The sequence below is a fragment of the Gadus morhua genome, chromosome 5 (genome assembly GCF_902167405.1).
Source record: "Gadus morhua chromosome 5, gadMor3.0, whole genome shotgun sequence".
NCBI lineage: Eukaryota > Metazoa > Chordata > Actinopteri > Gadiformes > Gadidae > Gadus > Gadus morhua.
In genome coordinates, this window is record NC_044052.1 from 10,317,658 (window position 1) to 10,460,049 (window position 142,392).

At 45.2% G+C, this 142,392-nt stretch overlaps 8 protein-coding genes across 17 annotated transcripts; 4 read left to right on the top strand and 4 right to left on the bottom strand.

Moving 5' to 3' along the window:
- The first annotated feature begins 470 nt into the window (after positions 1-470).
- On the top strand, positions 471-4,155 carry LOC115543661 (sodium/bile acid cotransporter). Its single transcript, XM_030356103.1, has 6 exons — positions 471-598; positions 1,402-1,838; positions 1,974-2,178; positions 3,097-3,275; positions 3,366-3,565; positions 3,710-4,155. Exons 2-6 carry the CDS (start codon positions 1,432-1,434, stop codon positions 3,763-3,765), a joined length of 1,047 nt encoding a protein of 348 aa, XP_030211963.1. The 5' UTR covers positions 471-598; positions 1,402-1,431; the 3' UTR covers positions 3,766-4,155.
- A 52-nt stretch (positions 4,156-4,207) lies between these two features.
- LOC115543659 (sushi domain-containing protein 6) lies at positions 4,208-12,105 on the bottom strand. Of its 2 annotated transcripts, none has more exons than XM_030356101.1 (9): positions 11,835-12,105; positions 11,085-11,226; positions 9,984-10,175; positions 8,905-9,096; positions 8,187-8,378; positions 7,581-7,775; positions 7,246-7,378; positions 6,687-7,090; positions 4,208-5,508 (listed from the first exon to the last, which is right to left on the bottom strand). In XM_030356101.1, exons 2-9 carry the CDS (start codon positions 11,200-11,202, stop codon positions 5,483-5,485), a joined length of 1,452 nt encoding a protein of 483 aa, XP_030211961.1. In that variant the 5' UTR covers positions 11,203-11,226; positions 11,835-12,105; the 3' UTR covers positions 4,208-5,482. The 2 variants fall into 2 exon arrangements, with proteins under 2 accessions (XP_030211961.1, XP_030211960.1); XM_030356100.1 differs by having other exon boundaries at positions 7,581-7,826.
- A 22-nt stretch (positions 12,106-12,127) lies between these two features.
- On the top strand, positions 12,128-39,873 carry fsip1 (fibrous sheath interacting protein 1). Of its 2 annotated transcripts, XR_003976738.1 has the most exons (10): positions 12,128-12,394; positions 13,017-13,107; positions 13,339-13,505; positions 14,541-14,619; positions 15,211-15,320; positions 15,867-15,989; positions 19,054-19,215; positions 30,065-30,214; positions 37,227-37,489; positions 39,709-39,873. XR_003976738.1 is itself a non-coding variant. In XM_030356102.1 (9 exons), exons 1-9 carry the CDS (start codon positions 12,230-12,232, stop codon positions 37,386-37,388), a joined length of 1,209 nt encoding a protein of 402 aa, XP_030211962.1. In that variant the 5' UTR covers positions 12,128-12,229; the 3' UTR covers positions 37,389-37,494. The 2 variants fall into 2 exon arrangements, 1 of the variants encoding a protein (XP_030211962.1); XM_030356102.1 differs by lacking the exon at positions 39,709-39,873 and having other exon boundaries at positions 37,227-37,494.
- thbs1a (thrombospondin 1a) lies at positions 39,706-49,703 on the bottom strand. The gene is made up of 22 exons (XM_030356099.1): positions 49,504-49,703; positions 49,237-49,320; positions 48,570-49,126; positions 48,304-48,382; positions 48,108-48,197; positions 47,859-47,968; positions 47,198-47,323; positions 46,766-46,862; positions 46,237-46,407; positions 45,913-46,089; positions 45,473-45,646; positions 45,094-45,374; positions 44,780-44,998; positions 44,561-44,668; positions 43,944-44,103; positions 43,737-43,855; positions 43,055-43,289; positions 42,615-42,842; positions 42,211-42,482; positions 41,992-42,089; positions 41,745-41,884; positions 39,706-41,638 (listed from the first exon to the last, which is right to left on the bottom strand). Exons 1-22 carry the CDS (start codon positions 49,517-49,519, stop codon positions 41,631-41,633), a joined length of 3,549 nt encoding a protein of 1,182 aa, XP_030211959.1. The 5' UTR covers positions 49,520-49,703; the 3' UTR covers positions 39,706-41,630.
- A 25,078-nt stretch (positions 49,704-74,781) lies between these two features.
- LOC115543735 (KATNB1-like protein 1) lies at positions 74,782-104,707 on the top strand. Of its 7 annotated transcripts, XM_030356244.1 has the most exons (11): positions 101,129-101,761; positions 102,214-102,272; positions 102,522-102,615; positions 102,725-102,762; positions 102,856-103,162; positions 103,379-103,494; positions 103,574-103,624; positions 103,799-103,888; positions 104,015-104,119; positions 104,219-104,312; positions 104,409-104,707. In XM_030356244.1, the coding sequence occupies exons 3-11, from the start codon at positions 102,529-102,531 to the stop codon at positions 104,439-104,441; spliced, it is 921 nt and encodes a 306-aa protein (XP_030212104.1). In that variant the 5' UTR covers positions 101,129-101,761; positions 102,214-102,272; positions 102,522-102,528; the 3' UTR covers positions 104,442-104,707. The 7 variants fall into 7 exon arrangements, with proteins under 7 accessions (XP_030212106.1, XP_030212104.1, XP_030212105.1 ...); XM_030356246.1 differs by lacking the exons at positions 101,129-101,761; positions 102,214-102,272 and adding an exon at positions 74,782-74,934; XM_030356245.1 differs by lacking the exon at positions 102,214-102,272 and having other exon boundaries at positions 101,129-101,765.
- acp7 (acid phosphatase 7, tartrate resistant (putative)) lies at positions 89,401-102,037 on the bottom strand. 2 transcript variants are annotated; one of them, XM_030356240.1, is made up of 14 exons: positions 101,942-102,037; positions 100,976-101,097; positions 100,410-100,610; positions 99,668-99,847; positions 99,238-99,263; positions 98,687-98,784; positions 94,971-95,033; positions 93,251-93,365; positions 92,588-92,701; positions 91,576-91,642; positions 91,004-91,071; positions 90,834-90,905; positions 90,142-90,279; positions 89,401-89,830 (listed from the first exon to the last, which is right to left on the bottom strand). In XM_030356240.1, the coding sequence occupies exons 2-14, from the start codon at positions 101,091-101,093 to the stop codon at positions 89,765-89,767; spliced, it is 1,326 nt and encodes a 441-aa protein (XP_030212100.1). In that variant the 5' UTR covers positions 101,094-101,097; positions 101,942-102,037; the 3' UTR covers positions 89,401-89,764. The 2 variants fall into 2 exon arrangements, with proteins under 2 accessions (XP_030212100.1, XP_030212101.1); XM_030356241.1 differs by lacking the exon at positions 101,942-102,037 and having other exon boundaries at positions 100,976-101,119.
- A 110-nt stretch (positions 104,708-104,817) lies between the features above and the next one.
- On the top strand, positions 104,818-107,783 carry zgc:194887 (fibrinogen-related domain-containing protein). The gene is made up of 3 exons (XM_030356250.1): positions 104,818-105,254; positions 105,465-105,618; positions 106,072-107,783. Exons 2-3 carry the CDS (start codon positions 105,474-105,476, stop codon positions 106,767-106,769), a joined length of 843 nt encoding a protein of 280 aa, XP_030212110.1. The 5' UTR covers positions 104,818-105,254; positions 105,465-105,473; the 3' UTR covers positions 106,770-107,783.
- On the bottom strand, positions 107,412-130,038 carry chrm5a (cholinergic receptor, muscarinic 5a). The gene is made up of 2 exons (XM_030356239.1): positions 129,083-130,038; positions 107,412-110,768 (listed from the first exon to the last, which is right to left on the bottom strand). Exon 2 carries the CDS (start codon positions 110,696-110,698, stop codon positions 109,079-109,081), a length of 1,620 nt encoding a protein of 539 aa, XP_030212099.1. The 5' UTR covers positions 110,699-110,768; positions 129,083-130,038; the 3' UTR covers positions 107,412-109,078.
- Between the last annotated feature and the right edge of the window lie 12,354 nt (positions 130,039-142,392).

A 142,392-nucleotide genomic window follows, 5' to 3' on the forward strand; every position in this document is an offset into this window, starting at 1 on the left:
GTATCTCAATCTTATTTATCAGGGAGAGATGTATTATACTGCAACCTAAATGGTGTGTTTTTGTGCCAGTGAGACAAAGTTAATGAACAAACTTGGTTCAAGTGAAAATATTTCACGTAATCAACACCATGATTACAATGCTTCCCCATGACGCATCCTAAACCAGAAGCAAAAAGAAAAAATAATTCTGGCCTTCTTGCTAAATTTCAATAACCAGTTCCTAATCCCCTTTTTTTGTAAAGCACTTGTAATAATTACAATATGAATATAATATATACTATGATTATTCTTATAGGAGATTACAGAGTAAAGGTCAATTATACAATTTTATCCCAATTATCTAATAATTCAAACACAATGCTCTGTCTCCAGTAATAGCCAACACTCTATAGTAATGTTTATCCTTTCCCATGTGATTGGACTCCCATGTGATGCTAGGGAGGGGGGCTATCTGAAAAGAAAAGGGGCCTGAGAAGAATGTGGTTGATGAGGGGGTGGATGTGTGTTAGTTTGTGTGAGACAAGAGAGGGATAGAGAAGCACAGAGTACAGCAACAGTGCGTAAAGTGCACCAAGGAGGCAGCTGACAAATGATGAAGGTAAGAATTAAAATGTGTCTTCTGATTTTTCATAAAAAAGGTTGTTACAGTGATAAGTGTCCATCTTTGAACCGGTTTGTAGATGGACGGGCTATTTGAAGAACATCTTCTTGAAAGAAACAACTTTCACCCCCTATGGGCCTCTTGATTACACATGCGATTTGGTGACCCACAGGGTGGGTTTTGTGTGCCAGTGTTGGTTAGTTTGTTAGAGCCTGGTTAGTTTGTTATCACAAGGGGTACAGGGATTCCTTCCACCAGAGAAACAAGAGAAGCAATCAGGCAAGGAGCCAACATCATTTTGTACAAAAAATGTAATTCACTGCTCGATAATGACAAAAATAAAAATTGTACTATTGACATTTTTCTCCAAAGCTACTTCCAGTAATTACTATTACCGGAGTATTGCAAAAATATTCCTACATACAGTTTCAAAATCTAAATCATACGATACAATATAGCAAGAGCAGAGGCTGAACTCATTATCGTTAGGTAAATTTATAAAATGTTGTTGAATGGAAATACTCAAAACTTGTTAAATAATTATCTGTGCTCAAGACTCAAACCAATAATTGAAAGATGGTAAGTTTGTCAATATGCTGGTGTGGATTTCTCTTATATTCTCAGTGTTTGGAACAATGTTCATCATGTGTCAGTTTCAAGAGTATTCTCTCAAAACAGTTATTGGAAAGTCAAATAATCTTTTCTTTTTTTTTAACATTTATGCCTGAATTGGCTCCAGTTAAAGTCCTCAGGCTCAGTCACATCCTTGTCCTTTGTATGTTTGCATTCATAAAATCTAGGGTAAACTCACACTACTGTAGACATCCAGGATGAGTGCAATCAGCAACCTGACACAGCAAGCAGCCTTGGAAAGCAGCAGCCTCTACAATAGATCGAAGGGGTCTTACAATGGGAGCAGCGGTTACCAGAACCCCTTCTCACCCACTATGGACAAAGCCATCAATGGCTTCACCATCATCATCCTCTTCATCACGATGGTGTCTCTTGGGTGCACGATGGAAGTGGCCAAGATCAAGGACCACATCTTCAAGCCAAAGGGGGTTGCCATTGCTGTGGTGGCCCAGTTCGGCATCATGCCGCTGACTGCCTTTTGCCTGGCCACCGTCTTCAAGCTGGAGCAGATTGAGGTCCTGACTGTGTTGATCTGTGGGTGTTGCCCAGGGGGAAACCTATCCAACATTTTCTCTCTGGCACTGAAGGGAGACATGAACCTGAGGTAAATCATTCTCGAATCGTGTTAAATCATTACCTGCTTTTTCATCAACTGCAAATACAGGACTACAAGCCTAAACTTGAACCTGAAAGTGTTCAGCGTTCCATGCCTGATTTCTGTCCTTGTGTTTCGTTTCAGTATTGTCATGACCACATTCTCGACGCTCGCTGCCCTGGGAATGATGCCCCTCCTGCTACTCATCTACAGCCAGGGCTTGGGCAGTCTGCAGAACGCTGTGCCATACACAGGCATCACCATCGCCCTCTTCATGACCCTCGTTCCCTGTGGCTTCGGCATCGCCCTCAATCATTACAAACCCAAATACTCAGCTGTGGTGATCAAGGTGGGCCCTTCCTTCCTTCTGAACTCAGACATTAGTGACCTCCACCGAGGAGGTTGTGTTCTCTCGTTTGTGTGTCTGTCCTTCTGTGTATCTGTGTGGGAAACTGCGCCGGCAACCAGAAGTCTCAGAAGATGATTTTGAACATAAGATGAACAGATTGATTTCTGCAGTGGACTGTCTCCAACATGGGTTTGATTCTAAACCTTTACAAACACTTTGTCGCAGGATGTTGGTGGCCAGACAGGATGTTTTAACTTGTTTTCCCAGCGGCTAGGGGAAACATTGAGTTGGTTTGCTCTTTGGATGGCATATCTTTTATAAGACCAACAATACTGCTGGAACAGGGTGATGGCATTTCAGCTGAGTCTTCCATTCAGTGTGAACTGAAAAAGCCACCAAGTCATCAAAAGCCATGACAGCATAATCAAAATACATAAAACCTTTTTGAGTCAGTTCTTTTACAGATTGTCACCCCAAGGAAATGATTGGTGCAATCATTTTCAGGCGAAATAAAGTGAAACGCCCTAGACACACAGATTAAGGCTTATCTGCCATCAGATTTAGGATGTTTAAGTAAAGGCTGATTTGGGTGACTAGTGTGTGGTATATCTCAAAACCCTATGCTAATTGTGCAATGTCTCATGGTAATGAAGATGTTTGGTGACCTCCCCAAGCCCCGCAACATTTCTAAAGGGACCTTCTGGGTTGTCATTGGATTCAGCTCGGAGCAGCCAATTGGCTCCCTCAAAGCCAGGCCGACTTCTACTAAGCTGATTCCTTAGCAGTGGTCTTTGCTCTACTGAGCACATTGCTTAGTTGAACAATGATTTGTGGTCACATGTTAACATTTGTTTGCCTTCTTACAATTGACTTTTCCTGGATGCGATACGCCTCTCATCTGAAGCTCCCTCTTGGTAGGTTGGTCTCAGCATCTGTCTCATTTCCTCGGTGGCCGTCGGCGTCATGTCGGGCATCACCATCGGGGGGTCGGTGTGGGTGGTGCTGTCGCCACAGATCATGTCTGTGGCCGCACTGATGCCGCTGACCGGCTATACGCTCGGTTACGTCATGTCCACCATCTTTAAACAAAACCATCAGTAAGTGAACTATTTTAATGGAACTCATTTAACATTTGGGACATTTTGCTGAATAAGTGTCACACAAAGCAAACTTTTTTTTTTGGTCAGATGTAGAAGGACTATCTCCATGGAGACAGGCTGCCAGAACATCCAGCTGTGTGCAACCATCTTGAAGGTGGCGTTCTCTCCTGAGGTCATCGGGCCCCTATATCTCTTCCCCCTCATCTATATTGTGTTCCAGGGAGGCGAAGCCCTCGTTTTCATCCTGCTATTCAGATGTTACGAAGCGTTTAAGCCCAAAATTGAGGGTAAATGTCACAGCTGAACATATTGTGCTATCATGTTTTTCTTAATTCTCACCATCTCCAGTGTGAAGCAAGCAAGTTCAACCCCTCATCTTTCAAAAGTCTTGCTTCTAATCCATTTACTTTTTTGTTTGTTTGCTTGTACAGAAAAGACAGTACATCCAAATGTTAACGTTAACATGGAGGAAATTAAGACGTATTGAAGGAGTTTGCGGTTGGATCTCCCAGGCTGAAGTGCTGCAGGGTCGAGGACAAACAGCCTCCTCCCTTCGTGTCGTTTACCTCAGGCAGTAACATGACACGGATATGTGTCACATGTCTAGAGACACTGCTCTTTAGTACGCATAAATGGAATTTTTATATTGAAACAATCTGACGATTGTTAAATTAATATTGCTATAAAGAACTATCTTTTAGGGTAAATGTTTTGAAATAATATATCACAAGATCATTACAAAAATAAGATTGTGTTTAGAGTAAGATTAGACATGTTTTCATAATGTTATAATAATTATGTTTGCGTGTAAATTTACTTTGAAATATGCAGAGATGTAAAGTTTATGAATAAATTACCATAAGGAGGCCAACTGAAACACATTTGTCTGCGGTATTTTGTGGCACTAAAAATAACAATTAAAACAATGGTAAAATCGACACCTCAAATAATATTTAATTTGAATGAACATAGTATATACAGTTAAAACATAAGTTATTATTTTTACAAATATTAAAATACAATCTTTAAAACAAAAAAAGTCCTTTGCTAAATCCAAAAGGAAAGCAAAACGTAAACTTGAATTCTGACATCATACCATAATGAACAATAAGTAATTTGTTTCAGATTTTCCCATCAACATTAAAAGCTGTGATATTACATGCCTGCGGTAGAGTTCCACCCTAGCACTGTGAAAAGATCCTTTTTAGAAAACCTTTTTCCAGGATTGTGGAAGCATAAAAAGAAAAGGAAATAAAAGAACTGTGGCTGATCAACAGCAATCTGGACATAAACACTCAATACTAACCCCATAACCAAGACTCAGCGAGAGCAGCCTTTGCAAGCAACCAGAATAAATAAAGTTTGGACATTTTTTCAGGGGCGAGGTGTGTTAAAGCTACACAAAACGATCACGAAAGGCGTCGACGTCAATTCACATTCATTATGAAAACATCATTCAATTCCAGTGAATTCCTTTTCTTACAGATGCTTGTGCATAGAAGTGAAAAGCTAAGGCCATTGGAAGGGGTATGAATGTAAACGGTAGAAAAGTCCTAGGGCCCCAGCTCTTCTGGGCTAAAGGACCAGACGACTCACTAGATGGTTAAATCCAGTCTACGCGCATCTCACAGTCTTCAGAGTCCTGTGACTCTGGACATAATGGAGGGGAAAAATAAAAACAGATTAAAAGAATGTGTGCTTGGGTATGACAGTCCCGGGGTTGGCTTGGCAGGCCTTCATGCATCATTCCTGGTGCACGTGTAGTGTGTTAACCACCAGGTTAACAACGTACATTGGGCAAGACATAGTGACGAGATGGATCCCTCTCTAAATACATACCTTGCTGCTCCCTCATGGGGCTTTCTCTCTTTTTTTTTTGCGCCTAAATCCCAAGCTAAGCCGAATTGACCAAAAGATCAAACTTATGCATTTGAGTCAGACATTAAGTACACGCAAGGATTCCTATAAAATGTTGAAGCATTTACGTATGTACAATGTGGAATCCCATCCCTCTAGGGGTGCGCGGGGGGATTCTGAAAGTCAAGCAGCCTGTTTGAGCCGGTGCGTCGGGCGGTCAGATGGGGGGGGGGTCTTCTGTGTTGACAGCTGCCGTCGTCTTGCTCAACGCCACAGTGTGGGGAAGAAGCAGCAACGGCACCATGCAGTCTCTGATGTGTTCGGGCACTGCGTCCGGTCGGTCAGTCTCAGGCCTCCTTCAACAAAGGCATATCTGCGGAGGGGGACAAACAGAGAACCACACGTTCAATATAGTGCTGTCAAGGGATTAAAATATTTAATCGCGATTGTTGTCATAATTAACTCGCGATTAATCACAAATTTTTTTCTATTCTAAATATCCCTTGATTACGTGCTGCTAGCCTTTTAGTGAGATCAGAGTGTTGAGAAGGACAGTAATAAAATATATTTGGTAGGATGGATATAAGAAGAGAGACCCGCATTGAATTCACCCCGGTCCACTTTACATCGGGTAGGTGCATGACAGTGGTAGGCCTACAGTAAAACTTCAATAGCCCAGGCTTTTATTTGTTTCAATCACTGAACTTTCGAACAAAACTCTTGCTCAGCAAAGATGGGAAGTACTATAATATTTATTATTTAAACCAGTATGAATATTCCTACCGTACGTAGGCCTACACACATTACCAGGCTATCGAATAACGCCCACACACACACACACACACACACAGGTAATCTGGAGAGTCGGGAGAATTCCCGGTGGGCCGTTAACGTTTCGGGGCTATCGGGCTGATTATTGTGGGATAACAATATTGCGTTCATAAAAGTTCCTTGCCGCGCCGTCCGGCAGCCTGAGCTGTGCACCCGCAACCTCTCACTCACTCAACAACCGCGACACAAAAATACTGTCAACGTCGCAACCAAGTCGATTTTGTCTAGAGGGGAGTAACTGAGCGCCCCCTCCCAAAGTGGTACAGCCCAGGTGGGCCTTGAACTGCGATTGGTCAGAAAGACGTAACAGCTAATGACAACATTGAACTCTCGTGCAGGCTCGAACAGAGTGACACACAAACATACACACACTCTTAAGGAGTTTTTCACCCGCTCCGTATCCTTGCTTGCCCCAACAAGTTTGTGTGACGTGCTTGCTGTTTAGTTTCTGGTGTAGCTAGATCCGGTATGGTGTCGTTTTTCTAACGTGATTAGATGTTTGTTGTTGCTAGACAGCAGGTGAAAAAACGACAACGTTTGCCAAGCCAAAAGAGCGCTAATCGCGCGCAAAAAAAAACGAACGCCGTTAAAATTGGTTTGCGTTAACGCCATTAATAACGCGTTAAACTGAGAGCACTAATTCAATACCATCCTTCAACAACAACAACCCTAACAACGACAGCTGCTTAGCAGAGCAAGCGAGCGGTTCCGGGCCCTTACCATCGGAGAAGTCCATATCTGAGTCCACCAGGGACAGGCTGTGTTGATCCCTGCTGGTGGGGGGCTTGTTATGGTGGGAGGGGGCAGCGCCGGCGGCCCCTGCGTGGTGCTCCAGGGCCCAGCAGGACGATGAGGGGGACGGCGTGGAAGAGGAGCAGGAGGAGGAGGAGAAGGAGGGCGGTAAAGTGTGGACCACCGCCATCTCCGAGTGCTGGTGGGACGAGGGTCTGGAGGGGCCCGCCTCTGGACTCTGCTCGCCCTCCGACAGCACGATCTGCACCCGGGACTCGGGACCCGGGGTGGGGGGCCCCCCGCCGTTCACCGCCTCCTCGTAGGAGGGCAGGGTCACCTGGACGCCCTCCACCATGATGGACACGGGCTGCCCGGTCACTCCCTGATCCCGGCTGGCCGAGAGAACACAACACAGCCTTACTGTGAGGTTACATTACGACACTCTACGTTAACCACCCAACAAGCGCCTGACCCGACATACGGTCTGAACCCGGATTATCCGAGATGAGAAGCGCCCGGGGAAGGGAGGACTGGCGACCGCACTCACCGGTGGAAGGACTTGAGCCTAGGCTGCAGCAGCACAAACAGCACCACCAGCAGCAGGACCAGAGCCACAGAGCTCGCCGTAGACGCCACGATGGACAGCGTGGGCATCCCTAGTGGCAGCTTTGGATCGCGGTCTGTGGGGGGTGGCACAGACATGGGAGTAAACAAACAGGATTTCTAATGGCATTATACTAATGAAAATAATAATATATCTCATTTATATAGCACCTTTCATTGTCAGTGAAAATCTCATGGTGCTGTTACAGTGCATTAAAGTCACTAAAAGCAGAAAAAACGACAGCAGGGGAAAAACTAGATAAACCGTCCCCTGTTTACCTCCATCCATCAGGCAGCTGATCTGCATGGGGTCGTCCCACTCCCCGTTCAGGCAGGTCAGGTACTTGTAGTCCCCCTTGAGGATGAAGCCCTCGGCGCAGAAGTACTCGATGACCGTGGCGTGGGAGAGGCTGCGGCAGGGCGCGGGGTGGCAGGTGTAGCCCCCGTTCACCGGCTGGTACGGGGGGAGGCACACTGTTCGCGGATCGACAGATTCCTCATTAGAGAGACTCTTACTCTGGGACCCTGTGTTCCGGAAAGCAGGCAGGATGATCGAACCCTGGGGGAGCGTCTCTGCTGGCCGCACTAGTGCGTCCGTTAACCATGACGTTTGACCAACACACAGCATTAAGCGCGAGCGTGAACAACAGCAATGTCTTACTTGCATCATTTTGTCATCAATGTACTGGTTTGTGTAATTACAATTGTAGCAGGCATGCTCACGTTTAACGCCATCAAGCGGAATTAACACCGCAAAGCAATTTTGACAAATGATATCGGGAGCGGCTGTTTATGTGAAGCCAGGAGAGACGGACACACAGGGTCGATCCCCCAGACTGGGTCTAGCGTGGTCCTTTAAGGGTCACGGGGCGCTGGTGAATTTACCGTCACTCCGGATGCAGCGGGGCGGCTCCGACGACCAGCGGCCCAGCGGGCTGCAGGTTAGCAGGCTGGCTCCCTCCACCAGGAAGCCCGAGTCACAGCTGTACTGCAGCACCGTGCCCACGGGGAAGGAGCCCCGGTTGCTCTCGCTCAGGTTGGTGGAGCCGTGTTGCACCATGACCGGCCTCACACACACTAGGGGGAGGGAAAGAGGAAGAGAGTTACACACCACTAGGTCACGCCAAAATAGGCTCGGCGGTATCAAGGGTGTTTAGAAATACTGTTCAAATGATTAATCAATACCATCAAAAAATACAGACTCTCTATTCAACTAGTTTCTGACATCTTATGAATAAATATATTATGTTGATAATAATTCTGTAAAAGTTAGTATATATAAATAAATAGTCCAAAATAAATTTGCCGTTACATTTTGATATGAACATCCTTACTGTACCGATAGTGATATATTATTGTTTCTCTTTCTTCTGACAAATTAACTCATGTAAGTCGCTTTGGATGAAAGCGCCTGCTAAATTCCCTAAATGTAAAGGTAATTTTAGAAAGACATAGGTTTCTTCGCCAACAATTAACAGCTGGCACGGTTCCCAAGCGTTTCACATTGTTCCACGTGGTTCCACAACATCCTGACATCAAAGCTGAAGGGACATTTATAGCAGTTTAGCGATGACGTACGTTAGAGTTGGAACCAACCACCAACCTTGGCTGACGCAGCTGACCTGCGTCGACGCGTCCCACTGACCCTCCTGGCAGGTGACGTATTTGTAGTCCCCCTTGAGGAGGAAGCCCTGGTCGCAGAAGAACTCGATGACGGTTCCGTCTGAGAACCGGCGGCAGGGCGACGGGTGGCAGGTGTAGCCGCCGTTCGCCGGCTCAAAGGGAGTCCGACACACTGATGAGGAGGAGGAGACGAGAGCACAGCATGTAGAACAGAACGCACAACAGGGTCCCTCTTTGGCAGGCTTGAATCATGTTGTTTTTTTGACTATGGACAAATGATACGACACCGCCATTTTTAAAACAGCAGGGGAGTGTGTGTGTGTGTGTGTGTGTGTGTGTGTGTGTGTGTGTGTGTGTGTGTGTGTGTGTGTGTGTGTGTGTGTGTGTGTGTGTGTGTGTGTGTGTGTGTGTGTGTGTGTGTGTGTGTGTGTGTGTGTGTGCGTGCGTCGTCAGCAATTGAGTAGACGAGCGAGGAGAGCGAGCGGTAGCGTATGTGTCTCAGTCTAGTGAAGAACCGAACAAGTCCGGTTATGTGTAAGAATGAAGTAGTCAATCTACTTGCCTGTCAATCTGACAACTTGACCTGAGTGATACAATTTAGCCAGACATTTAATTTGTCTGCACTAACAGCTAATATCATGTGGATGGATCTGGACTGGAAGGATAGGAGGGATAGAAAGGTGTGTCGCGCTTTCTGCCTTCTCGCACCGCGAGACAGGTTTGTGGCTCTAAGTGTCATGATTTCAGTTTCGATACGCATATCATTACAGCCCTAGTGGAAACCATAGTTGTAAATATCACGAAACTGTAACCTCTGTACTCAAATTACCTCCTGTGCTTTGTTAACTACTTACAAATGAAAAAGCTGTATTTCTCTTCAGGAAGTATAAATCAGAAACGTTTATAAAGTACAGTCAAACTAGTGACTCTGTGATTAATACCTCCTCAAAAGGGTGTTCAACTCTTTGGCAGGTCGGTCTTAAGCAGGCAGATTCTATAACTTATAGAGAAGCAAATGAAACAAACCCAACCCCACATAACCTAGTATGTTCGTCTTACGGCCACTGTGGACGCATCGCGGCGGCTCCGCCGACCAGTGTCCCAGCGGGGTGCAGGTGAGGGTGCTGGGCCCGTCCGCCACGTAGCCGGGGTCACAGCTGTACTGGAGCACGGTCCCTGCGGGGAGGGAACCCCGGTTGCTCTCCGTTAGGTTGACCCAGCTGTTCGCCACCATGTAGGGCCTCACGCATCCTGGGGTGGAGAGGGGAGAAAGGGGCGCGATCTGAGAAAAGGTTTTGCGGTTTTAGACTAGAAATCAAGCGGCTATTGTAGCAGCTTCACGTGTGCCCTGCGTGAGACTCGACATGGCTGCTGTGTTGTTGAGCTGCAAGGAAAACAAGAGCCATGAGAGGAGAGCCACCTGTGTCTAGAACGATAGTTCTGGGTGGTAGAAGACTATACATAAAAATGTAGTTAGAAAGAATAGAAAGAGTAAGTGTAACTCTATGGTCTATATGGAGAAGTTATAAATGGGTCATATTACAATGCGATATTGGAACAAGGGAAAGTAGGCAGGACAAGCTATATACTTCTTATCAGCTTTGGCAGGGTTGCAATCTGTCTGCCTGTTGACCTTATTTATGGTGTTGTGCGTTTTCTGGGTCAGGCGTGTGGGGCTTTTTATTGCTTCCCCACGGTTGAAGTAAACTTAAGTTAAGTGTTGGAAGAGAGCCTTGTGATGGTGAGAAACTAACCTCCTCAGGTTGTCAAACCACAAACTGGCCAATTGACTGCAATATATATGCAATTGTAAACACACCTTTGTAAAATGTCTGCTAGCTATTGCCACTCTTTGACCCAACTAAACATACTGGAGGAAAAGGCTGGCTGATCAATCTAAATATTCAAGTCAAATGTAATTTGAATTTTCAACAGAGGTTTAAGTAAACGTCCAAGATTTCATGCAGGTTGATTATCTATTAAATCAAGTTGCCACATTGTGCCAGGTGAGACATGAGTCATATGCATGACTGATATTTTAATTGATTACTAATGTATAACACAATTGGTATATTTTTGTTAATCAGGCAATTTGACAGTTTATCTCACTGGCTCCGTGGTAATTGTGGAATCGATAAAACTTCCAACTGTGTAACTCACCTAAGCCATGTCCAGTCGACAACACTGCGAGAACAACAAGCAGGGAGAAGGGTCGTATGTTGCCAGAAGTGCAGGGCCAATAGGCGTCTGATATTGACGCAACCATTCCATTGCACATCTTTCCTGGCAGACACAAGCCGACCTGGCAAGAACACAGGAGGACTTAACGTAAACAGACATACACATGAATGCAATGGCGACCAATCCGAAAACCTTGACACAATGCGGACAACTGCATGACGCATGAATTCTGCATAAACTGGAGAGTTGCCAGTGAAATGGGCGTAATTTACGAAGGAACGTTCTTATTTCCTAGTACTTTAACACGGCGACGAAAAAGGATCTCCGCTTGTTCACAAACAGTCGTATACTGTTTGATTTAACGCACTGGATTTAAATCGACAAACAGGTGAACGTTTGGTTGAGTTAAAGTTAGACTATGAGCTGTGGTTGTGACCTGGTTGGGAACGGCCGGACTATGCAGCTACACGCCCATTTCCACTCGCTTCCTTGTTGTTGCCCTACAGCCCGACCAGAGAGAACAATGCAACAGTCTAAGGACAGCTATTATAAAACATCGCCAACACATGAATGCTCACGCCATTGATATATTCGGAAACATAATACCTGAATACAAGGAAAAACGTTTTACCGGGCTGTCATTGTTAGCTTCCCTGTTGGTTAATCCCATATTATTTTAGCTAGCGTGCTAACGGGCTCAATAGCAAAGCAATTCTCGACGGTACTTACCACAACACTGCCTCGTATCCCCCTCAACCTCTTCCACTCTCGCTAAGTGGTCATTCAACACTAGTATAAATCCATCATCAGGTTCACATAAGGTTTTACTGGAAAACAGGGGGTATACAATTACACCGAAAGGCAGTATGACTAAAGTGACAGCTAGCTAGCCTGGTAACCTCTAGCCCGCTAGCCGAAGTGATCGAATCTGAAACCCCAGCTGGGCGGGGGGTGGACCCTGATGACGTCACGTAACCTTAGAAACCAAAAAGTCACGTTAACTATATGGATGTAAACATCCGGTTGAGTTGGCGTCCATAGTTACCAACCGAAAACGTAAAATGTATTTTAGTAGCGTCTGGTTTGGCTAAAACCCTCAAACAGAAACAACAGCCAGGACGGATATGACGAGGGGCACTCTGGATCGAAGACCCCGGTCTGCATCGAGTGAGCGGCCAGGTAGCCGGGCATCGAGCGTGTCCTCAGACGAACCTCAGGTTGTCAGCAGGAGTCCAAGCGGTCTTTCAACCCGCCTTGATGCTCTGAGGAACGAGAACGCCAACCCACAGGTAAAAATAAATGAATAAATAAAGATGTATTGGCCTATATTTACGGAAGAGTATTAGCGCCATACGTGAATTATTTTGAATTCTGAGTAAAGTCTGAAGTCTGAGAAAAAATTGGAATGTCAGCAGTCAACTTAAAATATAAAATCAAATGTGGCCCTAATCCTCTACCGTATAAATCTTTACAGTAAAACATGTACAGGGATATCCTAGAAGGCTTCACGTGAAATCTGCTCAACGAAGCAAATACATATTTAACGCACTTTGATGTAAAAAATATGAAGAAAATCCAGCATCTACAGGCCCATATGAAAAAGGCCCATATCTCACCTTAAGGAAAGTCAGCATTACATGATATTTAAAGCATTCGCATTCCATCATGAGGACACAAATATTTTTTTAATTCTAAAGCGGAAACGAGAGCTTAATGATTCTGAATGAACATTTTATTTATTTATTCATTCCGCGATAAAGAACGTCCATCTGTACATTATCTCGCCTATTCCATTTTACACCGAATATAGCATGCGGTAATTGACCAATCAGAATCGAAAATTCAACAAAGCCTCTCAATAAACCAATATAAAGGAAATTTTATATTGGTGGTTGCACAATCTTTTATTAGGTATCCACGATGACCTTAAATGATGATAACTACCTTGAGGATGAGCCAAGTACAAGCGAAAGCAGTCTCTTACAAAATCACACGGACGAAGGTTAGTGTACAGTAGGTAGACAGTCTCAAGTTTCTAAATTATAAAGAGAGGAAAGTATACCATTATTTTTACCATGCATGTGCCTAGCTGTATTTCTCATCCCATGCACGATCAACTTCATGTCCATTATATTTAAGTTTACAATTGGTATTCCTATAGGGTTTATGGAGATCCAAAAATGAACCATAATGTATTTCTCAACTGTAACATGCACATTTGACATTCTTTCAGATGCCAAGGCTATGCCTACTAACAGAAAACATAGGGATTGTAAAACTCAAGAAGCACTGGTTGAAATGGCCAGATTGGACTTTGTCTTGGCTGCATCTGAACTGAAGCTAAACCATGTTAAGTTACAAAGGAAAGAATGGAGTCAAAAGCGTTGGAGTGAATACATGGTATGTAAACAAATTGTGGTTTTAAATAAGTTATTTGTCACTAGGCCTCTTTCTCAGGTTTTGGCCTTAATTAACATACCCAAGGTAGATATGACAGCAACTACAAGGGCTATAATATGTAATCTTGATACCAAAAGAAAGAGGGTTAGGGTTACCATAGGTTATCATCGATGAGATTGATATGAAAGTGAAATAATGAATGTGGACAACACTGGGTCAGAAGAGAATACAGTTAAAAAGCAGCCATTATAGGAAGATATTATACACGCTTGAAATACATTTCCTGTTTTAGGGTGAATACCACCTAGCACTTTAGCAACTGGTAGCACATCGCACAACATCTAACCTGTTCCAATAATTGATGCTAATAAAGGGAAGTAGGACCAAGATAGATAGCAAGGGTTGAGTAGAGGTAGGCTAAGCCTGAGACTCTAAATATAAACAATAAATTGAATGGAAACCATTTAACCCCTCTATTTAACGTCAGGGCAAATTTAATTGAATGAAAAAAGCCAAGCCATTTTAATTGTGGCCCCAAGATGTCAATAGAGAATGTGTTCTGATAGAAGGCAATTTATCATTTTTTTAAGAAAAGGGGTCATGAAATACATAGCCCCTTTTCTTACATGTTTATTATTTAGTTTGGTGTTAGAATTGTGTTTAATTTTGCCAGCAATGAAGATTGATCCATTGAGAATTGAATCGCTTTAGGCTGTGTCACATGATGCTTTCTTAATTCTTGATCTACACTGTCTGTGCTAAACTGTGTGAAGATATTGACAATCTGTGAAGGCTACATTTGTTTATCTGTAATTATAAATTCATTTCACAAACACAAAATGCCACATATCTTTCAAATACATTAAATATTTAAACTCTTAATTTTCATTTTTGGAATTGTTGCATATATTTGTCGATTTTTTTTTTCACACAGATTGTTGATATTTGCATACAGATTTCAGATGTATACGTGTTGTCAATCTTTTCACACCAATAATATTGATACAAATCGACCCTATACCACCCCGATGGCAGAGTATACCAAGGACATATGAATCTACTGCCGAAGCTGAAAACACAAAGTCGTTTTTGGCACTGGAAGCACCTCATCAAGGTATGGATACTAATTGAAAAGTTTTCCTAAAATGTAATTTTTGTGTCATATTTTGGCCCAAATAGATATTTGTGTTTAATTTGAGATTTAAAAGTGGAGGTAGACTGTAAACCCATCTTTAGAACTCAACCTTCTGATGAGGTTGAAATAGATAACAAATATGAGGAGCAAAGTAAGATTGTACAAATAGAACTCAATAGCAAGTCATAACACGTTTGTGATTCTGTCTAAAAATGAAAGTTTGGAACGCCTCACAGTGGTCTTGAATCAGTTTAAACTTTTCAACACTTGATGGCGCCAGCAGCAAACGAAACTGCCACCTTGAGCTGGGAAGAATGCCCTTTACTTTTTATCCCTACAGGAAGTAGGGATAAAAAACATTTATAATGGTTTTGAGTATTAGATTCAGCTTCTTATTTTTTCAGCTCTGAATGCAGTCATCAAGAAACATCCAAACATAATCACGTTTTTGCAATGAGACAAACTGACATGTGTGCTGCTTCTCCTGTCTCTCCTTTATTTCTAGATATCAGCACTAGCTACTGGTAATCATCATTTGTTCCTATATTTTAAAGATGTATTTTCTGATAGGTAAAAAGAATATGACCCATTTACCAGAGGTAGATGATTCTCCCCACTTCACCCCGATTGCCACTCCCCAGGGCAAGAGCAAGATAGACTTTGTGAAGAGAAACATTGAGGTATGTCAATGTTTCACAGAGGGCAGGGGGAGCAGTGCCTGAGTTCATCACGTGACCAGGTACACATTTCTATTGCTGTTTGTTTTCCCCTCAGTGGTTGTGGAAATCTATATGTATGTATCATATGTGACAGTCATGTGTTCCAGCGAACGCTAGATAGTGTAGACAGGTCACATATGGATGGATAGATAGATTGATAGAGCGATAGAGTACCTTTGTTTTCCCCATGGGGAAATGTGTCGCAGCAGAAATTCACATAAATGACAAAGAACACACAGAACAAAAAACATAAAACAATGAGGAAGGTAAAACGACAGAAAACCATATTTCAATATATATACAAAGACGGGAACTACTATTATACTATTACTAGATCTACTATTCTAGATCAAAATTGAATAAAAACTAGAATTTTAACATCATGGGGAGATATTGATAGTTTTGTGGGGAAGGGAGCTGAAATGATCTGGGAACTTCAGAATGTGTGGGATGTGATGGATGACCTTCAGCCCTCTGTCCTTCTCATCGGTCCGTGGAACGTGTTAGCTTGCCGGGGACGCTGGAGGCCCTTATCGGATGACACCAGCGGAGAAGGCGCGGCTGGCTGAGCTCCTCAAGGAGTCCGACGAGGAAGAGGAACCCGCTCTCGGAGGAGCCGGCGACCAGGAGGTGGGCTGGCACGCAGTGCTGATGGGCAACATGTGGGGAAGGATGAGCGCATCTCATTCTGAAGTTTTCCTGTACTCTTCTTCTTTCGTTGTTTTGTGATCCTTTCACATTGGCAAGGTGTGTAAGTGTGTCGTTCGGGAGCTTGAATGTATCCTTTGAAGGACTCTGCGGTGGTTTATCGTCGGCATGGGTTACTCTGTTTAGGTTGCAGGGTGGAGCAGATTGAGGAGAATAAAGGAAACCGTGTGTGTTGGTGTACGGCCCTTCAGTTAGGAGAGGTCTCTCACGAGACCCACCATGAGCCAGCACACCGAATTACTATATATATATATCGTGGCAACACGGCACGGTGAGCGAACCACCTCCTCCCAAACAGGACACCATTTCGCGGGGAAAAACCAAAAAGGCACCATTAATCCTAAACATAACACAAAGTCCCTGAAAAAAAAAATCCTGGGAGTAATCAACGGTCCCATCCTTCGTGGGTGGAATCCTGTCACCCACGAGGACCGGTCTCTCCGTACAGGAGCCAAATGGCTGGGAGAGCCCCGAATGAGTGGAGAAGCAGGCTATTCAAGCCCTGCTTCTCCACCTGTTCCTCAGGTGCTCTGCATCTCCTTAATTGGCCCGGGCCGGGTTGCCACAATATATAAAGACGGAAACTATCAAAATTGAATAATACTAGAATGTTAACCTCATGACAAGATATTGCTAGCTTGACGCAAAAACAAATCTGTCTGACGGAAAAAGGAGAAAGGATGGGTCACGGTGGGATCACCAACATCTTGAAAGAGAGCCCTCCCACCTGGAGGGCCTTGTTCCAACACAACACCTTGTTTCAACTAGCTTGGCGCACCTATCCTTGAATACTTTTCCTTCTTCAACTCTTGGCTTAACTGATCTCTCCCCTGGTGGCGGTTGAGTCCCCTTTCAAAGCACAGGGACGGAAATGACATTGGGAAGGTGGCGCAGGGTCCTAGACCAGTACTAGTCCTGCATATCGTTGCGTTTAATGGAACCCCAATCAGCTGTGCCCACCCTTCACCAAATCTGCCAAAAGACTTCTTTACGGCATCGCTCTATTTTTCAATGTTTTCCTTGACTGCTGAAGCGAGGCGGCGGCCCTTGTGGTGTCAGACAACAAACCGTCGAGGTTGCAGATGCTCTGGGTTCTTTCGTTGGCAAGAGGTTCTCTTCCTGCCTGCTGTTATCTCTCATATAAATGGCATCAACACAACAAGCCTGTATTTATGTCACGGCCCTGCAACTTGGCCGTTAAAAGCGCTCCCTTCTGCTGACCCGTCTTAGACCTTGGCGAGAGTCGACACCAGACTTACCGTTCTGAACGCTGAGGAAGGGAACGTCTACCAATTGCTTTGGTGTGAGTCACTTAAACGTATTTTCCATGGTACAATGTTATTTTTTACAATTTAGTTAATTGCTCTTGAAATCTGACCAGTCCCCATAACAGCCCCCATGAAAAGGTAATATAGTCAGGGAAGTTTTAGTATGCTTGGTCGGTGTTGCTCCCCTCTTAAACTTCTCCGGTCTCTCCTGTGTCGAATGAATAGGCAAGCACTCTTCACTTAACGTCCAATCTATGAGGGTCACATGTGTAATAATGAGTAATATTCAGAGAGAAACAGAGCAAAGATGAAAATTGGAAGCTAGCCCCACTGCTGTGTTTTGATAATTGACATTTGTGCTTTTAGACTGCAGCCTGCTGGACCTCTGTGACTTATTGATCACCATGTGATTCTGGAGGCCAGAATCATTTGTGGCCAAACACATTTTGTTCCACTGTGGTTTATATTACACCATCTTTTAGCTTTTGATCTGAAATTCCTCTCACTCATTTCCTCTTTTGATCTACAGCAGCCATCAAAATGATTTAACGACTGAGGCATGAATGAACTGAATGGTCCTTTTAAAGATCACAAAGTTTGACTTGAGTTGACCTGTTGAACCTGGAATCCACAATGAGCTCTTGTGTTAGGTTAGCATGATAAACTGACCACAGGGCCCTTATCACCAACCAAAAGGAAAACAGGCCTGCCATGAGACCTGCCAAGGCCTTTTACAGACCCATCCGTAGCATCGCGCTGATGTCTCATCTTGGCTGGCCCGTGCAGTTATGTCAGCTTCCTAGGCCTTCCTTTTGAGAGCATGCTCTGCACCAGAGGACCGTTACACAACTCCTACCTCACTGATGTAATCCCCCCCCCCCCCCCCCCCCAGATGAGCTCATGGTCCACCCTCTGGATTCTCATGATACATCCACAGCACTCATTGTGTGGAAGGAGCGATTGTTCAACTTTTTTTTGCTGGTACTTGGCAGCATGCTTGGCAAGCTCCGCGGCGTCATTATCGCTCTCCGTTTCCACCGTGCAGAGGAAGGGAATGCCGGGTAGAGGAGTCCGACAACGACGCTCTCCGGGGGAGACGGCCATCGTGTGTTTTACAATCAACGCTTGGTTGAGCAGATGGGTTGGTTATGCTCAAGTTCTGCCTGCCAGGAAAATCACCTTCTGTGTTCTTCCTTCTGTGTCATTCATTTCCAGGAGTTGTGTTTATTATGTGTATGGGTTGTCTAGTAGCTAGGTAGGTAGGTTGGCAGGTTGTTTGGTAGATAAATAGATAAATTACCAGATAGGTTGGCAGGCGGTTGGCAGATAAATAGATAAATTACCAGATATGTTGGCAGGTTGTTTGGTAGATAAATAGATAAGTTACTAGATAGGTTGGCAGGTTGTTTGGTAGATGAATAGATACGTTACTAGATATGTTGGCAGGTTGTTTGGTAGATAAATGGATAAGTTACTAGATAGGTTGGCAGGTTGTTTGGTAGATAGCTTGGCAGGTAGGTAGGTAGGTAGGCAGGTCGGTAGGTTGGCAGGTTGTTCAATAGATAACTTGGCAGGTAGGTAGGTAGGTAGGTAGGTTGGCAGGTTGTTTGATAGATAACTTGGTAGGTTGGTCGATTTGTGGGTGGGGGTTGGGCAGATACAAAGATGGACAGATGGATAAACAGAACAATCTTTTTCTATACCTTTTCCACCGCTAGGGAGATCCATGTGTGTCGTCCTTCGCCACGAGCCACGCCTCCACCCTGGAACCAGTGGACCTGGAGCGCCAGAGACACATCAAGTACCAGCTGAGCCTCCTCGGCCCGCTGGGCCCGGCGGAAGACTTCTTCCCCGTCTTCCTGACTGGCAGCGAGTCTGAGGTATGTGTACAGCGGCGCCCCTTCGCACCATGCCAGCTCTGAATTCACTCTTATAGGGTCCTCCATTAACTTCTCTTCCTATTCACCAGCCAGGGTCATTAGGCCTTATAACAAGGTCAGAGCCGCGGGGTGCCAAGGGAAGTCTCCTATAAAAGCATTGGTTGTAAATTACCTGGCAGCCCCCCTCGCCGTAAAAAAGGAGAGAGTCGATCTTTGCAGTAATTTTGTTGCTGTAAACACAGTGTTTCCATAGGAGGAATTATAGGCTTTCGATGCATCATCTAGCCCTGGAAAGCTTTGTGTTGGAAAATACTCGTCGGTACATCGTTATACAATGTGGCTGTTATCAAGATTTACCCAGGCGAAGGCATTTTCAGACCCTATCCATGGCTACCATATCACACTATGGCCTTTGTATGTAGGAATACCTTGCCTGGGAGGCATTCTTTCCCAGATTCTTTGTTAGACTCTATTAAGCGAAGGATGTGACAAAGCACCAACCAGCGTAGATGTATTTTCGTCGATTTCGGCACCAATATCCAATATCCAACAATATCTTAGCGGTGACTTGCGGCGGCATTATGTCAGCAAATATCAACAGATATCGCTAACATTTCACATGAGAAGTGAGGGTTGACCCGGCAGCACCTCAGTCTTTGGCTGCACGGCCGTAGAAATATTAAGATATAGATACATAAATGAACGATTTATTTAAGACTCTGTTGTGGTCTTGTTCCTAGACGTGCGCTCATGTACTATCTCATTCCCAAACGTTATCTCACTACACATTCACGATCCAGATGGTAGACTTATCCTTGCCATAGATTGCCAACAAGAAATAAAAAATACGTTTTTTCCTGGAGTTGTAAAACCTTTTTTTCCTTTACAAGGACATTTTGTGAACCCAGGGTCCCACTTGAATTCTCCTGGATATAGTCAAGGAAAATCTGATGTGCAGCGGGAATCTCAAACGACAGCACTCCATGTGTGATTTTGAACCCTGAAGTCATGCGCTAATTTCTGTTGCTTCATATCTCCTTAATTTATTTCATTCTGTGTACTGTCAATCTATAATACTATGTGGGTATGCTGTGTGTATACAATCGAGTCCTATAATTTATAAATTCTTCGTAAGGTGCTGTAGGTTAGATGCAGGATGTAACATGGCTCTTGAAAGCAATTGGGCCAGGCATAAACTCCACATAAACCATCCTGCATCTGTTCTATATCAATGTGGTCACTTCTGTTGATCCCTCAAACAACACATTTTCCGCCCTTCTGTTTCTTTCCACTTTGTTCCGCTACAACTTCACTGAAGGTCACACCTGCCAGGCTTTCAAAGAAACTGTTATTTTCCCTGACTTAAATCATATTTCCCTCGTTAAGCCTACATTTAAGGCAAACTACGCTCGTGATAAATCAGGGTTTTTACAGCCATTTGGTCACTCTGTGCCTCTGTTGCGGGGAATCCAAAAGGTGATCGTAAAAAGTAAATATGCATTTGTTATGCGGCGGCGACCTCTCTGCTCGGCAGCAGTCGCCCTCCTAATTGAAACCGTTTGCTTCGGTACTAGCGCCTCAACCACCTGCCTTAAATACACGTCCACATCAAAACCCAGCGCTGGAGTAAACAAGAGGGAGTGTCGAGCGCTGGGGTTTCCAAGCCTCGTCTTGTGCCTGTGTGATTTAACCGTGGCACGGATCGCTCCGAGGTCGGCCTCACTGGAAGCGTCCTCTGGGTGCCTTCACTCTGAGACGGATGTACTATCGCCGGTGACATGGAAAAAGGTAGCGATTAAGCACGCTCCATTGCGCAAGGGGATGATGAGCCGAGGCATAAACCTGTGACTCGAGAAATTTGGCTTCATATTATCTTCCCCCCCCCACCCCCAGCCCCGGGAAGGCCACGGTTGATGTGCAGGAGAAGTAAGCCATCAAGCCTGTGCGTACGCCTGTGTGCATTGACTTGGTCTGGGAGGGTGGAGTGAGTCTGTGAGGCTTGGCAGTGTAGTCTGCTGAGCACCACAGAGGAGAGGCAGCCATCCTCATCAGGACGTAATTACAGGGGTGGTAAAGGTGGAGGAGAGCCAGCTCTCGAACGGGCACAAGCCCTTTCATTTGGCAATATTAACACATGAACTCACTGCATTTACTGTCAGCTAAAATGACCGATGGGGTGTACTCTGCATTCGCTTATTATTTCACATCATGTTGCGCATAAGGATCTTGTTATTCTGGATGTGCGTTGGTTGGAACACATGTCGTTTACAATTTGTTTTGGTTGCAACAGGTGGATATATTCACCTGTTGCTGTTGTTCAAACTCACCTTACAATGGAACTCTTGGCTCACAAAGAGCAGAGGAGCAACAGAAATTTAGGAAGCTCACTTTGGCGGTTTTACTTTTACGTTCTGTCTCTGATTTCTTTATTGTTAAGCACTGACAGAGTGACGGTTTTATACAAAGGTTAAGCAGCAAAACCACAATCACAATGATGTTGAACTTTCCTTATACTTGTATCTAATTACCCTCTTCAACCAAGTTGTCTAAGCATGAGGCCCACAGACTCAATAATCTCATCAGAGAGGATGGTTCTGTCCTGAGAGTGGAACTTGATGTGTTGGAGGGGTGGATGCTGAGGCAACTGCTCAGTGTTGTGGAGAATAGCTCTCACCCCCCTCAGAGACCTCCTGGGTGCACCAAACGTCGCCAAATGAGGGCTTTTCTACCAGTGGCCATCATGCGTATATTACTTTTGAATATCACTTGCAACATTGCTATTATTACCTTTTTCAATATCAATGCTAATATAACTCAATTTCAGGTGCAATTTTACTATTCTTTACGTTTAGTTAATTTTGTCATTGTAGTTTACTTATTTTACTAAATTTAACCTACTTTAGCCTATTAGGCACTGGTCTGAGCATTTACTTATTATAAACCTTATAATTATTAATCTATAATTATTACTCTATCTTTGCTCGTTTTTTTAGCAATATCAGGCATAATAATTTCCTTTCGGACACCTAAAGTTGTATTCTATCTTATCTTTTGTACATATTCCATCATGCCTCCTTGAACCTGAATGTTTTAATGTGCTGAACCACCCACGTTGAACTCCATTCCATGGCTGTTGTGCTTAAGGTTCTCAGCTGTCCCTTGGCACATGTTTCTTCCCCATAACTGCCTCAGAGTTCACTACTTTCGCACTCATTTTGTGGCTGAAATCAGGTTCGTTTTTATGGATGCTATGATGTTAGTGCATCTCGTAGTTGTAAAGCATCAATATGGTGAGTCACAGCCTATCAACCATGGGAGTGAACCTAACACAACGTGGCTGACAGATTAAATACCACATGCATAGTAGAGCACGTCATCGCACACATAAATCAGATATCTCTGTGAAAGGGAGTCTTCTCTAGCCTTGTGTCATGCGAGCTAATGGTGTGTATTATTAATCATCTTCCACAGACTTGTCTCGTATCAATGTCAATCATATATGTTATAGACCAGATATGTTTAGCCTTATTTAACTGAAAGGTAAACGTTGATGTGAATAGTTTATGCCTAGCTAAGAGTCAACAGTTTTAACTTTTGTCTCTTTTTGCGGCATATCGTGGACCTTTACTGACGGCTAAGACATATAGTCCTGTTTCAGGACAGGACATGTTAATGAAAAATATTTATCAAAAAAAAATTGATGTTACACAACAGGATTCCTCATCTCGCATCTGGGAAAGACTTGTTGCCTAGCGTTAGCCTGCATCAAAAAGGACCTGACTTTATCTGAATCTGACTTTACGACAGCGTGATGCTATTCTTGTGAATACCCTTTGCCAGAGGAAAATGAGAGAAACATTTTGTCCCCGTCGTCCAGATAAAAACCCTTATTTTTTTACATATAAGAAAGAAGAAACTGTCCTTGTGTCTTTTCATTGGAAACACACTCGCAAAGAATCCACAAAACAAAATAAGAGTGAATCCGAGGAAGTCCTTTCTCCTGGCCTTCCGTCAATGATAATCGACTTAGCGTAGCATTGACATGCTAGTTCTTTTAGCAGCAAAGCAAAACCTGATCTCATCCACCAAACAAACAGGGAAGAAATAAAACGCTGTGTGTGTGTGTGTGTGTGTGTGTGTGTGTGTGTGTGTGTGTGTGTGTGTGTGTGTGTGTCAGGGGCGTATTAGCCTGGCCCTCCCTCACTGCAGGACGAGGTCAGTCGGCTGGTGACAATTGAGAGCTCATGTAGTCATCTCGCGGCGTCCCCGTGGGGTTATTTTCTGCGAGGATCGTGTGGTCCAACGGTATATACCACACCCATGCCAGCCCAACCCTGTAATCCTCCCAGTGCCCTTGTTATTGTGTGCTCATAAGTGGTGTTATCCCGAGATGCTGGAGTGTTAAGAGTGCTCCAGGGGGGCCGGCTGGCCGTGCAGAGTCTTACTCATCCCTTTTGTCGCGCAGGCTTTGAATAGGACTACCAACTTGACACCGTGTTATTTGAACTCAAGCATGTCCACTACTTACTTACTAAAGAGTGTCTGAGTGGACTTTCTGGAAGCAACAGTTTGCTAATTCCTATTATTTGTCTCCAATAAAATGTTATATATTTAGACTCTGACTTGAGTCTACTGTCCCCGTGGTGCAGGTGCCATCTGGATGCAACCACTCCACCACAGAAAAACGGTGGCATAATAGTGTCGTTTGTTCTCATTGTTACCACCCCCAATGTTAGCACAGACTAGATAGCTGTGTGCAGCAGACATACGTTTAGCTTTCATGCAGCTGATGTACCATCATTGTCCATATTCTGTCTCGCTGACGATGTCCGCAACAAGGTGGGGGGGACAAGCATAGAATTACGACGGCCTTGTCCATGTCAAGGCAAACTTGCTCTGACACTAATGTCCCTTTCACAGCTCACTTGCGTCACAGCGCTCGCCACAGTGTCCGTCATAGCCCCGCAGCCGCATCACAGCCTTTGAGTCCCGCGTGCACTACGGTGCATGCTTGCAGTCGTGCTTGCAGTCGTATTGGCAGTCGTACCCTGGGTCAGGCCAGGTCAGGTCAATCGGGGACTTTGAAGATTGCTTTATCTCTTGCTTACTTCTCATATGATGCGTCATGTAAGGAATTCCGGTGGACCCTTTTCGTGCCGTCATTGAATTCCTGTTGCCAATGAAGATTTAAATGTGACTATGGAGGAAATGCATAAATATTTGTGTTTATGGTGTGAACTGCAATATGTCGAGCACTAGTTTGAATCCTTCTCACGATTGGTCAATCTGTTATCGGTTAGGGAAAGGCACCCAATCGATCACGACAGTGTTATTTGTGGAAATCTTTGTCACGTAGGATGCCGGACTCTGCTCGTGCCGTCACTGGTGAGGCTCGGAGCGGGGCAAGCAAAGTGCAAAAAGATGCTTGGAGGTCTTTCATGTCCAGATGCTTTGAATAAACAGTGGAGATGAAGTAGTGTTATTCTCAAGCTCTCGATGTCCTGATTTTTTGACTGGTGCGTCATTGTCTGGCAAAAGACAGTGGCCACTCAATAATATTAGCAGGGTGCAAAAGAGTATTCCTGGATAGGATTAGATCGAGTAGACTCCTTGTGACCTTTGGAAAGGGGAAGGCTTCTGTGCAGAGGGTTAGGGTTGGGATAGCAGGCATCCAAAACATAAAAAAAACAATAATATTCACAATTGAATCTTAATAGCTTGAGTATGCATAACCTGAGGCAGATCAAATCTCTACATTTCATTTCTTTCCAATTTTCTAACGAAATACCGGAAACGTATATACCTGGCTGCGCATTAGTATGCACTGTTGGTTTGAAGGATGTTTGATGAGGTGGCAAAAACGAGATCAACGAGATTACCCGAATGAAAAGCTGTCATAGAATCCAGATGACCCACGAGTAAATCACCTAATAGGACAGGAATTTCCAGCAGACACCAAGCAGTTGTCCAGGAGGACAAAAGCAGCCTAACCAGAGCAGAAAGGGACAGCTCAGACCTAGTTGAAGGTCTCTTATTGAAGAAATGCTTAGACTTTGTTCTAGATAGGTATGCTCTCATTTGCATGGGAGACGGTAAAGTGCTCTCCTTACTCGTGTAGAAACTATCCCGCGCGTTTAGCACCCCTGCTTCTGCTCATAAGTGAATAGCAATGGATCCAACGGGCAAGGCATGAAAGTCTGTGGAAGGAGAACTTTGGAGGAAGAGGAGGCCTCCCAGGGACCGCCAGGAGCTAGCTCCTTACTCACTCACCGTGGCGCTTTTGCAGGGCCGTGCTCGGGGCAATGCATGTGTGCACACACAGTCCTTGGCAGGCGGCCCGAGTCCACGTGGCACAGCCAGATCCTACTACACTATGCTTCACATTTGCAGAAAAGGGCAGAGAGAGAGAGAGAGAGAGAGAGGGGGTAGAGAGAGAGGGGGGGAGAGAGGGAAGACAGAGAGAGAGAGGGGGTAGAGAGAGAGGGGGGGAGAGAGGGAAGACAGAGAGAGAGAGGGGGTAGAGAGAGAGGGGGGGAGAGAGAGAGCGGGGAAGAGAGAGAGGGCTAGGAGAAAGATAGATAGAGATGCATAGAGATGGATAGAGATAGATAGAGATAGAGAGAGAGAGAGAGAGAGAGAGAGGGAGAGATAGAGAGTGAGAGAGATACAGAGAGAGTGAGAGATAGAGAGAGAGGAGATTGATAGAGAGAGTGAGTGTGAGTGAGCGACGACTCACCCCGGTGAGTCAGCGTGGTAGTCTCACTAGCTCTTTTTGTTTCGTCAAAGTACTACCAGCACCGGCCTCCTCCTGTCCAGTGACTTCGACAGAGATCCTGTCCAAACGCCATCAACAAGACTTAGTGTCTGCAGACACACGGGATTGTATAGTTGATTGGATTCACCAGAGGAATAAAAAACATTTTCCAGTAAAATGAATAGGAAAGGGAAAGAGAAAAAAAATACCAGAGCAGCAGTTAACTGTCAACAAATTATAGCGAACCCTGGCAGTAGTAAAGAAGCTTTCCTTTCCCATAGATTTTTCTTTCTTTCTTTCAATCTTTCTCGGGTTCCTTCTGCGGGTTGTACTTAATAGGGGAATCAGTGTAACAGATTGGTATTGTATGATGTGACGGTCCATGGGGCTTTCAAGGACAACTCCATCGCAGCGAGATATGCCCGAGATACCGCCCTGAGTGGCTTGTCGTGATTCTTTTGGCGAGAGCATGGAACAGTGTGTCTGCTTGCTCTTGTAGTTGTTTTAACCTCAATCTGCCAATGCTACAGTCATCCCAGAAGCATGCGACACCCAGAAGCTCTAGGTAGGAAGCAAACAGCGGGGGTAGGAAGCAACCGCCGTGGTCACAGTCACACATAAATAACAAACACCCCACAGGCCGAAAGACGGACATGGGAGCTCTCTCTCTCTGTCTCTGTCTCTGTCTCTGTCTCTGTCTCTCTATCGGTCTCTCTCTCTCTCTCTCTCTCTCTCTCTCTCTCTCTCTCTCTCTCTCTCTCTCTCTCTCTCTCTGTTGTGTTTGCTGTTGCTGGGCTGTGGCTGGAGAAGGCATCTGCACGGGGGAAATCCAGCTGTTGCATTTGGCTAGAAACTAGTAGGCTACATAACGCGTCCCACTTTGAAGTGCAGAGGAATCTCAGACCCCAGGCTACCACGACTCACTCAGTGGCTCCCTCCGCTGTCTCATGAGGATGATATAACAGATACCCTCTGACAGAGGATTAGCCCCATGAAAAAGCCTAAATATGTTTCATATTTTTATTATTGAACACGTCCAAGGAAGGCTTTCTGCTTTGGCATCCTAATTCCTATCTGGGATTTGTACATTTTGTGTTGCGTTATCCAAGAAGTAATTTGGAGATAGGTGTCACCAGATTGAAATGCTTGATCGTCAATGAAGTGTTTGAAGAATTGTGCAGTCATCATCCTCCCTGACTTGTCTCCCAAGCCTAACACCTACTTGTACCACTCACCCTATGCAGAGGTTCAGCAGCCACTGTACTCTTTCCTGGGTAGGCAGAGCTCCAGATTTGAAAGGCTAAAATCGGTCTTGGAAGATGAATCGTGAATATTGGAATGATGAGACAAGAAAACAAGAGAATGATCGGTAGCTGATTTCGAAAGGAATTTTGCGGTGAAGTTACTTCCCCAATTGTTTTACTGTCAAAAAACCTGCATGAAAATGTTGGCAGTTTTAAATGTCAGCTCCCTGGCATAGGCTGAACGCACACCATGGACTGTAGTTTAGACCTACAAGCTTGCAGGGAAACAGACATGCATTTATCGCAAACTCATGAACAGAGTGTGGCAAATAATTCTTGAAACCCTGATTCTGTTTGACATGTTTTGCATACCGAACGGTTCAAAAGGCTCGTTGGAGACCCGTTTGGGACTCAATGATCTAATGCGATTATTGAAGACCTGCAGCAAAACTCCAAGCAGCTGCACAGCAGAGAGACAGTCATGGGAGATCTTGGCCCCTGTCCGGATAACCTGAACTCCTGTCCCACCTTGCATTGGAGAGTCTCTCTGTCTGACCCGGCGAGTTCTGCCTGTCACACATTCCAGGATAATAAAATACAGAGCGATCCACCACCAAGGAGCGATATTAACCTAATACAGACTGTGTGTCCCCGAGCAAGGCACCTCACCCTAACTACTCCAGTGCAAGGCCATGCAACGTGCATAGATGACAGTGCCACCGGTGTGTCTGAATGGGTGAGTGTTAGGCATTATTGTAAAAGGCTTTGAGTAGCTACTGGTGAGAAAGCGCTATATTAATGCAGTCCATTTTCGTTGACCATTTATGATTTACTCGTTGTCTATATGTGCATGCTAATGCCTTAGTGAACCGGTCAGAGATATTAGGATTTTAGACTACATTAGAATATAGAATGTCTTGTTCATCTTCAACGTATTTAATTATGGGATGGTAGAAACGTTTTTGCATCAGTTTTGCAGAGTAGCTCCGACCAATCTTAATGGAGCCACCCATGCACCCCTAAGGAAATAATACACAATCCTTGATCTTTGGTTTGTACTTAACTCTTCCTATCTACGGGGAGTTCCATACAGTCGGAAAACAAAACGTTCCTGATGTTCAAACGTAAGGCAATCCTGTTTCATTTGAAGATGCCGTTCTGCATAGGATAAACTCTGTCATGTAACATACTGGTCATGAAAAATGCAATCTCTTCCATGCTTTGTATTTTAAACGGCTGTCTTCCTTTTAAATTGCATTTGATGGGAATAACAGGATGTCTATTTAGCATGTGTGGCCAAGCCGTACCGTTTAAATACAAAATACAGCAGTGGGCAAACCCCGATTTATAAATGGACTGCGGGCTTTGACTGGGACTTCACATGATATTCCCATGTTCTGCCTATGTTGTGGATGATGGCGAGGAGCTCGAACCAAGGACACCGTTCCTAAGCATTTCCAAATAAAATAAATAACATTATATTTTTGGAAGCGTGCACTTAGTGGTGAAACGGGTGGTGAGTAAAGCTAGACTTTAATTCTTATTTTGCCTGGTAGGTACGCGGCTCTTCTCACTCTGATCCACGTCAGGGAGCCTCCACCCTGGGGCCCCGGTATGGGGGGGGGGGCCGGGGGGGGGGCTCGGAGAGCCTGGATGAGTGAGTCCCTAGAAAAAGAGCTCTAATGACAACCACTTAAAAGAGACTTCAGATGGAAGCTGTCATCTGGGCTCTGCCTCTAGGTGAGGCCACACGCACTCCCTATAAGCTGCTACTATTTTTTCGGGGAAAGGGGGCGGGGGGGTACGAGGAGGTTTGGAAGGAATCCCAGAAACGGGAGGTCAGCAGTTCTTGCTGTACTCGGCAGGAGTAGGAAAGCTACTAATCTGCAAATGTTTCCAGTGCGACAGTGCAGCCGTGTCTTTTCATTTGCGTCGAAACATTCTGTTTGTAGTACCATGTTATTTGATGGTACACATGCAACCTTACTTTGCGTTTCTTGCCATGGGGGGAGCTCCGTGCATGCCTTTTACTCGACCGCTGGCCAATTTGCTGAACCCTCTTCCCCTGCCCGGAGATCCACCAAGATTACATCCTACCGTGAATGTGTCAAAACCGATTAAAGACATGTAGTATTTATGTTAAAAAACATTAGAGAGATTCAGCCGGCTCAAGTAAACCGCCGTTTGCTTGCAAGTAAGACTTCATTGATATGTCTAGATTTAATGAAATATCCATCCATTTCAACATTATTAGATCATGTATAGGCCTGACTGGCACTTATGCTAACCGAAATAGTTGGAGAGTCTAACCGCATGGCACTGGATGAATGTTGAGAAAACAACCCTGTGGTTGGCAACATCCTCTCCAGAGCTGGTTTCTGGCCCACGCTGGAACCTTACAGCCTACAGTTGTGTATTTATAGAGGTCAGAACATATAGCATTAGCCCTGGTCATCCCCTGGTCAGTGGACAGCACCTGTCCTGTCTGCCATGTGTCCCACATCAGGACGTCTCAGGGGACGAACGGAGGGGTGGGCGGTGTGGTGGACACATGTCACATATTAACCTCATGTCCCGGGAGATACGAGCCTCCACGGAGAGAGGTGGCCTCCCGGGTACAACTCACCCGGCCGATGCTGCAGGGTCGGCTTAGCTCAGGAGGGAGACCGGGTCACTGGGAGTGTCGAGGTGTCCCTGTGCAAGAAACCTAACCCTGACTGCCCCAGACGAGCTGGCTGTTGCCTTTCAAGCTAGATAAAAGTGTCTGCAAAATGCCCTAAATGTAAATGTAAATGCTGCCCGATTAGTGGTTTGCACCATGTGAGACGCCTGCCTTGTCTCTTTGTGTCAGGCCACTGGATCGGACGCCATCTGGGGGCTCGGTGGGGAAAGCTGGGCCAGCAGTAGATGTGCAGTGGACTACCTGAGGAAAAAGACAGCGGGCGAAGCCTCATCTCCCAGGGACACAACGGCGGCCGAAGACATCAACCCAGAGATCCCAGTGAGTTCATTGTGGCTTGATTCATGCGCATACACACACAAAATGCATGCACACGCACGCACTTAAATATTTTCTGATGTGAGTCTCTCTGTTTTCCTTGCTCTCATCCTTGCTCCCCTTGCTTCCCTGGCTCACCTCGTTGCTCACTCTCACTTTTTCTCTCACTTTCTCACTTTTTATAGCTCTCTGCTATCATTCTTCAGGATTCAAGCTCCACATTTTGCCTTGGAGACTATTGGTCAGAGTGTGTTTTAAAAACCTATTTAACTGGTTTAACACAAAACTGGCAACTCCTGAACTTCCCCCCCGATACCAGGTTCCCAAGGACACAAGAGAAGAATGCTTTAAAAACAGAAGCCAACGGGCCTGGTTTCTGCACCTAGTGCAGCTCCTGGCTACTAGCGCTGTTGTCAGGAGAAGGGAACTACTCGAGCGATTGGTTTTATGGTTTATAAAGGGCAGCCCCAGCCGACCGTGCCCACTATACCAGAGGATACCTGCTTCATCCGGACCGGGTTGGTTGGAGCTCAGCCCCGAAATAACATACACTTTCAACTTCTTCTCTCACCGTGGCAAGCCACAAGGTGATGTCATCACACAAATGACACATTTAAACTTAAAAAAGGCTCCCCTTCTCACACTGCGGAGGTGATAAAACATTCAAAGCGCTTGTCACACCCATCCATGAAAGGGCAGTGCCAGGCAACGGATTCGCCATAATTAGAACAAAACAAAACAAGTGGATGACCCATTTTTGGTTAATTAACTTTAAGCTTTTTTTAAGTTTCAAGAAAGCATAATGATGATCACAAAACATCAAAACCAACAGGCTAACCACTGGTGCTGCTAGGCGCAAATTACACCCTCTGTTTCTCTGGGCTTTATGTGTGTGCATGGGGCCGCAGGATTTTATGTGTCACTATTAGTGCATGCCGAGCTGCCAGCAAGGGTCTGCAATGTAAACACACGCTCTGTGTATTATCAATGCGTTTGGGGCAGCTTTTGCGGCCAGGAGCACATTTAATGCAGTGGAATTTTTCTGGGAGCGCTTTCTGAGACATTTTCACACAGCCCTGACAGGCTACAAAGAAATCCACTTTGCCGAATGCACTCTCTTGTCTTGGTGTGTTCACACGATCGTAGTCTATCCTCCATAAGTGTATGTCTTTGATTTCTATGAAAGACAGACACTATGAAACTGTTCATAACAAGGTATTGAATGACCTAATATTCCAATAAGGATATACATTTTACGTAATTCCTCTTTAATTGAGTTGCGAAGACACTGTCTTCTTTTAATTATTATAATTTGGTTACATAAACATATGAGATCACTTTTTAAGGGCTATTGTTAGCGTTAGCTGTTATTGCAACATTTTAAGACTCATTTTCATTTGAGGGCGACCACCATAATAAAGCTCTCTTCTCTCTGTGAGGACTCATATTAGTGTTATGCCTTTCTTTGCCATGTTTGAAGACAATGGTTTCCAGCAGGCTTTTTCAGGCGAGGCTACAATGTATTTCAGATGACACTCGTGAGGAAAATACCAAATATTAACTCGGGGACATACCAGGCGTAACTGCGAGCGGAATGAAAAATATGTAGACAGATTATGGACCTCGTTCAAGTCTCTTGTGTTTATAAAATAAGAACATTTTAACTTTGGATAAATACCACTCCCAGCTACCGGCGACAGATGGAAAGGTTTTACAGCAGGAGGGGAATATATTATGTTTAGTCTGGACTGCTGCTGAAGTGTAAAAGTTAAAATGAAAGACGGAAAATGTGAGTTCAGTTGGCCTCCTGAGGTTGTTAATGTAGTTAATGTGGTTGAGTGGCGATTCGCCTTCCCCCACTTCCCTTGGTTAGTGTTCGAGCCAGGACTGCTTTTAAAGGGATCCAATGAGATCCACGTGATAGCCCTACCTGATTTATTTCTTTGCTGTGATTTATCCTCCGAAACTCAGCTGTTGCGTTGGATTCAGATCTGAGGCCAGCGGTGCATGCACGTCAAACCCCACGTTGGCCCGGGGTCCTGAAATATTCCCGCTCTTAACTCAAGGGCCTTCCTCTGCCAAGGAATCTCTACCCCGGATTTTCCATTGTTTGCTGATCACTTATTCAGTCCGTAAGCAAACCCATGCCTTTTATTGTTCAAAAGCTGGTTATAGTCCTGATGCTGTAGAGGTAAAGGAAGATACAATACAGATCCAGATTCAGATTGTCATTGACTGTGTTTGTCTTTTCTCAATCTATTTCGGTTCTGTCTAACACAAACTAATGGCTCCCAGAATGAATAATAAAAGTGTTTTGTAGTTTTATTGTTGGCATCCAGCTCATCTGGTGTAATGGATCCTCATCAATTGATCTGGTACTGTTTATCCTGCAATCGTAGGCACTGATGGACAACAACGGGCTGCAGACAATGCTTTTAAACCCTGTGGCAGAGCACTGCCAATATAATTACACCAGTGTGAACCATGATCTCAGGATTGTTCTTTGAACGATGATGAAAAGAGCAGGATTTATAAAAACAGACAGAACCTTTTCAACATCAAGCCATGTTGTCACGTGGCCAAATCCAATGGCATTCTCTTTATAGCTACACACACTTGAACACTTTAGCATGTCAATATGCAGCCTGAGAATGACGGGCCTCCTTTTATCTCTGTGTACCATCAAAACCTTGTTGCACAAACAAACCAAAAATATGAATAAAACCATATTTCTGCCTTATCTTAACGGGATTGAAAATGAAGAATGTGTCGTGTACTAATCAGGTTGGGTTGTTGTTGCCAATAAGATTGTAGAAGATCAATCGTTGCATTTAGGGAATGCCTCGTTGCATAGCAGAGAATCAAAATCCACTTCATGTGGGAAGCCAACCATGGAAGATTAAAGCTTGCAGAAAAGTGTCAAGTTCTCTTTTCAGACTTTATTGTGCTGCCAACTTTCCAGTTGTGCAACACCTTTCCCACTGCAGACAATGTGGTCTATGTGGCCACATAGACCACATTGTCTGCAGTTTCCTCCTTCCTATGGAGAGGAAGGAGGAAAACAAGGATTCTCCTCTCAGTCTTTCTTAGCCACTTAGACCACTAGAGCTTTCATTTTTTGGGACAGCTAATATATATATTATTTACGGTGTATTTATGGTGCATGATCCACTGATTAATTTACGGACATTGGTGTCATTGAATATGGTTAGGCAGTCTTTAGTCTCGTCCTGGAAATGTTATGCGATACGTCTTAACACTTTGTATTATTTCTCAACTTTCCTCCCAGATAACATCTATACTCTCAGCTTTTACCGGATTTAAGTTCTCCAGCATAAGGATCCGAGTCAGCCTCTGAAACAGCTCTCCCCTTGGGTTTTGAGGAACATGATCATGTCCTTTGACACCATCTACTGATACTATCACAAACCCACTCCTTCCTTTGGGTTTCATAAGGAGCAGTTGTCTCAAGCCCTCTCCCCTTCACACAATGCGGTTATGGATACAACCGTATAATTCATAAAGAACACACTACTGACTCACCCTGCACTCTTAATCTGCGCAGGCAGGGCATTGTCCACTCGACAAACACAATCCCTGCCGTTATGACCAGTCCTCTGGCTTCCTGCCGTTCGGTGTCTGAGTCAGGCAGCTATGCGACTGAAGTCAGTGACCCCTGTAACTTGAGTGGCCCCCGCTGCCGGGGAACTGGCCCTGAGCCCTGGGACCCTGAAGAGCAGCCGGGACTGGCATGGCGGGGTGGTCCGCACTGAGACGGCCGGAGGGTGGTTGTGGACGGAAGGAACTCCAGTGCTGTCATGTTCGTCTTCCAGGGATGAGACAGTGAGGAGCCCTTACGCGTCTTGGGACACCCACCCTCTTGTTATTGTGGAACCCCTCGGAGTCCCACTGACCTAAGTGTTGCTAGCCTATGATTAGTATTGCTTGCTATGGCAACATCATGAATCTAGTCTGACTTGGTGGATTGCTACTAATGTGCTTCTACAAAAGGTTTACAAAAGGTTCATAACACATGAAGTAGGTAGCTCGATTGTGTGGTGAGTTTGAATCATATTTTCCTCCCGCACACATGGAAATGTATAATGTTAAAAATCGACAGATGTATACGATCAATGCCTGCTGAACAGGTTATGTCTGGGTCAAGCCGGCGTAAGACGTGAGGCAGGTGGTTTGAGGTACGGCACAGAGAGCATCTGGAGCTTCCTGGAGCCAACCCAAGAACCTATTGAAAAAACCCAGGGTTAAAAATGGGCCTTAGAGGCGATTTGTCGAGATTTTGAGCTTCCAAATCCAACTTACATCTCAACAAGCCACCTTTTCACATTCTCCTTCTCAAGTCTTTTAAGGTCCTTCAAGGACACAGATCTTCATCTCTGTGCCGAAGGGATTTACCGCCCGATCCCGACAGGTCCGGTGTGTGGTGTTGAGTGGGCGATTATGGATTCACCACCTCCACTTTATATTTCACATGTTCCTGCTAAAGGAACTATGGCTGGGATGGATGGCGACAACCATCTCCACACAAACAGCTGCACTCTCTTTTCCCCTGGGAGGTGTTTATACACAAATTGGATTAGATTTAAACCACTTTGCTCTGGTGTAAATGTGCTAAGAGGAACAGCGATCAATGGCCTCTTGGAGTAAGAAAGTGCCGGCTGGCGAAGTTCTCTGAACTCTCGCCTGGTCCCACCGGCCTAGCAGTGTTTTACATGTTCCTAATGAGGCCTGACGTTCCTATCCCAGTGATAACATCATGAGACCAAGGCGATGCCCAGAAAACCCCCTCAAACAAGCGAAGTCTCTCTCTTGTCCATGTTTCCATTGGAAGGCAGTTCTGTTATCTGCACTGGTTTCCATCTAGACATCAGTGCTGCCGCTGACGCCTGGCTCAGGGGAAATATAAAGTGCCTGAGAACTGCTCCCACACTCCTGACGGAAAGGCCGTAGGAGACAGACAGACAGACAGACAGACAGACAGAAGGCCGTTGAGCTCACCTGAACTCAGACGCCTAGTGACACGGCGGTCTGCAGAGCAGTGGTGCATCAGAGGTCGGCCAACTTTCACGTCTGACCATCAAATTTCAGGCCATTACAAATGTGGGATCTTTCTTTTAAGGTCTCTCTCTCACCCTCGCCCTCGCTCTCGCTCTTCTCGGGACATGTAGCCAACATTATGGTTCTCTCCCTTTATCCCTTATGTGTGTCATCTGAAGTACATTATGAACCTTTCTCATCAAGACACTAGGGTTCAGCGAGTTGTCCCCTTTTTTATTGCCTCAATCTATAAACACACAAAACATTGACTCTGCATTTTACGTTTTCATTCCAGTTGTATCGAGTTCCGCTGAGTGTGAAACATTCCAAACTGCATCCATTAAATCATAGATAATGCATGCTTTCACAAATGCACAGCCATAATTCCGCAGGCGCACACACACACACACACACAGAGACACGCATGCATGTCGGTTGATACACCCAATTTTACAGGGCCCAGATAAGAAGCTCCTACAGCGACTCGTATACCAACCACATGTGCTGCTTTCATCTCCGGCGTCCTATTGAAAGGTATTGAAAGGTCAGGTCTACAGACAGGAGAGCCGTTTCAATGAGCCCCACAGATGGGGAATGAATGTGTGTCCATAGCCCCTTATCTTCTGCAGGGCTGGGTGGAAACAAAGGCCTGCAGTGTGGAGAACTGCAGCGCTCGTAAAAAAAGGAAAAACACAGTAATACCTTGGATGTAATGACCCAAAGAGTATCATTAGGTTTGAGAGGATTTGTTAACATGGGCAACTCAGTGTGAGGGCGATGGAGGAGGTAGGTACGGTCAGGTAGGGGGGGGTGCACCCGGGGCTGGGGGGTGCATTTGTTGTCAATCTAATTTTTTTGTGTTGTCTTGTTTTAGATTTGATGATCGGGGTTAAACAACAAAAAAATTAAGTTACTTGGAGGAAGGCCATAAACGTGTTAGAGGAAAATGTAGTGCTTCTGGAGAAGGCCCTTGAGATGACAGCTTCTAGTAAGGGAACCAGCCTGGGCTTTGTTTCCAACCATGTTCTTGCACGGGTCAGACCACTGGAGTCCGGAGCGATGACACAGGGCGGTGTGGACCACGCCAGGAGGTCAGTCACAGAGCGGTCTCGGAAGCCGTTGCGTAACGTTTACGAGAAACACTGAGCTAACTCGATCAGAATCGTGATGGCCCTTTTGTTTCTTCGCCTATGCAACCCGTGTGATTACACCTAGTAGAAACATGCTCTAAACACTCGCTCTGGATCGTGTTTTTCAGTTGGCGCGCTACTATCACTCACGCAGATGAATTAAAAGTCTCCCTGGTTGTCCAAATAAACCCAACAGCAGATTTTGTAAGGGGTGGGTGCCAAAAAGATAAGTCAAACTCCCAGGAACGACTCCCGCGGGATAAATATTGACGTTGGAATTACGGAAAGCCTGTCCTCATCCTAACCTAGTTTTGGAAAAGGTTGGCTCTCCCAACCCTGAATTCACATGAAGTCCCTCAAGGATCCGTGAGGAAGGATTCTGACTTCTTCAGCAAATGAGAAGAACAAAAAAACATGGTTCCGTCCAGCTGGAAGCGTTTCAGGCAATTCAGGGAATAGTTTTTAGCTTGTTTGAACCCACAGGACGCAGTCCAACTCTGCACAAAGAATTCCACATGAGGATTTTTAGTAGCATGAATGAGCATGAAAGACAGTTTTATGCTACTTCCAGCTTTATAAAGTAATGTGCAGCGGGTAATTAAAATATAAATATACAAAAACTTGTCTTCATTGGTCTATTAAATAGTTTGGTGACATCGCTCCAGAATGTTTGTGAATTGGGCGTTTCCTGTACGCTAATGTGTATATCTTGCTATACAAATGTTTATATGCTACTAGTAGCCTTGTATAGAGGGATAACCACGCACCTTTCTCGAGAGCTTGTGCCCTTGTGTCTAAACCTTGCATGCACGTCCGTTCTCCCTCAACAGCGCATTAGTGCAGAGCAGCTGCGTTCCCTGTTGGAAGAGGCTGAGCAGTGCCAGAGGTCTCATCCTCGGCCTCCCATCTCCAAGGCCAAGCTGGCGGCCCTGCTCAAAGACCCATACACCACCAGCTTCTCCCACAGCGGCCCGTTCCCCGCCGACGACTAACTGCCGCCAGAGAGGATTGTGGGTCTCTTCTCGACACATCCCTGTCCACACACCAATGGCCAAACAAAAGATATGGATGCACAATAATAAAGTTTGTTCAGGTCAGTTTTTTGTGTTGTTTCAATCCCTAATACACTTTGTTCAAGTCAGTTTTTTGTCAATCCCTAATTAACAGTACAAACAAAAATGAATCTTGTCCCGCCTGTGTTGTGGGTGTGGTGGCACACCATTTCGTTCTTCTTCTCCGTAATTGTACCACTTGCTCCTGTAAGTTTCAAAAAGCATTTGTAACGCGAGTGACAAGACAAGATAACTTTCTTCTAATGTTTAATTAGAAAGCAAAAAATTATAATATCAAACGCAGGGTCAAAAAATGATGTTGCTACCTATAGTTTTTGACCCCAAGTTAGTTAGGTCCAACCCTAGTTAATACTAAACAGTGATGTCATATTTATTTTTTAACATCAGAAATACAAAATATTTAACCTTGGTTTAAACATCAAAATGTATTATCATCTATACATTAGTAAATTATTCATATTAAACTTATATAAACCTTGCAAATAATAATACAATTATCATTACCAATAATTAATTGTTTTTAACTAACTTATTATTATAAATCAATTAGTTCCTCTTTGGCTCCTACAGTTATTTTTCGTTTTATATGCGTTCAGGGCGGTGTATTCATAAGGGATGTCTTATTTGAACGAGAACAGCAACTTTGTTGTCCCCATCACAGTGGTCGAAGAGAGAACAGGACATTCCTCGCACGTACTGCACATCACACTGGAGCACAAGCGCTGTGTGTGAGGCCTTATGTTCAGGGTGTTGACCGACAGATCGATGCAGAGGGAGACCATGGGTTTGGTCTCTTTCGGAGAAACAGCAAAGCTCGGTTGAACTCCTATTACCCAAGGCCTGCCCCTGTAGGTGATGAGATTCAGGGTTGAATTAAAGTTGTTTATAGTTAGTGCAAACCGGGACATTTGTTAGCTATGCAATACATCTCACTCTCATCCTTTTTGGTAAGCAAGCAGGTAGAATAGAAAGTGATGGAAGTAGAAGATTTTGGGGTTTGAGTGCTCAGTGCGATAGGCTCGTCTGCACCTGGTTGACCTGTGAGCAAAGCTTATTTATTTTCTTTCTCTTGGATTCCTATCGGGTCTGCTCTCTCTCTCTCTCTCTCTCTCTCTCTCTCTCTCTCTCTCTCTCTCTCTCTCTCTCTCTCTCCTTCTCTCTCTCTCTCTCTCTCTCTCTCTCTCTCTCTCTCTCTCTCTCTCTCTCTCTCTCTCTCTAAAATAACTAACAAGCAAGATAGGTGAGGTTCCATGGCCTAAACCAATATGTAATTTTAACTGATCCTCCTTATTTGAGATGCCATATCATATTCATTATGAATACCAGAGGAGGAACTACAAGAAGTGCTGCATGAGCAAGTGTGGCGTAGCTATGTAGCCTCTGTTGCTATACTCACGTTGAAGCCGTGTGGAAAAAAATCTAGTTTTCATTGGGACTACTTTCTGTCACAATGTTCCCATGTCTAGTAGGGGGCCAAGTTAGGATTTTCAACTCAGGTTCACAGGCACACACCTAGACACTAAAACCAGAGAATTAGCCTGCAATGTAATAAAAAAAACGTGCGTCCAACATTTTGCTACATAGCTCATTGATCATCAGGGAGTTATGAAGGATGTCAAAGAAACACACACACAGACCACCTTTTGTCTTTATCCTAACACATGTGTGTAGTATACATTTATTGCAAGGGAAACGCATTGAGGCTAATGTATGGCCCACTAACCTCGTTTCCATGGCGACAAGGTCGTTTCTAATGTAAGGAGACCTGCAGTTAACCGAGTCTGTCTGGGTTTCCTCAGAGGGGAGCTGTGAGGGCTGCATCGGGCCCCGAAACGGCTTGGCTCGTAAAAGACCCAAATCGGCCATCTTTATTTTACTCTGGAAAATTATGAGCTGTTTAATGAGATACGAATGGCTTTGAGGGCTATGACTACCATCCCCTCCCACAGCATGCATGTGTGTATGTGTCTTGTTCATGTCTTTCCACTGGTTCCTTTATACAATAGTAGTGTAAAGCGTAGACTAGGTGACACTCTTCCAGAGTTTGCATTCAAGTGAAGGGGGCTCCTCATTCCTTGCTTCTGCTCGTCACGTGATCGCCGGGAGCTGGAAGGTAAGGTGGGTGGGTGATGCACGTCTCAGGTGTGATCGTAGAAGGATCGATGCTTTAGTAGGCCACACTTCATGTTTATTGGTGCAGGCTTTGGACTTCTTAACGATTCTGCCCTTTTCTCCACAGGACTGTATGAGACCCAGCTAATGGATTCCAGTTGTGTTGTCCCACCATGGCTACATTCAGGTGTTTTAAGTTTCAGACCTAAAGGAAATGCGCTTTACCTCTCAGACTTCAGCAATTATGTCTTAATGGTTCAGCATGAAATAAAAGCCAAGTAACTTGAATACACTTTTTTTTTTTCCTGAAGTGTTTATTGTTCCATGACATTACACATCACTGGTAGGAGTATAAACAACAATTTGTGGGTAAAAACTATGGTACAAATGTTTATAGAAAAAGTTTCCCTAGTATTAAAAAAAAGTACAAAACCAAAAACAACAAAGACATCCTTGTGTCAGTGTGCAAACAAACGGGACCGATACCATATTATGGCAACGTTCCTGGATAAATTATTTAAATAGCATTTATCTACACAAATGAAATAAACTCTTAACATAGAACATAATAATTTATAAAAATGCACAGGACATATCGCACAACATAGTAAAGGGAACATTTCTTGAATCTATTACACTGCTGACCGGGCCTCTTTTTGCTACAAAAATATCTTATATACAGAATATAAATGATTGTACTTAAGTCTGTCTTGGGGAAAAAATACAAGTCAACCAATGTATACTCTGCTGCTGGAAAAAGATATTCTCGTATGGTGGCCTCAATACAAACTCTAATAATGATGAGGTAATATTTGTACTTCGTTTCAGTACTTTTCCTTTCAGTTTCCTTGTAAAAAAATGTACACACAAGCTCAGGCACACCGATCGTGCTTACCGTGCAGAATAAGAATATTTGGAAATAGAATTATCAATTAAAACATCTGGCATACGCCTTACAATAACATACCATGGCATTGTATTTTCCAGGTTTTCTTTAATTGATCACTGACTTTAGTTTTTTTTGATGGCAGCCATGGTACAAAAAATCTCTGACAAATAAATAAATAAGAAATTAAAGCAATACAGGTCCATTCCTCACACACAAAAGACTGGCACTTGACTAGTTACGTCCCTTGTCACTGTTTTTAAAACTCAAAGATATCACCACATATTATTCTAAAATATTCTTTTTTCAAGGCAATACACGATTGCTTTGAGGCCCTGTGCTGTCCTAGTCATTGTACTCCTCCCTTCTTAGTCCCTCTGATGGTGTTTCCTGAGCCAACGGGTCAATCTCGTGGGACAGTGCATAGCGTTTGGTTTAGGCCTCCATTTGGAAGGCCTGCAAGACTCTGGGTCAATGAGGATAAAATGACTCATTGATTATCGATGATAATGATTCATTGGCAATGTGGTCTTCATTACTATGCTCTCAGTTTCCCAACTGCACATGCACACACGCAAACACACACACACATAGAAACACCGATATAAACACATACACACACACACACACATTCTTTGATAGTATCAGTCCAGTCTATTCGTCCATGGTCCCCTCCACGGGTCCTTCGAGGGGAGAGAATCGCTCCCAACTTAACCAAAATCCTCCTAGGGCATTCTTCATATTCAAATAAGTCTTTTTTGAGTCCACAGCAGATCAAAATTATTGCTTAAAAAATAAAACATGATAAAAAAAAAAAGTCTTCCCTTTGATGGCCATACTCGGCAAACACGCCACAAGTGAGGACCGGGATCTAGTCGGTCCTCGAAAGCAGATCCAAGAATTATAATGAGAAGGTTAAGATGGACCTCAGAACGAGGCCAACGCGTGGTTTTTGAGTGTACGGTGCGGGGACACGGAAGTCTCTCGAGGGGAATGTACGGGAAGCTGGTTATACCTTCTACATCTTCTTATCCATTCCGCAAACGGTGTGTGTTCTCGTGGTCGAGTGTTGCGGAGAATGGTCGTCGCGGGGCTTACAGTTCAAAGCTCATAGTGGCAGGTGACAGATCCGTTCTATCCATATCAGGACCTCACTGGTTCAGTTATGAATCTGGTAGTACAAAAAAAGACATGCGTTAGGATCAAATGTGATAGCGACCATTCAAATCCCTTTTCCTGAACACATGACCGACAGGAGTTTTTAAAATGGGTCTTACCTCTGCACTCATATTTGAGGTCGGAGAAGTACACCATCTCCTGGGAGAAGACGTAGAGGCCGAGGCGTCCACCAGCGTACGTTTTGTCGTAGATGTTTCCGGAATCCGCCATGATCCTCTTGCCTTCGTACATCACCACCCTGAGTAATGAAAAGTCACATGTTAATACATTTGAACTGAACGATTACTGTGCTCTGGATCTCTGGGAAGAGCTTTCATATGTAGTGCAAGGGCTGTTGGACATTACCTGATGAGTCCACTCTTGGGTCTGTGCACCAAATGCCATCTGTAGGCTGTGTAGTCCTTCCAGCCAATGTTCCTGGGGTCGTGCCACAGAGTACGCACCTGGAAGAATTACAGTCAACGCGTCAACTTGATGAACGTCCACCTATGCAATTAAAGTCTCCTAATGCCCGTATCTCATTGATGTGGAGTATTTTATAGACGGGGTGAATGGAAAACCCACCTGTCCGGCCGTGTCTCCCGTGTGCCAGAGAGCATTCCTCAGATGTTCGCCAGGCCCTGTAGTGGAGTTAACCACTTTGATTGACAGGCCAGAGTAGCCCTGGGCTCTGGTGGGCGTGGTGGACCAGTAGGTCTGTGTGATCTGCTTCCACATCACGGTGTAGAAGCGCGAGCTGGACTGGTAGCCAAAAACAAAGCCGGCGTAGTCATCGTCTCTGTCCGTGTTGATGAAGAATGTTCCGCTGAAGTCCACCGCATTGAACTCATCATAACCTGGACGGGGATGAAGGCCGGTTTAGTGTTGTTGGCCAACAGCTGCGAAGCGCCTTGACAAATACCCTGTGCATACTCGACCCATACAATGGCAATTAATTATCGTGTGTAAGTGCAATATGTTCGACATACCGACAGCGATGCCAGGATCGCAGTTGACGGTCTGCACCAGCTCCTTGCCCTGATGCCGGACCACCCAGTTGGGGTCGATCTGAGAGGTGCCTGTCGGGTCCAGAGGAACCATCTGGAACCTGCGGAAGTCTGTTTCGCTGATGTCATTGTTCTCTGGGCAGATGTCATGGATATCCAGCACTTTGTCCTGGTCAAAGTCATCTTTGCAAACATCCCCTCGGCCATCCCCTGGAGGAGAGAAATCAAAACACATGCTTTTGAATTGGAATACAACCAGCGAATATGACAACATAGCGGAACAGGAGAAGGAAAGGATTTGTCACAGAGCGGTTATGTAAGCCCAAGTGTGATGAATAGAGTCTGCCCGAGTTAGCCACGAGAAATGTCTCCGGTGTAGCGGACGCCCAGTTGACCGCCGTGGCAGCGGAGAGGGGACTCACCATCAGAGTCCAGCTGGTCAGGGTTGGGCACCAAACGACAGTTGTCTTTCTCGTCGGGGACGCCATCGTTGTCGTCGTCGTGGTCACAGGCGTCGCCCTTGCCGTCCTTGTCGTGGTCGACCTGGTTTGCGTTGGGGATGTATGGACAGTTGTCCAGGTTGTTTTGGTGCCCATCCTCGTCGATGTCCTGGTTGCTGTCGCACTTGTCCCCCACGAGGTCTGAGTCTGAGTCAATCTGTAGGAGAAGGGAATTCCTTTAATACAAATCCTTCTAATAGAAAATCCTTTTCTTTCTTAAATACAAAGTAGGTGAAGTCAATATGAACTTTGTTCAATGCTACTACTTTTCTTTTGATATAATCTTTTGGTATTTTTTATCTGTGAAGACAATAATCCAATGTCCTTCCCTTTTGCCCTAATTAAAACATTTCCACATTCCTCTCTTTCATCTGAGAAGAAACCTATTCTAAAGAACAACCTTCATCCTTTGTCCAGAGGATAGGCCGCCTGCACAGTGAGAGCTTAAGGCCCAATCCCATTCCTTCCCCTTACCCCTCCCCCTTGTTTTGAAGGGGTAAGGGGAAGGGGTAAGGGGTAGAAATGGGATTGGGCCTAAATATCACCCCTCAGGTGCAGCTTATCCTGGAGAGAGTGTGAGGGGAAAGAGGATCTATGTCATTACCTGGTCAGGGTTGTGCTGAAGAGGGCAGTTGTCACAGTGGTCTCCAACTCCATCCCCGTCGGAATCCCTCTGGTCCACATTGTAGACGTACTGACAGTTGTCCTTCTCGTTCAGAATGCCTGGTGAGAGGACACGATTTGCCCGCATTAGCTTACAATAGCTCACCAGAAGCACCGGAGAACTTCAAAACCTTAAGAGGACTCTTACCGTCGCCGTCGATGTCAATGGCGCAAGCGTCCCCCTCGCCGTTGTTGTCGGTGTCGGTTTGATCCGTGTTAGCTTCGAAAACACAGTTGTCACAGCGATCGCCAATGTCGTCTCTGTCAGCGTCGTACTGGGCAGGGTTGTACACTTTGGGGCAGTTATCCTGAATTCATCAAAAAAACATTTTGTTTAAAATCCATTAGCTTAACACGCAGTTGTGAAATTAAATGGCACCAGATGAAAAAATAAACATTTCAATGAGGCTGGTTTGGAACTTGGACGCTGTCTTTTCGCTGCAATGTGATATTCCAATTTGAGAAACCTAGGGTTTTCTCACCACAACATTATAGACCATTTTCTTGTCTAACTTTTCCAATCCACACGTAGAATTATGGTGTGCCGGCCCTTTTGTCCTAAGCCTAGGCCATATGATATTATAGTATTTACGTGCTACTGGCTTTCCACAAAGTGTTTCTGCTGGAAGTCCTCATGGAAACACAGAGGATTCGATTTCTACCACCCAAAGGGAAGAGGTTGAAAGAGGCTACTGCTGATTACTATGTCTGGTCCCTGAGGAAAACAAGAGACTAAAGAAAAAAAAAAACAGTGTCACGCCTCACCCTATCATCAGAGATTCCATCGTTGTCATCATCATGGTCACACTCATCCCCCAGGCCATCTTTGTCATGATCTTCCTGACCAGAGTTGGGCAGGCTGGGACAATTATCCTATAAGAGAACCAAAACAAAACTGGTATGAAGAGGGCATCCCCACAACAAAACACTGGGGAAATGATGGTGTATCCATTTCTGTTTTTTTCTCCGTATCACTCTGCTTACCTTCTTGCAGTGGTATGTAGCGTTCGTCACACACAACAGCTCTGTGTTGGGCCATCCATCCAAGTCAGTGTCTTCTCCACAGATGTAGCCATTGCCAGCATATCCTGGCTTGCACTCGCAGCGGAACATGGTATCAGAGAAGATGCCCAGGTAGACACAGTTGGCATTTTTATTGCAGTCGTGGCTCCCGTCCTGGCAAGGATTACGAGGCTTGCAGACCTGAAGTAAAAATGGAGGGTTATAGAATCCCGGTCCTACCGACAGTATTACTTCACGAAATGGACTCGAACATGAAAACCAGCAAAAGCTCACACCTGTTTCTTGGCGGTGGCTTGCTCGACCCCCCTCCCGAATGGCTGGGGTCCGGAGTACCGGGCGGGGCAGGGCAAACAGTTGTAGCCAGGCACTGTGTTTTCACAGCGATGCACCCCGTTGTGTGTGTGACAGGCGTCGGAGACCTCTTTACACTCGTCGATGTCCTTGCAGTGGATGCCATTTCCTCTGTAGCCAACCGGACACCGGCCACACTTGAAGGTGCCATCGGGGAAACTGGTGCACTTGGCTCCAGCGAAGCAAGGACTGGAGAGGCAACCATCTACAGGCCGGGGCAGACACAACAGGTTGTTCTAGACGCTAGTACAAGAGTTGCACCTTTTACATTTACATGTTCTGATTATAATTCAGGTTGCTTACCGATAGGACACTCCTGCTTGTTGCACACTTGAGACATGGCGCCACCACCAACACAATGGTTTCCTCCATATTTTGGTGCCGGGTCCGTGCAGAGACGTTTGCGCATCTGGATCCCACCACCACACGTCAAGGAGCAGGTGTCCCAGAGAGACCAGGGTCCCCATCCACCATGGACTAGAAGAAGAGGAAACACAATCATCAGCCTTTTGTCCTGGACTCTAAATCTTGGCAGTGGAAATCCCGAGGATTCTGTTTTGTTTTCTTTGATGACAGCTTCGGCGACAAGCAGTAATTGATCCCAAAGATCCCTGAGCTGTCACCACTGACTCCTTGTTCATAACATTCATAACTACTGCAAATGCAAGGTCTTTCATAAGTGAGTTAAGGGCTATATCACTATTGTGTTGCCTCATTCGTTACTACACCGCAGCACGACTTACTAGGACAAGGAGACTGCTTGCAAAGCTCAGTGGCGCGTCCTTCTCCTTCACACTCTTTGCCACCCATCTGGGGCGTGGGGGAGTTGCACAGGCGGATGCGCGTGATCAGGCCCTCGCCACAGGACACGGAGCAGGAGGACCAAGGAGACCAGTGGCTCCAACCACCGTCCTGTTTGACTGTGAACAAACAACACAAAAAAATCACAACGGTTAACACGCCGTAGAACTCAAACTCCGGCTCTGTCGGCAGCGGTGATGAGGATCAAAACAAACTCAATGGAGGTTGGCGTTGAGGAGCGGTGTGGGGAAAGGCGAGGGACTCACAGCGCTTGTCGCACTCCTCGAGGTAGCAGTCCCGGGTCTGCACCGAGGTGCCCTGGCAGTTGTTGTTGATGCGGTCGCAGGAGCGTCCGCGCTGCTGGATGCCCCGGCCGCAGGTCACCGAGCAGTGGGTCCACTCGGACCACGGGGACCAGCCGTCCTCTGCCAAGGGGTCTGAGGCCGAACACATTACAATCAATTATTAGGAATTAGGATGAATTTGAATTGTTGCCATTGTTATTATAATATAGTTTATATCGCCGTTATTAGTATTATTATTACATCGTCATTATCATCATGATAAACTTTGTCACTCGATCATTGCTGTTATTAGCATTTGTTTTATCATAGTTATTCACAGTGTCATTATCATTGTGATAATCATTGTCATCACTCGATCCTTACTGTAATTATCGCATTGTCATCACTCGATCCTTACTGTAATTATCATATTGTTCGTATCCTTTGAAAAAACGGGCCAAGGCTTCAGCGCCTATGCTCTCCTCGAGCAGAGAGACGAGCTGGTTCTTACCGCTTCCGCAGCGCGGGCAGCACTCTCCCTTGGGCACGGTGGCGTTGGTGCACGGGATAATGGGGCACTTGATCTCATGACAAATGGTGGCCGAGTTCTGCACAGAGGAAGGTTCAGATCAGTACATGGATAACGGCCTGCTGGCCTGCCACCCCGAATCACACAGAAAGGACACAAAAAGTAAGTGAGGTGGATCTGTGCCAAGGCTAATTGCTATGTTTCAGGGAAACTCATCCAGCTGTGCGTGTTAAACACCACTATAACCTTCCACCCAACACTTTATTACACAATAGATTAGCATGTCTCACCACACAGCTCTAAGTGAAGGATTAACATTATCTACGTATAATTGGAGGCTGGAACTCTAATGGACCATGCTCTCTTATCCCCTCTCCACAGCATGTAGGGAGGTGTGTTTGACGGGTTTCTTACCTGGCAGGTGCACGTTGTGCATCCGTCCATGGTCCACTCGTCCTGGTTCCTGTGCACAATGCCGTTGTGCACGCACACTCCATCCTTGGTCTTGATTTGATCCATGATCATCATGTTGTCATCGACCTGGGGGGGGGGGGGGGGGTGGGGGGAGAGAGAGAGAGAGAGAGAGAGAGAGAGAGAGAGAGAGAGAGAGAGAAAAAGACAGGGAGGGACACACACAAACAGCAAGAGAGGGTGTTTAGGGAAAAGTACGGATAACATTTGCATTGCCACTGTTGCCAATAGGAACAAAACCCACGCCCAACACACACACACACACACACACACACACACACACACACACACACACACACACACACACACACACACACACACACACACACACACACACACACACACACACACACACACACAGTGATTAAGACATTTCTTGACTCAAGTGAAGCAGGCGGGAGAGAATCAGTCAGCCAAACACATTTTGTGCATTCAACATGGGTCTCATTAGGGACTTGGCCCTGGCCCGCCGTTACAGTGACAAGTGGCTACGCATTAGGAATGCAATGAGCAGGGTGCAGGGGGGAGACACACTATAAGCGACAGACAGGGGAAGGATGACAGAGTGCAGGAGGCACGACCCGGCGGGTGTCCGGACACTCACCACTTGGTGCAGGGCCTTGGACAGCTGCTTGACGACCACACCAAGGCCCTTGAGCTCCTTGAACATCCCAGAGATGTCCTCGCAGGAGAAGCCACACACGGACGGCGCATCTGATCAAAGCGGAGGGGGAACCAGGAGTGAGTTACATCACCGCAGACCGTGAGGAATATACGGGCGGAGGCGTGGTCGGTGGATGGGAGCCGATCAACGGCGTGGGGGTGAGGGGAGGCTGGGGGAGACGGGGCTCACCTTTGCTTTTGTGGCCGGTGTAATGGGTCCTGATGGCTGGGCTGGAGCCGTTCATCTGGTTGTCGAGGGTCATCATACCGGACAAGGTCACTGCGGAGAGGAAGGAAGCGAGGGTTAATATTCTGTTTGTTTCTTTTGGAGCGGTCCATTTGCACCGATGAACGAGATTAGTCCCGATGAGTATAAGGAAACTCACCTCCACTTTGGCATCCCTTGTTCCTCAAGATGGCTTCAAGAGTGGTTCCAAAGACAAACCGTACGTTCTGAAGCACTCCCTGAATAAAAGGACATAACATTTAAAGCACATATCATTTGGATTTGATTCACAGTCTTTTCAATTAAAAGTCAAATTGTATAATATCTGTAACAGCCCACTTTTTGATAGAAGATTTCACGTGTTGTAGTTCACAATTCATTTTCTGGCAAGCAAGAACAATAATGATATCAAAAAAATTGATTTACCTTGAAGTCTTTCACTGTTCCCTTTGCGATCCTCATGCGGGCAGTGTCTATAAGTTCCTGTGACAATACTTTGTAGATCGGCACATCCATCTCGGACACATTTATCTCCTCGCAGCCGACAAAAAGCTGCACACGGTCGTCCTGCACGAACAGGGTGATGTTCTCCCAATGTCCAGTCGCTAAATCCGCATCTTCAATCGACACGACCTGTTGCTGGATCTTGGTGGATAAAACCACATCCAGCATTTTCGCCTCGCCGTTGGATATGATCTCGAATATCGGTCCGGATCCGTCGGTCTTCTCGACAGTCAAAAGACTCCCCCTGGTTCTCTTGAACTGCTTAAGATTGAGGAGGAGGATGAAGCCTCTCTCTGTTTGAATGGAGTCGATGAGGTCCCGGAAGGACATGTCGGGTACCGGGGGGATCAGGCTAGCATTGAGGACCTTATAGGCAGGACTGTTTGGGTCTGCGCCTCGAACCTGGGTCACTCCGTTGTGCCTTCTGCTCACCTTGGCAAGTTCGAATAAGTCATAAACACTGTTGTCCTCGCCACTCTCTGCGGAGGGAAAGCAAAAGCGGTTAGTTTGCCCAACTCTCGCCTCACAATTTCGGCCTGCAAACCGAATGGACCAATATCGCAAAAACGGTTGCTTCCTCTCCACTCACCTGCCACACTTCTACTCTCACAGCTCCAGAGCATCAGCAGCAGAGCGAGGCTGCACCGCATCATGGTGAAGTCCCGAGTGGTACCTAATCCATCCCAAATCAATTGGTTACAAGATATAGTCCACATCCTATATAAGTAGGCCTAATATATGACTTGTTTTTAAATATAAAGAATAATAATAATAATCATATAAAATGTAATGATAGGCCATAGGCAAAATCATTTAATAAAATATTATATTAATTGAAAGAAATTCACATAGGTACCTTTGAATATGATCATCCGAATTTAAATAAAGTATAAAATATAGAATCTCCCGATTAAAGTCGTTGTCCCGGTTGTTTCCTTTAGTTCTTCAGAAAGTGCATTCAGGGAGTTACAGCCTATTGCTAAAATAAAGAAATATAGTAAGACTTGGTAGTTCTAGGGAGCACTGATGCTTTAGACTGTTCTGTTCATGCTGGAGGCATCAGAGCTTTTTAAATGCTTTCAGGACATTCCTCAAAGCACGTCTCAGCCAATTGGAGCGTCTTAGGGGACGACCCAATGGTTATTACCTCACAGCCCGTCACAGTTCTATCCGAGACACACACACATAGGAAAAAAATGCATTCCACAGTTGGATTTCCATCACCGGACAACTATTTAATCCGCACACAGGAGCCAGGCGGTCGTTTCCTGTCAACGCTTTGTTTTTCGTTAGAGTATCCACATTTTGTTTGACTCTAACCCTAACCCAATAATTCTGTAGCCCTATATTAGAATGGAAATATAAAACATCAGTGTCCATAGTTTGTCAAACATCCGTTAACTCATGACCTACAATTTAAATGATTTTACCTTATCAACGCCTTTATATTTATAAGCTGTCATGTTTTATACATTAGATATTTTAAAGTTAACATCAACAGTGAAAAAGTTTAGGGAAGGCTTGCCTACTTGTTTTTTCCAATAGTTCCACCAGGGGCGTCATTGAGCCTTTAATAAAATGTGCAACCACACATTTAATCTTTCTTTCGTTGTTTCTCTCTTAGTTTCTTCCTTTTCTTCCTTCTTCAGTCTGCATCTTATATCAGTACATTCCTGTTATTTTCTTAATATTTTTATCATTCTTCCTATACTATTTCAGTTTACAACATAGCCTTTGCAATATTGATCAAGCAGGCAAAAAAAAGGGCCAAACAGCTCTAGGGGAATTCTGGAAGAGTTATCTACTGGCCCATCTGTCAGCTGTCTTTCTGGCTTATCGGCTGATTCAGCATTTTACGGCATGGCTCTGATTTGGGCATTGACCTTATTCGTTTTTTGGACATCAATTGATGTTATAACCATTTCTTCGAAATTGTACCCCAGAATTCCCAGATATTCTCACTCCAAAATATTTTGTCTGAATCAGTTTGGATGAGATATATGGAGCCCTGACACACAGGCACCCAAACATCTGGATACCTGTCTTCAAGCCTGTTCGTACAATCTGCTGGAATTCCAGATCTTCATGCTACAGCAGGGGTCACCAACACGGTGCCCGCGGGCACCAGGGCGCCTGCAAGGCCCATATGAGGCGCCCGCAGGCCGGTTCTAAACATAGCACAACTCATTCTTGAACAACTCTTTCCCACCTTTTTTAAATCATTGTTGATAATTATTGTGAGAAATCATTAACATGATCAGTGTCTTCACATAGATGATTATCATTAATCAATAATAATAATAATATATAACTAAAGGCAAACCGAGCTAATTTGTTATTTCAGAAGTGTATCAAACTGGGTGCCCTTCGTATGACGAAGTACCCATGAAGTAGCTCTCAGGTTCAAAAAGGTTGGTGACCCCTGTGCTACAGGCATGGCGGCACCCCTCAGGAATAAAACACTGAAGCAAAGGCCTCTAGAATAAGTAACCCTAAAACAAAGTCAAAGCACACTCTCATAGTTGAAAATAACCTGAAGGATTTTGATGTTGAATAGCGCTACTCGCTTTTTTCCTTCCCAAAGGAACATGTCGGGTTAGCGTCCAGGGCAGTGCCAGCTGTGACTGGGCATGTCTTTGGGCGTGTCTGATCGTCACAGGGAGGTAAAGCCTGGGCGTCCTTGACAGAATGCAGGAAGCAGGCCGGCCCGCCAAGAGCACCGGAAACAGCCCATAGATAGCACATGTTGACTCGGCAATCATCCCTTGGGTGTTTTTCTGGCGAATTTCACATACACACACACACACACACACGCACGCACACACATAAAGAGACACACAGAGCTGCACACGCACACACACAAAGGGAGACACACACACACAGAAAGAGAGACACACACAGACGCACACACACAAAAAAGAGCTGCACACACACACACACAAAGTGACACACACACCCACACACAGAAAAAGACACACACAGACGCACACACACACACACACACACAAGGCTCTACACACACACACGCACACACACATACACAAAAGTCAGAGACACTCAAACACACAAACACAGAACTTGTCTCCTCGGGTCGGTGGGAGAGTTCATGTTTGTCTTTGTCTCCCTTCAGAGCTAGCTGTGTTGGTCAGTGGTGTTTGGCCAAGTGTTAGCCAAGAGGTTAGCCTACGCAGCTGGTCTGACTTGCCGACTGCTAGTGTGATAAATCCTTTCTACAGGACCGTTCATTCATGTTAGCACCCAGCAACCGGCTCATCCTAGGTCCAATTATTCATTCTATTATTATATCATTATTACGATTAAATAACATAGTGCTTTTCTTTAACATTTGTCATTACCAGACCTTAATTATTATTTAATAAAAATTATAACCTACCTGTTTGCCTTGAGTGTAACCTACCTGTTTGCCTTGAAAAGATAAACCTTGGTGATCTATAGATAGGGACCGATTCTTTTCTGTACATGACACAAAATGTAACGTTCATATCATGACCATTTGATGCAATACATTGGATTCAAATGCAGTGAAAAGTGGATGATAGTTCCATATCGTGATTCATTATACGGTAGCCTATATGGATACACACACTTTGGCATTATGACATTTGTTTAGTTTACATTAGTAGATCTGCCATAACAGTACACATATAGCTCATATAGCTGCTGACAAATACTGTTGAAATTAATTATAAGCAGAGGATATAATCCTGAACATTATTAGAGTTGATAGACAGTTTTGATATGCATCCTTTAATTATCAACCCACATTAATCGCTATCAGTGTTAACAGAAAATCAAGGACATGACTCACAATACCTGACCTGGAGTTGAGGTTTGGTTTGAGAATATACTGGGAATATTTGTGCGGTGAATAATGGATCCAGCTAACATTAACACAGTGGCAGTTAAAAGAGCCTTAGAGCCTCCCTGGTCCCTTCAAGGCTTGAGATGCTTTATCACCCAGTGTGATTCAGCTGGGGAAAATTATCAGTTCCTAGCAACATCCACTTGGAAGCCGTTCATCTTGCTCTGTGGCCTGCAGCTAAACTGCTTTTACAGCAGAAGACTTAAAAGGCTTATGGGGGGGACTAATAAAGCATGTTTGTGTCAAAGAACTGTGTGTATTCACATGTTAGCCGATAGGCCAACTCTAGATTAGCGAGGGATTCAGTCGGCTTGTGTGTCTTGTCAATCAAGGTGAATCGTCTCCTGGAATGGAGGCTGTTGACGCTTTGGCTTCTGTTGGAATAAAGCCTTTGTCTGAGGCTTTACTGTCAGTGCAGTGAGCGTTATTGAGATAAATGCTCCAGTGTAAAGTTACAATTTATTTATTATTAATATTTAACTTGTATTTATGTAGCCCTTTGATTCCAAAGCATTTCAAATAGTATATACTCAAGTCTGTGTACTAATAAAAATATAAAAATGCTAAACGCTTACAAACTTAATAATAAGTCAGTGTAATGGCTGGGCTCTGGGAAGTGTCAATCAACAATTTAGAGGCTTTTACAGAGTAGAAAAGGGTGGATCTGTATTCAATAAAAAGTAGTGTTTAAACCCTGAAGGTTCATTGGCTATGGTGGTCAGCATGGCCACTGACAATCCTGGCCCGATTAAAGGTCGGCAGATCACACGTTTGTTACCATGGTAGGCTGTTGTATTTACCAGATAAGAGAGATGGCTCGTCAAAAAACGGGAACGGGAACGGGAATCTAAGTCACCGTTTACGAGCAGAGTTGAGGACGACAAATTTTGCCAGGCTTGTCAGACAAGCCAAACTAATTTTCAACTGTTTTCTTCCAGGAAGTGGCCAAAACCTCAAAGAGAATTTAAGCCCGCTGTCACACTACATCACTGATTGAAATCCATGCATGATCTCTGAGGCTGAAGTGGGAAATATGGATATTACCAGTGGCTTTAGAGCTGGCACAGGTTGAAAATAACAGTATGGTACTTCTCTATCTGGCCATGGTCAAATGTTGCTTCAGAAAAATTTTTGGTTGATGTACAACCAAACATACAACTTCTGGACACGACCTCTGGATACGACCTCTGGACGATAAATTTCCACGGAATAAGAAGACGATGAAGATGACCGATCGGTCGCAGTTGACTCGCCACAATTCCGGCAAGTGATGTCACCACCAGTGTGTTATTATGTTGGACGGGCGCCCTCACGCTATCCTTTGACTCAGTGCTTGGAGACAGACAGACACCCACTCAACCATGGTGCTCCTTGCGTAGCAGCTAGCTATACAAGCAGAAGAGCGGCTCCGATTCACAGAGCTATGGCGTGCAGCGTGTGATGCTACGCCGGGGACGGGCGCCGGTGCCAAACCGTTACCGTTTGACTAATGAGCTAACGGACCGCACGCCACTCAACAGACGACTGCAGACGACTGTAGGCAGGAATGTTAAAGGTCCTCTCAAAGGAAGGTAAGAATGCTAGCCTGCAGTTTGTAAAAGCACCCAGAGCCATTATGAAGATGTCAGCTATCAAGTAGGTGTCACGGTGTACAAGAGACCACCAAGGACCACACAAGTGGTTAATGGCTTATTAAAAACAGCATAACTTATTTTGTATTGCATTCTGCCTTTATAATGCTATTCTGGGGAGGACTTAATTGTTGGAAACTTTAAATGTTTGAACACCTTTCTAAATATAGGCCGTAAAAACTCCAACTCCCGTTCCACATATTATAATGTCTTTGTGTGTGTGTGTGTGTGTGTGTGTGTGTGTGTGTGTGTGTGTGTGTGTGTGTGTGTGTGTGTGTGTGTGTGTGTGTGTGTGTGTGTGTGTGTGTGTGTGTGTGTGTGTCTGCATCATTGGGAAAGAAAAAACATTGTCTTGCACCCTTGAGGGAAACACCTTATTATTATTATTTGTCTACATCATCACTTGTTCCGTACGTGTTATGAAATGTTATTGTTCCGAAGATCTAAGATTCCCTTGTCTTCTTTATGTATACACACTTTCCAAGCTATTTCCCTGGAAACTACGTCCATGCGAACGGCCACAAGATAGCCACTTTAGATAAGGTATTAAAACTAAAATACAGAAACAGTCCAACTGGACTTCAACGGAGGGTTCTGCGGTGAGTTCGGAAAGCAAGTTACGAGGGGAAGCTCCACCAGGCCCCGTCTCTCCCTCCATTCCACATGAATGGAGGGATGGAGTTTGTATAAAAGAAAATTCTTCAGAAATCAGCCTGCGCACGGGGAGCTCACCGAAAACAAAGGTCAACAACGCTATTTCATCCTTCCACCCACCCTTCCAGATTTGTCCACAAGACAGCCCTGCTTTCCTTGGCCGTCTCCCATTCAAAATGAACGATGTTTAACTAACTGCGTTCTATGCCAGGAACTGTGTGTGTGATACTCACCCCCTAAGTGGGTGCTAAGGGATGCACATTGAGTGAAAAACTGGGGTTTGAATGATGGTCAGGGTTTGAATGTTGAGCCATGTTTCCTCGTGTTATCAACTCCAACGCACCAAGCAGCCGTAAACGGTTTATAGCTTACGTTATAGTTTTCTGGAAGCAAGGCATGCCAGTCTCCTTCCCTCTCTTGACATCATATGCTCCGCTCCGAAGTGGGCCTTTAAGTTGCTCTTCAAAGACACTTGTCTAGGTTGAATCCATAGGGGAGACAGCTTCTTACAAAGTGCCTTCAAGTTTTAAACCGAGTTGAAAATAGTTATAATGTGTGTCAAGACAGAAAATGATATCTGTGGCCTACTTTCTGTTAAATTGTGTTGCTGGTATTTTGACATTACCATAATGTCATAAGAGTCTTACAAGGCAAGCTGGTGTACCAGTCAGGGTGTGTCTATCTCAGGTGCACTAAGGTGTACCAAGGTGCACTCAGCGGGTGGTCAGAAAACCTCTTTGCTCATTGGCGAGGTAGGGAGCGGCCCTGCCCCCACCAAGGAACAAACCAACAGTCAAAGGTCAGTTAGAGGTCAGTGAGAGGTCAGATGACATCACACACGTTTCTGTGGCTGATCAACCTACTATGAAAATGAGTAGTAAAAAAATAATAAAATAAATGTAAGGCCTGAAGATATACATATGTTCAGCTTAGTCTTTCAGAATAAACATATGGAGGATACCCCAGTGCTGGAAACTGGAGTTCAGAGACTGCATGTAGTTCCTGGAGGTATTTATGCATTCACTTTAGCCCTGAATAAACACCCAAAGACGAATATAGCGCTGGTATTCCAATTTCTGGGGTACCCTGTTTCTAAGATGTCTGGCACATGTCTTTGCTTAGTGGAAACAGACGGTATCTATGATATTTTCCATTTACTCTATAGGTCATGCACTTAAATGTTTTCTTTCGTTGGAATACCTTCATACTAGTCCACAAGTATCTTTTTTGCTGTAGTTACCAATTTGATTTGAAGTCAACAATGTATATGTCATACCAATATGACCTAATATCCTTGATTCTAATCCGTGTCCAGAAACGTATAAGATGAGAAACAGATTCTTCCCACATCAGATATATTTTCTCTATTTGTCATCTTCCTCAAGGCTGTATCAAGCTGTTTTTATCCTTGCTGGACTAAATAAAGTGGTATTCACTGAAGTCTGGATAGTGCACCATTCCAGCACTCCTGCACTGGAAACCTTAGAGGCTGCCAGCATCTTAATGCAGGACGTTTTTGTAATAATATCTTCATAAAGCAGCACTGAGTGTCTTCATAGCCTGCTGGGCTGTTCCTTCCGGGCATTGGCTTGATATTTACTCCCGGCACCACCACCACCACCACCCCAGCCACCACCACCACCACCACCACTACCACCACCAACACCACCCCAGCTCCAGCAAAGGAGCCAGAAGATATAATTTCGATTTTACATTTTGTGATTTTTCCATATGAGTGTTGATGTGCGCACATATTGTAAACCCATGGATTATTCTCCCGGTAGCCCCGTTTGGCAAAGGGATTGCTCGGTATTGGAAAACAATGTTTCCTGGCTTCACATAGACATTGAGAAGAGATTCAACGTTACATTCTTTCACTGTCTTGGACGATCCATCCCAAACGTCCTTACTTTGAAAAAAAGAAGGCAAGGGCATTAATGGCTCTGCAACAGAAGTCGCTGGGATGGAAGCCACTGGTTGTGTCTGGGAAAACTGCCTAGGAATGTACCCAAAACACAAACAGTGTCCGGATGAAAAAAAGGAAAACCCAAGCAGTCTTTTTTATACAGACGGGGACATGTGGGCTCTCACGAGCAGCTTGTATAATACTTCAGTGCCTTTTTTAGCTGAACATCTTGAAAATCAATCACTGAATTTGGCTTTGCCATTGTTCTTTATTTTTTACCAGCTTCCTCAAAGGCTGCAGGGGGTAGCTACTGCGGAAATGTCCCAAGCTAAGTGGAGCTTCACATTTTATATTGACTATTTAGCGATTTAGCAGGACATTTTATCCAATGGCACAAATGAGGGATACAGCTTTATAATTCAGGGGCAGGTGAGGCACATTGCCCAATGTTGCCTCCAGGTAGATATGGAAATTGGGTTTGAAACCTCTACATTTCAAGGATCTCCAACTCTCAAGACGACTCACCCAGAAGTCCCAGAAGCACACTGTAGCTTGTATGGGAGTGACACACTCTTTAGCTCGTATGAAAGTGACACACTCTATAGTTCTTATGGGATTGACCCACGCTATAGCTTGCATGGAAGTGACGCACACTATAGCTCGTATGGCAGTGACACATACTATAGCTCGTATGGGAGTGACACGCGCTATAGCTTGTATGGAAGTGACACATGTGTGAGCCAATTATAAAAAAAAGCAATTGCAATAATATTCTTCAGTAGAAAGGTTGCTGTTCTTGAGGTTTGGTTTAAGTAGGCTTCTCTTGAAATCAGACGTACATCTCAACCTATAATTGTTACAAAGATGCTTGAGGCACACATGAATGATTTGTATGAGATAGCTCGAAAATTGCTTCATACTCTGTCCTTCAAAGCTTGAACATGACTTCACTGAGCTTAAACATAAGCTGCTGTTGTCCAAACACATATTATGTCTTCATCAGGCTTTGCATGGAAGATTGAATCTGGTTAACAGCAGCTGTTCCAAAACGCCTGGATAAACAGGTGTTATCTAAAATATTCATGTTGCATGCTTCTCTGTGAATATACCTCTAAAAATAGCCTTTTTGACACTGATTGATATCACGCAAAAGTCAATTAGAGGTATGACGGGTCCATTTTCTAGTGGTCATACTTCAGACCAGTACGGGAGACCTCTGAGCTGGTCGCAGGTTAGACGTTTCCCCGAATTATTCAGTGATTCATCACAAAGCCTCGTCAGGTTGGAACGTAAGTCTTCAGGCACTGTGCATCACTTCGCATCATTTCTTTTTACGAGAATAAGCCAGTTGAGACAGATGTTCCCACAAATGTTGGTTAATGTTTGGTGCGGATCACACAGTTTTGTCAACTATTGCCAACTATACCTTTTTTATTGTATTTTTGCAAGATTATGACAACGATTGTCTTCCATCTCTAACATGGCCTGAATTAGGTTTCTTGCCTCCTTCGATTTCTACAATTTAATATATTTGATGCTTTATGTATTTGTTCATAAGATAGAAGCAAAAGCATGTATTTGTGTTTACAATTACTGCACAATTTGTCCAAATTTAATTTGGGTAATTTAGTTCCAGGCCATGTGCCGGCCACATGTTTGCAACAGAACAGTTATTTTCCCCAATAATAATCAGGCTATGAGTAACCTGAAATTATACTGTTTGCTTTTGTCACATCATGCTAAAAGGTGGTGGTGGCATGACTTTCAAATGGACCTTAGAAGATTTTCCTCATTATATTTAGGAAAATCCTAAATATAACATGTGGTGGTCGGGCCAGTCAAACAGCCCACCATTTTACTGGAAGAAGAATCTGAGGAATGTTCCTCTCCTTACTTTGGAGAGGGGTGGCTGGGGTTACGGGTGGGTCCTTGCATCTTTGATTAATGATGGGTGATTCCTTCCGGAAAAGGAGGCACGCTGGGACCATGCGGTCATCAGCGATTTTAATACTAGCGGGAATCCCACGTTTTCCCCACACAAGGGGGGGGGGGGGGGGGGGCATACTTTAAGTTCTTTGCATCTGTTTTGGAGATGGTTGGCTGTGTGGAGATGCTTGGTGAGAAGGTTACCAAGATGAAGGGAGAACAGGCAGAGGGAATCAAAGCTTGTAGAATGTGAGCTGTTGTCGCACTGTCCCTTGAAGATGCCCCCTCTGCCAACCAGCAAGTGTGTTTCCCCAAAGTTTTGAAACAAATGTTGAACCTTTGGTGGTCAAAGCATTTATCGCCAGTACTTTTTGCACCTCTTTTGTCCTTTATGTTCAGTTTGTAGTTCTGAGTAAGAATTGCATCCTCTCATGGAATCGTTTAGCTGAAAACACTATCTATGATCCCTGTGTACATAATAAGTTGGCAGACTTGGATTTTGGATTGTTCTCAGGCGGAACACATGAACAGAACACTTCAAATATTTGTTTAATTTTTGGGACTGAACGATTGGGAAAGGTAATCTGGTTCTGATATTTAAGGTACTCTATGATTACAACAATAGTGACCTTAGCAATCAAATGCGGGAAAGTCTTTGGCTGGTTAGCTAGTTGCGTTCTTTCCCCAAAATGTTGAAAGGTATTCTATAAATTCCACATTAACAACTGCTAGGTAGGAATGACTAACAATCGCAGTGAGGGACTTAGGCCAAAACTGTATTTTAAAACTGTAGCCTGATGTCCAGGCGTGACTTGTAAAACAAATCCTCCAATAAAATCAAACACTACCTAGCATATCGTGGAACAAAGACTAAATGAAACCATACTTTTATTCATCAGCACATTCAATGGGCAACTAAAAACAATATAAAACACATTTTATCAAGGAAAACTTCAATAAACAAAGAGCCGTTTTGGAGCCCAAAGAGCTAGCTTCATTTGGGGAGGTCAGCCAAATGATCTGACTCACTGAAAAGAGCTGAAATGAACCCATCAATGCACAACAACCAATGGGGCTGAAACACTAAGTCCTTGGCTGACGGTAAAAGGTTACAAGTAGTCACTTTCCACCAAGGCATCAAATTGGTACTGAAGTTTTAAAAGTCTTTCTGTTATTAGTATTAGTTCAGTGGAGTTTCCGAATGGATCAATAGATCCCCAGAAGTCACACAGAGATTCCTTTAGCAGATGAGGGCACACCCTATCCATATAATACCAGGGGATGAGCGGTCTTCCAAGGCAACACAAAGCCTCCTTCAACAAACCTATGTATCTGCTGATGAAAGACTGGAGAAACCATTCAATAGTGAACCCATCTGCACTCTGTGTGCTGAAGCTCTGTTTCCCTTCCTGAGACTCCCAACAAGCTGATTGAAAACGAAACATGCCAGGAAAAATCTGCTAAATTATTCATGGACATTTCCTCTCAAACGGATATTGGACGATATTGAGATTTAAACATCAAACTGCGCGCAGCAACGCTTTTCACTGCTGGAATGGGCTCTGTACATCGCTCTAACATCTGAAAAAGTAGCTTTTCAAAGAACAGACGTCACAGCTTATAGTGTCTGTGACCAGAGAGGGTAAAGGAGACCAGCCAGTCAACCGGTCCCGTTCCCAAACCATGCAAAGGTAGTAATGGGGTGCATACCGATCTCCAGGCCCATGCGAGTGATGGCCAGGCAACGCAACATGGTTTTGTGATCTGCTGAAAGGAGCTGCAACCGTACGCCAAAGAGACAGGCTGATGGATGAGTGCTTCAATACGGCGTGACACAGCGAGACCCTTTCAACCAGGAAACCCTTCTCCTGATTACTAAGCTATTCATGCACCCAAGTCCCAGTGCTGGGGTGAGTGAGGGAGGTATGCCAACCCTCTCTCCACCTCGGCCCAGCCTGCGAGTCTACCCTGGAGGTCCCACATGTTGGGTATGTGACCCCCACCCCCCCACCCCCCCACCCCCCACACACAGTACTTTCGCTGTGTCAGTGAAAGTGGAGCGAGGGAGATGTAGGGGAGAGTGTTCTCCCAGGTTGCAGATGGCACCATCTCCTGACGCCGTCCACTGCCAGCTCTCGCTGGAGGCACAAGCCAGGGGTGTGCAGAGTCTGCCGAGCCACCGCAGCCACAGAAGCTGCATCTTTTCCAGATCCCCTCGCTGAGATATATGTTTTCCAGACCTCGTCGGGACCTCTGGAGCTGAGCGCACACGGCCAAGTTAGGCTAAGCCACGACGAGTGAAACGTATGTCTTTTTGTTCAGTTTTCTTTTCATTTTTTTAGTGGACACATTTATATTAGCTAACCGGCTATTTCCTGATTGAATTACAACACACCCACTCACTGAGAACATGATGGACTATGCCTGGTCAATGTGGTATTGCATTTTTATAAACCATATGCTGTGAATGTGGCAGTGAGTTGCTCCTTATTGGCCATGGGATCCTCAGGTTAACGTTTCTGTAGTCAATGCCTTCCATTCCTGTAACTTAGAACTGTACGACCGATTATAAAAACTTTTACACTATCGTAAATGTTACTGTAGTCTATTAACAAATCGTACAGACTTTTAGTAAATTCCTAGTACATTTAGCAGGATTTAGATACAAGGTAAGTAAGCATTTCGAAAGTCTTCAACAGCCTGGACTGCAGTCGCTGCTAGTCGGTCCGGGCATTTGCATACCACTGGAAAATCTGAAGCAAAACTGACTAAGAAGCGGCCCACCACAGAAATCACTCAATCACCATTTGTATATAAACCAACGCCAGCACCGAACTACCCAGGAACAAAGTACGAGCTGGAGTTCTCAAAATGAGAATACCTGTAGTGACTTTCCAGATGTTTGAACGTCCAGACTATGGACGATCTGAATGCAAGGAACGTTGATTGGAGAAAAGGGACAGTGTTTCAGGAGACTGACAACCGGTCGAGGGAGAAAGAGCGGACTTCTCCACAACAGCACTGATTATGGAAACACACAGAGTGTTTCGACATGCAGGAAAGCTTAACTGACAGTGGAAAGGAGCAGAACAGCAAGAGGGGAAGTCTTGCTCTTTGGCGGATTAGACGTCAAGCTGTTGTGATGGTGTAACCCTACCTCCGCGCCTCGGAAGGCAATATTGACTTTTGAACGCCCAAACAGTGGTGGCTCGGCTTCAAACAGAGGGCGGGTTTCTGGTGTTGAAAATGTAAAAAAGAGATTATTATTTTTAGCACGTAATCCGGTGATCTGAAAGTGTTGCTCCGGGTATTCGTCTGGTTTGAACCTTATCGTATAAGAATCTGAGGGCTGCACGCTTCCGTCCGCCAAACACATTCACTAGGCTAAAAAAAACAGCCTATGAATTTCTAATGACACTCAAATAGCTTGTTTATCAGCGCTGTGTGTAGTTAAAAAGAAATATAGTCACATCGGTCAAATCAGGCGTTTTAGTGCACATCAATACAAAACAATCAAGTCAAAGTGTTTCCATGTGTCGTGACGGCCTGCTGGATAACAGAATATATCACGGCCTGGGTGAACACAGGCCCAGGGCTTCAGCGTTGAGATGTTCTCTCGGTAATATCGTAGCCCTCTCCTGTCTCTTTCTTCTCTCTCTCTGGCAGGATTTATGAGAATCCTCTGGCCTCCTGAGGGGCTATCGGGTTTCTAACCTGGCAGTGAAACTGTTGTTGTCTTCAAAGCCCTCAGCTTACTGTATGAATCGTGTGTGTGTGTGTGTGTGTGTGTGTGTGTGTGTGTGTGTGTGTGTGTGTGTCTGTGTGTGTGTGTACCGTGCGTGCTTTGTGCATGTGAGGGTGCGGTTCACGTGTCTGTGTGTGTGAGGGTGAGGGGAGTGTGCTCGTGCGTGTCTGTAGAAGTGGTGGGTGGCGGGGGGGGGGGGGCAAAGCAGTCAGCACCCAGCTGACTGCTTTGTGTTCAAAGTTTTCGTAGAAACGGTGCAGCTCAGTGAATCTACGGCAGGCGAAACTGTTCAGTTGCATTTCAGTGAGTATCTGTAAATATAGAGACATCAATCTGGCCAGCTATCTTTCACTTTCACTGCTGCAGGGCCTAGTTGGCCACGCCACACTCTCTCTCCCTCTGGCACCTCAACGCCTTCGCGTTCTGTTCTGAAGGGTGGGCTGGCCGTCCCATGCGAGCCCACCAACGCCGCCTAATACCGTTGGGTAACAGACAAAGAAAACCTTCGGACCACAGCAGCTGGAAATACTCCCGACCCTCACCGAAATTAAGTAGTGGGGCTATATCGTTTTCATTACCAGGGATTCAACTTTGTGAGAATTCAAACATTGACTGTCTCTCGTACGGGCTCCCATGTATCGCATGCTGTGGCGCTGCGATGTTTTGCACACACACTGGAGATTTATCGCTAACACCCCAGCACATGCACGGCGATACCCCGAGGAATTCAGCGGGCCAGAGTGATTGTGATAACAAACAACACAGTCCAGTAGCTCTGACATGAGACGGCAGACCCCCTAAAGCACTCATCGGGAGCCCGGACAGTCTCCGGTTTAAAAACAACCCCAGTCACACACAAAGGCCCTGTGCAGGAACGTGGACGAGAAGGAGCCTATCTTGACACTGTTGACTTTAGTCACATGTGAAGGTATGCATGTAACAGGTATGTGTGTGGGTGTGTAACTATGCATGCTTGTGGTGTGTATGCGTGTGTGTTGCTTTACCTGCCTGTGTGTGTCTTTGTCTGTGTGTGTGCATGTGTGTGTGTGTGTGTGTGTGTGTGTGTGTGTGTGTGTGTGTGTGTGTGTGTGTGTGTGTGTGTGTGTGTGTGTGTGTGTGTGTGTGTGTGCGTGTGTGTGTTCGTATGTATGTGTGAGTGTGTATGTGCCTATTTGCTTGTATGTTTGTGTGGTCTGTGCGTGCATGTGTGTGGGTGGTAACCATTCATCACAGCTAACAAAAATCCGCTCTGAACATCACCAATCAAACACATTAATCACTTAATCACTAACCCTACAGCTGCCAGGGCGCCCCTCAGCCAATCACAGCTCTGCTTGCCTTACTCTGCCACATGGTTTGACCCAGCGCATATTCAACCCCGACCAGCACGGCCCACATGTGTGCCAAAAACAAACACAAAACATATTTACAAAAATTAACCTAGATTTTATTGACGCAGGTGACAACATACTTTGAGTTGTTCTTTACGGAACACGAGTTCTCGATCAAAACTTGAATGTTCCTTGGGGGTTGAGTTTTCCCATTGAACATTCTGTGTAGAGATGTTTGTGGGCCTTCCAAATCCAGGGTTGATTAACAGCACACTACAGTCGACCCAAATGTCAGTTGGGACAGTGATCACAAACAGACTAGGAGCCGACTGTTTGAAACAGCAACGAGAACAAAACATGCAGTGACAGAATGATTCAGAGAAAGTGATTGATTTGTAGGAATGTATTTTGTTTCTTGATTCACTTGAAACAATTCTCTGTTATAAAACTTCAACTCTAACCTCACAGCCTGTAAATATTACAGATGTAATGTCAAGTATACACTTTATTTTAGTCAAGTCTATTTATCTTGAGGTATTAACTAAAGTTATAACTAAAAAGGTTTGAAGTTAGAACAATTAAGATATTTCTTAGCAGCAGAATGGAACAATATAAAACTCAACTTTTAAAGAAATTATATTGTGTTTCCAAGCGTGAATGATGACGGAAGTCGGTCAAAACCGTCCTCACCAGCAGAAAAGTGTATAATCTGAGGTCATAGGTCATATTTGGTTATAATTTGTGGTGGACATGGTGAACTAAATGATACATTGCTGATGGAATGCTTGTCTGGAGCAGAAATAACGTGTTTAAATATATTTCAGATATATTGGAAAAGTAAACTATACACATTTGAAAATAATACCATAATTGTTTCTCTGTCTGCGAGAAAAAAGTAATGTCTACATGGCCATCTGCCGTCAATAAAAACAAGAACAAGGAAACGAAGGGACCAATTATTGGTTTTTTAAAGAGAAACAAAAATGGCCATTGAAATATACATGTCCAACTCTATGACATAATATTTGTCCTGGCGTAGAGACCTGTACTTATGTTTCTATATAGGCAATGTAGGGTTTCTGTGGACCAGTTGGAAAAGCACAAGGAAGAGAGAGATGGCAGAGTGATTCAACATTTGCTATATTCATCTGGACGTAGGCTTTTTCAAACGACAAATCAAACCGCCTGCACCTGGTATTTAAATTGTTGGTTTTGTTACATATATAGCTGACAAAGCTATTTACGAAAAAATGCCTTTGCATTTTTTGCATGGGTGAGGGGAAGGCCAGCCCCCTTCTCCTCCACGCCTCCCAACAGTCTTGACCCAGTAGACACAGAGAAAACCCTGGAGGACTCGACCTATGCACGCTGGCTGTCAGCTGAAATATGCTGACACAGCTTCGGGGGAGGCAGAATTTATCAGGCGAGGAGAACGGCCGGTTCCGCTCATATGGGGATGAGTTTAGCTTGGATAGACTGGAAGCAGATCAAGGCGCCATAGTATGTTTTGAAGGCCTTTACCTGCCCAGATTGTCTGGGACTGTAAATCACTCCTGGGGATCGTGCAGGATTTAACTGTTAACCCACTGTTACACAAATACCGTACCATGGAAAAGTGGTACGGTATTGAACTTATCTATTCAATGTTTTCACTGAAATATGTGCTTAAGCTTAAGTATGTTTCACGTCAAACCTCTGTCGACCGTCAGACCTTATAGAGATGGATACTCTTAAAATTAAACACCAACAGAGAATTGTTCTTGCGGGAGCTATTAACCGAGGACCATGATCAACTAAGTGCCAATCAGAGTGATATGGACGGTCCTCTTCACTGACTCATAATACCAGGGAGGAGCTTCTTGATCTTAAGCCAGGATGAAGGTCTTGCGAGGCAGATACTCCCCTACCGGCTCCCCGGGCCTGCTGCGTGTCGAGGTCACACGAGTGCAGACTCCATCGCCTGCATACACCCTCCAGACGTTTAACAAAGGGCTATTTCAGATTGGGCTTGGAATAGCTCTGTGACAGCATCTGCAAAGATAAAGACGACAATATCCAACGCAAACACACACATAATACAGAGCTACGAACCAGGAAATACTCGGTGCGGGCCTAATCTTGCAGATAAGGAAAGAATGCAATTAATGGGATAAGCATGGAGATGGAATAATATGCGTGCGTTTCTTTCTCGCAAAATGTTGGAAGAGTTTGGTTATCCGCAGTGTTTGGATCTGAGGAAAAGTGGGAAAACAAACGATGTGTTTGGTTTACATGTTGGAGGGTTTGGATATGTTTTCGGACCCTCACAAGGTTTGCAGGGTCCCGGGGAGTCATCCGTGGCCTGGGTGGTCCTGAAGATGACATTTATAATGATGGTGTTTACGCCTCTCAGCTGCAGCAGCTGAACGCCACTCCAGTCACCCACCATCAGACATCGCCCCCCCCCACCCTCCCCCCAGGGGAGAGTGGGGAGGGTGGACTAGGACAGGGAGGGGGGCAAAGGGGGGTCGGACCAAGAGACTGAAAAGCCTTGCTGTGTTGGATCGCTGTGGCAGATATGCCCCTTGCTTGGTGGTGATGAACAAATAAAGGGAATTAACACAGACACATTCACGTTGCAAGAACAGAACCGGGGTCAAAACGGCAACATTTAGAAAACACTGCCTGAGGCACCAGGAGCACACTGCAGTGCTTCACGCAGAAAGCACCAGTGGTCCACTGAACAAAAACGCCATCATCCCACCACAGATAACTTTCCGTGATACCCCCCCCACACACACACACACTCATCCACCCGGACCGCCAGTTGGCTGCGGTGCTGGGATGAAGTGTAGCAGCAGAGAAACACACACTGCAGTGTTACAGAGACCTACTGTATCGGCACCACCAGTCTTTCCATGTGGTCCAGCACCCTCCATCTGGCTTTGGTTTAGAAACATGTCCCGCGGTTTGGAGTGTCGACTCTTCTCCCCCAGCCTTACAATGTCAGCGCATCCACATTGCAATGGGAACCCAGTCTATTAAATGCTCACGTTTAACTTACAAGGCGTATCAGTGCAAATCTGAATGGACATATTTCTTTCCCTTATCCTTTGAGAAGTGTATTAACAATTATAACCTCGTAACCAAGACAACATTATGACAACATAAATAGGGATGTTTGATTCTCTTTGGGAACATATAAACACGTGTCTGAAAGAGAGAGAGAGAGAGAGAGAGAGAGAGAGAGAGAGAGAGAGAGAGAGAGAGAGAGAGAGAGAGGGAGAGGGGGAGGGAGAGAGAGAGAGAGAGAGAGCGAGAGAGAGAGAGAGAGAGAGAGAGAAGAAGAAGAGAGAGAGGGAGAAGAAAGCAAGAGACAGAAGGAGAAGAGAGCAAGAGAGAGCAAGAGCAAAAGAGATATGCACACCGCATATGTTCAAAACGTGACCGATCCTAAACATTTCCAACGGCCCCCCAGAGGGGACCCATGCTTTTTGGTCCTCCAAGAGGAGGCTTTATCAACACAACAACACACCCGCGTGTGGACGGAGGCGTCCAGCAGAGGGAACCGTGCAGGACTTAAATCACTCTCACTGAAACAACAAACAACCTCCAGGTTCCCTCTCGGTCGGGCAGCGCTGCTCCTGGGAGAATTCACCGCAGCTCGCCCCTACGTGGTCCCGTGTGTACTCACTATAGAGTTAGCGTTTGTTTGGCCCCCACAAACACTGGCACCGCACATAGACGCACACACACACACACACACACACACACACACACACACACACACACACACACACACACACACACACACACACACACACACACACACACACACACACACACACACAAAACAGCTCCTGTGTCTGCAAAGGGAATGTGAGGATATGGATGAACAGTCAGCTCATCTGGAGAAGTTAGGATTAGGTGCCTTGCTCTGGGACACCTCGCCACTCAGCTAGGACGAGGCAGGGATCTAGCAACCTTCCGGTAACAAGTCAACCCGCTCTAATTCCTGGCTAAGCTAACCCTTGTGGCCACCTGTATAATTAAATTATAATATATGCAATTTGGTGTATTGTAGTATATGTATATGCATATGTGTATCTTTAGTTTACCATACTAGACATGCGTGTTACCATACTAGACACGGGTGGCCCGATGGGAATCAAACCCCAAACTCTGGAGGCGTTAATGACACACTGGACCAGTGACAGGACCACCGCTGCTCTGTACAACAGATCAGAGACATGAGGGAGGCCAGTTGACAATAGATGTCCAAGCTAAACATTCACACCTGAATGCTTTTCCCCTTTTTGTACCGGATATATAAACTGCATTAGAAGTCACATTATGAGTCATTGCTACCTTTTCATCCACTTTGGTGCTAGTCGGTCTCCATGGTACTTTCTGTGTTCAAATGTTCCACCACCTGCTTCATGAGGAGAATCACATGCATGACCAGGGTCATATGTGTGTTTGGATGATCATGGGATCTGCGATCTTCTGAGACCAAACTGAGGTTGGCGTAAACCTCTTCACTTGGCGTCCACAAGACCCTACCACAATATATATAACCAAACACAATTCATGAAACCAAACGTTGTGCATGCTCATCGCCTGCAGAATACAGCAAACGCAGACTCCTCTGGGCTCATTTGGTCTTTGGCTGAGACGTCAGGCAGATGTGTAATGTGATTTAAACATATAATCATGAAAAACCTTCTATCATACCTCTGCGCAACCACCTCTGCGGATCGATTTCCTTCTGCTGAAACACTTAGGGTGATAGCATCGTAGCTTCATTCCCCATATGGGGATTCTCATGCTTAAGAGCCAAGGATAAAGAAGTCCTAAAAATGGCGGGTATAGATATTAGCTTACCATTTGCCATCTTAATTGCCCATCACCGATGCAATTGTGGCCAAAGTCGTTCAAAATACTTCAACGCATGAGCATCTTATGACACACTTGGTACTTCTTCCAAGAAAGATTTGGATGATTACTCAGACAAACAATGACATAGTCGAGAATGGTGGCTTGAATCATTTTCCCGCTAACCGGGAAGAAGAGAACATGATAAAAGTGACAAAGCGGTGAACTCAGAGTGGTCGAATGAAGACACATCCCTGTGTCGAAGCCGCACACGAAGGCTGTGTTCAACTGTGATCCGATAGGCTTGAAAAAGTATTTATGAAGTTAGCTCACGTCTGCCTGAACAGCCAACAGCATCTCTGCGGTCGGACGCCATGGTGGCTGTTTGCGAGGGTTCGAGCTCCAGGTCAGCCTGCGGGCCCCCATCGCGTGGTTTGGGGTATTGGTTCCATTTCGGTCACCCGATGAAAGCCGTTGTGCGTATACTATGTCGTTGTTTGTTTGTGCTGTCATCTAAATGGATAGGGCCTGTGTTGACATTCGTCATGACAAGCGCGTGATAATATCACAAACGCTAAAGGTAACAAATCGCTCACATAAGGTTTGCAGATTAAATCAATGGATGTGGTCTTGTTATATATATAAAAAAAAAGAAAACCTCACCGCTGTCTACACAATTAGCATATCGAAAAACAGCAGCGAACAAACCGTCTACACCACAGCATACCTCCGTCTTTCATTCCCCCGACGTGAACGTCTCACACAGAGCAGTTTGCGATGACAAAATCAACGAGTGGATCCAGAGTGTCTCTCTGTTCTGATTTTTTCATCAGGGATACGGGGGCTAAGCAGGGCCTGTGGCTTTGGCTGGCTCCGTGGAGAATAGAGAAATTCCTTCTCACTAACAACATGGGCACGGAGGCACAGTTGCGCTGGGGCTTAGCGGTTTGCAATTAGACGCTGGTGCGCTTCCCAGACCAGGTCCCTGTCTGGAGTCCACCCCCATTCCCTCCTGTTTGTACGTTGGCTTCCTCGTCCACCTCCATCCTGATGGATACACAGGTTGGAGGACATTGCAGGGTCCTTGCGTAACCTGCCCTTAGTTCCTTCCAGTCTCTTAATAGTGAACTAATAAGGAGAACATGTGGGAGATACGACCACAAACAAACAGTGCGCCTCCTTTTTATTGCTTACCAGGGGTGTGTGTGTGATGTAACAGGGTTTTTCGCTCTTAAATTGTCCTGGAATTTATTTGATAGTATTTACTGTGTGGTTTCTACTCCCCCACACTCTCAGGGGGGGAAGAGAGGCACAACGATTTGCTAAGTTACAGAGGTTTTAATACGATTTCTTAGGGAGCATAGTGCATAATTTATTATTTTTTGGATGTAAGCCTACTCTGCTCATGTTTTCAGCCAAGACGTTCAACGTTCATCAAGACGTTCAACATTCATCAAGTGTATGATGGTCGTGGGGACTTATAGTAGCCATAGTACTATATAATAGCTTATAGTACTACCACCCTGTGTGTGTGTGTGTGTGTGTGTGTGTGTGTGTGTGTGTGTGTGTGTGTGTGTGTGTGTGTGTGTGTGTGTGTGTGTGTGTGTGTGTGTGTGTGTGTGTGTGTGTGTGTGTGTGTGTGTGTGTGTTAGCTCTCATGTGTGCGCTCTCAAGGTTTGATGCTATAGTCTTTACACTGAGCTTGTCTCAGCTCGGCCTTCCCGGCAATCTTCAGCAGGGAATTAAGTGTGAAGAGATTCCAAATGATTATAGACAGTCCATTAAGATCTTTTAACGCATCTTTTGAAATATTTTTTATTAGCCTTGTCACTCGTCGACTTCTTCCCTTTTCTACTTAGTTGTACCGACAGTGTCTCAAAACTCAAGCCGAAGGCTCTGTGGAAAACAAACATGTTTTGGTGGTTTGCTGCAGTTCAAACCTCAAGGTGCTGTTTCCCTACACCCCGGGGTTCATGGAAAATTGAAACTCCATCCACCAAGCACGCACGCACGCACGCACGCATGCACGCACGCATGCGCACGCACACACACACACACACACGCACACACACACATACGCACACACGCATGCACACACGCACACACACACACACACACACACACACACACACACACACACACACACACACACACACACACACACACACACACACACACACACACAGACACACACACACACAATGATAGTTTTCCTGTCACAACTATTGATTAAAGTGAAGCTGGGCTTAATGGTAGAACTTAAATGGAGGGCGATATCGTAGAGCAAAATAACCGTTGCAACAAGTATGAACTACCATATGTTATTTTATGTGGTCTCCAGTGTCATGCCTTGCTTCAACTGTAAGTCTGTAAGTTACACGTATCCTACTACAAGACTCTTTCCCCGTAAACATCTACAGGACTACATGATTACATGATCTCTGTCTGTAAATGACATGTGAGCGTTCCTCTCTCCTGGCTGGTACACACGTCTTTATATCCAATATAAACATTTTTTAAGTTGTGTCCGTATTTGTGGTTGTATCTGTCAATCTTGTCTAGGCTGTGTCCCTCATCCTGTTGTATTTTCATGTTAGCTTTTGTTTTGTTGATGTATGTATGTAGTGCACCTTCTGCTTCCCGCACGTATGCAAATGCTGACCAACATGGAAGTGAAGATGTGTAGCCCAGCGTCTAAAGCATCCCCTCGTCTCTTTTTGTGGAGGAACACGTCAAGTCATCGCTGAGTGGTTGAGCGGGGAATCCGCCTCGTGTTTTTTCTTTGTTTTGGACTGACAGGAGAGCAGAATGAATGCTCCCAGAATTCAAAACAATGCATTCTCAACTCTGCAATAACGGGAGCAGACCTGGTCTCGTGATTCACAGCTCGAGATCAGTCTTTAAGCGCTGATAAGTTGATGTTCATTTTTTGGGCTGCATGCACAAGCTTCCTTTGTTGTCCTCTTGACCAAGGTTAGTTCAATCCGTCGAGAGAAAGTGCCCAGCGTGATTCTGAGCCGATCCCGATGATGTCATACCTACAGGCGTATGAATGAATGTGTTTGTGGGTGAATAAATGCATGAGTGGGTGAATGAGAGGCCATTCTATGTTGCATCTGTAGAGGCTGGAAAAGCCTGAGTGCAGGCCATTAGACATTGTGTAATTCAAAAAATGCAGTTAATGTTTCTTTTTCCTACAGAAAGCATGTCGGGGGCTCAAATATATGGGAGATTTACGAGCGTTCCACATATGAGTCATTGAAAAACACACATCTTTAGAGTGAAAGCATAAATATTCCGGGAAATATTTAGGGATGTATTTTCCTCTCCCGTTTCCTCGATAGAAGTTTAATAATAGCATTTGAATTCTTCCATAAGCTCAGTATAAACAATGCATTTGTGCTTCAGACATGAGACCTGACATGTGAAAATAAATACAGTGCGGTTTTTGTGAGATTTGTTTGCGATGAATCATGACTTCTTCATCCAATCTCCAGCTGGATAATGAGTGGGGGGCTTTTTACCCCAAAATATGAAAAACCTAACATGGTCATGTTGTTCTGCCATTCTAAATACTTTTTGGTGGGATGAATGGGATACTCATCTGGAAAAGTGGGAAATCATTCAAGAATATGAAAGTGTTGAACTCCTTCTGTCTGGTCTGGTGGCTTGTGCATAAAAGCAGGTATGACTAAAGACGATATCTGGTGGTATGAATTCAGTGGCTCACCAAAGTTATGAGCTGAGACACGTGACCTCATGTAAACACCGGGCCATGAGTTTGATCCCAACACTATGGCTCAAATGCTGCATTTATGACCTCATCTTTATCTCAGGCCATTGTATCCCGGCCTCCATCCTGTTTCACGTCCTCTAATATAATATACGGATATATTATAATATTATATATAGAATATCTGAGAATCATGTAGTCTGAACCAGCTATAAGGATTTAAAATGCTGGTCATGGATTCCTCCCCAAACTATGTGTCCAGAATATGCGTTTTTTAAGACTTCACAGTAGACTTTGGTCTTATTTATTAACATATTTTAGGTTCAATGCATCTTGCCATTCAAGTGCATTTCGCTTTTATAAATCACACCATTAGATTTCTTCACTCAGTGGCTCTTTTCGAAAAGGGAAGTTGGCAGTATTATGCAAATCGTCTGCGGATTGACTATAACAAACGAGTCCCTACAGTTCCTTGCAGAGACTCAAAGTGATTTATAGCGTTTTTACTTCATTCATCACAGGCTTAAAGGTCAAACCCCAGCTGGATGGCTGTCCATTTTTTTTGTTTTATCGTGGCCAGGATTCTTCTTCTCGTGGCCCAAAATGCCAACTTGGGAACCGTCGCGGCTGGAGAGAAAACTAAGGCTTCTTTTCGACATGAAATCAGCCGCATCCACGCACTGGTTCAATGTTCTGATGCATGTCTGTCACACACGTGTGGAAAGCATGGCTAGCATTGCATGAACTGAATGGAGTGACATAAATTATGTTGTGTCAGTGCAGCTATACCTCCTTCTTATCAACTTTTGGTGCAATCATGTCAATAATTTAAAACGAATTAAAAAACATGAACACATAAGTTATAAATTATATTGGCCTATACCTTATCAAATTTTTTCCTATCTAATGTTTCTATGTTGGGTTACTATGCGGTAAACACAATCAAATGAGTAAAAGCTGCAATAGCAGAATAATCACATGCCATTGATTATCCACTTTTGAACCTTATGAGTCAAAGTGTGACCTTCTGATGTGCTGCCAGAGGTTTGACAAAATGTCTGGTCGCCCAGACTTGAGTGAAAAGCGGTTCCAGTAAGCGATAAAACCAGGAATAAAAAGCTGTTAATGTTTTACCCTGTCTGGGAACTACTCTGTTCCATACAAAGCTGCCATATTAGCTGCAAAATTATATGTATCAGTTGATTTTGTAATGAAGATGTGCATGACACAAGCACACTTTCGATGATATAGTTTATAATTTTGCACCTATGGACCCCTGACCCCCTATAATTCCTTATAGCTGCCCTACACGTTATTTGTATATACTGTATATTCTTGCCTACTAACCATTTTTATCACAGTCCAACACAAGATGCAAAACTTTCAAATGTTTGCTAAACATATTGTTTCCAGTATTTAAATGACAAAAGATATGTATTATGAAAGAAATGCAATGCTACCACGAGAACATACTGTATCTTATAGTCTTTTTATATGTGTCAGATGTTGAATTCATGAGAGGCATGCTAAATAAGTACAATAGACATACTTTCCTATATTGTGGTTAAACACCCTCACTCAGCATTCCAAATCACTAGTAACAGATTTAAAGAATAATTGATTAAACCAATGCATTATGGCTTGGTTTCTTTATCACTAACGAGTAGCAGCAGCAGTATATGACAAAAAGTTGTTTTGTTACATTAATTGTTTGACAAAAAATATTTGTCAGCAAAAGTCGTAGACAATTATGGGACTTTAAAACTACATCATTAAAGACAAGTATGATGAAACTAGTTCGCTTAGCATTGTCCGTAAAACTCATTTCAATCATTTCATGACTAAACATTGATTTAACCACAGCTGAAGTAAATAATGATTCAGGTTTCCAAGCAAACTAAGCTCTGTTTCAAATAAAGAAAAACGCAATAATAAAATCAATGTGCCATAAAAGCTTGCGCTTCATTAACCGAAAGTGACTCATCCTTGTGTTATCGTCTCAATGTGGCAACGACACCAACAGCCCGAATAACCGGATGTATCAAACCGAATAAAACACAGACAAGATCAAAAAGGATAGTTTTTGTTTAAAATGCATCACTCCCAAAACAGTAGGAAATATAACATTGCATTAACCACTCTTTACCATGGTGTTGACCCATTTAAGTCAATAACTCTTATCTCTACCTGTACATAGCAGTCACTAGCCTGACCGCGGACTACAATAGAAGCCAGTTTGTTCTTTCCAGGATTAACAAAATGCAGCTTGTACATGTGATCCCGTGAGCGGGTGGGGGCGTCCCAGACATGCCAGACATTCCGTCAGTTTGTCCCCAGTGCTAAATCCTACGGCTGGGGGTCAAGGGTCAGAGCGGTGCCTTACACATGCAGATGCTTGCTTCTGCTCAGTCTTAAGTCTTACGTCATAACTCTAGCTTTCACTGTACTCACTGTACTGCTATTGCTCTGTACTCCCTTAGTCCTGTCATTGGTAGTCGCTCAGTCACAAACAGTAGCTGCCACACTGGGAGCAGGAAGGAAAAGCGGGCGGTCCATATATGGACACGGCCAGTGTATCCATCTGGCCCACCATCCCTCCGTCGAGACAACCAGTAGCAGAAACGGTATGTACCTAGGGAATGGTTGTCTTTGTCGCATTCTTCCTCTGTATCCGCATGTATCTGTATGTCTGCCTGCTATGTGTTTGGGTCACTGTGTGTGTGTGTGTGTGTGTGTGTGTGTGTGTGTGTGTGTGTGCTTGTGTGTGTGTGTGTGTGTGTGTGTGTGTGTGTGTGTGTGTGTGTGTGTGTGTGTGTGTGTGCGTGTGTGTGCTTGTGTGTGTGTGTGTGTGTGTGTGTGTGTGTGTGTGTGTGTGTGTGTGTGTGTGTGTGTGTGTGTGTGTGTGTGTGTGTGTTTGTATGTATGTGTGAGAGCATAAATGCGTGTATCTTGTGTGTGTGTGTGTGGTTGTGTATGTGTGTGTTTTTGTCTTCTCGCCGTGTGTGTCCACTGCCTCCTCCCTGAATATTAGTGTTTACATCAGTGGGCTCCCAGGTGTTTCGGAGTAAACAATAGTGTCTGTGTGTGTATTTGGGTGGGTCTCACAGGTTGGGGGGGGGTGAGTATTCAGTGAAAACACTCCAGTGTGTAATTTGTTTATCATTGGCTGTCTTATTCCCCAGCGGTGATATCACCATGGGATCATCAGATTTAGTGCTTACTGACTGGGTGAGATCTGTTGATAGAACGAATGCTTGATTACTGAGCAGGGGAACAGGGGGAGTGCAGTGCTACTGCCTTGCCCGTGTCTTAGACTGCTACACACAACGTTTTATTTAGTCTGGATGCCTGAGTCAGCCCCGGCAGTACTGGGGGGCTGTGGATCCCTTCACAGCCCGGGCCCGGTATCATGGGCTCATGGGCTCAAGTCAGGCTTTATTGGGTCGTGTTGGGCCAACAGCGCAGTGAACTCCTGGGAGCCTAGACAGCATCAGCCATCTTCCAAACAATCCCTTTTTGTTTTACATATGGTTTCAGAGATCTGCAAGGAGCAGCTGCTCCTTTCTCTCTCAGGGGGGGATCGAGTTCACTGCCAACCCTGTGTAATTGTATAATAATTCCCTGATAGGATTCATAAAACTCCCCCCCCCCCCCCCCCCCCAACGTGTAGGAACGTTTGAGAGCTTAGTTTGTTTATAATCAGTTTGAAGGTCTCGACTGTCGACCCAGGGATTACTCTATGTATGAAGGTTTAATGATGGGATTTTCTGATTAAGAGGAAGGAAAAGCTGGCGGAATGTGAATGAGGTGTGTTTACACAATTATGTAACGACAAATGGGAACGTAGAGGAAAAAAACATCCTATTCTATAATATTCCTATAATAATCCATAAAGCCTCCTGTTAACACAATGGACAGTGGCAAGAGACAGACAGGGACAAAACCAACCACGTATCCATGACACCAAGAATATAAATCAAACATTTACATTGTCAAGGACCCCGTGCCGCTCGTGAACACACACTCCTTCCCTATCACCTTATCATTTACTGATACAACTCCCTAAAATGGCCACACCGTAAGCCAATTCATTATAAAAGAATCACGATAAAACTGATCTGGACCTCTGTGGGCCGTGCCGGCCAAAGGGCCGTGTTGAACCAGCTTCAAGTGCTTTAGTCTGGCCCCATCCCGGCCCTGTCCCCCCCAGTGTCTAGGGGCTGATCTCTGGGCCCGCTGGCGTCTGTTCTTTGTCTGCGCCGATAGCCACTGGTCTCTCCCACTTCCCGCCCTGCTCTCACTCCTTCTCCCCACGGAGGTTAGAGTGAGTCATTGAGTCAGCAGCTGCTCTACGTCATCCCACCACTCTCCCAGGATTCCAGCCCTGACTCCGCCCACTGCTTGGAGAATCCGAAGGGGCTACGCACTCTGACGACATCGCTTCCTCTTATTCCAAGTATGGGCAGAAAGTTGACCACTGTTATCTAAAACTTATCTTTGATGAATGACCAGTGGCGAACGTGTGTTCACTGGACGTGCTCGACATGGTCAGTGGCTGTTGTGAGAAAACAAACAGTGCTAGAAAATAATAAAGTGGTTATTTTTGCCAGAGAGATGCCATGGCGTTTAACTGCCAACTCCATATCAAAGTAATCACTCTTTTTTCACCGTCTTTTTTAATTTATACGGGTGGAACAGCAAGGTACTGTCAGAGATACTGAATACCTCTGATAGTGAAACACGTTTGCTGATGGTTTGTCGCTAATGAATGATGCACTAATAAACAACCTCCGCACATCTGGCATGTAAATAAGACAGCCAAACACGATGCCTTAATCCTCTTACCAGTGCAGCATTAACCATCTTGACTTTGATTTCCATCAAAATGACACTTAGAGTTGGCTTTCAAAGGGAATTCCTTCTTATGTTTTACTGGATTAGTCTCAGATGAACAACATAAAAAATCAAAAATAAACGTTTTCATTGTGGCAAAGAGCTGTTGTTTTCCGGACTGGTGGATTCCGTTATTCAATGTTTGAAACCGCCATGTTTAGTTTTCCCATTCCAGAGGCTGACAGAACAGACGACTCAGTCTAGCGCCACCTCCTCGCCACTTCCCTAGCGTTCCTCTGGTGGCTGCGAGGGGGAGGGCCGAGTACCACAGCCCCACAGCGCTTTTTATTTGAGAAAGCCACCATGGATATCTTCCCCCTTGATGATGTCCAGGCACGTTGGTGGGATGCCACGCTGAGACCGCTCGCTGCCCGCTGACAGGGGTGGTTCAGGGTGGTTTGAACTGGTTGTTTGTTCTGATGTACCTGCTGGAAAATAAGGCTTCCACAGTTGTTCTTGGAGACTCCTAGGAAAGGAATCCCTCTCTCTCTCTCCCTCTCCCTCTCCCTCTCTCTCTCTCTCTCTCTCTCTCTCTCTCTCCCTCTCCCTCTCTCTCTCTCTCTCTCTCTCTCTCTCTCTCTCTCTCTCTCTCTCCCTCTCTCTCTCTCTCTCTCTCTCTCTCTCTCTCTCTCTCTCTCTCTCTCTCTCTCTCTCTCCCTCTCTCTCTCTCTCTCTCTCTCTCTCTCTCCCTCTCTCTCCCTCTCTCTCTCTCTTTCTCTCTATCTCTCTCTCTCTCTCTCTCTCTCTCTATATCTCTCTCTCTGTGTCTGTCTGTCTGTCTGTCTGTCTGTCTGCCTGCCTGTCTGTCTGTCTGTCTGTCTGTCTGTCTGTCTGTCTGTCTGTCTGTCTGTCTGTCTGTCTCTCTCTCTCTCCATGGCCTTCACCTTCACCACACAGTTTGTAGAGGAAACGCTGCAGGGTTTCCCATCGAACGCCCTCTTTCCAAATGTTCTTGCTGCCAGTTTGTCTTTCCAACCCATCTCTTTTCGTGAGTCGGGAGCCAAGGTGGTTTTAAAAGAGCCTCATTGTGTTCTCTTTGTTCCGACACCGAACCTCTGCATTCAGAACCTCTGTTTTTTCCCTAAATCGCATGTTGAATGAATCACTAAACGGGAAGACGTTAACCACGTGCCAAAGATCTAATTTCGACAATTTATTCGGCATACTGCAGAATAACGAGAAACAGATTGGTTGGCTCTCTAGTGCGCATTGCTGCTGAAGCTCTCCGTGTAGATTAAGGTGGATCTTGTTCACGCTGAGCGCAGTGCAGAAATTAGTGAAATACTAAGTTATTCCTCGGAGATCGAGGAAAGCTTGGCAAAAGGAGAGCATCATAGAGTGAAGGACATGAGCCGTTTCAGCTGAAGACACTTTTCAGATCGGTGTGAGAAGGTCCATTCCATCCATTCAATAAACAAGGTGTTGCATTGCTGTAAAGGTGCGTTCACACTGAAATACACATTCGTCTCCCGTTCGCGTTGTCCCCCAAGTTTTGTCGCGCAACAAATCATAAACTGTCGCTGTGCAAGTTTTGTCAGGCGAATTTGCTGCGGTTCACCCTGGACTGTACTGCAGGGAACGGTTGGCCTGTTTGAACGCTGATTGGCTGTTACATTACACATGTCGCTCAGTGGCCACGCTGTTCAACACTGATCGCTGATCGTCATCACGCGAATATCACGGCAAAGTTGAAATATTTCTAATCGAGCGAATTAGGAGGGAAAGCGATTGTACTCCCGGAGCTGAGCTGCCGGACTGCCGCAGAAGCTTCAGCGGCAGTCCGGCAGCTCCGGCGGGTGTACTCCGGGAGTTGAACTGCCGTACAATCCCTTTCTCCCCCATGTCACGATTCAATATGGAATTCAGAGAGTCAAGGCCAAAGTTCCTTTCCCCAAATTCTTTTCAACCATGGCCGAGATAACCCCCACTACGAGTCTTTACTTGTTGGGGAAGTACCAGAGACATCAGACGCAGTCTTTATGATTCAAAATATCAGCCGAGACGGCACATAGCTTTTGGCCGTGATATTAGATATAATATTATATAAATACCTATATATCGTATAATATTATTATTATATTATATTGTATATATATAGAGTTCCAGGAGTCCGCAAACGGCATCAATCACTTCTCCTCCATGCTGTGGTTCACTCTGACAGCTCATTGGTCAATGGGCAGCAGCTCATTTGCATTAATGCTACAGACACCAGAAACCGCGCATTCTGAAGGGACTGAAACGGAGGGGAATAGTTTTTTTTTCCTAAAAGCTATTTTCAGCAAACAGCTTCAGCAACATGTTTTCTTGAACTCATATAAACATCATAATATTTCTCCTTTAATGAGTATTCACTATATATACACTATAAATACTCCAAACCACCAATCAAACAACTGTTTGGTGGAAACAAGAGTTTCCACCGAAGTGTTTAACACTTTTAGATCAAGTGCACAGTGTAATTCTGCAGAAAGAACTTCACATCCATAAACAGATATTAGACAAGCTCTTAGCGTTTCACTACAGTACTTCACTGCCATTTGTGTTACAAGCTATTTAATCCATTACAACTGAGAGCAAGGCTTAAGTCCTCATTTCCAATGGGCGTCGCCGTGCTTTGGATAATCATTGTGTCTGGATCTGCTTCAGATAAACAACAGAGTTGTAAGTAATAGCCGATTATCATCAAATTTACTCCCTGGTCCATTAACACGTAATTAACAATTATCCATCATTTTCATTCTTGGAAGGGCGATCTTGTATTCAGATCACAAATAACAGTTTCTGATAATGATGACATTACTCTCCTTGCAGACTCAGTGGAAAATTCTAAATGGCTTTTAAAGGGCTTTGGAGGGTTTGTTTTTTTTAAAGGAATGATGGAGCGACTCTGGGACATTTTTGTTACTCTGTAGCGTTTGGCCCGCAAGCCCACATGACACCATGCCTATGTGACTTGGCCAGACGAACTTTCCTTCTCATTTGAATTTGGGCGACTGCTTTCATTAAGGTTTTATAACCCACCTTGTGGACTGGTAATGAAGGGTGAACGCCTGTAGGAAAAAACGGGGCGTTTGTGAGGAAAAGAGAATGAAAAAAGGTTTTTCTATCGCATAGGCTTAGCTTAAAGTGTCTCTTTGGAAGATCAGCGATGGACCACGTTTTCAGGCCCATAGTTTGAAAATGCCCGGTTCAGCCGACCTACACACTCAAGGTTTGTGTCGATGCGACAGCGAAGTCTGTGACAGCGGCAGAGACACTCTGAGTGTGTGTGCAGTGTGAGGAGGAGGGCTTTGGTTCCATAAATCAGTCAGTTAGCGCTCGGTCGGGTTCCAGACCAACACATTTGAGACCTGCTGGCCGCAGAACAAGCCCCAAACATCTGCACCAGCAACTCTCCTTCTTCCCAGAAAATATGGCAGGATCGGAAACCCAGTGGACGAAAAACACCTCGCCCCCGTCATCTGGTCTCTTTTAACGCACGCCGTTGGGCCGCGACCTCGTGTGATACTTTAACTGCACTTGGCGAGAGTCAATCTCCAATGAGGGCCTAATTTGTGGAGGAATTTGACTGTGGTTTTCTTCCACTTTTAATCGTGCCACCTTATGAAAGAGTTCATTCTTTGTCTTCCAAGGGCAACAACAATCAGCATGTTGGGATGCTCCCCAGAGCAGAGGGCCAACGTCTGTATCCCTGCGACAGAGACAGGGAAGACATTTTCTTGATTCATTCCATGTATAGGGAACTAAGAAATGGATCATAACGCGACACGACAAATCCATTTTGGGGAAGACAATCGTCCTCATCGTTACAATCAGACCCCCTCCGCCCACTTTGACAGCGCATATACATTCGAGTGACGAGTTTTGTGTCAACACAGCGTTGCTAGACAACCGCCCGACACCAAAGGATTCTCTCACAGTAGTGCAACAGAACTGAGAAGCGGCGTCCAAGCTGGCCCGGGTTCAGATGGCAGGCGCTGCTCCACAGGGGGACAGTGGGGGAGTCAGTGTGGGGGAGGCAGCGTGAGGTTGGAGGGGGCTTTTGGATCCGGCAGCACTTAGGAGTGAATCATGCCTCTGCAGGCCCCGGGTGACTGACTGATGTTTGGATCGGTCGCAGCCGTGCAGACCGCGCCGGGGATCTTGAGCCGTGGCTGGGAAAGCATGCGGCGCTGCAGCGTTTGTATACAGGAGGAAAGTAAGGGAAGATGGGCTGCAAGCAGCATCATGGGCGGTGTGTGAGTGGGGTAACATTGAATGCCTATGATTGTCAAGAGGGGATGTTCTGGTGCGGAAAGGTTTGATTGGCACCTGATAAGGTATTCTATACTGTATAGTTGATCGACTTTCAAAGTAGATAAAGTAGTCCCCTTGGTTATCTTCTGATAAATCGATTCGGATTGTCTGAAAAGATTTTTTTATTGCAGTGCGCTGAGAGGAACAGATGGATAATATGTTTTAACAATATATTATCCATCTGTTTTAATATCCGTTCTTCTATCGGTCAACTTGAAGTCAAAATTGTGAACGTGCCGGGGTTCTAGTTTGGTGTTTCTGGGAGTATAGATGTTAAGTTTAGATCTTAACAGTTTACATACCACAGGCAAGACTGACAAGACAGATTATATGGACCCTTGTACCACAGACAGGAAGAACGAAACCAAACATGACCGAAATATCTCACCATAGTGCCAGGCTTGAAACTGACCCGATGGCCGTTCCTCGGTTGAACACACCATGCTAAAATAAGATACTGACCCCCGGTCTCAGAGACCTGTCTGTGCGACAACTCTCTCAAAGAGAACCATGATGTGGTTTTGATGATGATTGCTGATTTCTAAGGTATTCCAAGGGGTTCATATTTCCCTGAGCACAAGCGTTGATTAAAGTCTGGAATAAGGGCAAACTGATAATCCTGTTCAACAAACATAGAGAAACCCAGTTTGGGAGAACTGAGCTTTATCTAAGCTGGGAGAAGTGAACCTGTCCAAAATGTTGTATTCTTTTTCTGGTGGCCACTTCAAAATTATAGGAGAGATAACCCATCCATGCCAACAGGGAGTCTTAAATCACATAAGGGAGTATTCCTCTGTATTATTCAACAACGTATTTCTTTTTTGTTTTTCCATCCCTTCCCATGTGTTTTTCTTCTATCCCCCATCTCCCCTTGAAGAAGTGTTATTCCATATTATTATAGAAATATTTTACATTATATTAAATCTTTATATTATTCTATGGTCAATAATTTCAAGGTTTACAACTTTCAAGTTATTTTTCTGCCAAAATCTAACGCTGATTGTAACAAGGCATGATGGGAATAATACTGTCGACTTCCAAATATAGCCCATTTTTCTAACTATAGCCCTGAAAAACCCACCTTCCGCTATTAGACATGAGACTTCAAGTCATCATTCAGTTTCTCAAGTGAATCATCACTGTGCTAGTTTTAGATCAGAAATCAAGGGGGTTGCAGTGAAAATACTGATTGCGATCTGAAGCGCTGTGCTGTGAAGCACACAGCAGATATGCTCTCTTAAAAAAGAGTTCTGGGGTACATTCCAGTTGCTTAGGATCACCATGTGGATTTATGCCTGAATGGAAAACCAAAATCACTGGGAATATTTTGGCGGGAAGTAACAATCTCTGTCCGGTCAGAATCTTACATCACGTCCGTCTAGAGATTAGAATAAAGAGCCCTTTCATACTTACTGTCAATTTCTCAAAACAGATATTTTAGGCTGTATTAGTTATATACTGTGTTACCTTGCTAATCGGAGTTTTAAATACTCTACAGCAGCACATGTACTCTCCTAACTGTTGGACTTCATTTCCGAGGAGCACCACAATCGATTTTTGGTAAATGCTTTATTTTGACAACTGCAAAAACCAAGTATGGTCTTGATTATAGCCAATTTTTTTTAATGGAAAAGCACAACCATAAAAAGGCATCTCTGCTAATATGATTATAAAACTGTGTAATTCAAACTCACCACCTTACAAAAACACAAGCTGCGTTCCATTAGCCCCAGCCCTGTGCTGGGCCTCCTCCCCTGCCCGACGCCTAATTGGGGTGACAGGGGAGCAAACACCAGAACAGGTCTGAGGTGGCAAGGGGGAACACTTGGTACGGGGCGTCCTCGTGCCAGAGTCTCTAAACTGCTCGGTTAGGCTCTGCTGTTAGAACAAATACTTGGAAAGCACCACTCTTCCATGTGGGCCTCGGATCTCCCTGGAGCTTAAATACAGGACAAATAAAACCAAGGATGGGGGGGTGAGGGGTTGGTGGTCAGCCACAACAACCCGTGCCTCCTGCTTTAGGCCTCCCACAAACCGACCGCAGGCCCACTGCACTGGCCTCGCACTAGACGCTAGACAGCTCACAGGACTGCTGTCAGACCGTGTGCCTCGGTTCAGTCTGGGTCGGTTGTAATGTGCTCGTAAAAAAATTGGACGGCTTAGGAATCGGTCGTGCTCTCAGTCTCACGTCCATTTCCGTCCATGATGGAGTCAGATGTTCTCATCGTAATCTAGACCAACTCTTTTGGTTAGCTTTCTCATCTGCTCGCTAGATACTGCTCTCGGAGAGCAGAAACATCTGGTTTGCCGATCAGAATAAAAGTTGTGTGATTTATACCTGTATTTTTGTGTGCTTTTTGTCGATCCTCAACCAATAGTGGCATAGCTGTATGATAACGAGTTATTCAAGTATTTCTCCTCCGTTGTGATTCCTCATCCTGTCATTGTAGGATGGTGTAATATTACTCAGGGTCACTGAAGTCTCCTTCTAGCATTTAGACATTGCCATCTCAATTTCAGTTCTTCAATGGTTAGTCTGGTAGTCTAACACAGACGCTTCTCAAATTCGATCAGACCATCTGGTCTGCGCACCGTCTGATGGCGGTGAAGTCATCAAGGTGTTGTTATGATCAGAGAGCCCTCCACCATCGCCGCCGCTTTTTCTGGACGGATTCTGTGAATAGTTCACCATTCATAAATCTCAGACATCTGTGTTTTTCTGTCTGCAAGACGGCCAGTCAGTCACTGTCCTAGCTGCTGCTGAGGGGCAGAGGAATAGGAGGGACGTATGAACAGACAAACAAGACAGACAGACGGACGGACAGACCGACAGTCCACTAGAAATCGTCTGTGATTTCTGAACTCTGTGTAAAGTTTTCATCAGCCCCGCAGTGCGGCCGTCTACTCAGCTGGCTCTCCTTCAAAACCAAGCTACCAGATATGCTCTCCTGCAGATGATTACCTTCACAGCCCGATACGTGGTTACGAGGCGAGCGATCACGCTCAGCATGATTTGTTTTTCTTCCCGGTTTCCCTTCAACGTTCCTCTCTTTTCTTAATTGTTTTCATGCATGTCTCACGCTCACACACTCACACACACGACGATCGGGTGGGCCGCCGGAGTGCTCATCAGTCAAGGTCCCTTCTGTTGACCACTGGAAACGAGGTGGAGCTGAATGTGGGACTCGACCACGTCAGACGTATAAATCAGCAGGTTCTGAATAGAGGTACTGTGGCAGTGATTGTCTCCACAGTACCGTAGTGTTATCTTTTTGGGAGGGTGCTGAAATTCCAGTCCGGTAAGCCCTGCCGTGTCAGAGGATGACAGAGAGATTCCAAAACCATTTCCCTTGGCACATAAGGTGTTGAAATGACCACTGGATGTGTGGAACAAGGTTATGACCCTGTCATATCACTATGGAAGAGCTGAATGATCTCGTCAGGACATCATAGAGTTGCACTCAGTCCAACATTGTGCCGTGTCAAACCAGGACTCAGAAAGCTGTTTAAATGGACTTAATGGATCAAGATTCCCACCCCTCTTTATATCTTTCCCCAAGTGAGAAAAATAAAGTAACTTGCCATTTTCTCAATATGTGTGTGGAGTTTTGAGGTGATCACAAACTGTGAGTTCGTAATGTTTTTAAAAAGGGTGGTATCCGGCATAAAGGAGGGTGCGTCCAAATGTGCATCACGTCATTCCTATCTAGAATGGCTTTTTCTTTTTTAAATGCACAGGACTTGTTGTTTTACCTACCTGTATTTGCAATATGTAACATCCAGTAGATCTCCCTTGACTTTTTCATTGCCAGACCTAAATATCACTGTTTCAGCAACCCCAAGCGTGGGCCATTTAGCTAATTTCAGTGCCGTTTTCCGCACAAATGTAAGGAAAGACAGTTGAAATGGATCAACAGTTGCATCAAACCATCAGCATGGACAGGAAAGGACATTTCACAGAAACAAAAGCTCCAAGATGTCTTTAGAGCCAAATGTGAGAACATCCCCAAAGTTAAGAGACATGAGTGATAATTGGTCAGAAACTAGGCATTACAAGCCGCTGGAGTCACACTCTAGGTGATATCCTGTATTATGGGAAAGACATGGTCGATGTGCCAACCGGCCAATGGCCAAGCCTTTTGTCACCCCCATGTCCCTAACACAGAAATGAGCACGCACAAGGAGAATGTCTGGAGAGTTATTATACCCCTGTGTGCAGGAGAAAAATATTTAAGATGATGAATAGGCCTGCATGATTTATATTGCAGACCAAATCATCTGTTTGACATCAGAAGTATTCAAAAGGTGAAGAAGTGTCACTCTTGACTCAACTTCATATAACAACATAATGATGATGCCCTGTCTATACGTGTTCATGTCATGAAACGACTTTTGCTGCAGGATTTAGTGTTACTGAGAGGAGCGCAACTAGAATTTTCTCTAGGGTTGGCCACAGGTCGCTCGATGAGGACTTTATGATGCAAAACGGGGCCAAGAGACATGGTCTGGTGCTCCCTCTCCCCACAGAGGTGGACTTGGTAGCACAACACTGTTACCCTCACAAGGACCCTCAAGTGCAAAGGTTCAAAGTTTTGGAGCTGTTGAATCTGCCCCCCCCCCCCCCCCCCCCTCCTCAGGGAAGACGTCTCTTCTAGTTCTCTCTTGGAAAACCACCAGGCAAGGTTCACTCCCTAACCTCTGACACAGGGACTGCTTTCTGCAGCAATGACTCAGCTGTGCTACCATCTTGTATGCACACTACTCAAGGTCTAATTCAAAACACACAGAAAACAGCAGGTTCAATATATGATGCAATCTATTCTGGACAAATGGAAAGTACTAGTAAGAGAACAGGAATGCACAATAAAAGGCAGAGGGAAGTCATGTATAAGCGGGACGGGACACCTTGTACCATTACATTGTGCCGACCAGATATGAATGGGAATCCGGCCAACCTAATTGGTTCCTTGCCAATTGATCATCAATTAAAGAATCAATCAAAAGTTGCACTGATTCCGTGACGGATCATTGGCCCGAGGTAAATGCTCCCAGGATGGGTGCAGCAGATGCTCAAGGACCCATGTGTATTGGAGTAGTCGCGCACGTGTTCTTTATGGAAAATACGAGCGCAGGGAAGAACCACACATGACACATTGTTATGGTCTGTGTAGCCCCTATGCTCGTCTAACATACGTTTTAAGACAAGCAAACAAAGCAGTGCCGTGTCTGCCTCTTACATTATTGTGATTTACACACGGAAAACCACAGGACTCGTGCCAGCTTCCAGCTTCCTCGCAGTCTCCTTGCGATAGTCCTCAAACCCCGAGCTTATATCCCTCTCTGTTATTGTGACCCCCGGCCTGCTCGCTTCCCCACATCCACCAAAATAATATTCTCCCACCCCCCGCTCCTTTCAGTTTAATACATCAGGTTTGAAATTTTCTCTGACAGTGGAAAATGTGCTCTTGATAATCTCTACAAACTTTGTTGAGTAAACTAAATCGAAAAAAATATATCAATGTGAGTACGGCCTGTATCGCCTGCTGAGCCTGTCCTGTTGTTCATGCCCGCGTCGTGGAGTCCTGGAAGTCATCGCCACACCAGCGTTTACTCTGGGAGCTATTCAGAGAATGTAAGGAGAGATGATGATGTACTGTGGGGTCCGCCTAGCTGTTGGTCTCGGTGGTCTGAGGCTGCTGAACAGCGGCACTTTCTGAGGTTTTCGATTGCACACTGGGCTTCTGGATTGATGGACCCCCCCCCCCCCCACCCCAGGAGCAACTTCTGAGGCATCTGAATTCATTACAGAAGGACCCCCCTCAAGTCTCTGGAGGTTAACTCTAGTGCTCCAGCCCTCCACCTTGAACATATGTGTTGAGTAATAGCACTATGCTGAAGCCGTCTCCTGAGTTTTGGTGGGAGGGAGCGCCAGAGAACACATTTGATTATATATCCAGGGTGTGGGTTGGGATGCGGTAGCTGACTAGAAGAACATGTTGTTCTTCACTGGAACAGTGTCACATGTCCTTAAAAGAGGAGATGAATCCTTCTTCCAAACGCCTCACATGGGGTCTTTGAAGCTCGTCTTTACGGATGGGAAGAGGCAACCTTTGGACATAGATATGGAAGGAATCGCACTGCTGGGAAGGGGGCAGTGTCAGAGCTCTGACCTCAGACAGATCAAACAGAGGGAGGTGGGGACTCAAGCCCAACACTCAACAACTGTAACACAACTGGGAATAAGTGCTGAGGCAACGTCGCGCCACACGGCCCCCTTCCTCCCACTGTCATCCTTCCTGAGACTTAGGGGAGCCAGCAGATTAGTCTGCATAAGCGGGCCAGGGGATGGCTCCACTTAAGGGTGGCAGAGGATTGGTCCACATAATGGGGCCATTAGATTAGTCCGCATAAGGGGGCCAGAGGTTGGTCCACTTAAAGCGACCAGAGGTGGTGTCCACATAAGGGGCCCAGAGGATTTGTACAGAGCGTTGGTTTGAAGGGGGAGCGCGGATTAACCGTGAGTCTAACGACATGAAACTATTTCTGTCGAGGAGGACCCTCAGTGCGACACCGCAGTTCCGCTCTGCCTCCACCGCGTCAGTAAAACGAACTCCATACTTCGGCATCAGCCCTTGGATTTGAAGAGACACATGCTTACTTTTCCTTTCTGCTTTCCTTTTTCCTGGATCACCATGAATCTTTTTCCTCTTCTTGCTTGGAGGAGTAATTGTAGATGACAAAAACATGTCGACTCAAGGCTATTACCTTTGATACGCTTGTTCCATAGATAAGAACCTTTTTATCCTCTGTGGAAAACATTGCTGACCACCATCAGAACCATGCTTTATCCATACATAGGTTCATAAAACGATTTATTGAATCGTAAATATGGTTAACGTTGTAATGTCAATCCCTTAAAGGATAGATTCTTTATTTTTCATAAAGAAATGTTTTATTACATCCTGGATCGTTCTTTCCAGAACTTCTAACTAGTCTCTACGGTTCGAACCTTGGAAAATGTCCATATGACTCCTCCATTTCAACAGCACTATCATAAAGAAGTACAAGGTGACCAGAGCATTATGAGGTGTAGTTCCGCTTGCTGAGCGGTGTTTTATCTGACACTAAACAGCAGGGTCAGAAAGTGTACCTTGTTGCTCCTTTAAATGATGTACATCTTGCTGTTGCTTGGCAAGTGATCCATCCTTCTGAAGCGGTGGTTCTAAACCACCGGGATGCGAACTAGTACCGGGCCCCGGACCGTTCGCCACGGGGATGGACGGATGTTGAAACTAAGGCCAAAAAAATGATGTATATAATTATACCTGTGGTGCAGTCATAACTGTTTTAGGAACTGTGAGACTGCTAAGGTCTATTAAATAAACACTTTACACTTTTAATTGTTAATAATGGTCCTATAGTTGCTGTGTTTACTCGATTTAATGAGCTAGGTGTATAACTTTTGGCCAAAATGCTGCAGTAAAAAATTAGACGAGGAGCCTTCTTCGAAACAAATTGGAGCCGATACTTAATGAATGACAGAAGCGCACGCACACACACACACACACGCACACGCACACAAATATGCGTATGGATCTTGGCGAACAAGCCAAGATCCATCTGAAACAGCACTCTGACGTTAAGGAATACACACTACCGTAGTGTGCGTCATGAGATTTGCAAAACTTTCTGGGAACTGTGCCTTCTACTCGTCTGGATATGCCCATGCCAGGCCAGTATCGCTAAGGTTACACAACAGTTCACTGCAGCTGGCCTGCGATCTCAGCCGTATGGTCTGGTTTTCCCTAGTGCCTACCTGTCGTCTGTCGACGTGGATGTGAAGGAGACCGTTCGGTCTGTCTTTTCTGTGTATTTGGTTGGTGCATTAGGGTCTTTCTAAAGACTTTGAAATCATATATTTCTTTATTATTATTTTAGGGGAACACATTTCACTTAAACATAACATACATCATCACATACATATATTAGTTACTAAAAATTAATACAATTGTTTGGTTTGGCTGAAATATTTAAAAGTTAGTTAGTTAGATAGTCAATTTCAATAAAAAAGCCACAGAAAAATCCAGAGAAGTAGAATCTGACAGTTCAAACATACAAAGTGACAGTAGTGCATAGACGGGTTCTGAGATCATTCGAGGTTCCTCTAGAACCTCACCGCCTGAAAACAGCATTATAGATTGGTCCACAGAGTGCAGAGAGAGTGCTTCAGCCCCTCGGAGAGGACGGTCCGTCTCCGGGCAGGACTCAAAACCAGGCATCATAGCCATGCTTGTCCTTTATAATCCATATGCTGTCAATCGTCTTGCCGGCCTGGAGTAAAAACAGAAAAGGTGTGTTTTGATTAATATTCACCTTTGACCCTTTAATTTGGTTTGTGACCAGGCAGTCTCCAAGACCCCTTAACACGCGGATGGAAAGTAATTCACCCGAGTCTCTCCTGGAAAGGAAGTGGAGGAGTTAGCCTTATAACTTCAGATAGCTATCTCTCTCTCTCCCTCTCTCTTCTCCCTCCTTCCCTCTCTCTCTCCCCCTCTACCACTTTCTCTCTCCCATACTCACTCTCTTCCATACTCCCTCTATCCCATACTCTCTCACTCCCACACTCTCTCTCTCTCTCTCACCTGATCGTCGGACACCTGGCCGAGGTAGAGGTGGGTGTGGTTGACCACTTGCATGTGGGTGTAGCCGTAGTCCGTGCTGCGGAAGGCGCTCCAGTCTTTGGGGTTGGGGTTGAATCTATCCGTCTTCTCTTTGCAGCCCTGGAGTGCAGCATCCAAACAGATCACCAAACAAAACATTGTTTACATTGCTGTGGTGTGCCTCTCCTGGGGGTCCCGCCCCCTGGGGATCCCGCCCAATGGGTGCCCAGGCAATTGGGTCTCGCCTTGGTGTGAGCCAGACCGCACCACAGCATGCACATTACTCACTCTCCTTCTTGTGTGTGTGTGTGTGTGTGTGTGTGTGTGTGTGTGTGTGTGTGTGTGTGTGTGTGTGTGTGTGTGTGTGTGTGTGTGTGTGTGTGTGTGTGTGTGTGTGTGTGTGTGTGTGTGTGTGTGTGTGTGTGTGTGTCAGTGTGTGTGTGTGTGTGTGCGCGCGCGTGTGTCAGGGGAAACCAGTCCTTTGTTGCCGGCTGCATCTCCACAACCCCATAAACACATCAACCGTGCAGAACAGCTGGCTAGCCAGAGAGGGTGGAGTGCGTGTGTGGGATATGTGGCATGAGAGTGGTTCTATTTGTGTCCTGTGTAAAAGGTGAATGCCCGGGGTTCCCTCCCCAGAAGACCATAGACGTCGAACACAGCAGGGCACTCACAGCAGAGCCGGTGATAATGTGCACGGGGGCCTTGGGGTTGGTGTAGGGCTCTGCGACGCTACCGTTGAACACCTTCAGAGAAGGGATTCCAAAAAGTGCCGGTTAGCATCCTCATCCAGGTAGAAACAGACACGGGCCTTATGGGTAGTTAATGGTAGTCAGGACCGAACCTTGTCCCCGTAGACCGGCCAGAGTCTCTCGTAGGTGTGCTCATGCGCCCACAGCTCCACGTCCACACCTGGGGAGGGAAAGCATCGGTCAGGACCCCCTTATCCTCTGACAGTGAAAGACGCTCTAACCCGCTGCCTCACCTGCCCTCCCCTCCCGTCTATGAGACCATTTCTCATCTGTGATTTCTATGATCTATGATTTCTCTGACGAAATAACGTGATGGCTTATGGGACGGTGTGTGCTGTGGAGGATATTCGACAGTGGTTGATCTGCGACAAACAGAGTGGGGTCTGGGTGAGGGGAAATGAAATGCAATACAAAGGGGGGGGGGGGGGGGGATTTGAAGCAAAGGCCGCTGTCCCGGGACGACTGCCAGTCCCAGGTCTGCTTTGGTCATAATGATGTGTGTTTGGATCGCTCCGTGTGCTACCAGCGAGCGCTGGGGCATTAGCATGTCTGAGCATGCAGGAATGTAAAAAGCCAAAAAGGAAGAAGAAAATAACACAGCCATTAAGGAGGCTGGCAGCTGTGTGTGTGTAGGTGTTTTTGGAGGATCACTCAGAGGCCTTACCGTGGAGGTAAAATAGATCCTCCAAGCCCGGTGCTGCTGGGGTAGTGTCGTTGCGTCCTCGTCTTACCTGAACGCAGACAGACAGACAGACAGACAGACAGACAGACAGACAGACAGACAGACAAACAGACGGTCAGACAGACAGACAGACAGACAGACAGACAGACAGACAGACGGTCAGACAGACAGACCACATCAACACCAGTATCACTCAGCAACATAAGGCACAAGGCTTTCTATGGAAACTGGCTGTCTTACGTTACGATAGCGTGCTGGCTCGCCATGCATTAGGCTGGTACGAAGTCCCCCCCCCCCCCCCAAACTACGAAGGGGGCAATTAAAGTGTCGAGCAAAATTCCACAAAACAAATCCCCTCATAATTTTTGCACGTAAATCGAGTTAAGCCTTTTACAGCCGGGACACAGCGCTCCAAACGTAGCTGGTGGCTACATAGTTTGCAGAACCCTTTATTACATGAGCTATTTATTCAACGTGTCCGCTTTTCCTGTGCAAACCCGTTAGGTAAAATACAATAATCATAATTAGCATGTGTTTTATTGTCGTGTCTCGCATAATGACACATAATAGTCATTTACGTCATACTTGGGCCAAGCAAAAGTGCAGCACCGCCAGGACTGGTGTTTGCAATTACATATTACCCACTTTCCCCCAAGGACTTTCCCATAAGTAACTCCTATTACATCTACAATTAGGAGGCACTGGGGATGTATTGTCTAGCATGCACACCGTGCTGTAACTGCCGCACAGAAGACAGTTGTAACAGGAAACATTCTACCCTGTACGATGGCTCTGCTGCACTAGACACAGTACAACAGCACAGTGTGAAACTTAGTTCTACTGAATCAAACGTATTTCGGCTACGTGTGTGGAGATACCGCGCCGAGTGAACGGCCGCTGCAGTGGCACTCCGACCCGAGCCTCCTAGGTCACCCCACAAGGAGCGTTTGGAAGGATTAAGGATTAAGTGTTTTGGGTGGTGCGGGGGACCTACGAAGGAGTCAAACGTGGTGCAGTCGTCCTGGTCGTCGTCGGAGCAGTACATGGGCCGGTGTCCCATGGTGATGATCCAGGGACGGGCTGCCCGGTTCTCTGGCCTGTTGGCCTCCTAAAGCACAGAGGAGCCAGGGCAGAGCGTTTGGTGACGCTACTGGGCTGTATAATGTACACAGCGATGTTCAGATAAACTAGGAGGGGGGGGGGGGGGGAGAGGGTCCTGGGGAAATTAGCACTGCATTTACCAGTGTTGGGGGTTTAATTCCCCCCCCCCTTGGGTCCCCTATAAGTAACTTATTAACTCAAATCTTTATTTATATAGCGCCGTTCGTTCAACTGCTTTGAAATGTCCTAACCCTAACATGTGTTTTGTGAGGTGCATTGTTTAAATTCCATATATGTATATATATATATTAATAACATAAAGGTATCAAGTGAACACTCAAAAGTATTCACAGTGGTGGTAAAGAAGACTTATTCAGAAGGCTCGGATTTGGGCATGACATCACGAAACGCTGCAGTGGGCGTGCCTTTTACCGTACACAACGAGCCAGCACCGGGAAGAGAGAGAAACAAAGAGAATCGGTGGCTGATTGCATTAGGAAAGAAAATGACAAAGATAAACACTAGCAGAAGGATGAACAAGTGTATGGTCACTGACCTCCAGGTCCTGCTTCAGCCAGTCGTACTGCCTGAAGAGAAGCTCCTGGCCAAACTCGAGGTAAAAGTAGACCTCGGTGGACAGGGATATGATGTGGATGGGCCCTATGTTCCAGCTGAGGACACACATTCACATTTAGGGCATTAGGCAGACGCTCTTATCCAAAGCCACTTACGTTTTCGTCAGAAGAAAAATTAACAATATACCGGCGTCGGTGCAATAAGGATGTTCATAGAATCAAGTGCCAGGTAATAACAATTGTTAGGTTAACCCCTTCCCCGTAAACAACAAAGCTAGCTATGATAAGACGCTACACAATGCTAAGTACTATTTTAAGTGCAAGGACTTACAACATACAATAAGTGTGTATGTTAACTTGTTACACAACAACAATGCTACATGACCCTGCCCCCAAACGCAGTTATGGATGGGAGAAGACTTTGTCCCAGTGTAAAGGGACAGAAACATCTTAAAAACTCATGTCAAGGCTGCTATGCCAATGTGTTTATATATACACATAGTCTTATTTTGGTGGGTTCCGAGGAAAATGTTAAAGCTGCTATAGTGCAAGGGTCAAAGAAATAAAGAGAAAACACATATCACCATAGCTACTATGGGGCCTAAACACATTGCTATCAAGGAGTGGATGAGCAGCTGAGACGGAGCCAGGAATGATGAGTCAGGACGTTGGAATACCTCTGACGGCTATCGTTTACAGAGAGCGAGAGTGAGAGTGAGAGTGACAGAGAGAGAAAAGGAAAAAGAGACCTAGAGAGAGAGATGGAGAGATAGAAAGACAGAGAGGAGGGGGGGGGGGGTGAGCGAGAAGAGAGCTAGAGCGAGGGAGACGGAGAGATAGAAAAAGAGGGGGATCGAGAGAGAGGAGAGCTAGAGAGAGAGTGAGAGTGACGGGGAGAGAAAAGGAAAAAGAGACAGAGAGAGAGACAGAGACAAAGAAAGAGAGCAAAAAATGTATTTCCATTATCAATTCCCCAGTGGTCCCTCCCGTCTGTTTTGAATGTAAAGGGGGGAGGATGGGGCACGGGCCAGGGAAGCCCCTCTCAGCTCCTGGGCAGGCCGGTCTGGGTCTGGGGCTTGGGGAGGCAGATTGAGGCGTGGGCAGTGAGATCTTCCAAAGGGTATTATCTTACCGACGGAGAGAGGGAGCAGCCCCCCGATGTAAAGCTCCTTTGTGCGGTTCCTGTGGACGCCCTGTGATACGAAAAAATGGGGGGGGGGGGGGGGGGGCTGGAGGCTCCTCTGCTGCCAAATCCCCTTCTGTTTCGCTGACTTACAGCTCATTAATAGCTACTTAGGTTCAGCAGGAGGTGTGTGAGAGCAACACGCGATACCGCACGTGGCCCTCCACCGTATGGAAAGAAATTCATCTGAGAAGGAAGGAAGTCTCTCTCTCTCTCTCTCTCTCTCTCTCTCTCTCTCTCTCTCTCTCTCTCTCTCTCTCTCTCTCTCTCTCTCTCTCTCTCTCTCTCTCTCTCTCTCTCTCTCTCTCTCTCTCTCTCTCTCTCTCTCTCTCTCTCTCTCTCTCTCTCTCTCTCTCCCTCCCTCCCTCTCTCTCCCTCCCTCCCTCCCTCCCTCCCTCCCTCCCCCTCCCTGGGGGTTCCCTGGAATATACTGTGGTCATAATTGATATGTTTACAAGGGGGAATGCTGAACGGGGCCATACAGTGTTGGCATTATGCATTGTTTCCTTGGTTCCTACCTGTACCACAGGCTTTCCGTCCGGCCTGGCATGCTGAAGCGGTTCCTGTAGTTTGAGAAGTTACTGCAGAACAAACAAAAGAAGGGGATTGGACAATCATGGAGCTGCGATCAGCATGTCCTGTAGTCAGCATTCCTTGGATATCAAAAAATACCAAGACGTCTGTCTGCCTTTCAAGCTTCGCGGAGCTAGACTTTAGGACATGGCACGATAGGATGCACTCATTACCCCAGATGTATTCTCATTATGAACCTGTGAGTCTGTCTATTTGTGAAGACGCTTCTTCGTTGCGGTGCACGTGTTTTCTGCTAGTTCTGCTAGGTAGCTTTAAGTAGGACGAGGGTTAGGGACACAAAGTGCAGACGACGATGAAAAAGAAAGCACACTCAATTGACTTACGTTGTTTTATGAATCAGACATGACTTCATATATAAAAGTACATACTAAATGCAGAAATACCGATCTTTCTTGTCAACCATAGTCTGGGTTATGTGTCGTTAAACACATAACTAAAATAAAATCGCATAAGCAAAAATGCATGGGTGTTATATACCTAAGGCATTATCACACCAATATCCAAATATCATGATTGGCAAGTTCTTTGTTGCCATCCTGCACATTCAAAAAAGGAAAAAATAAAAAAGAAGGAGACTGTCCCTCCAATCTGTATCTTTTTACAGCTTAGAAAGTCACACACACAATAAGGCCAATCCTCGGTCCATTAACCCTGAATGCGAGGAATGATAGCTGTCCTATCTTATGTAAGAGAGTGCAGACAGGGAGGAGTCAGGGCCTAAGGGGATATGCACACACACACACACACACACACACGCACACATGCATGCACACACACACACACACACACACACACACAAGCTTAATAAAAGGCTATGTCTTGAAAGGTTAATATCATGTATGGGGGGGGGGAGAGACTAGAGTTCAACGGGTTCAGGGTTCAAAGCCTTAGAACGAGGGGTCAAGGGGAGACAGCGATGGACGGACCTTTAATTAAATGGGTCTTGATTGTTCAAACGGCCAAAGCCTGGTAATTGGCCTGGTCTGTTCCTAAACTTTATGTCATAACTGCAATGTTTAATGATTGTATGACATTTGATATTCATAAATATAGGATCTAATCCAGTAATAATAATACTGTATTGATTATATTGCAATTGGAAAATTAGTACAAATCTTTAATCTGGGTTTCTATTTTATTCCCCTAAATACACTGCCTATTGTCAGATAGATGCTGTGGAGAGAGAAATAAAAAACGGTTTTCTGGCTTGACCAGAGAGCCACACGTTATGAACTTGAACGAGACTGTGTGGATGTGTTTACACTGACACCTTGTGGTGACAAGGTGAAACTAACACACGGGAGGTTACCTAATGACACTGAAACAGCTGAGGGCACCTGGCAAGCGCACCACGTCATCACACTTGAACGACCTAGAATTTATGAAAGGCACAGAGATGCCATTATTATTATTTTTTTTTATTTAGCTTTAAGGCAACCAATCTTTTGGCAGAGCTTTGCTCATAAATCCCAGACTAGGATGGGGAGTGATAATGGTAGAATAACTAATTCCAACTAATTAACTTTGTATTAAGTCACTTGGACCAATCCAAAGACACACCGACGATGAGAGTTATCAAATCTGCCCTTTCCATTGACTGATGAGCCGTGAGTCCACAAAACCTCCGCCTGAATCCAGTCTGGTCAGAGAGAAGTGTGGTCTGGAAGAAGTCTATCTCTGACTCTCATCACCAGCCTTTGTTTCAAATGGCAAACGGTCACTTCCCATTCCCACTGACAGCACAGTCAGTGAGCCGCACATTGTGCCCAACGGGACAAAGATGCTCTTGATTAGGAGCTTTATGTGTCGCACGCAGCGCCGTCGGTCTCATCGTGGTGGAATGCTGACTACCCCTGTGGTCTGGGCCCTCTTCTTCGTCCTTAGACGTCGCTTCCCTTCCCCCCCGTGTTTGAGGTTGGAAAGGCTGCTGGAGCGAAGAAGTCAGAGGCGCGCAGCTGGAAGGTTTGGACATTTCAAACCAGTGCTCAGGACTAACAACACAAATATAATAGCAGCTTCGGAAGAGAGGAATGAGTAGCTTGGCTTCCACTGGCGCGCATTAGGTAAAGCGTGCGAGCGTGCGTTCTTCATCCAATGTCAGTTCCTTCTTTTTGGGGTTATCTTTCATTTTTTTTTAATGCCAGAGGAAAGCCAAGAGAAACAGACTACTGTTGGAGAATCTTCTAGATTAAGACCAGGCGGTAGTCACATGACAAGCAGCCCAGGCGCGGTGAAGGCTCGTCGATGGAGACCAAGGGGCACACAGCCATTACAGATCATCAGGGGCTTAGTGTTCCCTCTAACGTCTGAGGCAGCCATGGAACACAATGTGTACCAACACAAACAGACACACACACACATGCAGACAGCATCTGGTTGACGAGAGAGCGGGCTCAAACAAAAACAAACAGTTAGCTTCTCATACCCGGCATCAAAGCCATCTGATTGGCTCGCGGCTGTGGAATTACATCTTTGTTTTGTCAGTGGAAGCCATTCATCAGGGGGGGGGGGGGGGGGGGGGGATGATGCCCGGGCCTCAAGGGATTAATTGGCCAACCTGATTTCCATATCCGACGTACGAGGCTGAAAATAGTCCAGGGAGAGGTGGTAGGAACGAGACAATGAGCCAGGTCGAAAAAGCACAAAGAGGGGAGAGATCTCTTCTATTCTATTGAGAAGCAGATTAACGTGGTTCACGCTTTTCCTTTTCCCATCTCCGAATGCTAACTCCAGTGGATAAAAACAAAAAAAACATTCCAAATAAATAGTTAATTGCAGGGTAAATGTTTATTTCGCGTTTTGTATGATGCATTCAAGAAAGCATGCAAGACACAGATCACCGACCAAAACATCACAACACCACCAGCGATACGAGAGAGACGGACTAGCCTGCTTGTGTATTGGTTTTGGCAGACCTTTCTTTAGACCTGTTTAGATGCTGGTGGTGACTTATGTGTCTCCACTCCTTCCGAGCCTTAAATAGAGCCCCATCTGCAGCCTCTCTGCACCAAACAGCCATCCACAGAACCAAAGTGTTCTGTGCAGTGGAAAACCTGTGGTTGACCACAAGCGGTTTTATTTATGTTGTTTTTTTTTTCTCCCTGAGTGTTACTCCCCCACCATTACCAACCCCACAGTTAACCAGTCGCCCAGTCACGGGGTATTTCATTTCATTTCGTCCGGGATCTGGCAAATCTCCGCTGGCCGATATATAAAATACAGAGTGTACACCAAAACACATTAATAACAGCAATCAGTGATGGGTACCGTGCCTGGCTGGGATGTGGCGTAACATGTAAACAGTGAGAGGGGGGAAAAAACATTGGTAGATGGTGCGGGGGGGTGGTTGACAGACGGATTGCTTCCACGCTGAGTCACAGCGCTGGGAAGCACTTGGTATGGCTACCCCACACATGGCGTACACAAACACACACACACACACACACACACACACACACACACACACACACACACACACACACACACACACACACACAAGTATCGTGACTGCCACACGTGGTTGAGTGTAAACCGAAGTTATGTGGACAGATGCAGCGAAAATGGCACTCGTGTTGATCAACACATGAAGGGTTGAACAGAGTGGAGGAACAACAGGGAGGTCATGCGAGGGCCTACTCACTAGGCAGATTCGTGGTTGCCAGGACAGGTCATGTAGGGAACGTAGGCGGCGATGGACTGGATCTGTCTCATGAACTCATCGCCGACCCTCGCATTGTCCTGAGAAATGATGCCTACTTAGCTAGTTGGCATCAGATAATTGTACAACATAACATGAAAATGGCGTTAAGCCGACTGCCAACACTTACAATGTGTTTCTACTGGGAAGTAACATGTCCCATTTTGGAGAAAAGTGACAGTTAAAAACCAAGTTGACATTTCTCTAAGGCAAACTTAGGGTTTTCAATATCAGGCACACATGGTGGTCCTTCCGCAAGAAAACATTCATGCTGTTTTTCTATTTCAACTTTTGATATTATACTTTGTGGAGACTTTGACTGGAAGCAATATCAGCAATATTAATTTAATATTTATATATTCTGCAACTACTATTTGAGGACAAGCATACTGGAACAACAGTTCTGATCAAACTCAATTCAAAGAAATTACATAGACAAATAGCCCTAGAATATTTAAAACAGTGACCGAGAAAAGCAGAAGAGATCTACTTACCTCATGCATATCATAGGCAAAGTCCCCTGCAAAACACACAACACACACATTTATGAATAAAAGTACAAGAAAGCAGAAGAAATACTTTGAATTGTTTTGAGAGATTTAAATGTAATTGTAGGGTTGAAATGTTGTTTGTTATAAATTTTCTTTATATAACATTTTCTTTTTATGCCGAAGCCTGTACGCAGAGGGTACAGGCTTCGGCAGCTAATTTCCTCTGAAGAGGATGATAAAAAACCCATCTAAATGTAAAGTCAACATATTTTCAACAATGTCATAGTATATTGAGGTCCGGGTGTTCAATCCCCATGTCCACAGCCTAGCTGTAAGCATCCTGCAAATAAACTCACAGATGATAAAAATCATCGACACATGACTAAATACTAAACAGTTATTCTAGGAGGTTGTTGCCGTCGACAACCGGTACCTATGTGCAAGATGGCGTCAAGGATTCCTAGCTGGGTCTCCTTCTGCAGCCGGGCCAGGGACTGGGGGTTCTCGTTGCCCAGGTCTCCATACAGGGCGAAGGCGGGCTGGATGATGGTTTCGTCGATTGGTCTGAACCAGAACATGTCGCTCCAGCCCATGTCGCTGCCACAGTGGTACACTAGCAAAAAAAAACAATACATAGACAGGTACTCTATGACCTAAATCAACCCCAAACTAGGTTAATGTAGAGATTTGCTTTGTGCCAAGGTATGTAAAAGACACTTTTTTAATCGGTTAGTTTTTATGTTGGGTTTGCTTTTAAGGTGCTTTATGAATCGTTACTAAACTTGAAACTTACACTCATATGCACTCACACACGCTCTCTGTCTTATGTAAGAAAGGAGAGGAAGGGCATTATGGTTTGCACACATGAGCACACACACACACACACACACACACACACACACACACACACACACACACACACACACACACACACACACACACACACACACACACACACACACACACACACACACACACACACACACACAGTGTTGCTGGACAACAGGGGCTGAGCCGAAACTCGACCAAGCAAGCCTCCAGTACACAGAACTATCACCCCCCCTCCTGGGTGAAGAGGTCCTTTCGGGTGAACCACCCAGCAGCGCCCAAACAAAAAGTAAACCATACTTTCAGTAGACGGCTCTGAAACCCTGTGTTGTTGTCCCAGCACCCACCATAATGGGAACCTGGCTTGAGGTCGCTGAGCGTGACTCTGTGGATGAACATCTTCCTCTTCTCGTTTCCTGAGTCCACAAACGGCGTCACGCTTCCCTTGGCGCTCTTGTGAAAGAGAATGTCCCCCCAGGGGCTGTACTCCACCAGGCTGTCGGTACGGTTGAAGGTTGTCCACGTGACCACCATGGATCCAGGGACCCCTGGGAGGGAACACAGTGGTTACTACCAGCCTGGCATGGATCCACTGGAGTGTATCCCTCAACGATGGACTCCCCTGTGAGGCATGAGTCACTTGATGATTTGATCATTGAATGTTTCGATCACCTAGACTTTTGCACAACACTCACCTATTGGGAGGCAGAGTTAGGCTGAGGATCTCCCAGGTACAAATTTGAGCCGCACGTTTCACATTTAGTTTCAATTTAATTTAAATACATTTAAAAAAGTGTTAATTTAAATAACACTTTCATGTGCAAGTGACTCAAAGGATTAAAACAGACAAATCAGACAACAAAAGCACTAGATCTCGGCAACCACACACGAGAAAAAACCCTTCAGATCCTACCTGGATAGGAGAGGTGCACCTGCTCCGGCTGGGTCAAAACAGGAGGATCACTGACCACCAATAGTGGCGCAAAGCACAGCAGGGCACAGGCAGCATATACAGTCACCATCTTGACCATGGAGCTGAAGCACACAGCCCGAGTGTCCTCATGCAAAAAAAAGTTGTGGACACGACAGGAAATATAATGAGGAATACCCATCTACAGTCACATGATTTCTAACGACAATTACAATCCACATGACAGTGATTTGATGAAGTGGACTACCAAATAACTTTTGGAAACGGAATATTTAAGAGAAAATGTTCGAATTGGCAAGAAAGAGGTTGCTTGGTTGCAGATGTTCTCCATAATTCAGTGAGCCAGAATGATTACACAGTGAAGTGAAACTAATCATGGTCAGCCGTTGTTTTTCCCTTGTAAACACATCGGGAAATTCAATGCATGTACCATCAAATAGACTGAGCAACTGGCTCCAAAACCCATGCAGCAGCTGATATCAGCAGAAATATACAACGGCTCACAGTTAAAGGTCGCTGCCTGGACACTAGAGCGTTTGTCTCGGTCATCGCTTAAGGATGTTTGGATTTGAAATCATCCCCACCAGCCAAAGCAATAAAAGACACTAGGGGGAGCACTTAACCCAGTCTGTGCACACTGGGAGTTGGATCATCTGGGCGAGATCATTGGAAATGATTTGTTTTAACTCCCAGCGTTCATCCCAGATTACCAAGAACAGAGGAGAAAGGCGACCTTCTTAGTGTCCGATTGTCTTTGGCCACAACTGGGTAGGTAAGCTAAGCTTGAGCAGGGTTGTAAAGCGTCCTTTTAGTGAGTGCTGAAGTACGTATTGTCTGAGCACCGCTACTGTTGAAAATGAGGAGGACGAACACGAGATTGTTTCAAAGCCTCGCTAGATTGATTTTTAATGATATTAATGTTCTTAAATGTTGTTGTCAAATACTCACAAGAACTTCAGCAGTGGATGGAAAATAGTTCCTGACTACGTCATTGGCCAAGTCATAACAATGTGCAGCTGAATTGTGGGTAATGGTGTGTCGTAGATGGGTTGCTGCCTCCTGTATAAGGGTTCAATATAAGGGTTAACGTTTGGCAAGAACATTAAAATAATGTCATATTGTTTCAAATGTGTTTTATATCTACATTTGCACGCATCTATATATTATTTAGACATTTAGGCCTTCAGGGAAAGTGAGGTTGACGTCATATCGTCTTATAGGGCATGCACATCGCGACGTCACATCGCAATGACCGGAGTTGAAACGCAGTAATATTAAGGTAATAGTAAGTAATGGTGTTTTGGTCATTGTTAAATTATAATATTGAAAGTTATTATCACTATGGGGAGACGCTGTCGAGTTTGAAACTGCCTGATTAGCTGACGTTGTAAAACAAAGTTTTGGTGAGCCTAGGATAAGTTATATAATTTATTTTGGATTTTACATTACAACTCTCTCGAGGCATTACAAAAATGCCTTTCCCTTTTTGGGGAAAAAATCCTATATCATTTATTTAATTTTTTCCCAGTTCTGTGATGGATTCTAAACTTGGAGATGAGCACTACATGGGTGAAGGCCTGCCCCAGGATGAGATCCACTACAGTGAGGAGAACCCAATGCAGGTGAACAAGCGGCATTTCAATGGCGTGCCGTGACCTAAATCTATCTTTAATATTCTTGTGCAAATATCCGTGCAATATTTGCCTCATAACGGTTTATTCCTTTCTTCAGGTGGTGTATGCCAAAAGGGATGATTTCACTAGAAAGAGGTATTAACTTTAAGTTGCTTGTTGCCCTCATTGCCGTCCATGCGTTTTAGGATATTTGATCAAACATTTGCAACCGTGACAATCGGCGTTTAGATTTCCGGCGACCAGGCCCGGCACCAGCAGCACGGGCCGAGCGAGGCGGGTGGTGTCGTGTAAAAGGAAGACCCACCACCTGGTCGTGGTGCGCAGGAAACCGGCCACGGCTGGGAGGCCTTGCGGCTCGGGCAACAAGGAGAACGAACGGGCGCGCACGGAGGACCCGCGCACATGCATGGACGACGACGACACGGACCAGGAGATGTTCCACGTGGATCCCTGGGAGTTCCCTTTAAATGTAAACAAGCATCAGGGTGGAGGAACAGGTTCTAAGCAGCACACAGACTGCTTCACCCTCGGCGAGGTTTGAAATAGGATATTTCGCTGTTGCGGTTTTATTTGTTTTCCGCTAAATGTTTGATGCATGAAGTACTCTGGGAGAAAACATGTCCCGGGATGGTGATCTGCATGAGCAGGTAGACACGATGAGCTGTAGAGGGATGGAAGCTGTATGAGGATTAGATGGATGAGTTATGAAAGAATATATATCTGAATGGGACTTTTTGGGGTTTACTTTCAGCTCACTAGAGATCATAGCTCCATGGTCAATGTGCTCTTTGGGAGAAACCTGCGATTGAAAGTGGCGTCGACTCTGTGGCAGAGAAATGTTGGAGAGCTGTTGACGTACTTCCTAAGGTAATTATTGCTAGTAGTTAGCACTAGTCTGCATGTTACCTTCCATTTTTTAATACACAAATTAATCTCTTTTTCCCAGGATGGAAGACACTGGTGTGATTGTCGACTTTCTTCCCATCATAACCCAAAGGTAATGTTTCATTCTTCTTTAATTCTTCTTCTTTGATACTTCAAGTATCAAATAATATCAAAATCACATCAAACTCCAGAGGGGGTGTGTGTGTGTGTGTGTGTGTGTACGTGTGTGTGTGTACGTGTGTGTGTGTGTGTACGTGTGTGTGTGTGTGTGTGTGTGTGTCCTCAGCATTCACGAGGACTCTTCCGGCTTCACTATCGGCTGTTGTGTGGACCTTTTCCCCTTCGTCAAGAAAGTCCTTTCTAGTCCATATGAAGAGTGAGTGTTCTCCTGAGTTTGTTATTGTGATGACATGTACAGCCGCAAGCAGTGTGCTGAAAACACAATGTGGTAGGATAATAGAAATAAGAGGAGCTTCATCTTTTGTCTTGCTTCTTTCTACAGGTACGTCGCTGTCGGCTTAAAATGGATTCAGTCCGTTTTGAAAAAATGGTTTGAACAACTCCTAGCGAGTGGCCTTACTGGAAGGACTAACAATCATTTGGATAAGTAAGAATCAGCTAGTTATTAGATATTCATTTTCGCACTATAGATATTTGCTACAATTTAACTAACGATTGTTTCCCTATTTTTATATTTGTATTCTAGAAATTTCCAAGTGTTCAACCAGCAACTTGTGAACTTGTGGCATCACGACCCGGGCTCGAGCTTAGTCCTGAAGATGCCCCCTACCTTGGCAAAGGTGAGCAGATTGTTCCTAAATCCCTGGCTCAGCTAAGCCACTCTCTGCTCTCTCTGTGTTATGCAAATGTAGTTGTTTTGTTTGTTCCCCTTGTAGGTCATAGATTCATATCTCTCCCAACTCACCTGATGTTGTCAGCCTCATTAAAAGCTCCAGATGGACTCTTCCCCATCATGTTCAGAGTGTTGTGGTGTTGTCACGGTAGAAGGATGTGGTTTTATTTATTTCATGTTAAATGTAATTATTGTATTGAAGAGCAGAGCATGTAGCATTGATTATTTACCATTTCTCAAGTTATGTAAAAAAAAAAAAAAGGTCAAAGCATAACAAATAAGTTTGGTCTGTAACCAAACGTCATGTGGTATTATGTAACTGAATAAAGAAATGTATTTTTATTTATGACTTTTTTTTATGATTCCGAACTTGATAGGAGAAATGCTTGTCGAATCAAGTTTTGTTTTAATTAGGTGTGTGTGTGTGTGTGTGTGTGTGTGTGTGTGCGCGCGTGCGCGTGCCTGCATACATCATTGTGTGCATTGGTTATCATGATACTCTCCTGGAATCCACCTCAAAACAAAAATGCTATCCCATAGCATGACCCCCGCCACCAACATCCCTCCCTTTGCAGTCCTTAAACAAGTAAGCCACAGGTGGACCTTGGACTCCTACTGTAGGTGAATTACTGTGAGAATGATAATGGATTTTACAATCTGGTGTGGCTTTGCATGCGTGGGTGTAGTGTCTCCAGTTGAGACATCAACATGGGAGGGGGGCTAAAGTCCTGGCGTGTGTCACCTCCATGGACTCTGGAGCCAGACAATGACATCATGCTCAGCCTGGTTTGTCCAACCGCGCTTGTCATTCCTTCAGTTGAAGGTTATATTTGTGTTCGGGACTGAGGAGTTGATTTGGTTTTTGATTCCCTCCTGGCTGCACCTGAAGGTGAGTACTTTGGATATGCATTTCACATGTAAAACCCTCTCTGCCCTTGTTCATCTAGTATAATCCATCACCTGATCATAAAGATTGTGAAGGCGTTCCTCATAGTGAATGAATGGTCTGGTTTGTATGTGCATTGGTTTGTGACACAATGACTATTGTGACACAATAGTGTGCGTGATAACGGTGGATGTGCTTGTTGGTTTTGGACAGAGGTGAAGGATGAGGGGTCTGAGATGTTGCCTGCTAGCGCTGCTGGCTACACTGCTTGGTGGAAGAGGAGCAGGGTGTCAGCCCATCCAGGCCGGGAACCTCCACCTGTTAACCACGGAGGAGCACAAACTAGTGCTCAACCGCCAAATGAAAGGTACGGTTCAACACACTCTAATTATAAACTCTTCCCATTGGCTGTAAACCAGTTTATCTGCCACAGTTACTTAAATTATAATTGAGAATGTTATACACTTTTATCACGTCCTAAATCATTGTTCTGGTAATCTTCAATCTAATCAAACCACATAATACTCATTGTTACACTGTGACTCATTAACTGGTATATTAACAGTGCACACAATTTGTGTGACAGTTATCAGACTTGTTAACCTAATCATGTTCAGCTATATCCCTGAGGGACTAGCATTATTTCAATCCCAGCTCCCTACTTGTGCAAACACACATCTTTGACGCAGATTCTTCAGAAACCTGATGTGTTTATTCGGGATGAATTTGCATGAGTAACACTGAATGCAAGGGATGCGGAAAGCCCACTATAAAGATCATCCCATTATCTTATCAATAAGACCATTATCCTTCCCCCTAGGAGTGCTGCCCAGGGACTGCCATGAGATGCTGATGGCCTCATCGGGCCAGGCCAGAGACGGCGTCTACCTGATCCAGCCGGGGCGGTTCCCCGTCCTGGCGTCCTGCGCCATGCAGGCGGGCGGCTGGACCGTGGTGCAGCACATCACCGTCAACAGCAGCGTGAGCTTCGACCGCACCTGGGCCGAGTACCGGCAGGGCTTCGGCTCCCTGACGGGGGACCACTGGCTGGGGAACCAGCACCTCCACGACCTGACCCGGGGGCCCGGGCGCTACACGCTGGGGATCAACCTGGTGGATAAAGACGGCGTCACCAAAGCCGGGGAGTACGACCCGTTCCTGATCGAGGACGAGGCGGCGGGCTTCCGTCTGAGGCTGGGGCTGTACCAGGGCACGGCGCTGGACGCCCTCACGCAGGACACGGAGAACTACCTGCACGACAACCAGAGGTTCACCACCAAGGACCGGGACAACGACAACTACTTCCAGAACTGCGCCAAGCTGGAGTTTCAGGGCGTGGCGGGGGGGGGCTGGTGGTACGACGCCTGCGCCGGCGCCAACCTCAACCGCAGGAACGTCATCTACTGGCAGAAGGACTGCCACAAGGAGCACCTGTGCAAGTACGCCTGGATGATGGTGAAGCCCTCGGAGACGTTGAAGCTGGTGCACACCGGAGAGTGCCGGAAGGACGAGCTGTAGAGGAAGAGGATGGGCGGCTGACCCCTTCGTAGGGCTGGAACATTGGTACGTCACATCGCAATGACAGCCCCCATTTTGCGAAGAATAGGAGCATAGAAATGTTATGTCTGTGGCATTTTTGTGTTTGAAACTCCCACAGAGTTACTCCTGCAAAGCAACGTTTTGATGAGCCTAGGTTACACTATATTTATGTTTATTTTGGATTTGTCATTACCACAACTCTCTCGAGGCATCGAGAGTATTGCCAACAAAAAATCCCATAAGGCGTTCTGATGTACAAGCCCTATTGAGACGCTTAATGTCGTATTCATAAATGCTCATATTCTGTCCATAACCTAGCAATACTGTATCCGATGATGTATCCCAAGAGGGTTTGGGGGGCTCTGATGTTAGCACATCCTAAATTATCTTATCCTAACCCTGACCAGATCAGCGGTTTCAATAATTTGAGATGGTTGGGTCATCTAACTCATTATTCCAAGTTACTCTTGCAGCTAATTGATTAGCTAACGGATGAAAATGTAAATACAGCAGGAACCATAATTAAAATCGTTTTTTTATGATGAGGAGAAGGAAGAGGTGAAGGAGTTGGCATTTTGGCTATTGTAAGGCCTCATTTATAAAGGAACAATGCTAACTATCTTTTAGTTCAACATTTTATTCAAATACCAAATAACATGATCACCGAATACCCGAAAGGGAACAAAGGATAATTTCGTCCATCAAAAAATATTTTACCTCTTTCACTCAGATTTGTGGTTCATCACAGTTAATATTGAAGCGTACCTTGACTGTGCAGCTTATTACACAAATAGACATACTTTGCAGATAATTAGGCAATCCCATTTAATACTTACGGAAGCTTTAAATCCTTAAATGTACAACATTTATAAAATAAAATTACTTGGCCAGTACTTCCTTTGCTATGTTTTTAAGACTGTAATTTTAATAAAAAACAGTTTCTTTAAAAATGGATTTGGATTGCAAGGAAAAAATAAAAGATTTCTTCATTAATTTAATCCTTAAGAGAGGGCTGTTTTCAACACTGGAACACAGTTAGCACTAAGCAGTATAAGAGGCATGTATTATTGCAACTGTTTCATTAATGCATGACTCATAGTGATATTTCTGACTGCATTACAACAGAGTTGGCAATTGTGTTAAGGGGGGCTAGTTGGTAATTTGGTCACCTATTGATTTGTCCCCAGGGTAAATACAAATTACGTTTTCATCATCAAACATTGATCTTATCCTGAGAAGGGAGGGATACGTAAAGAGAGATGTTAGTTATTGTAATGACTACTCTCCCATCCAGCCACATACAAACACTCCTTGTTTTTGCTGTTTCTTTGTCTGTTTTTGTGACCCAGTGAAAATAAAGATACTGACAAAATTTAAAAATATTTTGTAAGAGGTTGTAATTTAGTTGATTATACTTACTATAAATACCTGTAGGCTCAACTCATATGTGCCGTAGGATACTGTCATGTGTCACATTTCAAGTTGTTTTCTGGTGCATGTAAATGTTGTTTAAATTGCAATAGCTGAAAGTGCAGTAAAAGCTTAGATCATTTTTTCTTCCTAAATGCAAATGGCACGTGTGAGAAGGCTTGGAACTTCATCAGTTACAATCTTTACATAGCAGGCAGATTCTGACATCAAAACACATCCAATTAGCCCTTTAAAGATACAGAGCAATATCAAATCCATGTTTTCCATATCAATACTGACACAACATCAACAGTACAAAACAATGTATATTTGTGTGCAGTGAATTGCTTGTGGTGCGCGATTGTGTGTGTTGGTTTGTGTATGTGTTTCTGTGAATTCACGTGTGTGTGTGTGTGTGTGTGTGTGCACATGTATGAGGCTGTGTGTGTGTGTGTGTGTGTGTGTGTGTGTGTGTGTGTGTGTGTGTGTGTGTGTGTGTGTGTGTGTGTGTGTGTGTGTGTGTGTGTGTGTGTGTGTGTGTGTGTGTGTGTCCATGCACGCACGTGTATTTGACTGTGTATATGCGTGTGTCTGTGATACAATGAGGTTATGTGCATACTTACATTGGTCCCGGACGCATACATTTGCAATTTTGATATCTTTTTTTTTTTTTACCAATTAACAATATAAATAGTGGAGCAATTTCACAAAATGATCCCATTTTTGGTTGGAGAAATACTCAGCATACACTACACCTAATGATTAGACTTACACCTTTTATATCATACCAACATGAACTCAAATTAGCATGAAAAACGTACATGTAAAAATCCAGCTCTCGCCGCAAAACAGCAGTGGAGTGAGATCGGCGCGCCGGGTCATGTGAGTTTGGCGGTCACCACAGGGTTCTGTCCGTACCAGTAAAGTTTCTCATCCACCCTCTTCTTCCACTGGCACAGCAGCAGCATGCGGAACGTCTTCTGGAAGGTCTTATTACAGAGGGCGTAGCACATGGGGTTGACGGTGCTGTTGACGTAGCACAGCCAGTAACCCAGGTGCCAGAGGGGCACAGGGATGCAGTCGGAGCAGAAGGTGGAGATAAGCACCATGATGTTGTACGGGGTCCACGTGAGGATGAAGGCCAGCAGGATGGCGCTGAGCGTCTGCGCCGCCTTCCTCTCCTTGATCAGCACCATGCGCTTCCTCTTGGTGATCTGGCTCTTCAGCGTGGCGTCCATGGGCTTGGCCGCCGCCGACGTGGACGGTGCGGCGATGGACTCTGCCGACGAGAACATCTTGCTGTCCCCGTTCTTGCCGTGCTGCTGCTGCAGCTGCTGCTGCTGCCCGCCCGCGTCCTTCACTACGGGTTTGAACTTGTACGACACGCACTTCTTGCTCTTCTGCGGGTTGCTCTTGGGCGGCGTGCCGAAGAAGCTGTCCTCCTCGCCGCGGCCCCCGCTCATCCGCTCCGTCTCGCTGCATGCCACACTCCTGTGGGCCCCCCCGCCGTGGGCCGCCTGGTCCTGGAAGTCGGGCTGGAAGGCCACCGGGGACACGGGCCTCTCCTCGTCCTCGGACGAGGCGTAGCTGTTGAAGGTGGTCAGCTGGTCCGCCTTGGACCACTCGTCGTCGTTGTTGGTGGCGGTGGCGGCGGCGGCTCGGGCCGCGTTGCTGCGGCTGGATGAGGACCACGACGCCTGGTTCCTGTCCTGGGTCTTGGAGCTCCGCTTGCAGCTGAAGCAAGACCTGATGATGGCCTTCTGGGGCTGCGCCAGTGCCGGGTCCGCAGAGTAGTGGATGCCCTGGAGCTCGGCCAGGTCCTTGGTCCTCTTCTCCGTCTCCTTGTAGATCCGGCAGTAGAGGATGGTCATCACCGACACGGGGACGTAGAACGCCGCGATGGCCGTGCCGAAGGTGATCACAGGCTCCGAGAAGAACTGGATCTGGCACTGCATCTCCGGCACGGTCCGCTTGCCCACAAAGTACTGCCAGCAGAGAATGGGCGGGGCCCAGAGAACCAGGGACACCGTCCAGGCTAAGCCTATCATGACGCCGGCCCTCTTGGGCGTCCGTTTGGCCCTATAGGTGAGGGGCCTGGTGATGGAGAAGTACCTGTCAAAGCTGATCACCAGGAGGTTCATGACTGAGGCGTTGCTGGCAACGTAGTCCAGGGCTAACCACAGGTCACAGGCCAGGTTGCCCAGAGCCCAGTAGCCCATCAGGATATAAGAGGTGTACAGGTTCATGGAAAACACCCCGATGATTAGGTCCGCCGCCGCCAGACTCAGCAGGTAGTAGTTGTTCACCGTTTTGAGCTGGCTGTTGACTTTGAAGGACAGCATCACCAGCACGTTGCCAACCACAGTGATGAGGCTCACTATCGCGGAGAGGGTGGCGATAGTGATCACCTCCCACAGACTGTGCGTGACCAGGTGGAAGGGCTGGCCAGTGGCGCTCTCATTAATGGTAGCGTTCAGTATTTTCACTGCTGGCTCCATTGTCTCTATGTATTTATTCTTCCTTGAGAAAGATCAGGGAGTTCATCTTCGTCATGGTGAGCGAGGTATTCTGAAATGAGAAGAGTTGAAAGAGTCAACATTGTAACAATGTACATCGATCACGCAAGTAACACATTTGCCCTAAGTACCCTAAATGACCACCAGGGAGCAGCATTGACATCAAATAGGTGAACAATCTGGGAGCGTTCAGATTTCAACTGTGCGTGCGTGCGTGCGTGTGCGTGTGTGTTCTTGTGGTTGGATTATCATTCAGTGGTTACTGGGTAAAGTTACTAGTAGCCTTCTTAAAAAATAACAATTGTAGCTTTTTCGATCATACACATACAAGCACACATGCATTATTTTGTGAGCTTTAGCAAACATCTGTGCTACATTTTTAAAAATAGGTCAGCGAATAATTTGCTTCATTGCATCACGTTAGTGGTTTATCTCAAAATAGTGTGTAAAGGAGAATATATTTGTGAATGACTTCCTAAGTATCGGGTCGTAGCTTTTTGTGTAGGCTTATAATACCGCAGGAGCAGGTAGGCCTAAATGCAATTGCATCGTTATTTATGGTCCCTGGTGTGATGTGCTCGGTACCTCAGTGTTTACCCAGCCGTACAAACCCTGCACTGTGGCTCGAGAACAGCATGATAACTTCACTGGAAATAGACTTGAGCACATATCGTGCCTCTGACAAAATATCTGCTGTTAAGCTGCTTACCTTTTTTAATTTATTGGAAACTAAGAGGGATTTAAAAGGAATTAGTTCATGCTTTTTACATTATCAAATCGTCAATAACATCAATCTAGCCTATATATTTGAATGAACAGAGACAGACAATAATATACTACAAGTTTCCATGATCACAGTTGTAGTCCCTTAAAGGCACCCAGTGCAACTTTCGAGGCTTAAAAATAAACATTCAATTTCTAGTCTTTTTTACACGTAGTAAGTTTCAATAACTCCATACCGACATTAAAGCAGCAAAGATGAGACGTCGGTTGTGTGGTGAGAACTGATACAAAATCGATAACAACAACAATGCCGCCATTTTCTTTATTTTTTGTAACCTACAATAAATAAAGCAGGCTTCCAGTCAATGGAAAAATGGCTTCTCCCCACCGGCGATTGTTGTTGTTTACGATTTTCTATCAGTTCTCACCACACAACGACGTCTCATCTTTGCTCCTTGAATGTCGATATGTAATGGTATGGAGTTATTGAAACTTACTACGTGTAAAAAAGACTAGAAATTTAATGTTTATTTTTCATTGAATGTTTACATAAAGTTGCACTGGGTGCCTTTAAATTTTCTCATTGTATCATCTTTCTTTTTTTTTTTTCGCAAAATGCGAACAATTGAATCAGTCTGAAAGCTGCACACCACCGACCAGTACCAAGATATAAACGAGCACCAGCCAAGAATGCGCCGCTTATACTCCGACATTTATAACGGGGGAAACCATTTGGAGAGGGCCTGGGCGCCAAAGTGCTTTGAAGGTTTTTGGAGATTTTCGAAACATTATTGTTCACGAAGATTACCGAGGTTTCTCCACACTGTATATTTAACTCCAAAGCGGGGAAACACTGTGGAAACCAGTTGCAGAGCGAGGGGGGTTAACGAATGGCTCATTATTGTTTAAAAGAAACTCCAGGGCAAGCTGAGTGCTGATTTCCCACCGTGTAACGTCTCTTTATGGACCCGAAGATGGCCATCAAGATATATCTCTGTGGAAATACAATTTAATTGTGTTATGTAATGTAGGCTTAATGGTAAATTACAACCTTAAGAGTGTGAAAGTAAATCTATTTTACCCCAATTAAAAATTATTGCTGGGTAATTTGCGTAAACAAGAAAATTAGCTTGGTGTTACACAATTACATTTTATCACGTTCAGCTGAAGTCTGGGGCCTCAACCACAGGTGTCAATGTCCCTTCTGCCACCCCAAAACCACCTTGCTAAAAACTGGCTTGCATTTTATATTACAGTGCTTTAATCAGTATTGCCATGCCCCTCATTAGTAAGCACAATGAGTCTTTATCTTGTCTTCAATCCTTTTCCTTGAGATTTTAGACAAATTGTCTCATTTCTTCTCAAACTGTTGCAGATTGGACCAGCTTAGATGGACTGATCTATCATTTTCCACGATTAATAAGAGTTTCCGCCAGGAAACCATGGATGCATTTGACAGGAAGGAGAATCTCCTCATCCTTTTCTTCACTTTGTAGGCTCTAAGGAATACTGGTGTTGACGGATCAGACCATAGGATCGTTTCTGGGAAGTCTGTGCTGAGCTTTAGCTGCACACAAGAAAAAAGTAGGCTAGGCTTGTAGCGTTCATTTGCTAAGAGTGACTCACTGGGTGGGACTTTACAGTAAGTGTATTCAGTGGCAGTTAAAATCATGAATTAATGATGGCAGCTTCACATAAATGTTTGAATCAAGGGGAGCTGTCGTGCTTTGCCTTGACTCTCTAATGATGCGTTGTGTATCAAGTGTACAAAAAGACTCACAAAACGCACACGCACAGCTTTGTTACTTAAACTCTTGACGGAAACAGCAAGATGGCTAATAGCTTCAAGAGAAGCAAGAGATGCTCTTAGGGTATACAGATGACATCGAATAAATCTGCTCTCCCCGTGTAGGGAATGCACAAAGTACAATCTGTTCTTCTTGTGGGGATGGGTGGTGTGTGTGTGTGTGTGTGTGTGGTGTGGTGTGTGGGGGGGGGGGGGGGTCCACAGATGCACTGAAGCATTAAATAATCATATGTCACGAAGGGGGGGGCGGAAAAGATGCCGCGCATCTGTAATGACATGACGCTGTCTGGTCTGGTTGTAAAAAAAAAAAAGCCAACCATTCCATGAACTTCCCATCCCTTCCTCCCCTCCAGCCCGTCTAAAGCATCATCCACCATCCATCTCCCCCCCTTAGAGCCCGGCAGCAGATGTGAGTGAGTGAATGGCCACTCACATGGGGGTCACAGCGGTGTGACCCCTGCTCAACCTGTTGGGGGACCTGTGTACGGGGGGCTGAACTCCCTGCGATGCCATTTGAGTCTGCTCCAGGATGTAAATATGGCGTAATTGACTTATGGCTCTCCTCCCCCCCGGCCCCCCACACCACGCGCTGTGAAAACGTTGTGTTATCTTCAATATACGGGATTGATGATCAACGCGCCGGCCCGCTGACGGATGGCGTCCAGCCGCTGAGTCGTGGCCCGAGATTCATCCCCATAAACTTCGTAGTGCGTGCACTGGGTCTGTCGGCAGATTTCCTGCGAGAGGTTGTCTCACAGTGGGTTTTTCTTTTTGTTCACTTCCGCTCTTGTATTCTCTAAAACTACAGCTGAGCCCTGGAGTGAAGGGGCCCGGAAGGGGGGGGGGGGGGGGAGTGTATGTGTGAGGTGAATGACCTTTATGCAGTGTGTATTAGTTGGAGAAAATCACAGAGTTATGATGGGAAGAGGACTAATGTAACCAAACGCTGATTATTTATGTTTGTGTGTGTGTGATAGCATATTGTACTTCTGTGTGCCTGTTAGTGTATGTGGGTGTGTGTGTGTGCGTGTGTGCCCGTGTGTATGTGCTTGTACTTGTACGTGCATCTGTATGTGTGTGTGTGTGTGTGTGTGTGTGTGTGTGCGTGTGTGTGTGTGTGTCAGTGTGTGCTCCCGTATGTGTCTACGTCTGTGAGTGTGTGTGTGTGTGTGTGTGTGTGTGTGTGTGTGTGTGTGTGTGTGTGTGTGTGTGTGTGTGTGTGTCTACATGTGTCATTCTAGGATTATCTGTGTTGTGTACAACAGCCCACAGGCGGTTCAGCTCGGTGAGTCTTGCATGACTGCAGTCGGCCCAGTGACCCATAGTTAAGACTCCTGCATATCTGGGCCTCCGTAGGGAGGCCCGGCAGAGCCGTCCTGCCTCCTGGGGCTGGCTCACAGGAGTAGGGGAGACAAAGAGGAAGCACACAATGGAATTGAAAACACCACCACCTCAGGAGCAATCCGGTCCAGTCTCATGTGATTCTCTAAACACAAGCACACGCTCCCCTGCGAGCCACTGTTGATCATAACTTAGCCAGGAGATGGGTTGGACAGGTGTGTTTATGGAGGACTGAAATAATAAATACAGGAGACATTCCTGTAAACAGCGCTGGGGGGAGATGCTTTTTATTTGAGCTCTTTGTTGATGTTTTCAAGTGAGTCGGATATTGTAATAAACATCTTTACCATTACGTTAATCTTCCCTGCGTCGCCGCAGCCATCGTCGTGGAACAGTGTGCGCTCGTTGCGCATGCACGCGGACGCACGCATGCAGGTACACGCACACAGACACCCTCACACACACACACACCCATGTATCACCCGCTCTCTCTTTGCTTGTTTATGTATTTACTGCAAACCCATAGCAGCGTGTCCATGACATTAAACTGGCCATTGGTTCAGAATGTTATTAGCTCTGATTCATCACATTACACCCCATGCCAAAATCTCCCTTTTCCATTTAGTCTCTCTCTCTCTCTCTCTCTCTCTCTCTCTCTCTCTCTCTCTCTCTCTCTCTCTCTCTCTCTCTCTCTCTCTCTCTCTCTCTCTCTCTCTCTCTCTCTCTCTCTCTCTCTCTCTCTCTCTCTCTCTGCCCCCCCTTCTCTCTTGCACTCCCTTTCTGTCTGTCTCTGTCCGTCTGTCTTTCTGTCTGCCTTTCTCTCCCCCCTTTCTCTCTCTCTCTCACTTTCCCTCCCCCTCATTCTATCTCTCACACACACACACACAAACACACACACACACACACACACACACACACATACACGTTTACCCTACCAACAGGGGACTATCGGTTTTCATCGACCAAGTGTGGATCTCTATTTCTGGTCATTTAAAAAATACAAAAACATAATACAGAGTTTAGTTTTAAGTTATTTTGTCATAATATAACTTCAAATGTGTTTTTTTGATTTATTTTAAAGAAGTTGCCAAGAGGGGACTTGAATACTTAAAGGGGTAGTTCGGAATTTTGGACATAGGGCCTGATTCCCAAGTGAGCATTGGTATTCTTTATCATTGTGACAGTTTTCAACGCATTTCATTCAGTCCTTCTAGTTACAGAGTTCGCTCGTGCTAGGCTAGCGCACGTCAACCGGAAATGCTAGCCTGCTATTAAAAACAGTGTTACCCACTCCACAGTACACTCGAGGTAAATCAATTATAACGACAGACTATAAATTTAAATGTCTGTTTATAGAATGTTAGAAATAAAACCAACCTTATGTTAGAAATAAAACCAACCTTTAAAGTCGGCGCATTTTCCACATAGCCTGCATTAATAGTCATTTTGTAGTTGTTATAGTTTTTATAGCTGCTAGGCGTAAAGAGTTCACCGTTCAAAGCGGGATGTTTATTGCGGGGGAGGAGCCACGGCGGCAGTCGTGATCGTATTTTCCGGTTAGTGCACCACGGAGTACTCGATTTGGAACAGCACTCACATCTGAAAAAATAACGTAGTAGATAGTGCGGATAGTATACTTCCTTTAAGTATACTCATGATGGAAGTACGGGTATGGTCTCACGAAAATACGTGACACTGTCACGTTATTTAATCTATTCAAACGCGATCAGGGACAGTAGGCCTATTTTCTAAAATGTTGTATTCAATGGAAGTAGGCTATTTGTCGTGTCACTAAGCACGACTTCCAAACTGTCCGGGAGCGTTCTCCCTAATGTCCCTTATGGAGCTCCGTAGAGATCATTCATTGTTGAAAATTGTCTGTGATAACTAACAAATGACAGCTTTTGGCCACCCGTTTCTACTTAAAATTGTCTGTGATGATAACTAACAATATGACAGCTTTTGGCCACCCGTTTCTACTTAAAATTGTCTGTGATGATAACTAACAATATGACAGCTTTTGGCCACCCGTTTCTACTTTCACCTTTGATACTGAGAAATTGTGACAATACACCATTAAATGCAGGTGCGCTGCTCTGTAGGCAAACCGCGAAGGAAAAAAGGGTAGCTGCTTCATCTGTTCTTTTTAGAATTGTATGTCTTTATGTTTATTTTATCTAGCCATCTATTCTCTTGTTTTTCTCTTGCGATCGATGCCTCGATCGCAAGTAGTGTCGCGAGCGGACGTTGCCATGACATCTAGAAATCATACCGTATTTAATGGGTTGTAGTGAGTGTAACATAATTCACCTACAGTATTTTGTTATGTGTTGTTCTTTCAATTGTGTTAGGCATGTCGTTTACTATCTTGGTGGATCAGGGATCGCTGTCCCTTTTAAGGATTACGAGCGTCTCATGACGTCAGAGCCCATGCGGGATTTGTTTACCTTCAGCACGTTTTGATTTCCTTTTTCTCTCTTACTAAATAAACGAGTCACACAACTGTGTGCTCAACGTGCGAAATTGTGTCTCTCACTTATGGCAATTTCCACAGGGTTATCATTAATATTGATGTGTAGGGGTTGTTTATAACTCGTGAATAATATTGTTTAGAGTAGACCACGGTCTGGGGGAATACTCTGATTCTGATTGGCTGCAGTGCGTGCATTAACTCCTGATATAGCCCTACAGACACCTGCTAAGTAGTTCCAGTCAGTGTTTAGATTCTCTGCCCGAGCCCGAGCCCGACGCGGGCCAGGTCGGGCCGATATTTCCCACCACTATACTCGGGCCGGGCCTTTGAACAAGCGTTTTTATGTTACCATTGGTTTATTGGCCTAATCTGAGGAGAAATCTATGCCATAAACAGAAATATTATAGGCCTTTATTACACGGGTCTTCTCAATGCCGTGGAACGCTCCGTTCACTTGCATGGGTAGTCCGGTGACTTGTCTACCCCAGCGTCTTCCGTTGCTAAGCGACGTCACCGTCTTTGCGGACAAATTATTTCTCTGCTGATCAACACTACGAATGGCCAAAAGACTTGTATCCCCCGCCCCCCCCCCCCCTTAAATAAATACTATGGCAGAATTATTATTATTATATTATTCTCATTCAACTTGAACATGTGTTTGTACGTTTGTACAGTAGAGTGGTGGAGGGATGACGTATGTTGGCCAACCCGGAAGTGAGCGTCGCCCTGGATTCCCTCGACAAAAAGCCAACGGGTTTTGCCATTGGATTTTGGATTATTATAAATTGAAACAATTTATTAAATAAATATTTGTGAGATGTCATTACTTCTCCTGAGTTTGCTTCCTATTTATGTCGAGTATACACCTCTACTGTCCACAAGCATCCCCCCCCCCCATATGGATTTGGAGAATTGTTGCCACGTCCCAGTGGTGGAGGTATCATGAAAGAGGGCATTCAATTATACTATAATGATCAATTAGGAGGCCGAAGCCCTAAAGGAAGTGATGCAATAGGTGACTGAGGGTCAACATTTGAGAACCCCTTTTATCAAAGGGGGTCTCAAAGGACTCATATGCTTCAACCTGTGGCTCCAGCCCTACAGGAAATGACTCAGCAAGTGCTCCATCTCGTTGCACCTGCGACCAGCGGCTCGCTTGCAAGATTTTGGCCTGAAGTTCTTCCCAGACCTACCCTAGCCATCCAACATGCATATCTGAGAATCAGGCCTCTCTTTAATAATGACAAAAAGTTATGAGAGAAATACACATTCACTTTTGTTATCTCATAAGCGGCGTGGTGCCGGCTCCTTTTGACCTTTTAACCCCAGACTTCTGGGGGAATAGCTGAAACAATTCATTAGTCAATCAGAAGTATGTAAATATCTTTCCGGTGGCGTAAGAGGGCGAACAAGGTGTCCTTCAACATCTTCCAGGCGATTGCAACGGTGCCACACATGAGCATATTCGAACATGTTTAATGGTAGGAATTAGCTGTCGAAATTGGAGGCCTTAATCAATAATGAGCAGCTATTGATTTGCTTCCCGATAGAAATTTGTGATGAAAGACATGTTATTTAGCATCTACACGTTGAGCTGAGTCCAAAGACACCAAGCATGACACTCTAGCAAATGGTAACATGTATTTTACATGGTACACCTATGGTCTAGGACATGATCTCGGTGTAGCAAGAGGGCGAGCTTGATCTCATTGGACTCAGCTTAACGTGTAGATGCTAAATAACATGTAATTTGTCAGAAATCTCCATCGGGAAGCAAATCTATAGCTGGTCATTATTGATAAAGGCCTCCAAAATCGACAGCTAATTACTACCCCGAAACATATTCAAATATGATCATGTGTGGCACTATTGCAATCGCCTCAAAACGTAGATGTCAAAGCACACCTTGTATGCCCCTTTATGCCACCGGGAAGATATTTTCATACTTCTAATGGATTGATTCATATTTTAAGGTTCTCGGAGTGAGACTTTAAGCGGCTGCAGCAGAAGTGTTGAGACGAAAGATGATATCAAGACATTTATAGAATATTCCCATTCACATGATTCTTCGCACGACCTGCAGGTTGGAGAGACTGAAATAACCCCCAAAATGAGTAATAATGTAAAAGCAGCCAAGTCCCACAAATTGCTTGAACTATTCATTCCATCGTTTCGTTGATATGCATTATTGAAAAGTTTCAAGCATATGGATTTAATGCAATATCCACCAACAATTCAAAATGGTACCATGATATGCGGTCACAGGTACATAGTTATCACCTGACAAACATGTCACGGGTTGAAATCAAAGGTAGTACAAATAGATAAAAATGTAGCTGAAGTTTCAAATGTCTTGTTTATTGTATTAACCAGTTCATTTCTTTTGTGAAAGTCACCAAAAGTCCAAAAAAGTTAAACGCAAGGTCAGAGGCTAACAGTGGAGCTGTGTTGGGAACCAGCAGCCAAGAGCTTCCATGGAAACTTTCTACCCATGTTAAATAGATTAAGTTGGCAGTTCCTTTTCTGCCCACTCTTTTTTTAAACTTGTGGAAGCACTTTGCAGTACTGGGAGACACCATTTCTAACGGCAATGGAGCCAGATTCTAAAAATATCAAAAGATGCCCAAAGCAAATACCCTTAACCCATAGTTGTGTTTTATCAAATTAAAAAAATTTGAGTTTCATTGACCACAAATTGAGCAGAAATATTTTGCATACACATCTTTAAATAGTTTAACCACATTAAGAAAAATACATTCGTTAATTTTTTTTTATTAGTGAAGCCACAAGTTTTGCACATTATCCAAACAGAATACCTGAAATGTTGATATTTTCAGCCCTTTCGGGTTAAAACAAGAGAAAAGGACAACCTAACAAGAGTGAAAAGTTTGGGTTAGGTGACCTATAGTTCAAAGATGTCCCTGGTCAGGTAGACTAAATAAAAGTGTATTCCCAATTGCTCCAGGACATTCGTGTAATTTACTTGTGAGCTCTCCCTCAAGCCTAGAGGGCCATCAGTGTTGAACCACCAACTGAAAGGGGGTATTTGCCATTAGTATGAGTGACAACATTTCATGGCTATTAATTTAGTTCATTATATTTAGCCGATTTGAATAGACTTTTCTAGCAGGTGAGGCTGTCAAAGAACTAAATATGGAGCAACTACAAAAAGTAAATTTGCAGCATGACCCAAATCATCGCTCCAATACACAAGTCAGCTAATGGCCTACAAGGAAATGCTGAAGCTATAGTGATGGCGATAGAAATGGACAAGCTTGCGTGTACAAATATGCAACTAGAATTGCAAGGTTCACAGCCCAGTTGCATAAGTGGTCGCAACCGTTGGATTGTAAGCAAGGGTATAAGAAAAAAAAAACTTCCCACAAACTAGTCAACATGGTCAATTGAAAGCCTGTACAAAACAACCCTGGAATAGTCAAATGCAGCTTTACAGCGGATGAATCAAGCCAAATTGCATAAACATCCAATGGTAAACAGTATACAAATGCACTCAAGGTTGCACTCACACTAGGCCATCTGGCCGTGGCCGTCGCAACTGTGGCCTGGCCACGGTAGGCTCTTGTACATACGCCATCACGTCGCTAGCATCCAAACAATTCTACCAAACCTTAACCAACTAGTGAAAAATGGAACAAAACTTTAGCGCACACCCAGTGACTAATCACCTTGTCCAGGGGTGTTCCAACGTGGTTTACCAGAGGGCCTTGTGGACTTAAAGTAAGCCACACATTTGACAGACAGCAGCGAATGACGTTAAACTAAGCTAATCTACAGGTTACCAGTGCTAGTGCAATTACATGAGCTTTTTGCACAATATTTGTACTCCAATGCTACGTAAAGCAGGCTTCTTCAGAAACCCGTAGCCTGCTACATTGAAGGGCAACTAACAAATCCTGACCAAGACCGAAAGATGGCTCTGGAAGCCACTACGGCCCACGCAGCAGATTACTGCGTGGACCGTGGTGGCTTCCAGATCAACCCTTCGGTGGACCATTCATACACATGTATTCCGAGGATGTTTTGAAGACACTGGAGTCCCATGGCACTAGATTCCTTTGAAGACTAAGTTGGTATGGGGGGGCCCAAAGGGGGCCCCCCCATAGATCTTGTCAGTCATCTAACACCTGTTAAGAAAAACACACACACATCACAAGATACAAATCAGCAAAGCTAGGTTAACAAACAGCGGTGACATGCATGTCAAGGTGCAAAGAGCAGGGATATTGATGGCTTGTGTCCGAGGAGACAGCCCAAAAACGTCAACATTTAATAAAGGAAAATAACTTTTACTCACTGCGGTGGTCTGCTTCGAAGTGCCATGTTGGTAGCAATATTTGTCTGGGCTGTTCAGTCAAACGCCCACAAAAACAAACACGCAACAACGCATACTTTCAGTTTGTATAAAGTGACTATAGTGATCTGCAATCTAGATCGAAAACTTTCAACCCTCACTAAACTCAACCTCGATTGACACAGGCCGATGCGAAAAGTTAACCAAACCCATTGTGTTCACCTTTAATAAAGGGGTGCGTGACAGGTGATCTCAATTAAGAGCTCATCAGAAAGAACACACTGATCGGTAGTGATGGCAGTGTGACACTGAAGCTTCGGTACGTGCTTCAAACCCTGATCTACAACTCCCAACTGCTTCGAAGCTTGCTTCAGTGCAAAAAAAGTCACGTGAAATGTGACGTCCGAAGCAGCAACTGGTTCGTTGCCTGAATGAATCACTTGACTGGTCCGCGGCTCGGTGGAGAAGCTTTGAGCAAAAAAAAAAGAAACCGACTCAATCCATAAGGCAGCCTACCTCAATACAAATCTTTGAGTGTCTAACCCCATCCCACATAATCACCCCCTAAAGTTACTCAAGCACACCCAACCAACCTTGCCCGAAGCCAGCTGGTCACCGCCTAATTATTTAATGAAAAAAAAAACACAATCGATGCTACAATCGTTTACGGGAGTTGTGCATACTAAGTAATGTAATAGAACAACGTGTAGTATTAAGTAGAGTAGGCTAGGGGACAACACACTGACTGTGGAGTGGAGGACCCGGGTTCGAACCCCATTCTCGGTGGGAAAGTTTTTATGCTGTTTCAATTATATCCTAGCCTACATCAGTTAGCCTATCTGGACAGAAGGCTAGGCATATCCCTTTAAGAACAATTTAGACATCTGTATTTAGATCAATCTTTATTCGTGAAAAGATCATGCTATTAAGTATTTGGGTTTGTGTGTTTGTGCGTCAAATAGTTTTCAAGGCAGGGATACGTTGAATCCAATGCAGCCTCGAACTTCGCCAGCAGAGGTCACTGTCACTGAAGCGTCGAATAATTAACCCATTTTCGAAACATTGGCTCAACTGGTCTTCATTTGCCCATCACTACGATCAGTGTGTTCTTTCTGATTAGCTCTTAATTGAGATCACCTGTCACGCACCCCTTTATTAAAGGTGAACACATTGGGTTTGGTTTACTTTTCGCATCGGCCTGTGTCAATCGAGGTTGAGTTTAGTGAGGGTTGAAAGTTTTCGATCTAGATTGCAGATCACTATTGTCACTTTATACAAACTGAAAGTATGCGTTGTTGCGTGTTTGTTTTTGTGGGAATTTGACTGAACAGCCCAGACAAATATTGCTACCAACATGGCACTTCGAAACAGACCACCGCAGTGAGTAAAAGTTATTTTCCTTTATTAAATGTTGACGTTTTTTGGCTGTCTCCTCGGACACAAGCCATCAATATCCCTGCTCTTTGCACCTTGACATGCATGTCACCGCTGTTTGTTAACCTAGCTTTGCTGATTTGTATCTTGTGATGTGTGTGTGTTTTTCTTAACAGGTGTTAGATGACTGACAAGATCTATGGGGGGGCCCCCTTTGGGCCCCCCCATATCAACTTAGTCTTCAAAGGAATCTAGTGCCATGGGACTCCAGTGTCTTCAAAACATCCTCGGAATACATGTGTATGAATGGTCCACCGAAGGGTTGATCTGGAAGCCACCACGGTCCACGCAGTAATCTGCTGCGTGGGCCGTAGTGGCTTCCAGAGCCATCTTTCGGTCTCGGTCAGGATTTGTTAGTTGCCCTTCAATGTAGCAGGCTACGGGTTTCTGAAGAAGCCTGCTTTACGTAGCATTGGAGTACAAATATTGTGCAAAATGCTCATGTAATTGCACTAGCACTGGTAACCTGTAGATTAGCTTAGTTTAACGTCATTCGCTGCTGTCTGTCAAATGTGTGGCTTACTTTAAGTCCACAAGGCCCTCTGGTAAACCACGTTGGAACACCCCTGGACAAGGTGATTAGTCACTGGGTGTGCGCTAAAGTTTTGTTCCATTTTTCACTAGTTGGTTAAGGTTTGGTAGAATTTTTTGGATGCTAGCGACGTGATGGCGTATGTACAAGAGCCTACCGTGGCCAGGCCACAGTTGCGACGGCCACGGCCAGATGGCCTAGTGTGAGTGCAACCTTGAGTGCATTTGTATACTGTTTACCATTGGATGTTTATGCAATTTGGCTTGATTCATCCGCTGTAAAGCTGCATTTGACTATTCCAGGGTTGTTTTGTACAGGCTTTCAATTGACCATGTTGACTAGTTTGTGGGAAGTTTTTTTTTTCTTATACCCTTGCTTACAATCCAACGGTTGCGACCACTTATGCAACTGGGCTGTGAACCTTGCAATTCTAGTTGCATATTTATACACGCAAGCTTGTCCATTTCTATCGCCATCACTATAGCTTCAGCATTTCCTTGTAGGCCATTAGCTGACTTGTGTATTGGAGCGATGATTTGGGTCATGCTGCAAATTTACTTTTTGTAGTTGCTCCATATTTAGTTCTTTGACAGCCTCACCTGCTAGAAAAGTCTATTCAAATCGGCTAAATATAATGAACTAAATTAATAGCCATGAAATGTTGTCACTCATACTAATGGCAAATACCCCCTTTCAGTTGGTGGTTCAACACTGATGTCTCTCTAGGCTTGAGGGAGAGCTCACAAGTAAATTACACGAATGTCCTGGAGCAATTGGGAATACACTTTAATTTAGTCTGCCTGACCAGGGACATCTTTGAACTATAGGTCACCTAACCCAAACTTTTCACTCTTGTTAGGTTGTCCTTTTCTCTTGTTTTAACCCGAAAGGGCTGAAAATATCAACATTTCAGGTATTCTGTTTGGATAATGTGCAAAACTTGTGGCTTCACTAATAAAAAAAAATTAACGAATGTATTTTTCTTAATGTTGTTAAACTATTTAAAGATGTGTATGCAAAATATTTCTGCTCAATTTGTGGTCAATGAAACTCAAATTTTTTAATTTGATAAAACACAACTATGGGTTAAGGGTATTTGCTTTGGGCATCTTTTGATATTTTTAGAATCTAGCTCCATTGCCGTTAGAAATGGTGTCTCCCAGTACTGCAAAGTGCTTCCACAAGTTTAAAAAAATGGGCAGAAAAGGAACTGCCAACTAAATCTATTTAACATGGGTAGAAGGTTTCCATTGAAGCTCTTGGCTGCTGGTTCCCAACACAGCTCCACTGTTAGCCTGTGACCTTGCGTTTAACTTTTTTGGACTTTTGGTGACTTTCACAAAAGAGAAATGAACTGGTTAATACAATAAACAAGACATTTGAAACTTCAGCTACATTTTTATCTATTTGTACTGCCTTTGATTTCAACCCGTGACATGTTTGTCAGGTGATAACTATGTACCTGTGACCGCATATCATGGTGCCATTTTGAACTGTTTGTGGATATTGCATTAAATCCATATGCTTGAAACTTTTCAATAATGCATATCAACGAAACGATGGAATGAAATGAATAGTTCAAGCAATTTGTGGGACTTGGCTGCTTTTACATTACTCATTTTGGGGGTTATTTCAGTCTCTCCAACCTGCAGGTCGTGCGAAGAATCATGTGAATGGGAATATTCTATAAATGTATCATCTTTCGTCTCAACACTTCTGCTGCAGCCGCTTAAAGTCTCACTCCGAGAACCTTAAAATATGAATCAATCCATTAAAAGTGTGAAAATATCTTCCCGGTGGCGTAAAGGGGCATACAAGGTGTGCCACACATGATCATATTTGAATATGTTTCGGGGTAGTAATTAGCTGTCGATTTTGGAGGCCTTTATCAATAATGACCAGCTATAGATTTGCTTCCCGATGGAGATTTCTGACAAATTACATGTTATTTAGCATCTACACGTTAAGCTGAGTCCAATGAGATCAAGCTCGCCCTCTTGCTACACCGAGATCATGTCCTAGACCATAGGTGTACCATGTAAAATACATGTTACCATTTGCTAGAGTGTCATGCTTGGTGTCTTTGAACTCAGCTCAACTAGTACATGTTGAGCTGGGGATCGAACAATTTCAAAGGTCTAGACCAGTCATACTCAAGTAGCGGCCCGCGGGCCTTTTGTGGCCCGCGGGGTGTCTATTAATGGCCCTCGAGCTGTTTTGAAGTTTTTTTAATTATAAAAAAAAAAAATAAAAAAAAAAATCGTGCTGGGCGCTCTTATTTTGAAACCGCGCGCCGCGATCTCAATACGAGGCTGGGGGTTGCAACGATAAACAGATAGCACTCCAGCCCACAGACCGCTCCAGCCCTCCCATACTCGAGGCAGACAGTCCATCTCAGCAGCAGTCAAGGCCGATTTAGGGTCGTTTTAGACGCAGAGACGTAAGCACGTAATTTACACAAGGGACTTGTTTTAGACAAGTTTTGATTTACGGTTCCTTTAAGGTTCCTTGCGCGTGTTGCAAGGGGATTCTCCGCCAGAACAGTAGGGGGAGCAACGAACGAATCTGTGGGCGTGGAAGTGGAAATCGCTGGCTTGTTTATATTTATAATTATCATAATTCGTTCTTGTGTTTTCTTCTTCTCCTTCTTCAAAATTCTTCATTCGCTTCTGTCACGGCCTTTTAAAAATGGCGCTATTATGCTGTAAAACCGGAAATGTGAGACTCCTGAAAGGATGTGGTTAGCTGGCCAATCACAGTCTTTGCGAGCTGCGTAGGGCCGTAGTGTTTAGTCGCATAGTCAGGAATTTTGGCCGACGCACTTAAGCACGTAAGGGGGGATATTTTACCGCGCAAGGGGGGGTTATGTATCTTACGTGCTTACGCGTTACGTCTAAAACAGAGCATATATCGGCCTCAGTCACACGTATACCGATCGGCCCCTTGAGTCACTGAAAAAAAAATTTGTGGCCCCTCATCATTTCTACTTGAGTACCCCTGGTCTAGACCCATATATAGTATTTTAATTGTATTTGTTTATCATTTTTATTGATACAAATGAATAGATAGGTTTTTGTTAGACTATTCTGTTCCTAAAAACACACTAACAAATCAAGTTTGACAAATTATTATTACATTAGTTGAGATTACAATCTTTCCCTTACATTATATATATATATATATATATATATATATATATATATATATATATATATATATATATATATATATATAGTTATAGTTATAGTTATAGTTATTACCTCTTTTCATAAAAGAAGGAGTGTGAATGTCGCTCCATGCTATCTAAGAAGGGACTTGTGTCATTTTGTAATAGCCAACAGTGGACCCCGGTCATTAGAAAAAGTTATGTTATGCAAATCAACAGATAAAATGCATTCCTTTAACCGTAGACTAAGCACACAAGTTTGTAGTTGTAAAAAAATAAAAACCTTATTAAGTTTAGATATTTGTGTTCATGACAACATTGTTGGGGCAACTTTAATTGCAAAATAACACTATGTATATACATATATATATCATATTTTATTTAGATTGTTATTACCTCTTAAGAACTATCCATTTTGCTTATTTATTATTTTACTCATCCATGATGGAGTGTGAACGTCACTCTATGCTATCTAAGAGAGAACTTCTGTCATTATGTATCAGCCAACAGTGGACCCCTGTCATTCCATACAGTACAAGTTTGGACCATTTTCTGTGATGCAAATCAACAATTCAAATGCATTTCTTTAAAAATAGATTGGGGACTGGAGTACATTGTAAAATGGTAAATTAAGGCTAATTTGGGGATTGAACCATTTCAAAGGTCTAGACCCCCTTATATTGTATTTGTTTATCATTTTTATTGATACAAATGAATAGATAGGTTTTTTGTTAGACAATTCTATTCCTAAAAACACACTAACAAATCAAGTTTGACAAATTATTATTACATTAGTTGAGATTGCTATCTTTCCCTTACAGTATATATAGTTATTACCTCTTTTCATAAAAGAAGGAGTGTGAATGTCCCTCCATGCTATCTAAGAAGGGACTTGTGTCATTTTGTAATAGCCAACAGTGGACCCCGGTCATTAGAAAAAGTTATGTTATGCAAATCAACAGATAAAATGCATTCCTTTAACCGTAGACAGTGTCATCCAAATTAAATGTATTATTATTATTATTATTATTATTATTATTATTATTAGTGGACCCCTGTCACTACATACAAAAAAAGTGTGGAACTTTTAAAGCTGAGCCTTTTTTGTTTGCATGTTTCAAGAGACTTTACTAAGTAGTCCCTCTACACTCTGACAGACGTGTGAGCGACTGCAGGTCGTTCACACAATAGAGGAGTGTTTGAAGCGACGTGTGTGGATTGGTCGTTGAAAATCAAGCTCTGGCCAGCAGAGGCGCTATAGAGTATGGACTAAACACTCACACACTTTCAGGTCCCCTCTTGGCAAAAGTTGTGAAAATGCGTCAAAATATTTTAGGCATGTTTTTAGGTTGATTTAAGGCATGACCAAAAGGGGACCTGAAAAATGTCCCCTCTTGGCTCGGAGGTCCCCTGTTGGTGAAGGTGTTACGACGCCGAAGTCCACTGTTGGATAGTTAGGCGAGTACACACACACACACACACACACACACACACACACTACAGGACACATGCACAAGGGGCATGCTGATCGTATTCTCACGCTAAAGCCCAAACGTCGTTGGTTAACTCGCTCGTCGTGAAGCCATTGAGATGGAACCGGCCCCTATGAGGGCTGGTTCCATAACAAAGGTTATTAATGTAATCATAAAATGTAGGCCAGCTATAGCGATCGCGACTATGTGTTTGATACTCCTGCTGCGTTCTGGCTGGTATAGGCTACTAGGCCAGCATGGCTAAGTCCAAGGCGAAGCCCATGCTTCCATTTGTTGCAAGATAGAATATAAAAAAGGATAAAGGGACGTTTTACTCTCTAGATATTTATTAGGTTTTACAATTGAGTCAACCTGAAGCTGAATGTAGCCATATGAAGTGTCAATTATTTAAGCTATGCAAAATCATACACTCAAAATATAACACAGCCTCTGCATACACATTACTCTACCAACAGATGGAGATATAAGGTGGCGTAAAGAATATTGCTATTATTAATGAAGTTTAGTCCATTAGGGGTATCGGCTATGAAGACAAATAATGCGCCATAGGTCATGTGACAAACAGGGACAGAGTAAACGATGAAGTTAAGCAACAGGAAAGTATTAATTTAACACAAAATACCCCAGGAATAAGGCGAAAATGTCATGTTATGAAAATGTTACCAAATGTCATGGTATGTAAATTCCTTCGCCCCCCTTTGCCCCCCCTGCCCGCCCACTTCCGCCCCTAACTGCTCATCAATGACTCATTTTCATCCCCACCACGACCGCCGTCGGAGAATACAAAAAGCCCAGGGATACGCATTCTCTCTCCGCCTTCCCTCACCTCCATGGGAGCCCCTCAAACACGTTCCGCGCTAAGGTATAAAAGGTTCTCTATTAAAAATGCATGGGCTAGATTTCTCAGACATGCACTTGAGCGTGCCCGCGTGCTCCTATTATCAAATTTTCCCCTCCCTCTATCCAGGTCAGGTTCCGTGTTCTTTGATTCAAAATGAAACACTGCACTTTTGTTTTTGCGTTGTTTTCTTTTGTATTAGAAAAAGTAAGCACGTAGAGTAGAAAAAGAGGGGGGAAATACTCACAGTTGACCTCCAGTAGGAACCCAGCCTCTGTTTCTCTCTTCGGGCGGTGGTGGGTGGGTGGAGGTATCCTTGGGGGTGGGGTTGCGCGGGGGAAGTGGGGGAGTGGGGATGGCGGGGGGGTGTATGCTGTTTGTTTCCCGCCAGCGAGGACGGAGTTCATATCCACGGATTTCTTTGTTCCCGCCGGGGGGGGGGGGGGGAAGAGGCTCCGGAGGTCAAGAGGCGCAGCTTCAGGTGGAGCAGAGGCACACCGTCGGGCTCCGTCAGGGAGAGGCGGAGACAACACGAAGCCCCCGCCGGCCTGAGACACAGGCATCGGGGCCGGGCGGGTTCATGGCCCCCAGGAGCAGGAGGAGTTGGTGGGTGAGAGGAGGTGCGGGAGGAGGTGAGAAGGAGAGGAGGAGCACCTCAGGAGCCCTGGAGACTCTTCAGACCCGCTCCCCCGAAGATGAGCTCAAAACTCAACAAGAACTACGAACCTAAAATAAAATCCAGGCGCGAAAGTATCCACAAGTCTTTGTTTTCGTTTACTTCCCCTCAGTCAATTCTTTGTACCATAGCGTCCGGGTTCAATCAGGGAAGTAGATTGACCACCTCCAGCACCACCAGCACCATCACCACCACTGAGAAGCATGTGAGCCGGAGCGGCAGGCAGGAGGAGAGCGCTGTGCCTGGGCGATCGCAGCCCTCCAGTGGGGAGGAGTGTCAGCGAGAGAGTGAGGAGGGGCGCTGGTCCCTGAGCTGGAGTCCACCGCCGCCGCTGTCACCGCTGCTCGCTCGCTGCCGCGTGCGTATAAACAGACTGACAGGCACAGATGTAGCTGACGCTAGCTAAGCGGGGAGGAAACATTCCCATAGGGCTGCATGGTTCATCATGTTTCAGGACAGTGAGCATCCACAGAGTGTGAGAGGGGGGGGGAGAGACCTAGAGAGAGGGAGGGAGAGGGAGGAGAAAGGGAGGAAGAGAGAGAGTCAGAGAGAGGGGAGGGAGTGAGAGTCAGAGAGAGAGAGAGAGAGAGAGAGACAGAGAGAGAGAGAGAGAGAGAGAGAGAGAGAGAGAGAGAGAGAGAGAGAGAGAGAGAGAGAGAGAGAGAGAGAGAGAGAGAGAGAGAGAGAGAGAGAGTCAAAGAGAGAGAGAGAGCCAGAGAGAGTCAGAGAGAGTCAGAGAGAGAGAGAGAGAGAGAGAGAGAGAGCCAGAGAGAGTCAGAGAGAGAGAGAGGAAGGGAGAGAGAGATGGACCACTAGAGAGGAGTAGGAGGAGGTGGGTGGAGCTGAGGGGAGGGGGTGAGGGGTAAGGTTGAGGGCTGGTGCTGCTGGGAGGGTTGGGGGTGGTTTGCACAATTGGAGGGAAGGGAGGAGGGGAGGAGAAATAGGTTACTCTTAGGAGGCGTGTGTGTGTGTGTGTGTGTGTGTGTGTGTGTGTGCGTGTGTGCGCGCGTGCGTGCGTGTGTGTGTGTGTGTGCGGTGTGTGTGTATGTGTATGAGAGAGAAAGGGAGAGAAAGAGAATGTGTTTATTCGTGGGCCAGTAATGAGCAGTGCAATGACACACAGAGCAAGGCAATTGATGACCTCCAACAACAACAGGATTTTATACCCCTTCATGGAAGAGCAGCAGCAGACAGAGCTGGACGGCCCCCAGCCAGGGCTGTGTCCTGGACGTTTGAACAGCTCTTTTTGTTTTGGGGCAGGGTGTGCTATCACATAGACACATCTGGAGAACACAAAACATCGGCGCTGCCCATGGTCTTTCCCGTTCACATGGAAACTGGGCTGGCTGTCCAGACTAGATAAGCAAAGTGCAGAAGTGAGAGACATCTTTTTATCTACCTTTAACCTGACACCTTTGTGTTATCGTGATGAGTGTCTGCGCATGTCTGTGTGTGTGTGTGTGTGTGTGTGTGTGTGTGTGTGTGTGTGTGTGTGTGTGTGTGTGTGTGTGTGTGTGTGTGTGTGTGTGTGTGTGTGTGTGTGTGTGTGTGTGTGTTTGTGTGTGTGCATGTCTGTAAAGGTGGCTATTGGTTCATTCAGATATGGATTAAAGGTTGCTATAGGTTAATACAGGCATGATTTAAAGGTGGCTGTAGGTCCATTCACACATGGATTCATTGTGGCTATAGGTTAATTCAGATATGAATTAAGGTTTCTATAGGTGCATTCAGACATAGATGGCTATAGATGCAATCAGACATGGATTCAATGTTGCTATAGGTTCACTTACACATTTCTATTCAATCCACATTCAATCCAGGGGTCCACCTTTGTGCTCCCTGCATCCAGGATCTCAAACCAGCACTTTGTTTGAAACAGCCTTCAATGTAGATAAGATTCTGATCTGAAAACCCCCCTGCAGGGATCTCTTCACGGCTACATCTGAATGCTGCCATTTCCGAAATTTCGCCTTTGGTTGTTCTGAGAAGAGAGCTGCTCTTTTGCGATGATAAACGACGGTACTTAGTGCTAAACCCATAATGGAGGGGCAATAGGCACTATAGCGTGATTATATAGGGAGCTATCTGTTGTTAGGTCAAGGTTGATGCCGATCACGTAAATCCTGGCACATCTGTCCCGATGGAGGGTTAATCAACCAGGGATTAGGCTCCACCATATGCCTCACACTAATGACTCCAGACCAGGCTGGAGGCAGCCCGGGCTCCACCTGTGGAGGCCGGAGGGCCAGGCTAGAGGCAGCCCGGTTTCAGCCCTCTGGAGGCCAACGGGCCAGGCTAGAGGCGGCCCGGCCCTCTGGAGGCCAACGGGCCAGGCTAGAGGCAGCCCGGTCTCAGCCCTCTTCAGGAGGACGGCGGGACAGGCTAGAGACAGCTCATTCGCAGTCCTCTTCAGCCTTGGTTCTCTTGGGTCGGGTTTTACTGACAGATTTTTTCTGCTCAGCATATTGTATCTATTGTTCACAAATTTCTTCTTCAAAATATTGACCAGATTATGCATTATTAACTTTCCCATTACGGTCCTTTGATTCACCGTGTCATAAATATTTGGCCTGTTAAGCCCTTTGAGACTGTAATGGTGATTAAGGGCTAGAGAAATGCAATTGAATTTAATTGAATTGATTGGTTTTCCCATTGATCAATTGGAAATATTTAAGGCTATGATCAATGGAATTCATGGAATATATGGGGCTGAAATTCAAAGGGAATGAATGCATAAAACAAAGCTTTCGACATATCCCTTTCACAATTTGTAGGATAATGATCCCTTGCCTCTGACAACAAAAACAACAACTAACAATGTTCCAGATGTTAGCGTATAATCCTTTGCATAAAAGAGACCTTTGACGAAAGCAACTCCACACAGGTGCGTATGACACTTTGTCAGATCAGTACAGATTGTGGCGGCAAAAGTGGTGGTTGCACATTTGTGCTATCAATCAAAATGATTGTTCGAGACAATTCGATCATCCCCTGATATCGGTTGGGAGACAACCTCTCTCCGTCCCTACTTCACCCACCGTTTCCTTCTACTCTGATTGGATGTAGAAGTTGTTGTTCCGCAGTCACCGTCTAATCACTGGGTGAGTCTTAGACAGACCCCACAAAGGAGATACGTGATCAAAGTCTATGCATATAGCCCCGTCCCTCAGTCATTTAGACATCGCTTAGCATTAAATGTATGTATTTTTGCTGTACTGTTGTGCTGTCAAACGATACTGTCCACCCGATGTTCGGGTAAGGGACTGATGATGTGAGGAGGACAACTTCGTGAGCGTAATTGAAAGCTAGAGCGAGGTATTTGGAGACGGATGGTGTCTTTGCGCCGGGACATTGATTTGCTTTTAGCCAAATCAAACCGATTACCCATCCTTCGCCACAGCCGCCATGATCGATGGTCTGTAGAGCCCTTTTTAATCTAGTTGATCCCTGGTCTGCCTCTGAATGCCAGCTAATAGCATTAGCTCCGATGTTGTTGTCATTTTGCTCATGGGCTTTGATAATGCCACCGTTACTATTCCCGCCTGGCTCCTGCTCTGTCCTCCCTCTGCCCTAGAGCCACACTTCTTCTCCTTTGATGTATTGACTTGCCAATACACCGCAGACTGTTTGAGTGGGTTCATAAATCCCACCTTTGCGGACCCCCAGCCTGCCTTCGCTCGTTTATGTCTCAACAGACGGACCCCTGCAAGGTTTTGATGCAGCGTCTCCGACTAGGTTGCTGCTTTTATTGGTTTGGGTTGAACATTTATTCATTTCTCACGTATTCATGTCTTTCATTTAAGGGAGGCCATTCCAGGAAAGCTGGGTGTTTCACACGACAACTTAATGGTTATTATTATTCAATAGGCCAATTTCTGTTTCTTTACAGGAACGTGTAAAAGACCATGTAGAGCGTGCTTATTATAATAAATTCCATTGAAGCAAAACCACGAGGACAGGCGATGAAAATGTATTTTTCTCACTTATCTCACAAGATGTCGATGTCCCTCTTGGCACTAGAAATCTCCATATAATAATAATGGTGAAGCAAAATGAATACAAGAGCAACACAAAGTAGTACATTCTATCGGATCTAGTGTGGGAGGTTTAAAATGGATCAACTGCAACTGGGAGGGACTTTGTACAATTTTTAACAAATAATTCATGAATAAATGAATACAAAAATCTAAGCGGTCATACAGCTATTTCTGAGCTCATTTGGCTGACCAGCATTGACTCCTCTGTCAACACTTAACCTTGATCTAAAATATTCAGGTGAGGACGCACATCAGAACTCTAAGACCTGGGCACCAATCAGGAGTGGTCGTGCGGCGCATGAACCCGCCTCATCGATGCAACTTTAATGCTGGCTGGACAGAAGGAAGATTAGGTCGCTCTGACATCACGCGCACACCGCTGTGTGGACACCTAACACTGTTGCTGCATGGGCAGCCGCACGTCAGCAACGCTGACCTTGTCCACCTGGACTGCCGGCGCACAGTATGGTTTAGTGTGTGTGTGTGTGTGTGTGCGTATGTGTGCATTTGTTAGTGTGTGTCTGCGTGTGTTGGTGAATGTGTGTGTGTGTATGTTTGTGTGTGTGTCTGTATGTGTGTGTGTGCGTGTGTGTGTGTGTGTGTGTGTGTCGATGTGTTTGTGTGTGTGTGTGTGTGTGTGTTTGTGCATGCATGCACGTGTTCATGTGCACGTTTATTGCGTGCCAGTCTACTCATTTTCACAATCAAATGCAAAGAAAAACAATGGCATCGTTGCCAAGGTATTCCTGTGTTTACCGTGAGACAGGTAGTGCGACAGAGTGAACGCCAAGCAGGCGTGACTGATGTTCTTGCCTTATTACTTGGTGTGCATACTTAACTAACCATAGTGGAGAGTCCTTATCCGGCTGTCCAGTTGGCGTGCTAGGTAAGGAGGAATAAAGAGGGGATTCAGCGGATTCAAATGAGGCGGGCCAGCTCCGGCCATCGGGGGATTGTATCAGCAGCCGGCCGTACAGATAACACATTAAATAACTTCCACTTCCTCCCTCGTCACGGTGGGACACGATAAGGGCGAAAATCGAGTGAAAATCCTTGATAATGATTATTCTGACACCTGACTGCGCTCCCTATGCATGCGTATGTGTGTGTGGCGTGTGCGTGTGGTGTGTGTGTGTGTGTGTGTGTGTGTGTGTGTGTGTGTGTGTGTGTGTGTGTGTGTGTGTGTGTGTGTGTGTTTTGCCGTCTAGTTTCACCTCCCTTGCTATCTCTTTTCTTTTTACCCCCTGCTCACGACCCTGTCTGGGCACCATCTTGTGCTGGCGATGGGCGGGCAGGGCAGGGGCGTCTGTGTCCGTTTAATTACTCTAAACCAAGACCGCCCGCCTCCCGTCTCCATCTGCTGCTTTTTGAGGGGAAGAGAGAGAGAGAGAGAGAGATCCAGAAGGAGAGGAGGCACAGCGTAGAGAAGGCACAGCATCCTACCTGCTCGTCGTACTGAAATGCCTTCTCCTGCTAGCATGCTAATTAATCACCCTGCTAGACCACACAATACCACAATACCACAAAACCACAAACCCACAAAAACGTCATTTTGGGACAATGAATTACACACTTTGTTCCAGGGCACATGGTTAGGGAAGATTGACCAGCCAGTTTGAACTAATATTAGATGAGTTAATACGCCGCTGCATTGCACTCACTAAGGATGTGAGTTATTTGGTTTATTTCAAAGACATTGCCTGTATATCTGCTTTGTATCTGCCCTTTTATGTGTGCTACGTTCAGAATTAATAGGAAACCCATTTTCCCGCAGCTTATCCTGCAGGTCAAGCTCCAGGGGGTTTAAATGGCCATGTTTTGGTTATAAAAAAGTCCTAGATTCTTCCCCTCGCTGCTTATGGGAGATGATGGGTTTTGTCCCGTTAGGGGAACCTTTACAGTCGCAGGCACTGCCTGGCCAGCAGCGATTAAACTGCCGGCCAAGTCATGCCTCACTTGGCCTTAATGACCCCATGTAGCACTGTGTCAATCGAATAGAATAGCGTAGAAAATATTACTTGTAGCAAAATATAGATGACACGAATAACAAAACAGATATTTATTAATTGATTGTTATTGAGTAAATGATGTCTGCCTTTTTGATTTTCATTGTATCATTAGTCAACACTTTTTCCATTATTTTGATCTTGAAATAAAATATGAATATAGGTTCCGGTTGCGGTAGAAAATCCAATTTTTCTATCGCAGCCTAGAATCTCAGTCTTAGTCATATGGACCAGTAGTTAATCTGAGATTCTGCTATCAATAGCACGGCCCACTTAAGACCTGAATATCATTCCAGCAGCAAACACCAAGGTTCCACTCTCAAATCCCCTCTACCAATAACCACGAGACAACTCCTGACTCCAGGGAGGAATGACCAAAAAGATAAAAGCACTTTTATATCCATTGAATCAATAACCTACCGGACCCTTTCAAATGGAAACGGGCAACACAAGTTCCATAATTCTGCCTCTCTACAAGAGATTGCAAACCACGCGAGACACCAGCCTATATAACTCTGGTAATCACCCTCATCTCTTGCTGTTGTCCTGTCCCCCAAACAAGCCCCACTGGCCCTCGCAGGCACTGCCACAGTCAATTTGAACAAGTTAGTGATAGTCGTTAGCTTCTGTCAATCGCCTCCCGACGTTTGTGCCTTTGCTTTCCAGTCCGCGCGACGTCCAAACGTACACGTAGGCCGGGGACACAGCGGGCATGCGCAGGGGGGTTCTAAATGTTTGCTGCAACAGCAGTCTGCAGTTTTCATCTCCGGTCCCTAGACGTTACGATGTGATGCGGTGGAAGGTCTTTGTAGTGGGGCTCCATTCATCCATGTGTCAGATGAAGGAGAGGCGAGATTAGGAGGCGTGCGTCACGGGCAGATGTAGGCCCCGGTAGCTGGGGAGCGTGGGCGTTGGCTGGGACGTCTCAGAGTCAGAAGGTCCTGATGGATGTGTCATCTCTGAACTCTGACACTGTGGACTGTGCCCGGAATAGCAAGGTACGCTGACCTAGCCTTGTATCAAATCATCAGTCGATTTTTTCTTTTTTCTTTTTACAATTATACATGAACAATATTTTCACTATTTTCAGATACAGACGTGTCATGTGAGCGATTGGCGATTCCGGTAAATTTTTTACGCTTACGCCTTTCAACCTTCCTGTGTGTGTATAAGACCTCCCCCCCCAACCCCCCCCCGGAAAAGACCATCGAACATTTAGGAGTGGAACTGGGTGACGGATGTGTCTAGCCGCCATTCCCGCTGTTATGACTTCACCTTCCAGAGATCGATTAGGGAAGGGCGCCTGATAGCAATAACGTGAGGTAACGCGCAAAGGCACCGCACTGGGTGACAGCTTGTTTGGCCTCTCGCCAAACACAGAGACTAAACTTGAGACGACCAGGAGGGGTAAAAGTGTTACCAGTACGCACACACACATACGCACACACACAAACACACACACACACACACACACACACACACACACACACACACACACACACACACACACACACACACACATCCTCTTTGCTTCTTTTTTTTTAACCCAGAGCAGCAATCCTTTTTTAAACACCACAGGAGAGCATTTGTCCCCAGAGTGCTCCTCTCTGCTACACCTTCCTGCCGCTACTTCCTGACTCATGCTTCCATCCCTTGTCAGGGCTCTCTGCGCTGCTCTGGAGAGAAACGCCCAAGGTCGGTGAGCCATGCTGGGCCACAAAGGTGTCAGGTTCTGAGAGGAAAGTCTGCTGAAAAGGAAGAAGAAAACCTGAAAAAAAGGTTCAGCTTATTTCCTGGTTCTTTTTCACCCCCAGACAAATGACATGCGATAACAGTGGCGTCTACATGCAACCCAGAAGGGGATGCAGTGAAATGTCTCTTACACGGCATCCCTTATCTAGCAAGGATCTCTGATTAGTGAACATTTCGCCATGACAATAGTTTGTCAATCATCATGAAGAGATTTTTCCCTTTGATTGTCCTCGCCTCTCTCTGACCCCCCCACCTGGGACCGCAGCCCCCATCTCTCTCTCTCTCTCTCTCTCTCTCTCTCTCTCTCTCTCTCTCTCTCTCTCTCTCTCTCTCTCTCTCTCTCTCTCTCTCTCTCTCTCTTAAGCAATGGAATGTATTACTAAAGGAAGGAATGAAAACTATTTGTCGACAAGATATTAGACTCCTTACTCCCCCTTACTCCTGAAATGTCCCTAAAGCCTACTATATCAACCAGTCACTTAGGAACATACCTTTGTTCATGGGGGGGCACAGAGAAAACAAAACGGAACAAAGTAAGGAGAGAAAGAGAACCAAATATAGAAAGACAGAAAGAATGAAAGAATAGAGAAGGACAGAAAGGAAGAGAAAGAAAGACAGAAAGAGAGAAAGAGAAATAAAGAGAAAGAAAGACCTAATGTAGAAAGAAAGAGAGACAAAAAGAAGGAGAAAGAAAGACAGAAAGGAAGAAAAGAAAGTAAAAGAGAAATGAAGACAAAGCGGAAGGACGCGAGAGAGGAAGAGAAATATAGAGAAAGAAAGAAAGACAAAATGTAGAAAGAAAGAAGGAAAGACTAACATAGAGAAACAAAGAGTCATACTCCCTGTCCGGCGAGTGGGTCTAGACACCCCGGCCCCGCCTACATATGCTAGGCTGGCTCCTGACATTTGCTATCCAGCGGAGCCAAAGCAGAGCTGTCAGAGTCCATCATGTCGCATGTCTGTCCCGCTCCCTCTCTCTCTCTCTCTCTCTCTCTCTCTCTCTCTCTCTCTCTCTTTCTCTCTCTCTGTCTCTCTCCCTCTCTCTCCCCCTCTCTCTCTCTGAACCAGTCCTCCCCTGGCCCCGCATGGCACCACCGTGTCAGGCAGGCAGCGGGGCGTCCAGAGGGTGGAGGACGGCACAGGGTGAATGAACAAATGCTCGCTTCAATAAATAATGAATACATGAATGGGTACGAAGCAACGACATTGCTGACTTACTTATCTGAAAAATATGAAATATGGGTCAGCTATGGGTCCGGGGAGAAATATGTGTGAATTTGCATGTATGCGTGTGGGGGGGGGGTCTCTCTCTATCTTTGGACTGCTCCAATATGACCGACATCGCTTGTAAGGTTATCATCACCCCAGGATTTGGAGACATTTGCCATACCGCGAGTGTGGTGATCTCAACTGGGCCATGTGCCATGTAGGGTCTATCATCAACACAAATACCTCTCTCATTTCCAGTAGCTTGCTCTAGGTGTCTTGTTCTCATCCCACACAGGGCTAGGTGTTTTCTGACGCCTGATGGTGAAAGGTGCTCAAAGAGGGTTCCAGCCGGAGCATCAGAGGGCAGGCTGACTCTATTGTGTGGCGGTGCTGAGAGGTGTGTGTTCTGACTGTGCTCGTAGAACGGGGGTCTCTGTAAATACCGATCTACAAAGTAAATGTGTGAGTAGAGTGCGCGTTTGTGTTTGTGCGGTTGTATGCTTGTTTGTGTGTGTGCGTGTGCACGCTTGTGTGTGTACGGGTGTGAATGTGTGTACGTGCGTGTGTGTGCGTGTTTATGTGTATGTGTGTGTGCCCGTGTGTTTGTGTGTGCAAACATGTGCGTACGTGCATGCGTGTGTGTGTGTGGACACTTGTGTGTGCGTACATGTGTGTTTGTGTGTGTGTGTGTGTGTGTGTGTGTGTGTGGGGGGGGGGGCAGTGTGCAGACAGGGGTCTTTGATGTCGGCTTTCCTTTTGTGTTCCCCTCTCCGTGTCTGTGACTTTTTAATGAGGGGACCGGACTCATTACAGCGGGCCGTGCCGAGGCCACACGGCGGGACGGCCTCCCTTCTGCCCCCTCTCCCAAGTTCAACACAAACACATTACAGAGGTTGACCCCCCCGTCTGGGACCGCAGCCCCCATCTCTCTCTCTCCCTCTCCCTCTCTCTCTCCCTCTCCCTCTCTCTCTCTCTCTCTCTCTCTCTCTCTCTCTCTCTCTCTCTCTCTCTCTCTCTCTCTCTCTCTCTCTCTCTCTAATGGCACCTGTGGAACTGCAGAGCAGCAGTACAATCACAGACATGCACCCCCTCCGGGCTGGTGGGTGTTCACCCTAATAGGGGGGCATCTCCCCGTCCGGTCCACCTCAGCCTCCAGCAACAGACGCCAAGCTGCCTGAGTATCCTCTCGCTTGCCGTGTGTTGTTATCGATCGCGCGGCGGTGGTAGCTCGGTGGTCAGCGGTCCGTGAGAGAGCAGGGTGGAGGCTGGTAATGTGTTTTCCTGTGTGTTATTCTGAGCCGTATTTGTTCACAAAAAAAAGCCAGGTGTAGAGTCACGCACCAATGCTTCCTGAATTCTAATTAGATCTGAGGAGGACCTTCTTGGGGAAATTTAATCCACAGGCTTGACTTTAATATGCTTCCCTCGCCCCCTAGTTCAGATCTCGCAGAAATATTATATTCCATCGCCGGGGGCTTACTTCCACTACCAGCGCAATTGACCTTTTTAAAGTTGGCTGAACTTTCTTATGCAAATATGTATTTGTTCTTTTTAATAATTTTTTTTTTTGTGCCTTTAATTACCCACCTTTTGTTTGTTTGGCCCGATTAAATTATATGTATTGATATCCAGGGTGCTCTCCCCTTTCTGTCCCTTCTCATTGTGTTTGTTGATACACAACCACACAGAGCAAGATTCCCTTTACCAGGAACCAAACAAACAAATCACGTTTCCACTCGGACCTGAGTGTGCATGAGCAGAAGGGACAGAGTTGTTGCCGTTTCGGGGGCCAAATCTCATACAAGATATGAGTAAACCCTTCTGGTGGTTTTTAATAAAAAAGTCTTTAAAGTCAACAGATAAACGTAGCCTTGACAATGTGATTATATGGCGAGCGATACAGATACAGATGCAACCGTATTCTCAGATACAAATGGATTGAATCAAATATATATATATATATATATATATATATATATATATGTGTAAAACCATGGATACACAAATTGGTTTTATATTTTATACAGCCCATATCAATCCATTCATAAAAAAGTAAATCCTCTTTAAGCAGCAATAGAACATCTCAAAGGCCATTATTGAATAATGTGATGTCACACTTGAATGTGAATTTGGATTTCATAGGCTGGGGCAGGACATGTCCGCCCCCCCCCCCACACACACACACACTCCCCCCCACTCCCCCCCTGCCCTTCGGAGGAAAAGACTGCATATTCAAACCCACGCTCCATGTCTCCATAGACAGAGACAGAGAGAAAGAGACACATAGAGAGCAGAGAGAAACCCCAAGAGAGAGAGAGACCACAAGAGAGACAGAGGAGAGAGAGATTGAGGGAGGAGTGAAGGAGATAGACCATAGGAGGGAGAAGAGAGAGAGAGAGAGAGAGAGAGAGAGAGAGAGAGAGAGAGAGAGAGAGAGAGAGAGAGAGAGAGAGAGAGAGAGAGGGAGAGGGGGCGAGAGAGAGAGAGAGAGAGAGAGAGAGAGAGAGAGAGAGAGAGAGAGGGCTGGAGAGAGGAGCGAGGGAGAGAATCCACAAAAGAGAGAAAAGACAGAGCGACAGAGAGAGAGAGAGAGGAGATATAGAGAAATAGAGAGATGAGAGAAGTAGAGAGTCCACAGAGAGAGACAGATAGAGAGAGAAAGAGAGATGAAGAGGGAGAGAGTCCACAAGAGAGTGAGAGGAGAGGGAAAGAGAAAAAACACAAGGGAGACAGTGTGAGACAGGAGTGAGAGAGAAACAACAAGAGGGAGAGAAAGACCACAAGAGAGACGATACGAGAGAGAGAGAGACCATGAGAAAGCGAGAGAGAGCCAACAAGATAGAGGGTAAGAGAGAAGGAGACAACAAGAGAGAGGATAAGAGAGAGAGAGACCACAAGAAAGAGAGGGAGAGACCCCAAGAGAGACGGTAAGAGAGAGAGAGACCACGAGAGAGGGTCTGAGAGACCATGAGAGAGAGAGAGACACCCATTATAAAAAGACCACACTGTGCAGGCCGGGTCCTGAGACACCTGTTCATGTGGATGCTGTGGCTGGCACCACGCGAAGCGATGGGAGCTGTCCCACCCTGGGATTTGAGTTTCGTCCTTCACATACTTCACTGACCCTGAGTCCTCCAGACTTCCTCCTATTGCAAGGCGCCTCCATACTCCTCCCCCCCCCCCATACACTTTACACTATTCCACGCCCTGGTGGCACCTCACAGTTAAACTTAACAGTTTTTGTGCTATTTCCTCGTCATCTCGTCAAAACAAGGTCACCCGTACAGAACCGTTACGCTGATTGTGATTTCCATTTCCGTGTGCGGTTGATTACACAATACGCTTGTCGTTTGTCGAGCAGCGTCGTGTTTTGTTGTGCCGAACACGTCGCCCAGAACGATGTCTGGACTTGTTTGCGCTTCTGTCTATTGTTAGAGCCCTGATACGTCCGTCACGTGGGGTCCTGGTGCTAAATTAGAGCTGTGCGGGTTGCCCACAGCATTAGGGGAGGTGGTGAATGCTAATTAGGTGGGAATGTCTGTCAGGACTCCTAGTCCTCAGTGGACCGGCAGCCTGTGGGCCCGTCCATCCATCGTGTGGGTTTGGTTTTCTGCACCGTTCAGGCCGTGTGTGTGTGTGTGTGTGTGTGTGTGTGTGTGTGTGTGTGTGTGTGTGTGTGTGTGTGTGTGTGTGTGTGTGTGTGTGTGTGTGTGTGTGTGTGTGTGTGTGTGTGTGTGTGTGTGTGTGCGTGCGTGTGTGGGTACGTGTGTTTGTGTGTGTGTGTGTGTGTTTGTGTGTGTGTGTGTGTGTGTGTGTGTGTGTGTGTGTGTGTGTGTGTGTCTGTTGGTATGTGTGTCTGTGTGCATTAGTGTGTGTG

Excerpts from the sequence above, each read along its gene's own strand:
- LOC115543661 (XM_030356103.1), top strand. The coding sequence starts at position 1,432 with ATGAGTGCAATCAGCAACCTGACACAGCAAGCAGCCTTGGAAAGCAGC. Across the intron at positions 1,839-1,973 it reads AAGGGAGACATGAACCTGAG|TATTGTCATGACCACATTCT; the intron begins GTAAATCATTCT and ends GTTTCGTTTCAG. Across the intron at positions 2,179-3,096 it reads ACTCAGCTGTGGTGATCAAG|GTTGGTCTCAGCATCTGTCT; the intron begins GTGGGCCCTTCC and ends CCCTCTTGGTAG.
- LOC115543659 (XM_030356100.1), bottom strand. The coding sequence starts at position 11,202 with ATGTGCAATGGAATGGTTGCGTCAATATCAGACGCCTATTGGCCCTGC. Across the intron at positions 10,176-11,084 it reads GTCGACTGGACATGGCTTAG|GATGCGTGAGGCCCTACATG; the intron begins GTGAGTTACACA and ends TCTCCACCCCAG. Across the intron at positions 5,509-6,686 it reads AGATATGGACTTCTCCGATG|ATATGCCTTTGTTGAAGGAG; the intron begins GTAAGGGCCCGG and ends CCCCCTCCGCAG.
- fsip1 (XM_030356102.1), top strand. The coding sequence starts at position 12,230 with ATGACGAGGGGCACTCTGGATCGAAGACCCCGGTCTGCATCGAGTGAG. Across the intron at positions 14,620-15,210 it reads ACTGGAAGCACCTCATCAAG|GTAAAAAGAATATGACCCAT; the intron begins GTATGGATACTA and ends ATTTTCTGATAG. Across the intron at positions 15,321-15,866 it reads TTGTGAAGAGAAACATTGAG|CTTGCCGGGGACGCTGGAGG; the intron begins GTATGTCAATGT and ends GGAACGTGTTAG.
- thbs1a (XM_030356099.1), bottom strand. Across the intron at positions 45,647-45,912 it reads CAAGCAGTCTCCTTGTCCTA|TCCATGGTGGATGGGGACCC; the intron begins GTAAGTCGTGCT and ends CTCTTCTTCTAG. Across the intron at positions 43,290-43,736 it reads TTCAGCACAACCCTGACCAG|ATTGACTCAGACTCAGACCT; the intron begins GTAATGACATAG and ends CTTCTCCTACAG.
- acp7 (XM_030356240.1), bottom strand. The coding sequence starts at position 101,093 with ATGGTCAAGATGGTGACTGTATATGCTGCCTGTGCCCTGCTGTGCTTT. Across the intron at positions 99,264-99,667 it reads TGACGCCATCTTGCACATAG|GGGACTTTGCCTATGATATG; the intron begins GTACCGGTTGTC and ends TGTGTTTTGCAG. Across the intron at positions 91,643-92,587 it reads GCACCACGTTTGACTCCTTC|GTAAGACGAGGACGCAACGA; the intron begins GTAGGTCCCCCG and ends GTCTGCGTTCAG.
- LOC115543735 (XM_030356246.1), top strand. The coding sequence starts at position 102,529 with ATGGATTCTAAACTTGGAGATGAGCACTACATGGGTGAAGGCCTGCCC. Across the intron at positions 103,163-103,378 it reads ACTGCTTCACCCTCGGCGAG|CTCACTAGAGATCATAGCTC; the intron begins GTTTGAAATAGG and ends GTTTACTTTCAG. Across the intron at positions 103,625-103,798 it reads CTTCCCATCATAACCCAAAG|CATTCACGAGGACTCTTCCG; the intron begins GTAATGTTTCAT and ends GTGTGTCCTCAG.
- zgc:194887 (XM_030356250.1), top strand. The coding sequence starts at position 105,474 with ATGAGGGGTCTGAGATGTTGCCTGCTAGCGCTGCTGGCTACACTGCTT. Across the intron at positions 105,619-106,071 it reads GCTCAACCGCCAAATGAAAG|GAGTGCTGCCCAGGGACTGC; the intron begins GTACGGTTCAAC and ends CCTTCCCCCTAG.
- chrm5a (XM_030356239.1), bottom strand. The coding sequence starts at position 110,698 with ATGGAGCCAGCAGTGAAAATACTGAACGCTACCATTAATGAGAGCGCC.